At 36.3% G+C, this 144,027-nt stretch overlaps 3 protein-coding genes and 1 long non-coding RNA gene across 5 annotated transcripts; 2 read left to right on the forward strand and 2 right to left on the reverse strand.

The window, feature by feature from the left end:
• Window positions 1-775: 775 nt before the first annotated feature.
• Window positions 776-86,213, reverse strand: LOC140154980 (high-affinity lysophosphatidic acid receptor-like). 2 transcript variants are annotated; one of them, XM_072177643.1, is made up of 4 exons: window positions 86,135-86,213; window positions 71,936-73,819; window positions 60,790-60,816; window positions 776-2,393 (listed from the first exon to the last, which is right to left on the reverse strand). In XM_072177643.1, exons 2-4 carry the CDS (start codon window positions 72,933-72,935, stop codon window positions 1,939-1,941), a joined length of 1,482 nt encoding a protein of 493 aa, XP_072033744.1. In that variant the 5' UTR covers window positions 72,936-73,819; window positions 86,135-86,213; the 3' UTR covers window positions 776-1,938. The 2 variants fall into 2 exon arrangements, with proteins under 2 accessions (XP_072033744.1, XP_072033745.1); XM_072177644.1 differs by lacking the exon at window positions 60,790-60,816.
• LOC140154987 (uncharacterized) lies at window positions 2,948-7,710 on the forward strand. The gene is made up of 2 exons (XM_072177653.1): window positions 2,948-3,802; window positions 7,336-7,710. The coding sequence occupies exons 1-2, from the start codon at window positions 3,487-3,489 to the stop codon at window positions 7,422-7,424; spliced, it is 405 nt and encodes a 134-aa protein (XP_072033754.1). The 5' UTR covers window positions 2,948-3,486; the 3' UTR covers window positions 7,425-7,710.
• Window positions 6,172-7,342, forward strand: LOC140154078 (integrase/recombinase xerD homolog). Its single transcript, XM_072176689.1, has one exon. The coding sequence runs from the start codon at window positions 6,299-6,301 to the stop codon at window positions 7,253-7,255; it is 957 nt and encodes a 318-aa protein (XP_072032790.1). The 5' UTR covers window positions 6,172-6,298; the 3' UTR covers window positions 7,256-7,342.
• Window positions 86,214-101,227: 15,014 nt separating the features above from the next.
• Window positions 101,228-101,994, reverse strand: LOC140154204 (uncharacterized). The gene is made up of 3 exons (XR_011859265.1): window positions 101,892-101,994; window positions 101,502-101,778; window positions 101,228-101,401 (listed from the first exon to the last, which is right to left on the reverse strand). It is a non-coding gene; the product is annotated as an uncharacterized lncRNA (long non-coding RNA).
• Between the last annotated feature and the right edge of the window lie 42,033 nt (window positions 101,995-144,027).

The raw sequence follows: 144,027 nt of genomic DNA on the forward strand, positions 1-144,027 counted from the left end.
AGAGACGAAAAAAGCTATAATTTTGTTGAAGGAGCAAAGTTTAACTAACCATAACTCCGCTTCTGGATATCGTTTGAAGGCAAATGATATACCATTTCTAAGTTTATGATGTTTATTTTTTAAACACGAAATAAAACAAAATTGACAGGGGAGGAATTTACGGCTCATTCTCCGTGGACGGTCACATATGAGCAATCCTTTGCACCAGAACGAAATTACAACGTATTGTCTATGGAGCAGTGTAATACACATAAATCATGCATAACTCGCAAACGCAAAATCGGAATCAACTGAAATTTTGGGAATATGCTTTTTTCGTGGATATGTACTGAAAAATGTCATAAAAAGAGGATGCTAGGATCACGAAATACCCTTTTAAGACTAGGACAATTTAGAGTACAACTCGAGAGTAAGAGTGATGTATGGTGCAAAAGCCTGACAGACAGAATACCCAATTAGGTTCACTCTTTCTAATTTTAGATATGGTTTGCTACTCACAAATAAGGTTTTCTTATTTCAGTTATGTCATTGTGACATCATCCCAGCAAACACAAAAATGATTTGATAATGTTTTAAACATGTTATACTTTAGGCTTTGGTTTCGATTAAAACGTTTCAATAACATTAAATGTCGGGTTATATAAAGGTCATGGAAACGTTTTAAAACGTTTTGTATGAAAACACACTACAACAATATTTTATAAATGTTTAAAAATGTTATTGTAAAATATTTTTGCAAACATTTTTCGACAAATTTTTAGGTCAACACTTTTAAAATAACATTATGTTAGAATATTTGCAGTAGACAAATGTTTTCAAATGGTATGAAAATGTTTTATACCCTTTATATGTCCACTATATAAGCTGACATTTAAATGTCTTCTGGCAACCTTTTCTAACATTTTGCGAGTGATGTCAAAGTCAAACACGTTTTGTATTTACTGAGATAAAACTGAACATTTTGGAACTTTAGATTAAAATTAGTGAAGCTACTCTGAAATAAGAGTTAGCCAACCTTATAGAAAAGTAGAATAAACTACCAATTTTGAAAATAGAGTTATAAAATCTTTTCACAAATTAGAATTATAACAAACATTACTTCAAATTACAGCGCAACCTTTTCTGAATGTGTTTTGCTATGGTATGTGTATATTTAAAAATAAAGCTAACTGTTTCCAAGGCTTGCTCAACTGTAATTGCGGGCATAAAAACTGAAGCTAGCTGAATACGGGGTGGGATATGACGACTCTGGAAAAGACTTGCAGCATGTAACAATGGCAGTGTTACCCCAGGCCCTTTACTTATAGATTTAGTGACAAGTCAATGTGCAAGATTTGATGTGCGTTTCAATGGGAAATACCTTTGTATCTTAAAACTATAAATTTAGCGTTACAGATTTTTTTTTTAATTTACCTTATTTTATCATCTGACATGGTGTGTTGTCAATTTACGCACTCTTTCTGCAAATTTGTTCCACTTTTGCACCGTTGCCATTTTAGCTTCAATATGGCAAGCGTACATTTGTACAATAAACTTATTTTATTGCCAACAGGGGCTGGATTCACTATATCCTCCATGTCAAAAAGAAATCTACGCCACCGGTTCGAGAGACTCACATTGTCTGAAATAGGTTGATTGTCATGGTTTTTGCAGATTAGGAGACCAGTCGAGTGCAGATACGTCAGAACACGCTTTTCAATAGGGAATAAAAGCTAACCTCATCGTGACATCATCCAAGCAGCAAAGTTCATTTCCCATTAAAAAGTGTTATCCGACGGATCTGCAGTCGACCATTCTGTAGGGCAGGCACCACCCCTCAGACCTTCCCCCATACTTGTTTACTTTTTCACAAGGATGCACAAGTTGAAATTGACAAAAAAGAAGCCATCACAAGAAAAATAACCTACAAGATATTAGCAGCAAGCCACCACTGTCAATTTAAATCCGGGTTTCTGCTCTAGCTTCTAGCGGTGTAGATAAACACACAGTCAAATCACTGTGTTTACGAGTTGGCCCGTAATGCCTCTCTTCTAGTCCTTCTTTATCGCTTTCACTTACAGATCTCTTTTTTGTCTCTTTGTTTAGTTTTTCTCTAGGCAGAGTTTCTCTTTCATCAAAAACATCATCTCCCTCCAAGTTTCCATGGTTACTATTATGGTCATAGCTTCTTCCATTCAAATTTACTGATGTGAGAGGATTTACAACAATCTCTGCACAGAATGTACTGTTAGTATTTATGATTGCTGGGTCTACACTGGAGCGAGAGATCAGATGTCTGCTGTTGAGACTTGGAGAAGAGTTCATAAAAGTTGAATTCATACTTGGACTGCGCATCCTGCTGGTGTCTGATAACGTTGATGCATTAAGTCTACGAAGAGCATTTGGTGATGAATCTGTAAAAATAAGACAAAAACAGAGAATAGGTGTTTTAGACTTGTGTTTAAAATGTTTTGAAACATTATTAATTGGTTTTGGTCATTAAAAGGATTAAATGTCACGTTGAATATAGGTTATGAAAGTGTTCTTACCCTAACACCGGACACTGCTTTTTGCTATCGGAAGTTAAAGAAGAAACAATAAGGAGAGAAATGAACAAAGAAGTCACTTGGCACCCCTGGATTTGAACCTCACATGAAAAGCACACGATACCCGGCCAGTAGCCACAGGGGTTGTGCTGGCCCGGCCAGCAATTCCCTGAGCATAGTGTATTTAGGGCGATTGCATCATCGCATCCTGTGGGATCCATGCATGTGCCATGGTTATCACTGTGGTGTTTTGTGGTTTCTAGCCATGTTAGGGTTAATCGGGTTTTTATTGAGGCAACTTCAGTAAAAACCAAAATTGTCATTGGTGCAATACATTCCCGGGCTTCCGAGTTTTAAAGGGTTTCCCTTTGTTTGAGGTATTTTGGTCATAATAATGGGCGGAGCCACAGAAGAGGGTCGCGTGCCAAGAGCCAATCATAGACGGCTATTTGGGGGGCGTGGACCCTCGTCTCAAAATTCATTCCCGGGAAAAATTCACAAGCTGTTTTGATACCGTCCGATGAGGTGGTCAAATATTAAAACTCATTCGGATTAATACGATACCGGTACAAATTTATTTAATTTATATATCATTTATAAATTATTCAACGGCTTGCAACTTCAATTAATTACCAACATCGCAAACTCGTTGGTAGAGAAGCTGGGCTTTGTATTCGAGAACATTGAAGAGGTTTTAATCATAACAAAATCTCTCAAAAATCTGACATCCGAAGAACTTTTTCGTAAGTCTTGTTTATATTGACGGACAATCATTACGATTTTACGAAGATGGGGAAAAGGAGAGGTTCAAAAGAGGATCTAGAGGATCTAGAGGTGGTCGTGGGCGTGGGAGTTTAGTAAATACGACTCGAGTGAAGTAAATACCAATCCGCCGGAGAGGCAAACCAGGGCCCAGTCCAGGGCCATACAACGTTTGACGGGTCATCATGTAAACAATAACATGAACATGAATAGTACAACGAGTGCGTCAAGTGTGTCAGGTGCCGTACCACAAGTAGTTACCATAGCAACGAGTGCTGCGAGTGCTGGGTCGGCGAATGTATCCACCGCTACCAGAGCTACAGCGAGTGTTGACTGTGGTGTGAATGACCGTGACGATGTGTTGATTCAAGGCGCCATAGGTGAAGCGTTTGAGATGGGGGCAGGAAACATCGAGATGCAAGGAGGCCCACCAATGCCAGAGAACCGAGACCAATTTATACAGCAACAAGAGGTGGCCCAGGAAGCCGATGCCGTGTTCCCAGGAAACTTGACTGGTGAGAGAGCTTTTTCGATGAATTTTAAGTAATATTGGTAATGTACAGGGCGGGGGTCTAGGCCAAATTTCAACAGCGAACGGGCAGGCGAATTTGGGCGTGTCACCATTAACATATGTATGTGATCCTCTCGGATCTAGCCTACCCAAAAAATTACGAGAAAGAATCGTAAAAGGTGAATTCGTCGAATTTGCACTACTGTTAGAAAGCCCTCACACTTTAAATAAAGTAAGCGATTTCACGCTTGCCATGAATGACCAGGGGCAGATTGTGTGGGAGGACAGTAAAGTGAAAAGACAAGTGCAATCGATACACGCATGGACATCCGCATTTTTGGTGTTTTCCATGGTGTATTTGTCAGCTCATCCCTCCGCACGCGGGAAATTTTGAAATATGGATATATCGTACGTCCAGCAGCAGCGCGGTATAGAGGATGGGATTGGAGGGACTATGATAAGCAATTTCGATTACGTCAACAAATGCATCCTCAAAGGTCTTGGGCATCAATTGATAATGAATTATGGACCTTTTAGAAAGCATCACCCCCCAATTGGCGCCAAATTTGAGTGCAGCGGAAAGGTGGGGTCCATGAGTAATTTTCGAGGTTTTCACCATACGGGCAACACGCACGCAAACTTGGGGGCGTTCAAGTGCAACAACAACCCCAGCAACAAGTACCCAGGTCGGCAGCAAAGGGCCAGGGAACGTTTGCTTTGCGTTCAATGCAGCAGGTTGCAGGAAAATATCATGCAGATTTCAACATAGGTGCAGCAGCTGCAATGGATTCGGACACAGGGCAAAATCATGTAGACCAAGAAAGTAAACAAGAAATTGAAATGCCAATTCACAATCAGAAACCAAGTGTTATTTCAAATGCTAGAGGGGCTAACAATTGCGCGGGTCCACCAGAGTGTATTTGCTGTAAATATCAGTCGCCAGTGAAACTTGAAAAAATTACACCATTGTTAGATAAATACCCAGATAAAAAAGCTGCAAAGATTTTAAAAGAAGGGTTCACTTTTGGATTTAAATTGGGATACTGGGGAGCGCAAGGCAAGAGACTACGCCTAATTTAAAGTCAGTAATACAAGATCCGAAGTTAGCTAGAGAAAAGTTAAACAAGGAAATTAGAATGGGTAGAATAGCAGGTCCTTTCAAGGTTAGACCATTACCCAATCTGATAATTTCTCCTATTGGCTTATTACAAAAAAAAGAAAAAGGTAAATTTAGATTGATTCAACACCTATCATATCCAAAAGGAGAATCGGTTAATGATAAGATAGATAGAGATTTATGTGCAGTTCAGTACACAAAATTTGATGTGGCAGTTTCAATGGTAGCAAATGTAGGGAAAGGGGCGGCTATGGCAAAAGCTGACATAGAATCTGCATTCCGCTTACTGCCTATTCACCCTGATGATTTTAGTTTATTAGGTATGAAAGTAGAATCCGATTTTTTGTAGACAAAGCGCTTCCCATGGGGCGTCATGCTCACCCTCCTTATTTGAAAAATTCTCTACCTTTATTGAATGGGTCATAAGAAAAGAAGCAGGGTCAAATAGAATAATACATTATGCTGATGACTATATGGTCTGTGGTGATGCAGACGACTTAAGCGCACATTCATGCAAACGCTTGGTCGAGTGTCTGGAAAACGTATGCACAAAACTGGGGGTACCGCTGGCTTTAGAAAAATCAGTGGGCCCCTCGACAAAATTGGTTTTCTTAGGCCTTGAAATAGATTCCATTCGTCAACTAGTGACGGTACCAAAGGAAAAAATGGGTCCTATATTAGAGAAAATCGACAAGGCTTTAAAATCAGAGAAAGTTACATTGAGGGAGTTACAATCCCTAGTAGGATCATTATCATTCATTTGCAGGGCAGTTACACCAGGGCGGGCCTTCCTTAGACGTTTGATAGATCTCCAATGCGGGGTAAAAGAGGCATGGTACAAGATTAGGCTAACAACAGGAGCTAAAGCAGATTTAAGGATGTGGCTTGTGTTTTTAAGAAACTTTAATGGCTCCGCAATTTTCATGGATCAAATGTGGCTAGGCAATCAGGATATTCAACTATTTACAGACGCTAGTGGCGCAGTAGGATTTGGGGGCTTTTTTGAAGGAAAATGGTTCCAAGGTAGATGGCCCAATGCGCAGTATGCGAAAGAACACTCAATAGCATGGTTAGAGTTTTTCCCGATAGTAATAGCCATTATACTGTGGGGTAACCAGCTAAAGGGAAGCGTATTGTTTTGAGGTGCGATAATATAGCTGTTGTCGCCATAATTAACAAACAGACCTCAAAATGCCCCCAAATCATGAGATTAGTTAGATTTTTTCTGTTGCAATGTTTGAAAAATAATTTGACAGTTGCGGCAAAACACGTACCAGGTGTAGAGAATAATATAGCGGATGCATTATCCCGTTTTCAGATGGGGAGATTCAGGCAAGAAGCGCCAGGAGCCGAGAAAGAAGGGTTGGCAGTTCCTCAATTTGCATGGAACATCTAGATAGAGAAATAAACAGATTGGTCAACAATTCTGTTGCAAAATCTACTCACAAGGCGTACAGAAGAAGTGTAGAAAAATTCATAATATTTAGAAGGAAATTTGGGATGGGCAATAATTGGCCAGCAACAAGTAAACAGGTGGCAGCCTTTATTGCAAATTTATCCTTAGAAGGGTTGGCAGCATCCTCGATATGTGTACAAATATCGGGGATCTCATTCGTCCACAAAATAAATGGGTGGACGGACCCTTCAGATAATTTTTTAGTCCATAAATTGAAAGAGGGGTGTAGACGTCAAAATAGGGGGAGCGATGCCAGATGTCCGATGACGATACCCATGTTACGAAGGGTGGCCCAAGTATTGCAAGCAATATGCCAGAATTTTTATGAGGCAGCATTATTTAAGGCAGCCTTCCTTTTGGCCTTTTTTGGGTTTTTAAGGGTGGGAGAAATGACTAAAACCCCTAATGTAGAGGTAACACATATTGTTAGTGTCAGGGATGTACAGTTAAAATTAGGCACCCAAAGGAAACTTTCAGTATGTATCAGGTTTTCAAAAAAGGATCAGAATGGGCAGGGTGAAATCATTGAGTTGCAAAAGGGAGTACTTGTTGATCTTTGTCCAGTAGAGGCAATGGACAAATTCTTGAAGATAAGACCCAAAATAGAAGGGCCCTTGTTCATTCATTTTAATAGTAAACCCATGACATCAGGACAGTTTACAGCAGTGCTGCGCAAAGCATTGACAGTCATTGGACTTAATCCAGCAAATTTCAGCGGCGCACAGTTTCGGATAGGCGCCATGACGACAGCAGCAGCTAGAGGCATATCAATGGAGGTAATTAAGGAAATGGGACGCTGGCGATCGCAAAGTGTAAGGACATACATTAGACCAACTCGGACCATTCAAGTACCATTAATGGAAGAAACAGGATCAGAAATGTAGAAATAATAGAACAAGGGAGAGGGTAAATTCTGTAAGATATCGATTGCTGTTTTTTCTTTTCTTTATTTTATTTTATTCAGAAGTGGCATCAACTTGGGTAGTCGGCGACTCAATTGTGAAATGGGCCAGTGGTCAGAGGGTTGGTCTACCAGCTACAAGGGGGCGGTGACACATGGTGGTATGGAGTTAGCGGAGGTCGGTTAGACGAGTTAAAACACCGCTTGGAGCACATCATGCTCAAAAATCCACGCCCGGGCGTAGTAATCATACATTTGGGAACAAATGATATTTTTACAGATAGCTGGGGCAACATCAGAAGACGTATCTATGACGATTTGCGTGACGTCAGGAACATGCTTCCTGGTGTAAAAATCGTCTGGTCTGATGTTCTACCGCGTTTGTTTTACTACGGTGAAACCAGACGGGGAGCTGGAAATAGTATAAGACGCAAGCTAAACCGCTCACGCGCGCATCATGTGTGTAGGGTCTAGAAAATACTTACGTAATCAGACACGACTCCTTGTTTCCGGCCCTCAGCTACCATCTATTTAGATATGATGGGCTCCATTTGTCCAACCTGGGTATTGGCCATTTTTTACAGAACCTGGAAAAGGGTCTGGTCTTTTTCAACCATTTCCCAGGGGAGTTCACGTTCCGCCAGAATATCAGGATTTTTAAGATCTAATGTCAAAACTTCATCATCATCAACCCCCTTGTAGCAATGGTAACCCGAAAAATAGTTGTTGTTTTTTCCTCCCGGGAAGTTTGAACAAATCCCTAGATTAGGTCCTTGTTTGGCATCGTTCCTAACCCTTTTTGGCAAACTATTCAAAATTATATTCAATATGTAATGTCCATTCCAAATTACGCTGTTTGGAAATTGATTTGGGTTGTCCCACTTCATGACAAAAGGCTAAACTTCGGATTTAAGTGTCCGTTTCAAATTAGGTCCAAGCCAAATTATGCTGTTTGGGAATTGAAGTGGGTCGTCTCACTTCAGGACCGTAAATGGCATCAGATGATATAGCTGTCCGATTATGTAAAAAGGGTATCAGATGATATTGCTGTCTGATACATATATGATTTCAATGATTGATATATATGGCTTTTAAAGAATAAGCCAGATGATATAGCTGTCTGAGGCGCTAATGAATTTGAATTTATATCTATTTAAAATATCAGATGATATAGCTGTCTGAATTGATATTAAAAGTATAAAGTTACACAGTTGATTTCCTGTCAACTGTGTATACTCAGATAATACAGCCGTCTGAGGTAATATTTAAAGTATGAAGAAATATAATTACAGTTGATTTTTATCAACTGTATATATATAGTTAAATAAAATATGAGAAGTTCATTGAACTTGATATTTAGAAAATACAAATTGCCCAGATGATATAGCTGTCTGAGGCGCAAAAAATCTCAGATGATGTCGCTGTCTGAGGCGATATTGAAAGTATTAAGAAAATAAATTACAGTTGATTTCTGTCAACTGTCCACATTGAAAATAAATAAGAAAATCGGATGGTATCAATCCAGCGATTGCAAAAATTTTTCCTGCGTGTCGTTGTTGTTATTGCTTCCATAGGACAATCGGGTTTTTATTGAGGCAACTTCAGTAAAAACCAAAATTGTCATTGGTGCAATACATTCCCGGCTTCGAGTTTTAAAGGGTTTCCCTTTGTTTGAGGTATTTTGGTCATAATAATGGGCGGAGCCACAGAAGAGGGTCGCGTGCCAAGAGCCAATCATAGACGGCTATTTGGGGGGCGTGGACCCTCGTCTCAAAATTCATTCCCGGGAAAAATTCACAAGCTGTTTTGATACCGTCCGATGAGGTGGTCAAATATTAAAAACCCACCCACCACTCCCAAGGATAGGGCATCGTTCCTAACCCTTTTGGCAAACTATTCAAAATTATATTCAATATGTAATGTCCATTCCAAATTACGCTGTTTGGAAATTGATTTGGGTTGTCCCACTTCATGACAAAAGGCTAAACTTGGATTTAAGTGTCCGTTTCAAATTAGGTCCAAGCCAAATTATGCTGTTTGGGAATTGAAGTGGGTCGTCTCACTTCAGGACCGTAAATGGCATCAGATGATATAGCTGTCTGATTGCGTAAAAAGGGTATCAGATGATATTGCTGTCTGATACATATATGATTTCAATGATTGATATATATTGCTTTTAAAGAATAAGCCAGATGATATAGCTGTCTGAGGCGCTAATGAATTTGAATTTATATCTATTTAAAATATCAGATGATATAGCTGTCTGAATTGATATTAAAAGTATAAAGTTACACAGTTGATTTCCTGTCAACTGTGTATACTCAGATAATACAGCCGCCTGAGGTAATATTTAAAGTATGAAGAAATATAATTACAGTTGATTTTTTATCAACTGTATATATATAGTTAAATAAAATATGAGAAGTTCATTGAACTTGATATTTAGAAAATACAAATTGCCCAGATGATATAGCTGTCTGAGGCGCAAAAAATCTCAGATGATGTCGCTGTCTGAGGCGATATTGAAAGTATTAAGAAAATAAATTACAGTTGATTTCTGTCAACTGTCCACATTGAAAATAAATAAGAAAATCGGATGGTATCAATCCAGCGATTGCAAAAATTTTTCCTGCGTGTCGTTGTTGTTATTGCTTCCATAGGACAATACATTTTGTAGGAAAAAGACACTATTTATAACAACATTTTTAAAATGCTGACAAAATGCAATTTTAAAACATTTTATTGCAAACATTGTTTTTGCACAATATTTTGTAAACACTTAAATAACATTATATTAGAATGTTTTGCAGCAAGTTTTCAAAAGTGTTGAATTAAAATGTTTTATACCCTATAAAACCAAACATTTAATCATGCTCTGGCAACCTTTTCTAACCTATTTTTTAGTAATGTTTTTTTAAATGTTTTGTATTTGCTGGGGCATCAATCAATGTCTGAAATAAGCACTGCTGAAAGAGTAATTTCAAAAGTATTAAAAGGATATAGATTACAAAACTAGGTAGGTAGAACAACATTAACTGAACATTTGCTGCTGTATGCAAGCCGTGGGCAACTAAATCCATCTGTGTCTGCAATATAAAATTATATAATAAGTACTGCTGAAAAAAATCAGGTTAAAATAAAAGCGTTAATAGAACTATAGTATAGACACATTTTCCTCACTTTCTACTCATAAGTTCTCACATAATGGTTATCTTTATAGGGCCTTATTCACACTCCATATAAATCGGAAACAATGTTATGCCATAAAAACTTGCTTGATTTTTTTCCAAGTGAAAACAAAAATATGTGTGCAAGTAGTCATTTGAACCCATGCATAATAAGGTGAATTGAAAGGGAGCATGACCAAGTGGTGTTTACATCCAAAATATTGAGACAAATAATGCTGACACACAAGAGGAATAGTATGGGCCCTATAAGGCCCCTAACAGTCAATTTTGAGTTTCTGAAAACAAGTGAGGTAACTTTTTCATTATTCATTATTTTTCTGCCTTTCATTATATGACCAACACGCATGTAAAATGAGATGTTATTAGCTGTTATTTGCCGATCACTCACTTGAAGATGGATGTTTAGCCCAAATGAGATTCAAAAGTATATTAAAAAGAGTCTGCAGGGTTGACAGCAAAATGTATGTTTTGATTTTTCCACAAAAAATAAATGGATATTCAACATTTTTTGCAAATGTAACCAGTTTTTATCGGTATGTTTTGGAAAATCACAATAATGAATTCAAGTGAGGGTCATAAAATGAAGTGAGGGCGGGTGACGGGAAACTCAAAAATCGACTTTCATTGGCCTAAAGGAGATCCATTATATAAGGGGTGTTATTTCCACCACATGTACATGATTTATCTCAGGAGTGGACAAACGTCTAAAACTTGTCGTTTTGATATATTATTGGCTTTAACTCAAGAACTGCAAGATGTAAGGAAATATGTGATTATTGGCTTCCTTGATTCATTTACTATAGGATCAATGTTTTTCTATCAAGAAATATGCTGCAGTATTTTAGTTAAATGTCTAAAACTGGACAAATATGGCTCCTGCCATCCTACTCGCCATGAGCAGATGGCGCAATGATAGATCAACAGCCATCATAGCTATTTGAGCTGTTCCAAAAAACACATGAGTAGATGTGATCAAATTAACCTATTTACTTTGTTTGTATGCCACAGCTTTGTTTTATAAGTACTGAAATAATAAGGACATTTACTTTTTTGAGTATGTAAATATTGAAAACTTAGAGAAGTGGATATTCAAGCTACAATCCTAAACTGATTGAAACTCAAGGCTAAAGCACTCAACAGACACTGCCCATGATAACTCAATAGACTTACAGGTAAAACAGACCTTCTACAAACTTAAAACTACACTTTAAAATCATAACTTTGCAAATTGCATAAGCCTTTTTCAAACACTTATTGAATTTGAATGTTCTTTCTGTATTATATCAAAGTGAGGAAATTGTTTGAAAAGGGGAAATTGTTCCTCGAATTGTTAAAGGAGGATGGATGGTCTAATAATTTTCTGCCTTGGTTGAATAACCCAATCCATTTTAGTACAAGAGCCAAAAATGTGCATTACCCAAAACTAGAATACTTTGGTTAACCCACTTATGACACAGGGGCTTTTTGGCAACAGGAAGGGAAAGAAGGAAGGAATAAAGAGAGAAAACAAAGAAAGAAGTTGTTTGCTCTGGTTGGGATTCGAACCCGAGATCCCTCGCATGCCAAGCACTGGCTCGGCGACACCTTGCCACAGGTCTTGGGCTTCGCTGGCCAGCAAAATTGTGCCTATATATCACTTAGGGCGATTGCGTCATCACATGTGGGATGCACGCACGAACAGCGCATATATCAAGTAGTATTTCGTAGTACTCAGGCATGTACTCATGTAATGCTTATTAAGGCTCTCACCAATTCCCGGGTACCCGAGTTCCCGCCCGTTCTTGGCCTACCCGGGTCCGAATTCACGGGTCAAAGTACCCGAAAAAAAAAATTAAAAAAAAAAAAAAAAAAAAAAAAAAAAATTTAAAATAATTTTTTTACAAAGTTTTCGGCGAATTTAGAGAACCACTGGACCTATTCTGAAGTGCTAGTATCACTTACAGGTAATTTGAAAAAAATTGAAAAAAAAAAAAAATTACAGTTTGTTAACCTTGCTATGCAAACCACAAACTAATATTTACCTCTTCATATATTACATATTATAAATGCATGGAAAACCAATGCATTTATAATATGTGATAGATGAAGAGGTAAACATAAGTTTGTGGTTTACATATTAAGAATAACAAACTGTAATTTTTTCGTAATTGTTTTCAATTTTTTTTTCAAATTAACTGTGAATGATCCTAATGATCTTAGCATTTCAGAATAGGTCCAGTTTTTTTTTTTTTTGGATTTTTTTTTTCTTCAGTATTTTCGGGTACCAGGATTCCCGCCCGAAAATTCAATCGGGTACCCGAGTACATAATTACCCGTTAGTTGAGAGCCCTAATGCTTATACATTCCAAACATATGTGACTCCTCGCCACAACTGAGCCCGGATGTCGCCAGTGCCACTATTGAGATATGCTCCATCGAACTTAACAATAAACAATAGGAAAGAAAGGATTTATTGACTGTTTTATTGATTTTTCACTACTTAAATGTCAAGTACTATAGACATGATATACATCATTTTAAAGCTAATTTCAAGCAGAATATTTTGGTTGAATATCTCAAAAATGATGATTGGCGACATCCGGGCTCAGTTGTGGCGAAGAGTCACATATACATTCCAAACAAAACATCTATAATTAAGCCCTAAAATTTCACAGGTCAATGAGAAAAACATAGGTTTTCCACTAATACCAATACATATTCTTTACTTCTCTTCCAAAATATATGTGAAAAACCTGTCAAAATAATTGATAAGGCTACTCATCACCTTAAATATATTTGTTTTGTAACTCTAGTAACTTTGTAAAACCCCATTACAACCACTTAGTATAATGCACTGTGAGCATTTTATCATCATTGTGCTGGTAAACGACCACATTTATGTCACAAAAAGAGGACCATTTTGACATTCTATGCATAAAGAAGCAAGTTGATTGCCAAGAGTTGTGGCATATCACGAGTTGTAGCATATCACAAGTATATCGCCAGTATAATTATCTCAACCCAGTATTCTTGATAAAAGCTTTTGAAATATCTGTCCTTCCAAGCCCCACTTAAAGCCATATTATAACATTTGCTGAGGAAGACGCCCTCACTGAATTTTGTTAATTCCTTTTTTTTACACGATTAAATTGTACTTTATTAAACCAACATACCCTGCAAAAATCAAGACTCTAGGTGCTGTAGTTTTGAATAAAACGCCGGATTCCGCGCTTTATTATTACGATGGAATTATTAGTCAAACGCATACACGATGTTCATAACACACAGTACGTACACGGCGTATGGGACGGTGATATACACAACAAAGGGTCGTACCACAACATGACCGAAGGAGTGGTACGTATTGGCGACATGTGCGCTGGTAGTAAATTCAATTTTCTTTGCTTTGCCGTAGTTGTTCGGCTCAAAATAAAAGGGATATATCTGATAGTAAAAGCTAACATTTTGTGGCAAATAAATGCTAATCTATTTTGTTTGAAAATGTTATAATATGGCTTTAACATTACCAGACTTTTTTTTGTTTTTCCATTTTTATTCACCTGTACTTGAGCCTGGTGGAAGGGAAAAAAGAACATATGTGACTCCTCGCCACAACTGAGCCCGGATGTAAGCCAATCATCATTTTGAGATATTCAACCAAAATATTCTGCTTGAAATTAGCTTTAAAATGATGTATATCATGTCTATAGTACTTGACATTTAAGTAGTGAAAATCAATAAAACAGTCAATAAATCCTTTCTTTCCTATTGTTTATTGTTAAGTTCGATGGAGCATATCTCAATAGTGGCACTGGCGACATCCGGGCTCAGTTGTGGCGAGTCACATATTATAGACATGGTCCACCAGACCCCATCTTAATTACTGTAACCAAGATAGATACAAAGATACAATCAGATTATGACAATGAGATTTAAATAATATTGTCCCACCACCACAACAGGACCCAACCAAATACCTCTGTTAAAAAAAGAGAACATTACCAGACTTTAAGTGTAAAGAATAAAGTTTGATAATTTAAAGTGTATGGATCCATTGGTAAGTTTCAGGCATTTTAAAAACAACCAAGAAAACAAAAGAATGGAGAACAATCATTTTGATACAGCCTGTTTTTTAATCACTTTTAAAAAGAAAAAGAAACCTTTAAATTTTGACAGTATCAAGGACATTTTATATTTGCTATTCACATATTTTATTCATTAAATGCATATTTAATTATAAACAAGAAGTATTTCCATATAAATTCAGTTAAAAAAATGCACAAATTGACTGTAAAATGTTCAAGCATTTGTCAATTATACTATTACTAGCTTTTTCAAAATGGAGGAAGAGCCTATGAAAAAAAAAATGAAAAAAGGATCGACCTACCGACCATACAAATTTTTGTCTTGGAAGGGCAACCAAATAATATTTGTATTTGGCCTTATGTCAAGCAAGCATTTGTTTGTAAACAGCCACAAACTATTATTGGCATGCGTGCCAGACTGGTAGTAGCATTAATTATCAACCTGAGTTTTATTTTTGGACACGGGTCAAAATGTGAACTGACACGCCCAGTATGTTGCTTGATCATATCACCCAGTAAGCAACATGATATGACATTATCTATCTTGCTGCCAACAGCAGCATGTTATCCATTAGCAAGTGGTGGATATTAATACCTTCTATAATGTTTATATTAATGGCTCATTAGTTATGGTGGCATTTCATTTAGCCCTATTTTGGGTACATTTATTTTTAAGTGCACAGACATAAATAGTTATGATCTAGATCAAGTCATGGAAGATAGCTTCGCAGAGATGTAGGCTTATAATGTTGTTGTTTTTTATCAACATGGACCTTGAATGAATGAATGAATGAATGAATGAATGAATGAATGAATGAATGAATATAATTCGCTGGTTCATTGTGGGCTATATTATGTGGGCAGAAACACAAATTGCTATCTTCAGTAGATAGCATCATATAAAAGTATTCAACTTGATTTTGTTAACAAACAACACATTTTCCTGTGACACAAATAATATTTGTTAAGCAAAATATTATATTTCTTGTAGAATAGATTTGTGAGATATATGACCAAAGGGACTGCCCACCTTCTTTTATATGATATCAAAGATAATGTTTCACCATATAAAGAATATGTACCATAAGACCAATTACTGTGATGGAAATTTTGCCACAATGCAACTGATTAAATGGACGAATAAAATGAAAATTGTTAATACTTTGAAGTCACATTTGTATACAAAACATAATAGGGAGGAAACAAAATCCTAGTAAAATGGAATAACCTCAAGGGAATCATACTAATAAATTTGCTTTTTGAAGCTTCTTGACATCTGATCAGTCCATAACTTATCAGATCCATTAACCTACCACACAACACCTGCGTTGTTATAATGTGTACGGTGACATCCTCTTTATTATGATATTCATGCTTATTTGATTCTAGAAAAATCAGTATAAATTTTTTTTTGTATACAACAGTTGCAGATTTGGATTGAGAAAAATAGTCTAACAATAATAAAAGGACATGGAGAGATTAGTCAGCAAATTCTATGGTTACTAAAAACTAATTTTATTTAGGAAAGCATTATATTAACTCCCCATATTCTAAAATGAATGAAACTTGTCTACAAATTCTGTTTTTGGTGGTCCACGTAGTGCGATCGAGGATAAGGCACAACACTTCTAAAGCATTTTATGCAGTTATGTGCACAAATTGACAAGCATGTTCCCCCATGGCGCAGACGCTACCATGTAATAACGACATCCACAAACCAATGAAATGTCAGCGCTTACAGGCTAAACTACAGCCACTGACTGTAAGAATGCATTTTATGTAATTTTTAATCAGTCTACTCCAAAAGTAAAACAATGTGTCTGCTGGTAATTGAAGCAGCATTGGGCTATTCCAGTTGTAATCAATACACCCCCTTTGAAATCAATACACCCCCTATGGAAGACATGACCTTAATCTTCCACACAGGGAGTCTGAATTTCAAATGGGGTGCTGAATGGGTGACTAAAATCTACACTCCGGTGCGACAGATTAAGGTCACATATTCTATATAAGGTGCATGATTTCATCTGGAACAGCCTAATGGGCATCATGCCTGTCAACTAAATTCTCATCTATTTCCCCGGGCTATTTCCATACAACATGTACAACGGTACTGCCTTGTAAGATTCATATAACACATCACCTACCTCTGTCTATATAAGTGAATTTTCCTGCTTATTAAAAATCTGGAACATTGTATACTATGTGTGACATTTATAATAATAATGTAATAATTTATATAGCTGACTACACACAATGCTGGTCTGTGTTGACTTTAAAAAGTAATAAAATTTACTGCCGTCATATAGCGCCATAGTTACAGAAAGGGTGTCATGTTACACACCCTTTCCAAAGAATTTACAATAATAAATTATTGATGACAAAGTTATTATGAATTTGTCGGTCTGGTTCATCTTCAAGCTATCATACAAAATAAATCAAAGAAGTAGGTTCTTTCATACAACAATCTCTAATAACACAGGCCCAGTACAGCTAACGCTCAGAGCCAGTAACTGCTCAAATCCAAATTCAGAAATACAACTTCAGCACCTTTTTTCACTTTTATGCGGATGTATATCACATGTACTCTATAAATAAGAAAGTGAGGTCCTGACTGGCTAAGTTTCATTTTCAGAATTCAAGACAAGGGGGAGGGGGCTATGATAACAATTTTGTCAACCCCTGCAGTATTTTTCCAGCCAGGATGGTGCTCCAGAATCTTAAACATGGGGGGAGGCCAAATTGTTTAAATAATAAAGAATTTGAGGTGTTACACCCCACCTCCTCGAGCAGTGGACCTGTTAGCGACCAAAAAGATATAGTTACATTAATTTCCAATAATTTTCCGCCCTTTTTTCATTAATAATTCTTCTTGCCGCCCCTTCTGCCCCACCCTCTTTCTATAATAATTCTTCTAGCTGCCTTTCATCTTCTGCCGACCCTTCTTTTTTGCCGCCCCCTGCTTTTACCCCAGAGGGCTCGCGCCCCCAAAGCACCCACAAAAAATATGCGCATGTGTATGGTTGCATTCCCAATAAAGGATTAATATTAAGCAACATGACAAATTTGTTCGAGTCTTTATGAACACCTTTCATTTGGAAAATGTAGTTTCACAATTTTCTTGAATTGGAAGTAGGTATCAACACTCACTGAATGAATATTATGAACTATGGAATTAGAATTTGACATATCTGTAACACTAGCAATCTAAAATTTAATTCATTTTGACCGCTCAGCAATGGATGTGTATGTATTTTAATGTGTATTGTTTTTCATGTCTGCACCTTGGAATAGTACTACTAGATTGATGGCACATTACATATGCTTATTATTATTATTATTATTATTATTATTATTATTATTATTATTATTATTATCACAGATGGTAAATGAAGCAAATCTTCCTGAATCCTCATTGATCAGGTTGGCTTGCATCCACAAGTGCCATGTAATTAGTCCAACAGATGACATTTTCCAATTTATATCTCAGTGTATGCTGTTTCATTATAGTAGGTTTTATCAACAATTAACCATACAAATCAATACACTGATACCATGCTATCTTCAGTAGATAGTCAATGTATAGTGTTGACTCTTTCATTGGTTTCATACAATTGGTTATGATCTTAGCAGTCCTTATATCTTATTATAACAGGAGTTGAAATTATTTGCATTCAACTTTTAAGTTGAATGCAAATGTAAGTTTTTAAACAATAATTTAGAAATTAGAAACTATTTTTTTACTATTTGATGAGATCATACATAACGACTTGGCATGCAAGACACTTTGAACTTTCAAAAATAAGTAGTTTTGAGAAACAGGATAGAGCAATTATTTTATGTTATTTGTATACCCATTGCCAGGTCAACATACTAGTCTGTAATACCACACTGCCAGATCTGCGGTCTTCAGAAGAAAGTCATTGTAGGCATGACATTATGTAATACCACACTGTCAGACCTGCTGTCTTCAGTAGATAGTCCCAGCAAACACAAAACGTTTTCGACATCATTCGCTAAAGGTTATAAAAGGTTGTCAGAAAACGTTTAAATGTCGGGTTATTTAAAGGGTATATTAAGAGTATAAAACGTTTGAGAGCACGGTGGCCGAGCGGAACGGGCCCTGACTCATAATCGGAAGGTTGCGGGTTCGAGTCCCGACGACGCCATCGTGTTGTGCCCTTGAGTAAGGCACTTTATCTCGATTACTCCTCTCCACCCAGGTGTTTAAATGGGTACCGGCATTCTTAAATGCTGGGAAGGTAACAGACTCGCTGTAGAGGAGGTGTAGCGATCCCCCTATAGCAACATTACATGGAGGAGTCTGGCCCAATCGCCAATGAAAGAGAGATGGGCACTCCGATCACTGTTTATACAGGGTCGTCTCCTTTTACCTTTACCTTTACCTTTTATAAAACGTTTTCATAACCTTAAAAAACATTTTTTGATAATCTACTGCTCAGCAAACAAAAATGTTTTACAGAAAACGTTTAAATGTCGGGTTATATAAAGGGTATAAAACGTTTAATAACATTCCAAAAACATTCTTGAAAACTTGATACAAAACATTCTAAACAGAATGTTATTTTGGGGTTGAAAAAATATTTTGTGAAAAATGTTTGCAAAAATATTTTCAATAACGTTTTAAAAACGTTTTCATGACCTTTATATAACCCGACATTTAAATGTTATTAAAAGGTTTTGAAAAAACATTTTAAGAACATTTCTGTGTTTGCTGGGTTCAAATATTTTAACATAATGTTATTTAAGTATTGACACAACATATTTGGCAGAAATGTTTGCAAAAATAGTTTACAATAACATTTTTTGAAAACATTTAAAAATATTGTTGTAGTGTGTTTTCATACAAAACGTTTTAAAACGTTATCATGACCTTCATATAACCCGACATTTTAATGTTATTAAAACGTTTTTACCTAAACCAAAAGCCAAAATATAACTTATTTAAAATGTGTTTAAAACGTTTTTGTGTTTGCTGGGTAGTCATTGTAGGCATAACATTATGTAATACCACACTGTCAGACCTGCTGTCTTCAGTAGATAGTCATTGTAGGCATAACATTATTTAATACCACACTGTCAGACCTGCTGTCTTCAGAAGAAAGTCATTGTAGGCATGACATTATGTAATACGACACTGTCAGACCTGCTGTCTTCTGTAGATATACGTCTAGCCCTCTTCTTTTGTTCCATTATCTATTGTATTTCTTTTGTTCAAAGTCTGGTCAACTGTCGATTATATCAAGTAATGTGGACAGGTCAAGATAATCTGGACAGGTCAAGATAATCTTGGTCAGGTCAAGATAATCTTGATCAGGTCAAGATAATCTTGGTCAGGTCAAGATAATCTTGGTCAGGTCAATAAATTTTGAACAAGAGAAGTACATGTTCATATTTAGAAACACTGGCCACATTATTTGACTTTTGGACATTTCAACAAACTTAAAATGCATCAAAGTTTAATATATTTTACACGATCAGCATAAATTATTATGCAAGTTTATGCATATTAGATTTAAATGAAGATGGTAAACAATACTTGTGTGTATTGAATGACACCAAGAACACCTTTATTGACTAATGCAAATTAGTTTGTATTATGTCTTAAAGTCTGTATAATTAGGACGAGGATGTCAATCTACCTTTGTCCCCCCTCTCCCAACTAACGCAGATTCCGACAAAGAAGGTAACAAAACAAGAGCCATGAGGTCTTACAAATTAAGTTCAACCAAGGATATTTTGCACCTAAAATGCAGTACATTACAGGCCACAAGACTAGATGTAGAAAAACTACAACAATCTCATGGCCTAACCCCAACCAAAAAAGGTCGAGGAAGGTACCCAGGAATATCGTTGATTTGGTTCAGGACATTTGTTCTATAAGTATATTAAAGATAAATATAAATTCTATGGTGTTAAATGAGTTACCGCCATGTCTAGGTAAAACACACCCACTTTGACCTTTGAACTATTTACATATTCATTATTAATATTACGAATATGTATAATCGAGTGGGACATGACCACAAGTGAATTGAATAGAATCTCCGGTTAAAATCAATGCTGTATTGATTTGATTAAATCACTTTCAATTGGCACTAGATAAGACTCATAGAATCAAACGCAGGACACACGGGAAGAATATTATACTGTCTCGGTGTGTTTTTATTTTTGGAAAACCCTAAACTTACACAAGATATTCATATCAGCTTTTCCAGTTTGTCTTTTGGAAAATGAATAAACCATAACAACAAATTCGTTTATTTTGGCTCACATATATATAAGATAAGCGGTTCAAAACAGACCATTACCATAGATAATCGATTGTCTTGTTGAGGTATGGTTAGCATGTTAGTCGCTCGGAAGGCTCGACCCTTGAGTCTCGCCTTCCCGGCGACTCTTAACTGCTCACCATACCTCAACAAGACACCGATATCTATGGTAATGGTCTGTTTCACCCTTATCTACTACATAGTCATTGTAGGCATAACATTATGTAATACCACACTGTCAGACCTGCTGTCTTCAGTAGATAGTCATTGTAGGCATAACATTATGTAATACCGCACTGTCGGATCTGCTGTCTTCAGTAGATAGTCATTGTAGGCATGAAATGATTGTCTTTGATTGTAGATGATGAAAAGTGTTAATAGGTAAATGTATAGTTCTGATAGTGAGTGAAAATAATGAAGCCACTGCCTACTGTGTGGAACAATCAAACTTGTATTCCAACATACTGTCAGACTTTCAATTTGTCTCATAAACATGTTAACCAATTCCAATGCAGTGATAACTTTTTCCTCATTCAAACTATAAGTCATGTAACAGGAAACAGTATTCACGCTTTTGGTAGGCACAATATGGCTATAATGAATACAGATGGGTTGACTATTAAAGCATGGAAGAAAGAGATAAGAAGGAACCACAACGAACGCATTCACTTTGTCCACTCCCTTTACCGACATTTAGTTGACATTGTTATTCATGAGGATTTACTTTGATCAATACCCCGCGTTAAATAGGTGATTGGTATTGTATTCCATGTATTTACATGTCTTCTGGAGCGTGTGTGAAGGATGATTTGAACTAATGACCTTTCATGCAAGCACCCTATAGGATTTTCTTTGGTGACGTGATCATCGGTCATTGATGGCCTACATCTTTTTCTTCCATTTTGCCCAATTTTTCCGAACTTTGATGACTTTTTTCTCAGAGTTGGCAGTCTTTGGCACTGAAACGAGTTAGCTAGTTACGATTATACACATATAAACTATTAAATTAAACAGGTTTTATGTACCGGACTCAACCGAACATTGTGCATTATTTAAGAACATTTTACATCTATTTTTCATCGAAAAAGTCACCAAAATCTTACCTTATTTGCTAAAGATGAAACTCAGCACAAAAACGGCCGATTTTGATTGCCTTTTCGATGTTTTATAGGACATTTTCTACACAACACGATCAAGAAAACAGTTTGACTGTAGATCCCAAAACAAAGCTACTATACATGTTCAGAGCATCAGTGAAATTCCATAATCTTACTTCTGGGTAGCGTTTGTTTGTTTGTGGATGGGTTTGTTATAAATTTTTTCCAGTAATGATTTTGCCAAGCATCGATCGCGGTAAATGGATCATACATGAAAGTAAGTACCATTGATAGCTTTTCTTTTCATGCGTCAATAGATAAGCGGATTAAAACTTGGCCGATCGAAGTCGTTGTGGTTCCTTCTCATCTCTTTCTTCCATGATTAAAGCAAACAACCCAGCAAACACAAAACATTTTAAACATATTTTGGGTTTTGGTTTTAGTAAAAACATTTTAATAACATTAAATAAATATCAGTTTTTTAAAAAGGTCAAAATGTTATTGCTACATATTTTTTCCAAATATTTTGTTAACACGAAAATAATATTATGTTAGAATAGGTTTTCAACAAATATTTTTAAATGTTATGAAAATGTTTATATACCCTTTAATAACCCAACATTTAAATGTTTTCTGGCAACCTTTTATAACCTTTTGCGAATAATGTCCAAAATGTTTTATGTTTGCTGGGAAAGCACAAGTTCAACCAATCTGCGTGGGTCTGGAGGCCGACAGATCTATCAATTGCAGAATGTCGTCAGTATACAGTTACAGAGATATAAACATTGAAAGTGGACATTCCTGGGTCCTGTAAATGCCATTTATTCAGTTCTACCTTCATGTTACTTGTGAGCTAGTCTACTCCATAGTCCCTTTTTGAAAGTCATACTTCAGTATCAACTCATCTGCTCTCTAAATGTAAAGGAGTGAAAAACCACTCTGCTACCATCTGAAAACCATGATGTACCAAGAGCCTTTTCTTTCAGGTTTCCTTGAGGATGTGTTGTCTTAAAATTTATGGAAGGGCATGGCCGGGTGAATTTTTATCAAATAGCTAGTACTTTTAGGGTTTAGGTTAGGATAAGATTAGATGCTAGGGTTAGAGTCATGAAGATATCACTGATATAAATAAAAGTGTGAATGCTACACATTCTAGAGTCAAGTTTGAAAACTGTGTGCAACAACTCTTTAAAATTCATTCACATTAAGGCCAAAAAAAAAAAAAGATTTGTCTCAAAGTTCACGAGAAATTTAAAAACAAATGCGAAATGCGATTTTTTATTTTTTTATTCCCGACTTTTTTTCATTTTATTTTGAGAAAAAAGTCTGATTTTCGCCGATTTTTTCTGGAAAAAACTAAAATTTTTTATTTTTTTTGAAATAAAAAAAATTTCCGCATTTGTTTTTTGTCAAATCGTGGAATTTTACAAACGTGCGCGCAAGCTTTGAGACGAACCTTTTTTTTTTTTTTTTTTTTTGGCCTAATAGAAACTTGCAACACATTTTCAATCTTTGTAATGATCTCCCATAAATTATTCACAACTAATTCATATCATCGTGACTATGTTATGTTATCTTCCATGTTATGATTAACAAAATTGTCAGAAATTTATAAACTATGATCCCGTTAAATTCTACCCAGACTGTCTGGATCATTAGAGGTAACCTAAGCCATCCAATTACTGGATTTGGAGCATATCATGTCACAATTCCTAATGCTGACATAGCTATTAGCTATTAACCTTTTGCATTGGGCTTCCAGAAGTACCGGTGGCATCAGATATTCTTGGATCCTTTTCATTGCAGAGGTTTGACAGACAGATTTTGACCTTGGCTTCCAGGATGGGGAATATATTTTGATTGTATAGGGGCCCTAATATGGGATGCCAATTATTCATATGTTCACTGGCAAGTTTTCATTGCATTTTAAACATATGAACCATGGGAATAAGGCATAAGCACACCATGTGCACACAAATTTATACTTGTTAAGGAAACCATCTTCATTTGCCTGTATACATGTGTATGTCTAGGTTGGGAGGATTTAATGGTGACATTGAACTTAAACCAATCATTTTAATTTCAAACACATTTAGAAATAAGGGTGGCATGGTAAAGATTGTCAATATCTAGATAATTCCATTAGCATTTCCTTTAATGCATTTGAAATTATGTTTGGGATGTTTTAGCATTTTTGACTTAAAGGTCAGGTCTATTGCAAAAACAAGTTTATCTCTGTCTCGTTCGAAGGAACTCATCGCTTAAGTTGGTTATTTTCTCAAAAAAGGAGTCATTTTCATTGTCCTCATAATATTAGCTTGCCAATGATATGATGTTGTTTTTGCAATAGACATGCCCTTTAAGAAGGTATTACAATTATGAGCAGGTGTGGGAGGATTTTAAATGACAACTAACATGTTAAAATCATTTTTTCCTAAAGAAAAAATGAAAATATGTTATCACATATTGCAATAATTATGCAATGCTTCACTGATTGTTTCTTTAAATTAGGTTAAATGGACAAGTGAATAAGAGTAAAGCACATCTGGTTTGCTAATAAGATACCACCACCATTGTCAAATGTTCATCATACACTTCTGGGTATTTGTTCTCATTACCATAAATATTTGTCAATGTCTGAGCAGACGATAAATATCATCTGAAAAGGGCACAGGAAATGAAGGGAGATCCACACAATTAACTGTCACCACTATTCATTATACATGCACATGCTTTGTATGAAGGCAAGACACTGGATTATTCTAGGTAATGGTTTCATATCTTAACTTCAAATAAAAAAATATGGATCTATTATTTTTATTCTTGGTTTTTGACATTTTCAAATGGGAGGTCATTGGCTAACATTTGTTACATTGTTTGCATATCTTTTTATGTTTTGCCTATATTTATGTATTCTGTGTGTCCTATTTTCTGAGTTGTATTATTATATCAGGGAATGACATGAAAGGTCAATGGTGTCCATAAACAAAATGTTAGTGGAAGAGGGGGAGGAGATTAAACATCTTGATTAGTCTTATGTTTGTAAAACAAAATTGGTCTGAATATGCTGAAAAAGGCAAATTTCCATGATTACATTTCTGGCAGGCAGGGTGGGTGGGTCAGCCTGGAAATGCAACTTCTTCGTTAAGACATCATTAAATCAAATGGTTTGGGTCATTTCCTTAGTTAAGTTTCAGTTTAGTTTCATGATCCCATTGTTAAAAACTTGATAATATGAGCAGTGGAAACACACAACATTGTGGCACCCTTTACATACAGTTTAGGCCTAAGGTTAGCAACTATTTTAAACTGTTGCAATTTGGTAGTTCACAGCATCTTGCAAATGGTAGTGAGCTTTGGCAAAAATTGCATTGATCATTTCATAGCGAGTGTGTAGAAGAATTCAAATATCACAGATATACTTTTGTAGATCCTGTGGTTCTTGAGTTATGTTGTAAAGGGGGCTAAAACAACACTTGTAAAATGTACAAAACTCATTAACAAGAATAAATTTAAGCAATTTTTCAAAGTATATGATTTGTAGAATGAACTTTTGCAAAACATCAAAGTGTTATTTTTCAATAATATATTGATTTAGAAAATGAAAATATATTTATTTTTGGCTGCTTTGTCCATCAATACCTAATCTACCCTTAATACTAAAAAAGATATGTAATTTAAAACATTAAAAAGATTTGATGATTTTGATGACATTACTCGTAGGTCAGAATGTGTCTTTAATAAAGATTTAACTAAACTAAGTTGAATGAAATCAATTAGTCCTTGTAATACCCAAACTCTATTCATCATCAGCTGCAGCATCGTTCACTTTCATGTAAATAAATTAGCAACAAACACAGACAGTAGTAATTGCCAGAGTCCTATTGATTTAATATTCATTAATTATTGAATAGTTGATTACTGTCTGAACATTTTGATAATTTTAATGCCTGGATGCCTGTGTAAACACCTGCATGACAGGCACTCAAAGCAATGACAAATTACACACTGTGTGAAATGGTCTATGGTTTATGTGATACCATTAAACCAAAGGGGTCATTTATCCTATAAACACATTCTTCACTTTTTATCAAAGCCATTTATTTGTACATTTCAAGGTTTTACTGCTGAAATAACCATCAAAATGGGACTTATGGTACCTGACTTATCATTTTCACTTATCAAAAACAAAAACATATGATACTCTAGAGTACACTTAGTAAGAAAATCTTAGAAACAGAAAATGTCAGTGGCAAACAACAACTTTCACATCATCACATCCAAAACATCTTTTATCTATTTTATGTCCAGGAAATGATTTAAACCTTTTAACACCTTGCAATTCCAATTTTTGTTAACAAATAATGACAGTATATGAGCTCAATAAGTAAGGAGGCATATAAAACATAAATGAAATATTTATCAGGCTGACAGCAGCAGAATGCAGTAAATTAACTATTCCTAGTGAAAAAGCCATTATTTTGCAGTCACATCCACATGGGAGGGTTTTTGATTCAGCAACTCGGTTCTCAAGCAAAAACTTGGGGAAATCGGCCGTGTGTACATGTAGTCTTGAGAATTTGAATCCCTAAGCTTTCCAAAATTTATCCCCATGAATTTAGGGGATTTCACAATTTCCCAGAGTGATTCTCGAGTGGTACTGCTGTGTGGATGGTAAGTTGCAATTCTCTAGTACTGAATTTATAACCTATGACCTTGGTTTTATTATACTTACAATTTAGTTTAATCAGTTTCTTATATCTATTATCATGCTATCTTCAGTAGATAGTTATTTTAATGTAATGCTGAGTCTTCATTGGTTTTGTAAATAAACAATTGATTATGATGCAACTGTCCTTATATCTTACAGTACGAGTTGAAATGAATTGCATTGAACTTTAATAATTGTTTGCAACTATTTTTCTTATCTACTGATATCTTATACATATAAAAACTTTGAAGTAGTTTTGAGAAAAACAGGATATAGCAATTATTTCAGGCTATTTGCACCCATTTCTAGGCCAACATACTAGCCTGTAATACCACACTGTCAGATCTGCTGTCTTCAGTACTTCTACTTCTACGAAAATACTCGTTAACGCCTGCTCAGCAACTAAACGAGGGATAGTAGATAGTCATTGTAGGCATAACATTATGTAATACCATACCACACTGTCAGATCTGCTGTCTTCAGTAGATAGTCATTGTGGGCATAACATCATGTAATACCACACTGTCAGATCTGCTGTCTTCAGTAGATAGTCATTGTGGGCATAACATTATGTAATACCACACTGTCAGATCTACTGTCTTCAGTAGATAGTCATTGTGGGCATAACGTTATGTAATACCATACCACACTGTCAGATCTGCTGTCTTCAGTAGATAGTCATTGTGGGCATAACATCATGTAATACCACACTGTCAGATCTGCTGTCTTCAGTAGATAGTCATTGTGGGCATAACATTATGTAATACCACACTGTCAGATCTACTGTCTTCAGTAGATAGTCATTGTAGGCATAACATTATGTAATACCATACCACACTGTCAGATCTGCTGTCTTCAGTAGATAGTCATTGTAGGCATAACATTATGTAATACCACACTGTCAGATCTGCTGTCTTCAGTAGATAGTCATTGTAGGCATAACATTATGTAATACCACACTGTCAGACCTGCTGTCTTCAGTAGACAGTCATTGTAGGCATAACATTATGTAATACCACACTGTCAGATCTGCTGTCTTCAGTAGATAGTCATTGTAGGCATAACATTATGTAATACCACACTGTCAGATCTGATGTCTTCCGTAGTAAATAGTCATTATACTAGGCATAAAATGATTGTCCTTGATTGTTGATTAAAGCGTTAACTTATGTAGGTCAATGTCTAGTTCTTATAGTGAGTGAAAATGTAAAGCCATTACCTACTGTGTGGAACAATCAAACTTGTCAACATACTGTTAACCTTTAAGTTTGTCTCATAAATGACACACATGTTAACCAATTCCAATGAAGTGATTACACCATGGTAATTTTGGTAGGCAGGGTGGGTGGGTCAGCCTAGAAATGCAACTAATTTTGTTAATTAGACTTCATCAAATCAAATCATTTGGGTCTTTCCCATAGGTCAGTTTAAGTTTATTTTCATCCATCCCATCAGAAAAATATGACAAAAAATATATATTTTCTACAAACTAGTGAGAAACATGTTGTGGCACCCTTTACATATGGTTTAATACTAAATTATGCAACAAAAAAGACATTATGTGTAATTTAGTACATTAAGGACAAATTTTGATGTTTTTGACGATGTTACACCAAGGTCAGAATGTGTCTTTAATAAAGATTTAACTAAATTGAGTTGAATGAAATCAGATAGTCCTTGTAAAACCCATGCTATTTATTCATCATCAGCTGCAGCATCCTCAACATAAATATATTAGCAACAAACACAGACAGTAGTTATTACCAGAGTCCTATTGATTTAATATTCATTAATTATTGAATAGTTGATTACTGTCTGAACATTTTGATCATTTTAATGCCTGGATGCCTGTGTAAACACCTGCATGACAGGCACTCAGCACAATGACAAATTACACACTGCGTTTATGTGATACCATCAAACCAAATGGCTCATTTATCCTGCAAACACATTCTTCACTTTTTTATCAAAGCCATTTATTTGTACATTTCAAGGTTTTACTGCTGAAATAACCATCAAAATGGGACTTATGGAACCTGACTTATCATTCTCACTTACCAAAAACAAAAACATATGATACTCTAGAGTACACTTAGTAAGAAAATCTCAGAAACAGAAAATGTCAGTGACAAACAACTACTTATACGTCATCACATCCAAAACATCTTTTATCTATTTTATGTCCAGGAAATGATTTAAACCTTTTAACACCTTGCAATTCCAATTTTTGTTAACAAATAATGACAGTATATGAGCTCAATAAGTAAGGAGGCATATAAAACATAAATGAAATATTTATCAGGCTGACAGCAGCAGAATGTAAATCTACTATTCCTTTTTGAATTTAGTGAATAAGCCATTTGTTAGTAGTCATGTCCACATGGAGACATGGAGGGGTTTTTGATTCAGCAACTCAGTTCTCACACAAAAACTTGGGGATATCTGCTGTGTAAGTCTTCAGGAGTCTAATCCCTAAGTTTTTCCCCAAATATATCCCCATGAATTTAGGGATTTTTTACAATTTCCCAGGGTGATTCTCGAGTGGTACTGCCGTGTGGATGCATAATAAGTTGCCATTCTCGAGTACTGAGCTTATAACCTATGACCTTGGTTTAATTATATCAAATACAGGTCAATTTGGCGGGCCACAAAATGGGTCACAGTAAGCTTCTGGTTGTAACTCCAGAGCTGACATCATCAACATATTGCGAAACTCAAGGATTCCACTCTTCAATTGAGTCGTGTGGACACGCACTTGGGGATTGACTTGGTAATTGCAATTCCAAGCACGCCAATCCTCAAGAGTTTTACGACCATCTGAACAACATGACTATTGTGCGCTATCTGACAAGACTCTGCTGACAGGACCAGTGACAGTTTCTTGTTATATAGGATGAGGTACAAAAATGATGGAAGCAAATGCTTGAGGCTGTATTCATCAATTTTGGTGAGGTGAAAATGAGATTAGACATAAGAGAATTACTATTTTGAATGATAAATTGCGCACATGTTCCCCAGCTTCATTTGATTCCAGAAAATATAAATACTGATAGGAATGGTTGTAAAACATCACATCATGAGTTGTAATCACAATACAAGTTGTAAAATTATCCCTGGTAAAATTAATGCCTAAAATGTATATGTATATGTGACGTAATCAAGTAAAATTACTTGATGTAGGGGATATTGAATTCGTTCAAGCAATGTTATGCTATAAATGTTCTCATGATTCCAAAATGTTTTCATTTTTATGACAGTTTCCACAAAATGTAGCAATTACGTATTTGCATGGTGGAGGCAAAAGAAAACATGAAAATTGATTGTGTAAAGCAAATTAATTATTATGCTTGATCACATCACCTATATTTCATTGTGATGAAATAAGATTTCTTTCTTTCTTTTTTCACTATTTATTACATTGCAATATTGGCGTAATATTCCAAACTGATGGAAGTTGCTAAAATCTTAATTCCTTATGCCACAGCAAGAGGAATTCTGTATCAACCCAATAGGGAACATGATCTCAAAACCTTTCAGTTTTTATGGGAATTATCATGAACAATTTTGAGGTTAAACATACAATATTTGATTGTTTCTTATTAAAGATAAACATTCACATGTGATTCTATCGACATAGCTCAACGCTTTTAAAATAATGGAGCATGGAGGTTCACTTTAATGGTGAGTGCATGTTACAAGCTTACAATTGCCTTCCTGCTACTGTATGTATTACGGAATGTACATAGTGTTAGCATTGGCATCAATCCTGGGGGGACGGGGGATGCATCCCATCCACCTTTTGGCAAAATGCTCTTTTCAACCACTTTTTAACAATTCAGGCTGATTGTCCTCTTCCACATTTCAAGACGGATTGATGCTAAAGAGTGTAAGTACGGTAAGTATGTAATGTACGGCTTTGTATGCCTACATACCCTGATGCCTTATCAGAAACTGATTAAGTTTATAATGCTAACCAACGTTTACATTTTTGAACTTTCATTTTCAGAATTCATAAAACTAATGTCAAAGTCATGTGACATGATATCTTCTACAGAATCTATACATATTTTATGGCCCTGTAAGAAAAAAATTAGAACAAAGAGACATATTCTGAGCTCTTAATTTCACAACTGAACTAGCCTCCCAATGTTTGATTACATTCCCAAAAGGTACCAATAAAGGATTAATATTAAAGAACAGGCCAAATTGGTTAAAGTCTTTATAAACATTTTATTTGGAAAATGTAGTTTCACAATTTTCTGGAATTGGGAGTAGGTACCAACACTCACTGGATGAATATCACAAACTATGGAATTAGAATAGTACCACTAGTAATTTAAACTTGTCAAATTTGACCCATTTTGACCACTCAGCAATGGACGTGGATCAACATGTGTTAACACATGAGACAAATCTTCTGAATACTCATTGATCATGTTGACTTGCATCCACAAGTGCCAAGTAAATAGTCCAGCAGATGACATTTTCCAATTATATCTTGAATGCTGTTTCATTATAGTAGCTTTTGTCAACCTTATATACACAATTGGACATGCTTTAAACAGTCCTTATGCCTATTATTACCATGCATGCTATCTTCAGTAGATAGTCATTTTAATGTAGTTTTGAGTCTTTCATTGGTTTTTTACATAATTGTTAATGATCTCTGCATTCCTTATTATGCACTATAACATGAGTTGAAATGACTTGCATTAAACTTAAATACTGTTTACAACTATTTTTTATTAACTGCTGATATCCTATAAATATAAAGACTTTACAATGTGAGATACAAAAACTTAGCAGTTTTGAGAAAAACAGAGGATATAGCAATTATTTTAGGTTATCTTGACCCATTTCCAGGTCAACATACTAGTCTGTAATACCACACTGTCAGATCTGCTGTCTTCAGTAGATAGTCATTGTAGGCATAACATTATGTAATACCACACTGTCAGATCTGCTGTCTTCAGTAGATAGTCATTGTAGGCATAATATTATGTAATACTATACTGTCAGACCTGCTGTCTTCAGTAGATAGTCATTGTAGGCATAACATTATGTAATACCACACTGTCAGACCTGCTGTCTTCAGTAGACAGTCATTGTAGGCATAACATTATGTAATACCACACTGTCAGACCTGCTGTCTTCAGTAGACAGTCATTGTAGGCATAACATTATGTAATACCACAATGTCAGATCTGCTGTCTTCAGTAGATAGTCATTGTAGACATAAAATAATTGTTCTAGTTTGAAGATGATGAAAAGCATTGACTTATATGCAGGTCAATGTATTAAAGTTCTTATAGTGATTGTGAATGAAAATGCAAAGCCATTACCTACTGTGTGGAATTAGGGTTAGAGTCATGATGATATCACTGGTGTACATAAAAAGTGTGAATGCTACACATTCTAGAGTCAAGTTTGAAAACTCTGTGCAACAACTCTGTAAAATTCACATTTTCAATCTTTAATAATATCCTCATATATTATACACAACAGATTCATAGCACCATGACTATGTTATGTTCCTGTCCATCTTCCATGTAATGATTAACAAAATTGTCAGAAATTTGTAAACTATGATCCCGTTAAATTCTACCCAGACTGCCTGGATCATTAGAGGTAACCTAAGCCATCCAATTACTGGATTTGGAGCATATTATGTCACAATTCCTAATGTTGACATAGCTATTAGCTATTAACCTTTTGCATTGGGCTTCCAGAAGTATTGGTGGCATCAGATATTCTTGGATCCTTTTCATTGCACAGGTTTGACAGACAGATTTTGACCTTGGCTTCCAGGATGGGGAATATATTTTGATTGTATAGGGGCCCTAATATGGGATGCCAATTATTCATATGTTCACTGGCAAGTTTTCATTGCATTTTAAACATATGAACCATGGGAATAAGGCATAAGCACACCATGTGCACACAAATTTATACTTGTTAAGGAAACCATCTTCATTTGCCTGTATACATGTGTATATCTAGGTTGGGAGGATTTAATGGTGACATTGAACTTAAACCAATCATTTTAATTTCAAACACATTTAGAAATAAGGGTGGCATGGTAAAGATTGTCAATATCTAGATAATTCCGTTAGCTTTTCCTTCAAAACATATGAAATTATGTTTTAGCATTTAAATACTACGACTAAAGAAGGTATTACAATTATGAGCAGGTGTGGGAGGATTTTAAATGACAACTAACATGTGAAAATAATTTTTTCCTTAAGAAAAAATGAAAATATGTTATCACATATTGCAATAATTATGCAATGCTTCACTGATTGTTTCTTTAAATTAGGTTAAATGGACAAGTGAATAAGAGTAAAGCACATCTGGTTTAAAGATACCACCGCCATTGTCAAATGTTCATCATGCAATTCTGGGTATTTGTGCTCATTACCATAAATATTTGTCAATATCTGAGCAGACGATAAAAATCATCTGAAAAGGGCACAGGAAATGAAGGGAGATCCACACAATTACCACTGCTCATTATACATTCACAATGGTCTATTCAAGTTGAAATCCACACACCCCTATAGAAGACATGACCTTAATCTTGCACAGGGGGTGTATGGATTTCAACTAGAATAGCCCATTCAATGCATGCTTTCTATAGAGGCAAGAATCTTGGTCATTCTGGGAAAATGGTTTCACATCTTTAGTTGTTCTGGAAAAAACACTTCAAAGAAAACATGCAGTGTTTTGAAAACCAATTTCAAATGTTAACCATGATGAAATCAAGCACAATTAATTATGGTAAAAATAAAAAAAGTTTGGATTTGCAATTTGTGGAATTTGCATCATAGAGTGTATTTAGATGTGTGAATAGATTGTATCACTTTTCAGATTTTTTTCAAAAGTGCAATAAGGGTTTATGTTTTATGACATACTGGGCAATATTTCCTAGATTTTTGTCATAGACCACCATAGACTTTAAATATGCACACATATTGCTTTGTTCTTGCTTTTTCACATTTTTAGATGGGAGGTCATTAGCTAACATTTTTTTAATTTGAATTTAAAAAAAATTGTTTGCATATGTTTTGCCGATCATATATTTATGTGTACTGTGTGTTTCTGAGTTGTATTGTACATGTGAATTTGTACCATAAATTTGTGGGAATTCCCAGAACAAAATGTTATCAAAAAAAATTGGGAATTCCATTTTGATAAAAAAATGCTTAAAAATATTGGGAATTCCCAGTGACCCTAAAGAAGACAGGCACATTTTTGTCTAAATTTTTGTGAATTCCCAAGCCTAAAAAGGGGTACTTTTCTTGGGAATTCCCGTGTCTTCTTTAGGGTTTTATCAATATGCAGCCCTTTTTTTTGGAATTCCCACTGCCAGAAAAAAATGCTTTAAAAAATTGGGAATTCCCGGTGTCCCTAAAGAAGACAGGTAATTTTTGGGAATTCCCAAGCTTAAAAAGGCATCTTTTCCTTGGTAATTCCCATGTCTTCTTTAGGGTTGTGAGAATAATGGCCATTTTTTTGGAAATTCCCAGAGCAAAAAATGGTGAAAATTTTTGGGAATCCCATGTCTTCTTTAGGGGGTGTGCCTTTAATTTCTGGAATAGCCCATTATATATTAGGGAATGCTACAAAAGGTCAATAATGTCCTACAAACAAAATAATTGGGGATGGGGGTGGATTATAAATATTGATTTATTATATGTTTGTAAAACAACATTGGTCTGAACATGCTGCAAAAGGCAACATTTCTATTATTACATTTCTGGCAGGCAGAGTGAGTGGGTCAGACTAGAAATGAAACTAATTTCATTTATAAGACTTCATCAAATCAAATCGTTTGGGTCATTCTCTTAGGTCAGTTTCGGTTTATTTTTATCTATCCCGTTAGAAACATATTACAAAAAATATATATATTCTACAAACTAGTGAGAAACATGTTGTGGCACCCTTTACATATGGTTTAATACTAAATTAAGCAACAAAAAAGCCATAATGTGTAATTTAGTACATAATTTAAGGACAAATTTTGATGTTTTTGACGATGTTACACCAAGGTCAGAATGTGTCTTTAATAAAGATTTAACTAAATTGAGTTGAATGAAATCAAATAGTCCTTGTAAAACCCATGCTATTTATTCATCATCAGCTGCAGCATCCTCAACATGTAAATAAATTAGCAACAAACACAGACAGTAGTAATTACCAGAGTCCTATTGATTTAATTAACATTCATTAATTATTGAATAGTTGATTACTGTCTGAACTTGACATTTTGATCATTTTAATGCCTGGATGCCTGTGTAAACACCTGCATGACAGGCACTCAGCACAATGACAAATTACACACTGTGTTTATGTGATACTATCAAACCAAATGGCTCATTTATCCTACAAAGACATTCTTCACTTTTTATCAAAGCCATTTATTTGTATATTTCAAGGTTTTACTGCTGAAATAACCATCAAAATGGAACTTATGGTACCTGGGATATTATTCTTCTATTCCAAAAAACAAAAACATATGATACTCTAGAGTACACTTAGTAAGAAAATCTCAGAAACACAAAATGTCAGTGACAAACAACTACTTTAACGTCATCACATCCAAAACATCTTGTATCTATTTTATGTCCAGGAAATGATTTAAACCTTTTAACACCTCGCAATTCCAATTTTTGTTAACAAATAATGACAGTATATGAGCTCAATAAGGAGGCATATAAAACATAAATTAAATATTTATCAGGCTGACAGCAGCAGAATGTAAATCTACTATTCCTTTTTGAATTTAGTGAATAAGCCATTTGTTAGTAGTCACGTCCACATGGAGGGCTTTTTGATTCAGTAACACAAAAACTTCGGGAAATCTGCCATAGGTACGGTACATCTTGAGAATTCTAATCCCCAAGTTTTCCCCCAAATTTATCCCCATGACTTTAGGAGATTTCACAATTTCCCTGAGTGATCATCGAGTGATACTGCCATGTGGATGCATGATAAGTTGCAATTCTCGAGTACTGAGCTTAACCTATGACCTTGGTTTAATTCAGTTCATTTGGCGCGCCACTAGATGGGTTACAGTAAGCTTCCAGTTTTCATTCCAGAACTGATGTCATTAGGCATTGCAAAACTCAAGGATTCCAGTCTTGAATTGAGTTGTGTGGACACGCACTTGGGGATTGCCTTGGTAATTGCAATTCCAAGCACCCCAATCCTCAAGTGTTTTACGACAATCTGAACAACATGACTATTGTGCGCTATCATAGATACTATTTTTTAGTATCTATGGCGCTATCTGACAAGACTCTGCTGACAGGACCAGTGACAGTTTCTTGTTACGTAGGATAAGGTACAAAAAATGATGGGAAGCAAATGCTGGAGGCTGTATTTATCATTATTTTGGTGAGGTGAAAATGAGATTAGACATAATAGAAATACCTTCTTGGATGATAAATTGTGCATGATATTTCCCCCTATAACTCCGTTCATTTTGAGGGGAACAAATTTCATTTGATTCCAGAAAGTATCAACACTGATAGAAATGGTTGTAAAACATCACTATATGAATTGCAATCACAATACCAGTTGTGAAATTAATGCCTCAAACTGCTCTGAATAATATATAAAATATATTAATAAATAAAACTGAGCTTCTGAACATAGTGAAATTGTGATACGATATCTAACTACACCAAATGTTGGAATTAAGAAATTGAGATACAGGCATAAATAGAGACCCAAAACTACAGAAATACAAAAGACAATTGGGTGCAATAAATGCCTATAACTCTGTTTGATAGTGATATACAGGTTGCAGTAATGGTATGATTGGTTCCTAGCAAATTAATGAGGTTGATAACTCAATATTCAGCATTGCCTCCTTTAGCCTGATTGGACTAGATTGTGTCATGATTACATAACAAGTGCAATGACAAGAACAATCAGATTAAGCAGCTGCCAGGAATGAACGGAATTCCACCGTACTGAATGTGTTTGATATCAAAAATCATGACAATGTATATATATGTGATGCAATCAGGTACAATTACTTAGGGGATATTGAATTTGTTCAAACAATATTATACTATAAATGTTCTCATGTTTCCAAAATGTTTTTATTTTCATGACAGTTTCCACAAAATGTAGCAATTATAATGCATATTTGCATGGTGGTGGTAAAAGAAACATGAAAATTGATTGCGTAAAGCAAAATCCATTATTATGCTCGATCACATCACCTTTTCAATGTGATAGATGTATATTTTGAGGTAAGATTTGTGTTTCACTATATCTATTACAATGCAGTATTTGTGTAATATTCCAATCTGGTGTAAGTTGCTAAAATATCTCATTTTGCTGCAAGTAAATATATTTTACAACCTATACATGCTTATATTTAGATAAAAGACAGACTTGCTGTTGAATCTTAATTATCTATGATGCCTTGGCAGAAGGAATTCTATGTAAACCAATAGGGAATGTGATCTCAAAGACGGACATTACATTTCAGTTTTCTTCATATGTTGCAATATTTCTGAAAAGAAAATGGTTTCAGGGCAATTCCCCAATTTATCAACCATATTTAATCAACTTCAAAAAATTGTATTGATTTTCCGGGTCTTTGACAGGTCTCTGAATGTTCCTTTAAGTCATCATATTGAAACAATCAACATGAAACATTGGGCTATTCTAGTTGAAATCCATACACCCCCTTATTCTCCCATACAGGGAGTTGCCCATTCAGGTAACCACACTTAAAATTCACACTCCCTTTGTGGAAGATTAAGGTTATGTCTTCCATAGGGGGTGTTTGGATTTCAACTGGAATAGACATTGTATGGAGCAGAGTACACACTCACTCAAGTCTGAGCTCAAGTCATAAGTACGTTTCGTGCATGATTAGAATAATGTGCTGAGAATGTTAGACATCGCCTACTAACTTAAAGGAGGATTTTGTGATCCTAGCATCCTCTTTTTATGACATTTTTCAGTGGATATCCATGAAAAAAACTTATTCCCAAAATTTCAGTTGATTCCAATTTTGCGTTTGCGAGTTATGCATGATTATGTGTATTACACTGCTCCATAGGCCAGTGTTGTAATTTCGCTCTGGTATACCAGAACGAAATTCAAATTTGACGATATTTTTACTAAACAAATTAATCTGCAAGAAATTTTTGGTACATAAACATTCTAGGTTTCCAGTGGTATAAAAATCTCAACTTTTTTTGAAAAAAGTGGGGGGATGAGGCTGTGGATCACGAAATGCCCTTTTAAAGGGGTTCTGTGAGATTTCATGAAACTTATACCCTCACTTTTGATCAAATTCTGGTTCTAGCATGTATGAAATGTTTGTTCATATACTAATCAGCACCTGACACAGTTATGCTCAATTCAGCATCTTTTGTCTAAAATTTGTGATTTTATACTTTTAAGTTCCAGATCCAGAACTTTATTCCATAACATATACTCGTATAGTTGAATAGCAGATTAACTTAACTTGGCGCTCACAACATGTCTCTTATTTGCAATATTGACAGATTTTTGTCTCTAAATTACTGCTGGGCAGGCTTTCTGAGTACGCAATCCATCAAATTAAGACAATGTTTTCTCACTTTGATTGTTTTTTGCAAAATCTCTCAGAGCCCCTTTAACAGACGCATCCGTGATTTTGAAAGCTTCAACAAGTTATCGCATTTGCAAGAAATCTATGTAATTCAGGCCTTCTATTAGGTATCCCTGAGTAGATAAATAGTTTTTGCCATTTGTTGCTAGCAATGCTATGCTGCAAACAGACAGTGAAATATATGCCATTATTATGTACATTTATCAATGTTCAGGCTGGCAGCCAAGCATCCTCCCACACCCACTAAGTAGTTTCGTTTGAGCTTGTTATTTACAATTTTCTCTGTACTTAAGATAATGCGTAAGTTTTGTCTGGTGTTCACCGAGCCGGCACAGATTTTCATCGCCCCTGGTAGTTCATCAGATATGACATTTTAACATGTATGATGGATTCCAATAAACAAACTGCAAGACAACCCCACAACACATTAATCTGAACATCAAGCAACAGATTTTCTTTAAAAAATACTGGAACATTCTGACACTTATTACATAGAAATTGATTAGTTAAGCATATAATAGCATCCTGAATAACATGTGACACTATCAAGAAAATATATTTTTTAAATTGTTATGTCTGACATGATTTTCAGTATAACACAGTTGCTAAGATAAAATTAGAAGCTCATGCTAAGAATTGCTTACAGCAGACAAGGCACTAGTCTGTTTGATCACATTGCATAACACATGGATAAATCATATTCATGTTCAAGCTTTCAACTCATTGATTTGATTATGATATTACATTCTTAGCAAGACTCACACATTTGATGTCATTGGGATTCTATCATGTACCTTGCAGCCGGGCTTGCAGCATTCCACAGCAATAAATAACTTGAGATCTGCTCAACACTGAAAACCAGGAACATAGTCACAATTTCCTTAATTGAATTCTCCAAAGTCCAAACGAATATGTTGGTATTAAAGTTGAGAAAAGAATTAATTTTGATTATTGGTAATCCTCATTTCTTACAGATTTTAAATTTCTTACTTAAAATTTATCATTTGTACTATAAAAGTTGTGTCTTTGGCAAAGAAGACTTCCATCCAAGACCAAGACCACCAACTTCACAGCCCCCGTTAGACCACCGGACCACTCTCGTCAACTTCCAGCATAATCCCTGGTGGACTCTTCGGGAGTGATATCTACAAGGTACAAGGTACAAGAAGAATCGCTCATTCTACAAAATCCGGTGCCAATCCACTATAAAAATTGAAAAAATAAAAGTTGTTCAAAAAGACCTGCTTTTTTGTTTATTAAGAGTAAATGTATCACTACTTTCAGATGTAAAAAATTGCCAACACCACTTGCATATTTTTCTTTCAAGAAGTCATGATTTTTTTAACACTAAAACTCAATGTAATGTGAGCTATGTTACCGACTACAAAATGGGCTGGTTTTACTCAATCCAAGGTCATAAAAAGCAATCTAAAGATCACTTGAGTGAAATGTAAAACAGATTTCACCATGTCATAGAAGTTTTGAAGATGCATAAATGAGTGTGTAACGTAGCTCACAGTAACGTAGTTCACTGGTTTTAATGTTTTTAATGTGATTTGCGAACGTTAGAACGTTATGTCGGTTAATTCTAATATAAATGGGGTTCACCACTGGTAGCTTTCACATATTATAGGAAGTACATCTAATACAAGTGCATACTATAGAATCCTGGTAACGTAGCTCACCAATCTTAACATGGTCGGTCGAAATTTCAATGTTTACAACATTTCTATGCCAAAAATGCTACTGCATCACGATTTTTACTGTGATTTTTAAAACCTATGAGTGTTTCCTTTCAAAAACCGCAAATTACATTGATACCTCTGTTTTACTTCTTTCCAATAACGTGTGTTAAAAAGGGTAACGTAGCTCACAGCGTTTTGGTGGAAAGTGCAATTTATTTTAGAATTACACAAAGACGTTTTAATCACTAAAAAATAATGTTGATAAACAATATGATGGTGCGTTATCTAATTAAAAAACAACAAATATGTAAAGAAATCGCATTTATTCAAAGAAAATATTCAGGGTTAGATGTGACACTTGAGCAGTGGAAACGCATTTTAAGCGATTTTTGAGCCTTTGCAAGGGTTAATCAGGCTGAAGAAAGCATTTAAAGTATGGAAAACTATATATGTCCGTGTAGATCTCGTTGAGTTCTACCAGAAAAACAACATATGTGATGCCCTAAATGCTCGACAAAGTGTTTGTGGACCAAAGAATGGAAAAAAGGCTATTGGCACCGGATTTTGTAGAATGAGCGGAATACTTCTGCATCTAAAATAATTGTTAAAAATAAAATAAAATTTAGAACTGTCCACTCCTTCCAAACTTGGAAGTTAGAGTTTGCCCGACATGTTCCTGGTTCTATGGAAACGGGTCAAAGTTTCATTACAAGCAAACAGAGATTTACTTCAGAACTTTAACATGATTTAAAAAATAAATAATGCATGAAACAGAACCATAATCCTATTTAGGTATTCTTAGATGGGATAAGTTCAGTGAAAATAAGAAGTCAACCATATATAGTGCAATAAATAATAAATTAAGTTTTAAAACCGACAGTTGGACTTTCTCTGATAAACTGACAGTTGGACTTTCATCATAGAAGCTATCTGTTAACATAAACTACTGAATGAAGATGTGATGCCTATGGAAACACATTATGGCAATTAAAATGACAAATGCTTCTGGCTTCTAGGATGTGGTACAAGGAATGAAAAGGGGCCATAAAAAGGTATGTGAAATACACATGATGCAATAAGATATCTAGGCTAAACAAACAAACAAAATTTTACAAAAAGTGCACTTTCTTTCCGCATTTTTTCTTTTTTTTTAAATTACCAAAGTAAACCCCCAATTTTTTTTTTTTTTTTTTTCATGTGCATTAAAACCAACAAATAATAAAAACAAGCTACACAAAGGTGATGAAAAAAGAGAACCTTGTTTTTCGGGCGTGTGCCCTATTCTGATTGATTTTGACTGGATAAACACAAGAGAAGCGAGTGAAATAAATTGTGTATTTTTACAGATTTTGGACACTTTCAAGGTCCTAAACAAAATTAGAAATAGAATTGAAATTAATCTAAAATTAAAATTAATTTATATTTTAAATTAAAATGTAAATTTAAATTCAAATATTTTAAATTAAAATTATTAAGGTTATTTTCCTAACTTAATGCATTATGAGAATTCATACTATTCACAAGACAAAACACACAAAGATATTTTACTTCTTTACACTACTCACAGTCACAAATATGTGATGCGAACATCATATTAGAATTAAGATTAATTTAAAATTGAAATTAATTTAAAATTGAAATTAAAATGTCAATTTATATATTTTGAATTAAAATTATTAAGATTATTTTCTTAACTTAATCCATTATGAGAATTCATAATATTCACAAGACAAAACACACAGATATTTGACTTCTTTATACAACTCACAGTCACAATATGCGATACATACACATCACATGCAGTTACATTTAAAGGCCAATATTCAGCAGGAAGAGTGGGTGGTATTGCTAGTTCCAATACTTTGGGGATATGACAGCTTCCTTACATGCCTAATTTGTTCCCAAATGACAAATGAGATGAACAATTCCAACAGAAGAGGCAATATAGAATTGCTACTGGGTCTGAAGTGGCACATACAATGCAAAGTATAGAATATGTAATACTTTGTATTTTGCGCATATAGGAGCCAAATATTGAGTAATATTATTTTGCTAAAAATATCAAAGCACAGACTGACTGTTATACTTTGTTCGGGTTCTTATAGGCACTGCACGACTCATAGATGTGCAGTGCAGCACCAGGCTACACAAAATATGCTTCTTGTATTCATGTGATTGAGATCCGCTTTGTGAATTTACGAACATAAGTGGTGTCTTTTATTGGTGCACCCGGTATATCTGACATCAAGCCTTGGTTCCAGGATCATGCATAGGTACGTGCATTAATACTCAAAATTGAGGTACAGCACACCAGACAGCATATAGGAAGAAGATTTAGAAGAAGTAACCAACAGGTTGAACAATTTAATGAATAGAAAACTTGAGTATGATAGAGGCAACAATATTGCAAAAAGTTCAAAATAGCTTTTGGGAGTAGCTGGAAAGAATCACTTCTCTAAAGTTGTCTAACTTAAATATCTAAACAGTCAGCTTCACTGCTATAGAGGTTGACATTTCAGTCAAGTTTAATAGTCTAGTCAGGAACTTTTAAATAATGATGGGAGTAAATTAAATCTTGAGCAATTCCAAAAATAGTAATGGTGATATTTTACCAAGTGGTAAACAACTGGAACTTGTCATGGATAACAAGACCTTATCATGACTTCATAAATGCATTGTGGGGGATTTTGTTGTTGACAATAACATGATCACCTTTGCGCAGGCCAAAGTTAGATACTTAAAATTTGAAACATAATTAAAATTTGAAACACATATACTTGAATAACATAGGATAATATGAAGCAAAAGTTATGGTAGAAAACATTACCAAGCAGTACTTTTTGAAACATCAAACTTTCCAAAAAAATTTGGAGTTGTTAGTAATCAGGGGTGTGAGAGGCCACCGACCAAAAATGAGGAAAATCACTAAAAACAGCGTAAAATCAGGGTAAAAACACCAAATATGGGCTGAAAATAAAAGAAAACCGCGTAAATTTTGGCAACCAAAAATGAGGAAATCAGGTTTACTCTATGATAAATTGCAATAATAACTCACTTTTACTATTGTCAACTTGGTTGGCCAAAGTTGATCAGATCGTGCCACAAATTACTCCCCTGGCTATAAATGTTATCCATGTCACATTTTATCATATTGAATAAACTGGACTCAAGCTTTAGTCACACCTCATAATATTTTGTATATATCATACACACATGAAAGTAATTGAATGCGCTAAGTATTATTGAGCGTGTCATAAATGTTTTCATCTGTCAATGTGTGCAATTTTTGGTTGTACTGGGAAGTGACATGAGTATCTGATCTCCGTCATCTAACGTAAGTCTGAGGTGACATTCATTCTTTGATTATAAATACTTTATGTCCTTTGGAAAACTCTTGACACCAGTATTAGTCCCAAGTGTGGGTGCAATCATAGAAGTAATTTGCTAATTACGCTGAATAATGATATAAAGGTATTTTGTTCCCCACTGCTTCCTGTAAAATTATCTTGTAATAAGAACTACAAAACATTTCTTCTGTTAAAGTAACTCAGCTATAAACCAAAAAAGTGGTCCACTCGAAATATATGCACTTTTGCTGTGAACTGTAGTAAGCTTAGGTAATTAAAAATATTTGATTAAAACAAATTGTGCAAAGACCACCAGGTAACTATAATTACTTGGGTGAGAGATCAGTATACACAAACAGATAGGAATTTTTCCAGACAAAAATCATTAATGTTACTGATAACTTAAATTATTGGGGATTCTGATATTTTGTACCATATTTCCTCAAATAGTCGCCCCGGGGGCAGTGCAGTTTCCAAAAGGCAAGCGTTTATAAGAGGTCATTTTTAGAATGATAATTCCCGTTAAAATCATTAGATGAGCTTAAAAATCATGCTGAAATGACGAACTTTGAACTTGGGAACGATGACTTCCAGTTCACTTCCAGGTTTACGACCAGATTTTTGCCAATTACCAACGTCATTAGCGACCATGTGTGCACCTTGGTAAGCTTACTACACAAGACGGCATGGAAATATCAGCATTTTTGAAACAACTTGATTGAAAAAAGTGTTAATTGAAGGGGCAACTATTTGAGGAAATATGGTATGTTATCAAGAACTAAATTTTGCAAGTTTTCAACAACGGATAAGAAAACATATCAACGTAAACTCTTTAGATAAGATTACAAATTTGCAAAAAAATACATCACCGTTTCCTATGGTTGAAGAAACTTGGCTTCCCCAAATGTGTTGCCAAGGCCGTTGCCAAGTATGCCTCTGTCAGTGACATGATTGGAACCAACATCATTTGGAGATTGTGAAACAGGCTCACAAAAGTCAATTAATTATTCCTGTTCATTTATATAATGACTTATAATGCCGCTTCGGTGGCCCAAATGTAGGAAGACAACACCCCTCCCCATGCAAAAGGTCCCTTTCCGCATTTCCTGTTTAGATGCTGTAACTTCAGCACCCATGTATCACATTTTGTATCATATGTACTTTTTCTAGTCAAGTATTTTTAATCGCCTAAGCTAACTAGTGAATGTTTCAATGAATACGATGATTATCAAAATACAAATGCTTTCTTCATGCTGAGGTAAACAATGGGATGCATTCACAAGTGACAAAGTTATTTCGGAATGATACTCAACTTGAATCTCTAATAACAAAATAACAGTCAGCAAAAACAGGTATCTTTCTGAGCAAATAATTCTGGATTTCAAAACACAACAGTAACTTGATCATAAATATTTATTTATAGAGTGACAAGATTTGAAATGGAATAACTTAAAGTATCTGGGGCATGGTGTTGACTTACATGTCTGTGTTCAGATTTGCATCACCAATTGCCATATTTACTCAACAGATGCATTAGAATGTTCATCATTACATAGTCCATACACACATTTTTCTAATAAATGTTACAAACATTAATCAAGTAGTACTGTACTCAAATTCTGGTTTGTGCTATCTTTAGTAAGCACTTTGTTTCCATAAAATGTAGAAGCATAATCTTTGATACACTGCATTTAATTTGGACTTCAACTGTACCAGTGCTATCTTCAGTAGAAAACACTTACCGACAAGTTATGCTATCTTCAGTAGATAGCACTTGCCCACAAACAAATAAGTATATGAGCCATAATTATATGTGAGAGATTGTATGGTTACAATAAAAGTAAAAAACATCTACTGCTAATTTAAGATTTAAGCAGTAGTCCTGCACCAGTAGATTTTGCATTGTGACAGTAGATATTCAACAATACTGGCCTGATGGGTCAGTAGATTTTGAAATGATATGAGACATGACAATATAAGTGATTTTGGTACAGTGTCTGGTATACCTCTGTGTAATTTATATTTTTATTTTATGATTTTGTGTCGATCTGTTCTTATTCTTGCATCGATTGTACTTCCAGTTCCTTTGTGCTTTGTCTGGACAGCCCTGTGTATTCCCCATTGAGTACCGATTAATAAGGACAGGATTTGCGAATACACCATGCTGGACATTTCATGGCTGCGCCTAGGGAAACGGAAATTTGTGTTGACTACATTGAGTGACCCAAATATTCAAAATTGAGCGTTTTTCTTTCGTTAATTATGTGGGCCGCTAATCCTCCTAAAGAAGAAGACAAGAACAACGTGACCAAGCATATTGTGATTAAAATGCTAGATCGCTGTTATATCTTCCGAAATGGGAGATGAATTTACTTGGTTGAAATGAATTTGCAGTAAAAAATATTGAGAAAAGTGGGCCAGTAAATTCATTGCTGTGTCAGTAACTTTACAATCTCACTGGCCCAAATGGCCAGTAGAAATCAAAACCATAGTCAGACTCTGCTGCTATCTTCAGAAGATAATCAGATATCACTTGCCACTGCTATCTTCCAATTATAGCATTTGACAAAAAATTGCTTAGTATAATCTGCAATAGACTAAAACTACAATCTTCTGTATCACTAAAACCTGAATAACAGTAATATCGCTGATAGACTACATCAGACTAGGACTGAACAGAGATAACACTGACCTAATAAGCTGAATATGAGCGATTGATAATAGACTGTATTTGACAAAGACTGAATTTGTTATCTTCAGTAGAAAATGCTCACTGCCCTTTCAGTAAATAGCACTGACTGAATCAGTGCTATCAGCAGTATGTATTAAACACTTAAAAACTTAATTAGAGAAACATCTGATATACTGCATTAGACTAGTACCAAATCAGTGCAATATTCCATACTTACTGCTATCTTCAGAAGATAGCAAAATATGTTACCTCTGATAGACCGCATGACTAACTAAAGGTACATTCAACTTTGCTGCACTGCACACTGCAGGGAAATTCAGTAGATATCACTTCTGGCAAAACTGATATAGTGCTATCTTCAGTAGATAGCACTTTGCATAAACCAAAATAATCATTAGTGCTATCTTCAGAAGATAACAATAGGGTAAATCAGGTAAAACAGATATTTTATCTTTGATTTCATTTGGGTGGAAGATTATATTTTTGGTATCTTTAGTAGATAGCACTTTTTAAAACTTCAGTAGATAGCACTTTGAATAAAACTTGTTTGGTGCTATCTTCAGTAAATACCATTTTATAAATTTTCAGCAGATAGTACTTTGGGCAAAAGCAAAACTGGTTTGGTGCTATCTTCCATAAACAGCACTTCGGAGAAAACTGATATGTTGCTGTCTTCAGTAGATAACACTTTGAGTAAAACTGGTATGGTGCTATCTTCAGTAGATAGCACTTTGAGTAAACTGTTTTGGTGCTATCTTCAGTAGATAGCACTTCTGGTAAAACTGATATGGTGCTATCTTCAGTAGATAGTACTTTGCATAAACCAAAATAATCATTAGTGCTATCTTCAGTAGATAACAATAGGGTAAATCAGGTAAAACAGATATTTTATCTTTGATTTCATTTGGGTGGAAGATTATATTTTGTGGTATCTTCAGTAGATAGCACTTTATTAAAACTTCAGTAGATAGCACTTTGAATAAAACTGGTTTGGGCTATCTTGAGTAGATAGCACTTTGTGTAAAACTATTTTGGTGCTATCTTCAGTAAATATAGACTATGCCATAGTCGATTTTTGATAAATAAAAATATGTTATTAATCATGATGAACGCATTCAGTTGAACTCAAAATTATACTGATATTTATTATATCAAAATACTAGTATAAAATGGTTATGAAAAAGTTTATATAATTATATTTGTGACAGTAAAAGTAAAGTATACGTAGGCTTATATTATTGAATGCAACATATCATAATGGCATAACTATAATGGCACTTCAATACTGAACAATTCTAATTTTAGAATCTGCCAGTTTATTACGAGTTAAAAATCGACTATGGACTTTCACTTTTAAGCAGAACTTTACCCAGGGACTTCGTTCTCTAAAACACACTGTCAATCATACTTGTTTATCAATCAAATCTAACCACAAGACTAAGCATGGTGGTACAATACGCTAGATAGATGCGTCGTTCATCCACCAACTTTCGCGCCAGCACAAAAGCGCCGCATTCCAAAGATAGATGTGTACCATGTATAGTTAATGGTAATGGTAATGTCGGGAGAAACAATAACGAGATCAGGCGACCAATCACAAGCCAGATTCATTTAAAGATGCATTACATCATGACCAATTTTAGTTAGGCCAGAAATTGGCCTAACTCTCCATAGAGTCCCATGTTAAAAATGTTAACCGCAATCCAAAGTCAGTAGTCCACTTGGGAAGCTAACATACAGAGGGAGTACGGTGACTGAAAAGATGATCAGTTGTGAGAATCTATCAATTGTGCACAAATTAATTAAATCAGAGTTTTAAGCTTAAATGCAATATCCAGAGTATGCACAATCATGACAATGGGACTACGGAGTAGTCTACAGTAAATACCATTTTATGTAACTTTTCAGCAGATAGCACTTTGGGCAAAGGCAAAACTGGTTTGGTGCTATCTTCCGTAAACAGCACTTCGGATAAAACTGATATGTTGCTATCTTCGGTAGATAACACTTTGAGTAAAACTGGTATGGTGCTATCTTCAGTAGATAGCACTTTGAGTAAAACTGATATATAATGGTGCTATCTTCAGCAGATAACACTTTGAGTAAAACTGTTTTGGTGCTATCTTCAGTAGATATCACTTCTGGTAAAACGGATATGGTGCTACCTTCAGTAGATAGCACTTAGCATAAACCAAAATAATCATTAGTGCTATCTTCAGTAGATAACAATAGGGTAAATCAGGTAAAACAGATATTTTATCTTTGATTTCATTTGGGCGGAAGATTATATTTTGTGGTATCTTCAGTAGATAGCACTTTGCATAAACCAAAACAATCATTAGTGCTATCTTCAGTAGATAACAATAGGGTAAATCAGGTAAAACAGATATTTTATCTTTGATTTCATTTGGGCGGAAGATTATATTTTGTTGTATCTTTAGTAGATAGCACTTAATTAAAACTTCAGTAGATAGCACTTTGAATAAAACTGGTTTGGGGCTATCTTGAGTAGATATCACTTTGTGTAAAACTATTTTGGTGCTATCTTCAGTAGATAGCACTTTGAGTAAAACTGATATGGTGCTATCTTCAGTATATAGCACTTTGCATAAAACTGGTAGGGTGCTATCTTAAGTAGATAGCACTTTGAATAAAACTGTTTTGGTGCTATCTTCAGTATATACCACTTTGCATAAAACTGGTATGGTGTTATCTTCAGTAGATAGCACTTCTGGTAAAACTGGTATGGGTGCTATCTTTCATAAATGACACTTTGGATGAAACTGATATTTTGCTATATTCAGTAGAAACTGGTTTGGTGATATCTTCAGTAGATAACACTTTGAGTAAAACTGATATGGTGCTATCTTCAGTAGATAGCACTTAGAGTAAAACTGATATATAATGGTGCTATCTTCCATAAATAGTACTTTGGATAAAACTGATATGTTGCTATCTTCAGTAGATAACACTTTGGGTAAAACTGGTTTGGTGCTATAGCACTTTGGACAAAACTAATATTTTGCTTTCTTCTGTAGATAACACTGGGTAAAACTGATATGGTACTGATACTTTGAGTAAAGCTGTTTTGGTGCTATCTTCAGTATATACCACTTTGCATAAAACTGGTATGGTGTTATCTTCAGTAGATAGCACTTCTGGTAAAACTGGTATGGGTGCTATCTTCCATAAATTACACTTTGGATGAAACTGATATTTTGCTATATTCAGTAGATAGCACTTTGCATAAAACTGGTTTGGTGATATCTTCAGTAGATAACACTTTGAGTAAAACTGATATGGTGCTATCTTCAGTAGATAGCACTTAGAGTAAAACTGGTATATAATGGTGCATCTTTCATAAATTGTACTTTAGATAAAACTGATATGTTGCTATCTTCAGCAGATAACACTTCAGTAGATAACACTTCTGGTAAAATTGGTATGGTGCTATCTTCTGTAAATAGCACTTTGAACAAAATTGATATGTTGCTATCTTCAGTAGATAACACCGGGGAAAACTGGTATGGTGCTATCTTCAGTAGATAGCACTTTGCATAAAACTGATTTTAAAACTGATATGGTGCTATCTTCAGTAGATAACACTTTGAGTAAAACTGGTATGGTGCTATCTTCAGTAAATAGCACTTTGGATAAAACTGATATGTTGCTATCTTCAGTAGATAACACTTTTTAGTAAAACTGGTTTGGTGCTATAGCACTTTGGACAAAACTAATATTCAGCTATCTTTAGTAGATAACACTGGGTAAAACTGATATGGTGCTATCTTCAGTAGATAGCACTTTGCATAAAATCTGGTAGGGTGCTATCTTTAGTAGATAGCACTTTGAGTTAAGCTGGCATGGTGCTATCTTCAGTAGATAGCACTTAGAGTAAAAGTGTTTTGGTGCTATCTTCAGTAGATAACACTTGGAGTAAAATTGGTATGGTACTATCTTTTAGTAGTTAGCACTTTGAGTTAAGCTGGTATGGTGCTATCGTCAGTAGATAGCACTTCTGGTAAACTTGGTATGGTGGTATTTTCTGTAAACAGCACTTCAGATAAAATTGATATGTTGCTATCTTCTTCAGTAGATAACACTGGTAAAACTGGTATGGTGCTATCTTCAGTAGATAACACTTTGGGTAAAACTGGTTTGGTGCTATCTTCAGTAGATACAGGGTATATCAAAATGATTGGTACCCATCAATAACCAGCGAGTATGGACAGTAAAGCCCCATCAAAATGGAATTTAACATTCACCTTATTTGTAGATTTGTAAAATGTCATAAAAGTATAAGTCATTTCAAAAGGATCTAATGTTGAATTTGAGAGAAGTAGGTGTTTCATTAGACGACAACGCTGATGGGTACCAATCATTTTGATACACCCTGTAGCACTTTTTCTAAAACATTGGTTTGCATTTTTTTTAAATAGTAGACAGAAAGTCGCTATTAATTTGAATACATTTGAATCACAAACATGAATAGTGGTACTATTCAGTTTTCATTTAGCACTTGACAGATGTTATGGCTTTTTAATAACATCCTTGAATATCATATCATACCACTCTATACAATATGGCAATAGCTTAGATCAACCTATAAAACCCTGAGATCAATTTTAAGACCAGAGTGATAACAAAATGTCATGAACTATCGCCCATGAAGCAGCAGCTAATTTGTAGGGAAATAAGATTGCGCTAGTACGTCGGTCGGTAAAGTCATTAATCTAATCTGGGGAGAATTGCTTCCACACCTAATAAGGTGGTAACCTGAAAAGCAATTATGGGAGGCTTATTAACTTGATCTTCAAATCACATGGCTTTACATTGCGCTCTACTATGTGTTTGTCTATTTATTCATGATAACCACAGTGTTAACATTGATACAGGTGTTATTGATTGGCTTAGCCTATAGGCCAAAAATAGTTTGGTTATCCGTTACTGACAGACTAAAGACTAATAGAAACTATAAATAGTATAATGTACAAAAAATACTGACTCTATGTTTTGACATTTTGGGAAAGAATGTTTCTAATTAAACATGTAACATTTTCAGTGTTTTAAAGCATGAGAAAAGTTATGTTACCTATTTGTGTCTTCTTCAGGCTACACAGTTTTGAAGAAATAAAATGTTGTATTGTTATCGGGTTCTTATACATTGGTAAAGTGTTTAACTCTGGTGTGTGAGTGGCAGTATGTATTTGCACCCTGCAATCATAAAGGATTACTGTTTTGTAACAGTTTGCTGCACAAAGACCTGACAAACAACATACAAAGATCATTATAGGACACTGCACCTGTACAGAGCTATGTCTCTTTATGATATAAACAGAGCCACGCTATTGCAAATTTTCACACACTTCGCATTAAATTTGTAATTGTAAAGTCATTTTAGTAGCAGATCAGCGGGACAATTTAGAAATGTTGCCCCCCCTTAGCTCAGTGGCCCCCGGATGCTAAATGTTTAAAGGAAAAACTTAGGCCATTGTGGTCAGTGACTTCCTGTAAAGCACAATAATCTCATGAAATTGCACTTAAAACATCCAAGGCTTTATCCTGACTAAGACTGACTACAGATACAAAAAGCTTTGATACCCAACCTACTCTTCTTAGAAATTTTGTTGGAGAGTATCCAAATGTTTTTGTTCAATTGCCCTTATTTGAAAAAAATGAAACAATCCCTTGAAATCAAACTGGAAATAGTTATTCTTCCATTCTTTTGAGTAAAATTGATGACTACCCTCTCTCATGTGGTTTCGGGATTGGATGTACAGCTGCTGGGAATAGAAAATGTACTTCCCCATTGCATTAGTTTTTCCTTTGAATACTGCATTATCAAGAGGGATTGTGATTGACTATTGTCTTAAAAGGTGTACTTTGATCTAATTTAGCAGTTTTAAAGAGGAAATAAATCATTCACATCATAGAATTACACCCATCATTGTCATCAGTACTTTTTTACATATAAAATCTGTATACTATTATTTACTGTATCAGTTGGCGCATCTGGCAAAACAAAAGGTGCAGAAAATGAATGGCAAATCCCTCACACTGCGCCTCTGAATAATAAAAAAATACCACTCTGGAATTTTTACCATCAGTGAGTAGGTGATGAGGCAACTGTTTCAAATGCATCTTTAAACATGTGCATATGTATGCCAGGGGTTTGCAAACACTTGCGATTTGAAGCTGCACCCAATGAACTGTGCACTTACATCACTGATTCGTCAAGAGTAACAAATCTCTTGACTGTTTTACATCTTGCTCTTCCTTTCAGTATCTCATTCTCTCTCTCTCCATCCCTCTCACTAACTTATTTTGATTATATAGGTAAATGCTACTTTGATAACCCTTTTCTGGGTTCCTCTGCCCTTCTTACCCGGGGTTCACTCCCATTGTGGCCTATACATAGGTATGTCACAGTGGCTGCACAATAATTCTGTCATACTGTGCACGCATACATAACAGTGAATCAAAGCGCGTATCAAAGTTGGCCAATTTTGAAAACATACATGTCAAAAAACGATTTCCTCGTTATGTTTCATTGATCACAATAATTTGTCTTTTTAATATATGGTAGGTGAAACATTTCCTATATCACTATCAACTCCGCCGAAATTAAACACTGCCTAGTTTAAGAGTTAAGACCTGTTTTATGAATTTTTTTAGATCGTCCATAAATCAATAAATATAGGTCTCTCGAAATAGAGGACCTAGTACCACCGGTCTGAAATACCAGTGTTTGTTATCATGTATTTTTTTTCCTTGGACAATGAGTGAAACACTTCCCTATACCAATTGAAAACTCGGTGCACTTAGGCAATTAACTGCAGTTTCTTTATTCAACATCACAGCAGGTTCATATTTGACAAAATCATGCTGTATGAATAAAACATAAATAAATCATTGAAAAAAGTAAAAATTACATATGCCTAATTAACATAAGAATGGCATAAATATATAATTAGATGTAATTAGCTAATTTGCATAATTAATGACTTTTTGTGTATTTTTTGTTACCAAATGAAAGAACTTTGGGTACTTATGTGTGCAAAAAAAACCGCATCCTCATATCATGTACGGTTCTCTGTTGGCATTATTTTTGCATATTAATTAGCTGGACTGGTCATTTTTTAAGCTTTTATTTGTCTGCAGATTGGTCAAAATGGCTAAAATTGTATATTTGGTGGATTTATTACATTTATTCGAGGAGAGATTTTTTAATCTTGTTTTCTTTAACGAAGTCCGCAAAGATACGCAATTAATCTGTGATACTTAAATCAATGCTACCTTTTCAAGTAAGTGTCCGAATAAGCATTACAAATCCCAAAAATTACCATTTTGCCATTTATAGCAATTTGTGGCAGGTTTTCACCCGATGGCCGGGTATCTTCAAGTTGAGGTTACATCACTTTGCATTATCCGATTTCAATTCTGTTTTTGTTTTTGAAGCATTCATAACGATGATTCAATTAAAAGCGTCAAATAACATGTTTCTGCTGCGCTTATTTTTGGGGTGATATACCTACTATACACCATCCGCGATAATCAACTTTTGAAAAGCACCCTAAACAAGGATTTAACCCTTGGCTAAAACGATACCCTAAGCAGGTAACACGCGCCTCTAAACAGGGATTTTATTCCTTGCATCAAATTGCATACCCTAAATTTAATTTCCGCATAGTAGCAATTGCAATTTTGCTACCCTTTTTTCTAATTTTTCATGTTTTTGACACCCTGGGTAGGCGTATCGTGCCTACCCACGAAAAACTACCCTTTTTACGCGTTTTCGCCAGCGCATAGGGCGCTGGTACCTAATTCTGAGATGGGGTTTGTGTACACTAAAGATTAGCTAAGATTATAGCCTTCTTCTATTGGTATGAATTATTTTTTTACTTCTCGTGGTGGAAATGTTTTTGATGTCTGCTAATTCGATTTGCAAGGAAAAGAATGTATGTTTTGCCGTTTCAACGAACGAAAAAGATTGAGTATTGCCAAAGTTATGTTTGAATTAATTATGACTTAAAAAGTTATCATAGGTTAGGCCTACACATATAAACATAAACTTGTTCAGCAATCAGCATATCAAAAAAATGACATGGTCAAAGCGGGGAATGATCACGAGGTCATATCAGTGGACTACTGATAGCATGATGTTTGGTTGCCTGTGAGTGCATAATTGATATGTTGATAACAGATCTAATAATGTTGTGGAATCAAAATCTTCATTATATGGACCACATTGAAGTCAAAGTAATTATCTATCCTATCCTGTATCGTTTTATGGATAAAATTGACTCAAAATGTTATTGATGATATTATTGCTATCTTTAACATCAGTTTTGTCTTTTCAACGGAAAAATCCGATTGAAAATAAAGTTTTTAGGGCTAGCTATAATATTGAACAATATATCCCATATTTTGACATGCACTTATAGAAAATAAATAAATTATTGTCTTACTTTATAAATGATAAATACTGTAAAATGACACATAACTAAAGTGAGGCCAATTTCTATCTTTTTTATTTGATTCATAAAATTACATTCAACAAAATGATTGAAGACTGAGAAAACACACAATGCAGATTACAGAATGGAGTAGGTAAGATGCCATGTCCATAGCTTTGCAGGAGTTTCGGACTAACAATCAACACATTCAAAAAATACAGTTTAAAAGTGAAGATTGTAGTGAATGATCAGTCCTTTATCATGTGCTTGCCACTATCTACTTTATAGTAAACTATACATTGCGAAATAATATAAAATTATTTTAAAATAAAATGTGCATGTAAGTTGAGTTAACATAGCCAATTAACTAACAACTGCAGTGTATTTCTTGATTTTTATAATAAGCATGGGTAAAAAGCAGTAAAGACAAAAATACAGAACAATTTGGAGTAATGAATTAAAGAGTTGACAGGAGTTATAGGAGTTAATGTGTTTTGCTGTTTCAGTGTGCATGTTCTCACCATTGATGGTTTGGTGAACTGTCATGTAACATGGATGTAAGCGTGATCCTAAAAATGCCTTTCACGGTGACCCAAACTATTTACAAGACCTCTTCTGCATTGACGCTGGCCTTCCCTTTTAAAGGGAATTTTTATTATTATCGCGGATGGTGTACAGGCCACAATGGGAGTGACCCCCCGGGCCTTCTTAAGACACCAAAGTTTGCTAAATTGTAACTCTTGATACCCTGTACCCAGTAAACAGTTTGTCAAGCCAAATATTAGTTCTCAATGCCACAATTTTTGAAAGAAAACCAGTTCCTATTCACCATCTTAGTATCCTACTTTTAAAAACATGTACTAACAAAGAAAAGTTGCCATCCTCATTTCAACTTCTTCCTCTCACTGTCTCTTTTCCCAATAGATGCATTTAAAATTAAATTGAAATAAATTGCAATTAATCACATTTAAAGCAGCAAATTCATATATCATGTTTTAATAATGGATACAACCATGCATTCAAAACCAGTGATTATGCAATAAAATGTTGCTTGCATCATACATCATAATCCCTCTTCGTGCCATTGTCAAATTTAGTCATCAACTTTTACCTTTTGTTTCATAATTTAGTTAAAAATCTCTCATTACATGTTTATGTGAATTAATTGCAAGATGCCTGTTACTGGGTAAGTTGGATTTTGTTCAGGGAGAAAGGGAGATGCATGCTGCTGCTCTATTACATATTGTCCCAGTACCTTGTGGAATATATCATATCATCTAGCCACAAGCAAATTTATCTCCACTTAAAGTCGATCTGAAAATGAATACCTATTTCAGGAAGTAAATTTGTTACTCTACATACTCATCATGAATATGCACCGACATGGCAAAGCATGTGGTACGTATGTTAGGTATTTTATGAGCAATGTATTTTGAGAGCACACCTATGTGATGTGATACAAACTGAGTCTTGTTTGAATCACAATCAGTGAACTGTGTTTATTATTATGCAATATACCTATTGCATTGTAGGGAGGAATTTCGGCACAAATTGACTTCCGAGTATTTCAAACTACATTATGCTAAATAATTTTCATAACTTTCTGATCCAGGACTAAATGGTACCTTTTACTGGTATTTTGTTGGTGTAGTTCGTCCTTCAGTAAAATCCCCAATGGCATTATAACAAGAAGTGGCAACAGAGTAAGTTCATACAAGCATTAAAAATCAAGAAACCCTTATGACCTCCTCTATAACCATCAGCATCCCCCCACAGGATTGAATTTGCTCTTCTCTCATCTTCTGTAGTTTTGTTTCATCACAATATTCAATTTTCTTGGAATCTTTCATAAAAGCCGCTGCCCTGTTGCCTGCCCCAGAGGATATGCACATATGGACGGATACCTGTAGTACCATCTTCCCCCATAGCATCCATTGTTTACCATGTAATTTACGCATTTACTGTCTTCCATTTGAAGCACTCTTCACGCTAAGTAAATACCCTTGGAATTTAAAAAGTACATGTCAGGTGGATGGTCACCTCTGCAATATTGAAAAAGTATACTACAATCATCTATAAACAAATACTGTCAAGTTAGGGTGACCTAATTTTCCAGCAAAAAAAAAGAGTAAGAACACCTTGGAAAAATTCTTCACTGCCATTAGGAAGATAAAAGCCATATTGTAATGTTTGCTGAGGAGAACACACTAACATTCTCTGCAAAAATCAATGCTATAGGTGCTGTAGTTTTGTCAAAATCCAAGATTTCAATGAAGCCCAGTAATCGTTGTTTAATTATTACGATAGAAATATTAGTCGAACATCATCTACGGAACATGCGCAATGTTCATTCATAACACAGTATGTACATGGCGTGCAGGATGATCATACACACATCAAAGGACAGTGCCACCACACGACCGACGGAGTGACATGCACTGGCGACATCGGCATTTGTAGTAAATTCCAATTTTCTGTGCTTTACCTCAGTTGTTCGGCTCAAAATTAAAAGTGGACATATCTGACAGTAAAAAAGCTAACATTATATGGAAAAGAAAGCTAACATTTTATGGAAAAGAAATACTAATCTATTTTTATGGAAATGCTACTCTGACCAACAACTCATGAAACCAAAATTGTGAGTAGCTTCTGTAATCATAAGTTTTCAAGCTGGTATCTTTCTTAATGTGCAACGTATACAAATTTCTAGGAATTATACTACTAAAAGCCATTAAGGGGGTACTACACCCATTGATTTTTTTTGTGCATTTATTTGCATTTTGTGAAGAAAAAAAAAAAAAAAAATTGGACAAAGTGGTATGCAAAATGAAGGGGCAAATCTTCTCGTTTTATTGGTGGTATCGGTATCAATGTAGCTTACATGCTTTTACAGATAGAAGCCAAAAGGAGGTACATCACTGATGATTTAAATTCACTTCATTTTGGAAAGCTTACTATCAACGGATTTCGTTAAAATTTTGGATATGTGTTGCTAACACATTAGGGAAATAAAGTTGATATGTAAAATGGGAATAAGTGGTTCCTGATTTCTTTTATGACTTCATGAACTTGGTGCTCCACAACTATCAAAAAAGGAACTGGTTAAAATGCTTCTATTTTCAATGTTGAGCTATATTTTGTATTTTTAACTTGCGACATTATTGCACTGAAACTTAATTAAGCCATAGGTAACAGGTTACAACAACCATACTACAGCAATGATGAAAAAATTGTATTTCTTGTCACCTATACAACCATATTGGGTAGTTTTCCGTAAGCTTACCTTTTGTGATTTTGGTAACTATTTTATATTTATTTGTGAAATCCGTCTCAACTAGGCATTCTAAATTGTACTCACCATTTACATCCCAAGGTATATTAGTATATCCACCATGCACTTCTCGATATATATCCAGTTAAAGACAGAATATCAAAATTATGCCTCATATGATATCACAGACTCTCACATGTGTATTCAAAATTGATGCTTAAATTTGACCTGAACCAATTGACCTATAACCTGACATACGGTGACCTAATAGCCTTTTCTTCTCCTAACAACTAATGACTATGCATCTATTGTATAAGTGTGTATTTAATTTATTCAGTGTTATATCATGGTAGGTATTTTGCATGCACCACTATAGATTTTCTATAGAGAGTATAACAAAGGATTTAATGTATTCTATTCATGTACCCTACTTGAACATTTTGAAAAGAATAAATTATGGTTTGTTATGAAACACAGATCTGAGTTACTAGGTTACAGTAAACAAAAAATATATAGGGTTAAAATGACTTACTAAAATGGTTGAAAGTCACTTTATATGTAGATATATTTTATAAGTTAAGGACATGAGGTGATAAACATATATATGTACTTAATAAATTTGCAAGAAAAAAAAGAAGAGGGGTACTGATGAAAATCGGGGTATTATATCGCCTTAAAGCAATAAAATCATTATCCAAATTATTATTTTATAATCAATAAACCGCAAAACAAGTTTGACTAGCTCCTGTATGTCGTTATAGTAATTCTAACTAGAAGCTATTTGAAGACATGCAGCTTTCTTTCCGCTTACACTATGGCTTTCTAGAAATTATAATATATTAGATCCTACTGACAGCTGCTCATATAATATCGCATCATTAGCCCATCTAATCAATGTCAATATGAATTTTGTAGGGCATTCAATTGAAAGGTATGGGCTGCAAAATACAAATTTTACATTAAAGGCACATGTTGTTAGGTATGTGCATTTGAATCACATGACTCAACAGTTCGAACAATGTGGTTAATAATGCTAGTCTGTAAAAAAATATGCAACTGCAGATTATTTTCAACAGCTTCTCCCCTTCATATTTTGTCCAAATAACTCTTAAAACTCCTAGTCAATTTGACAAGATTTCTAGGCAAATAAGATCTCACTAGAATTTCCGAGTCAAATTAGACCTGATTCATACACTCCTAGATAGTAAGAACCAATCAGAGCAAACGTTAGTAAATTACTAGCCATGTTCATGTTTCTTGCGGGAGGATGCATTTATATTTGCTTGCATTTTCCAACATTTTTAGTGACAAATTTGTAATAAAAATAGCAAAAATCGTGGGATTTTAGTCGTGTATGAAATATGTTAATAAATGGGTATCACTTGTTGCTCGAGAAATTGTACAAAATAATGCACTTTTACTGAGATGTTGATGCGTCTAATGCATGAGCGCCGAAGGGGGAGTGCATTAGACGAATCAACATCTCAGTAAAAGTGCATTATTTTGTACAATTTGACTCTCAACAAGTGATACACATTTATTAACCTATAATTCTAGACATGATTTTGGTCTAATTTGATCATGGTAAGACTAGTGAGATCTAATTTCACTTGAAATCTAGTCAAATCGTCTAGTTTTCTAGAGTGAATTTCAGTACAACTATTTCTGCTGGCTGTTTTTTTTCATATAATTATGGCTATTTTAAATCAAAATCTGATTATGCTCTCATTTACAGAGCTTGCAAGAATTATTACAGAATTAATTTGTATAACATTTTAAGCAATTATGAGGTTTAACAGCATCATCATCAAAGCCTTCAGCAATATTAGTATTATATTATTACACTGAACAGATTGAATAGAAATTTGTAAGTGCAACACACTAATGACAAGAAATAAATCACTTCATCACTACATGCAGTATAAATTTAGTTGGAAGTTATATCAAAATGCATATTGAAGCTTATTAAGACGAGTAGGATGGTAGTTTTTTTCCAGTTTTAACCATTTAACTAAAAAATTGCAGTGTATGTCTTAATATTTTATACATTGATCTTATAGGAAATGAGTCAAGGAAGCCAATAATTCTATTTATATTCCCACATGTCTTGCAGTTCTTTAGTTTAGGCCAATAATACATCAAAATAAAAGTTTGGGGGATTTTCTCTCTCGTAAAAAATTATGAATATGGTGAAGAAATGACATCCCTTGTAACAAGGCTTGGGATTTCCTTAATAGAATCCATACCATTCCTCTTGTAAGTCAGCTTTATTTGTCTCAATATATTTTGAGCGCAAACACCGCTTAGTTCAAGCTCCCCTCTAACCCGCCTTAATTTCCAGGATTCAATGATGTTACTGCAGCAATTTAGCAACAATAATAATTGTCCTACTTAAACTTAGCTTGCAGCACCTCAAGGAACTCTTCCATTTGTAAGCATTAAGACACAGTAGTATATTTATATAATTGAAAGTAATTTTCTTTTTTGTATTGACATCATACAATGATTTTTAATGAGCACTTCATTGATCCAAAAATTAATACAATCGTAATTATGCTCTTCCATGCAATATTCAATTTGTTGCTTTCTGTGTTGAAATCAACCAAATTATAATTGCCAAGATTTGCATGATTTGAGGGATTTTAAAAATCTGACATTTTAGAAATGGACTACTTGGAAGTTGTTATTATAGCTATGCATACCAGTTTGCTGCAGCTCCAAACAAAGATTTTCGGCATCTTTTAGCATCACTGCCTTGATCTGTCTAGATGAAAATTTATAATACAATAATTTTGAAAATGAACTTCCTAAGATTTAGGGTGCAATTTCAGGCTTTTTTGTATACTTTTGGGTTGCATTTTTAAGAAAAATGGTTTAGAGATGGATGCCTTTTCAAAATTATCTTAAATATCTGGTGCTGATATATAGTGCTGATTTTTTATTGTTTTTCACAAAAATTTGAAAAAATAATAATAGAAAATGATATTTTGGGTTGCTTTTTTTTTTCAAATTTGGTATATTTGGGGGATATGTTTTCAGTATCTCAGCCACACATCCCTACCACTCAAGAACACCCTCCTCCTGGGTACTTACCAAGATTCATACGAATAGATCCAACATCTGGTTAATTCACATGCAAAGAAAAACACATAAAATGCACATATCAGTTTAACTATATATATCAACATGCACATACTGAGTAAAGTTTTATTCAGATTTCCTTTAACAAATTAAGCGTACTGCTAGCTAGACTACCCCGTAGTCCACTTGCCCATTGTGCATACTCTGGATATTGTATTTAAGCTTAAAACTCTGATTTAATTAATGTGTGCACAATTGATAGATTTTCACATCTGATCAGTCACCCTACTCCCTCTGTTTGTTAGCTTCCCAAGTGGACTACTGACATTGCCTTGCGGTTAAGATTTTTAACACGGGACTCTATGGAGAGTTAGGCCAATTTCTGGCCTAACTAAAATTGGGCATGATGTAATGCATCTTTAAATGGATCTGCCTTGTGATTGGTCGACCATACCTCGCTATGGTTTAAATCGTCTGGGCCCGCGCCATAACCATTGCGGCGCTTTTGTGTAGACGCTGAAAGTTAATCTCTCATCAAACATCTAGCTGCGTTTGTGGTTAATGGACTGATAAACAAGTATGCTTGACAGTGTGTTTTTAGAGAGCAAAGTCCAGGGGGTAAAGTTCTGCTTACAATTCAAAGTTCATAGTCGAAATTTCGGGGTTCGCTATCAATAAACTGGTAGATTTATGCAAGATAATGTTGCATTCAATTACTTTTATTGTCACTAATCGCCTGATATTTTTAACTCTTTATGACCATTTTACTATTGAATACTTTAATTTTAATAAACATCAGTATAATTTTGAGTTCAACGAAATGGGTTCATCATGACTAATAATAACATATTTTTAATAAAATTCGACCATGGCATAGTCTAACTGCTAGCCGTCCAGCGCGTATTATTTGCACATGGTCCAATGCACACGCTTGACGTCGCGCACGTAGGCCTATACATGATGGTTAAGCTGTCAAAGGAAATCTGAATAAGACTTTAGTTAAGTTTATTCTACTATCAACACACACAAATCAGAGTAACATATTATGAGTTTTACAGCATGACAGCAACATGCACATTCTGGGCAAGGCATAGTGAGAAACATCCCACTGTTGCGTCCTTCATCATATGGGTGTCTATCCAGGCACGTAGCCAGCATTTTCAGTCCGGGGGGAGGGGCAAATGTCAATATCGTCCCTATTTTCCCTCTCCTTCCCCTTCTCCTCATCCCCATTTTTCCACTTCTCGTCCCCATTTTAGGTGTGACCCCCTGCCCCGCTGGTTACGCTATTGTGTCTTTCGTGCTACGGTTGGAACATAATGTGTGCACATTTTACAATTAGCCACACAATTTCAATGGGTGCCCGAACAAAACATGCGGGCAGTGCGCATTTATTTGGGACCATCACAATCTTCCGCCACATGTTTCATGACTATTTATTGTCAAACTTTAGTGACTGAAGAGTAGTATTCCGTTTAAAAAAATGTCAGTATGATAACAGTCAATGTCTGTGCTGACGAAACTAAGTTGGACATGGGCAACTAGCTAGGCAGGGAGCATAATTATTATATTTTGTTTGATTTTATCTATATCTATTTTGTGGAAGGTGAGAATAACACAAAAAAAATCAGGAATCGAAAGGGGGGCTTGAGTTATTTTTGATGAGGTATATCGCCCAAGCTTCAAAACCTGCATCATTTTGTTCACTTAGTAATAGAATAGTATCAAGCAATTTAAAAAAATCATGGATCCATGTCTAAGGATTGTCTGTAAAACAAGAGTACCGACAGTGCTTTAGCCTCGCTTGAACTGAGCATTCATTATTGGAAAGCGGTGATTATTTCAAATCTAGGGAGCCGATGTGTGACATGCACAGTCAAAACAGTTGGGCCATGGTGTTATATGATTAGGCCACTACCACACAATTGAACATATGGGACGCTTTTAACTCCGTGTTTGACATTTTCCGATTGTCTCTCCTATAATCTAATTTCAGCGATCCCCACATGGCATCCATCATTTATTTGGGAACATAATGTGATAATGTATTATGCATGATTGCTATGGCTCCAATGTAAAACTTGGATAGTAGAGATAAATGATGCAGGCTTTTATAGAAAATGAATATTGTGAGGAGACTGAACTTCTAAAATATCACGCACTTCTGACAAAAATGATGTTTATAATAAGGTAGACTTTGCTTAGCATCACGTTTACCTGCAATTTACCAATGAGAGTGTAAGATTTTAAGTGGACATAGAGAGACAGGATGCACAAAATCATTTGTTTAACTATTCCAACAATTGATCAATGAGCATCAAATAGGTCAATTCAATGATAAATTAGGCCAATTGGCTCCTACTAAGTCATGCTTCAAACAACAGTCAAAGTACTACTCCCGATTCCAGAAAAATACAGACCTAATTTTTTTGGATTTAAAAATATTATCCTGTTTTGCCTAATGAAACATAGCTAAATCTTAATCCTTTAATTAGTTCTAATAAAAATAAATAAATAAAAGAAAAATAATAAAAGTCAACTGTTAATAGTTTTGCAAGTTGAGGGAAAATGGACCAAAAACATGCAATCTTAAATGATTTCTTACACATCGCAGTCACAAAATTCAAAGACTTTACACAAGTCTAAGCTTTTGAAATTTTGAGTATAGGCTATGATTTTGCTCATAAATGTAGATGTTGATTTTGATAATTGGTTGTGAAAGATATTTGAAAATGTGATTTCCTAAAATTAGAGTGCACATTTTTTGTAGCCTGAAATTAGTACTGGTCTTTGGGCTAGATTGCCACAGCAAACAAAAACACATGTTTTTGGCACTTATTTCCAAAAAATGGCCAAATATTTACTATAACTAAAAGATTTTAATCAAATGAAACATAGGGAATCTTAAAAATTTACCTATGTTTCATTTGAAAAAACATGTTGTTTTTGCAATCCTTCAAAAATAGTGCTGTATTTTTCTGGAATCGGCAGTTAACTTTTATAGCACAGTGTACTAGCTTTTAAGTAGTTGAACATGGTTATCAAATTTGTCTGTCTTGCTTGCATCAGAATAAAGGTATATACATGCTTTTATTTATTCAGTTGAGAGATTTAACCCCTTGACACACAAATGCAGTTTCTACTTATTTATTGCATTGTAGGAAGGAATAAGATGTTCACTATATAGGTCTAAAGTCCTTGTAAATGAGCAAACATTGTGGAAACTGTGGTTTGGCAGTCTTGGCATGTCCCTCAAGCTTTAAGAGCTAATAATTGGAAATGTTGTAGTTAACATATCAGTTCGGGGGCACTCGTAATTCACGGACGTCTCTGATTTCAAAGACGGGTCAGTGATTTTACATACGGGGAGTCTGTGATATCACATAAGTCGAGCTCTGTTGACAGCTGGGCACTCGATGCAGCACATCGGAACAAAGCTGAGTGTATTACAATAAGCTTTCCTATGTTTAGCAAATATCTACCTGTGCAAAAATTATATCTATCTGTGCAAATTCTGACAAATGGTCCCAGAACACACTTAGATTGCAATGGCCAAAATCAAATGTTTTGAAGTAAAAAAATCCCTAAAAATCGCTCTAATTCATGAATTGGATAGTAAAATTAGCAGGCACTCAACTTGGGCTACCTACAACCCTGATAAGGCCTACTCAAAAAATTATTACCACTGCCCCGGTACGTTCACCAAAATTACTAATATCATTTGCGACTGGGTTTTGAAACTAGGGAGTATGTGATTTATGAGATGTCTCTGAAATATGATACTGTTTATGTGACATGACGCTTCAAGAGTATTTGATATCAGAGACATCCGTGAATTATGAGTGCCCCCCCTCCCCCCGAACTGATATAGGACAGTTGAGTGTTATTTTCTGAAACAAATCACCAGGAATAGAAACAGGTGGTAACAGGTGTGTCCAGTTGAATGTACCATATAAACCAATCCCGGAAACCAATAGTAATAATACAGGATGCAATTTACAATGATAACTATCATGAAAATATGTGTCACGTAACATTTGCACCAGTGTTTAAAACAATCATTATGTACAAATCAATAGCTAGCAATGTAATTGACTGCATGTGTGCATCAGAGTAAGAGACATTTGTGATGATTCAAGTTTCAATGTGCAATAATTATCATTTCTTGCAAGATTATCCCAACAAACTTATTATGAATGTAACATTTTTAAAACAGCATACAAAGTTTACCAGTAAATGTTTCAATATCAAAGGTCATAAAATACTTTCATAAATTTTTCACAAGTTGCCATAAAGCATATTTGTATTCGCTGTTGTAGTGTGATGTCAAAATCACTTGTTACTGGGTCAACTGTGCATGCTATCTTTGTTCGGAGTCACAATCAAAATGATCACAGCACAAAGTTAACTAAGGTATGAGGTATTCACAACAACAGAGAATCATCATCCCGGATATCATTTATTTATAAGTGATAAAACATTTTTTTAAATATTTTACAATAACATTGTGACAACTTTATAATATTTTGTTTGTTAGTTTGATATAGCACATTTAGATTATATTTCCTGAATATTCTTCTTTTTGATGTTTTTTTATAACGTTTTAAACATATTTTGTATTTGCTGGGATGGTGATCTTTGTACTGGTGGAGAAAGCACACAAGTACCAAAATAAGGGGTTTATCATAAATCTTGGTATGCACTTCTTTCATTAAAACAATATATGAATCATTTTTAATCATGCATGGTTAAATGTTGAACCATCAAGTGACATTAAATTTTAAATGAATTCAATAAAAGATGTGTTTGATCTCATGCATCATTTCATTTATCATTTAATTACTTTTCACAAGAAAATGGCTATCATTGATCACTCCATATGTCCACTGAAACTGAAATCGAAGCTACCCCTAATAAGTTCACCCTAATTCTTTTTAGAATAACCTGAACAGTTTTATTTCACAAATTCAAAAATGATAAAGCATTTGGTAGCACATTTTGTTTGACACAACTGCATGGTCCAATTTATAGCCTGCCCATTCAATTTGGTATCACTTTGATTGAAGTCGCATTTAGCTCAACTTGTGATTCTGAAATGGCTAATGGTAAATTAAGGTCAGGTGAGCAGTGACTAACTAATCGCAAGATCTATCATGTTGAACGTAGGGCATTTAGCAACAACTTTCTACCCAATAGCTATACAAATCACATTGAGTATATATTATATTCGATGTCATTGCGCCATGCTGTGATAGAAAAAAAAAACCATCACACTTCTCTCTATTTCATTTATGATCCATCTACTGTAAAACAGGACATTTTCACATGGTTTTTATTTTTGAGCTTTTAGCAGATAATTTCAGAACAGCAAATTTTAAAGCCTGCAAATATATTTTTTAGCCACAGGATGTAATGGGTAACTTTTTGTAATTGCGAACACAAGAATCTACAAAACTGCTCCAAACGGTTCAAATAGCGAAAAATTGATACCACAAAAATATCATGGTTTACAGTATGCATTTTGCAAAAGAAGAAGATGCAATTGCTCAACCAATGATCTTGAATAGATAAAAGTTCAAGTGTGTCCATTTCAGTGTTGAAGTAATGTAAAAAACTGGAAAATGAAGGCAATTATTGTAAACTTCAATTCTATAGCCTATCTCATAATGTCAAAATGTGTCTTATCATGATTGCTTACAGCTCTTCTCCTGCTGCCCCAAATCAATTTCCCTATACATGTATCCTTGCTTCCACCTACACATAAAAGAGCTATATTTCTTAGTTCAGTGTTACTATTTTTACTAACTTAACAAGATTCTGCTACAAACCGTCCCACAAACCGTCCGTAGGACAACAAGAAGTTCTTCCTAAACATAGCATTATTATCAATGTATGTGTGTTTACACGTTTTCATAATTTAATTACATCTTTATCATGTTTATTTATGCAGACAGGTTTCTGCAACTATTTCCACAATCATTTAAGCATCTATGCGGCAAAATAAAAGCCCTTTCTTGTCTCCTTCGAGGCAATCAGTAAAGTGATATATGTCAACTCAAATTTGGAGAATCAAATGCTGCAATATCGGACGATTGAAAATCTGTTCATGTTAATTGTGTGGCCTCTCAGATAATCTTTGGTGTTATATCACTATTACCAGCAAGCACAGACTGTTTTATAAAAGGCACTTAATTTAATGCCTATGTGACCAGATGGGCGCTGATATTACAGCTTCTAAGTCTGGAATAGCACTGTTCCAGTATGGATGTGAGAAACCATCCCTGATAATAACTAATTATTGTGCTCCAGTCACCATTTTTGCAGCCATGCTCTGGAAAAGTGAACTGTGGAATAGAGGGTAGCCTTCCTGTGTATTTCAATGGAAATGTGGCGTGTCCACATTTTTCAGGCAAATTTGTTGTTTTTTTTGCAATTTTGTAGAAATATTGTGAGAGTTTCTGTCCATAATTTTTCCGTTGTTAAAATTTTTTTTAATTTAGTTCTTGAAAACACAAAAAATTCAGAATCTCCAAAAGATGTGTAATAAATTAGCTTTTAGTAATTTTGATGATATTTGTCTGAAAAATTCCTATCTGCTAGGATTGTGGTTTTGGAATGGCGACGCCCATGCGTCATGCGGGCATTAACTGTACATATGGACCATTATTCATTTTAAGATATTGTTTTAAATGTTGAGTTATTAAAAGATTAGGACAACAAAAGAACAAATATAAAACCATGTTTATAAAATGTCAAAATATTCCCTAATTTTTTTTTTTTTTTGGCAAATCTTTAAAAAAATCTTTTGTCAACACATGTTCAAAACTTTTAAAAGAGTTATTAAAACATTTTATAATCTTTATAAAGCTTGATATTTTCTGGCAACCTTTGTATGCTTGAAGATTTTGCAAGGGTATGTGTTTGCTGGTTATTAACAGCAACACAGTGAGTAAAGCAGTGTCATTTTGGTCCATTTGTGTGTGACCATATTTTAATATGGTTAAAAGCAACTTATTTATCTGTCATCCAGGCTGTCATCATCTCTCATATTAACCATGAATTATCACCTTGATTGTAGATGTTTATTAAGGCAATAGAGACAAATTAGTTCGATCTTTTGATCAATCATCGATGCTTGGTCAATCCTTATTATTTATAAAATCGACTATTGCTAATTGTGATTACTTAGGCTGCGATCACATAGAAGTATACGGTATACGGTATTCGCTATATGAAATACGCTTATTCGATCAGGCTGAGTTTACATAGAAGTATCGCCTTATGAATCTTTGCATGCAATGATAACTGATCAATAGATCAAATTTGATTCTGGTGCCTAACCTAACTAAACTGTAATATTATTGAACTCTATACAGAACATTAAGGCACAACAAAAGCAGCACTTTACTTCCCAAACAAAACTGCCTGCAAAATAATCTTGATTTACCATATTAACAAAACAATATGTGTACATCCGGAATGCCTATAAATTTATCCCATAAGGTAAACAAATTGCCTTTGTCTGACAAAATAACCGTCAGGATTTAGGAATTTAATTTCCCTTTCTTTCTCTAGGTACCCGAGGTACCCCAAAAGCCAAATACAACTCTCAGGGCTGTGAATCTGCCAATATTGAGGTTCATCAAAATTCAGTTATTGCTCTTGCCAGAATACAACCTCCTATAGTTGAAGATTGCATTACACATTTCAGGGTTCTATTCTATTCAAACTATATAGACACAATATACATTCATGTATAATAGATATCGGATGCTCCCGTCAGATTTGGAAGGGTCGTTGACATGACAAGAACTAACTCCATGGAGACCAAATGTCCGAGGCAAATTATGTCATTAAGTGAAAATTTGTACTCTTATATTTGGAATCTATGTAATTTTCATGCTGCGAAATTGGAATAATTTGAAAACTAATATTGACAATGCAATGTATGTTAATTTCATCTTTTTCACTTTTTTTTCAAATGTCAACATTTGGATAAACGTTTGTGGCAATATTTGTGCAAGGTTTTGAAAGAATTATTAACAAGTTTTGTTTGAAATGCAGAGGGAAAAATAAAAAAAATATGTATTGATCTTGTGAAACATCTGTTTCTAATATTGTAGTAGCTTAAAATCTTTGCTCAAATGTAGCACAAAAATCACAGTTGAAAATTAAGTTAAGAAGAATAATGGTGAACCGTATGGGCAACTTGCCATTTTAACATGTCATTTTCTAACTTGCCTGTTTTTTACCTTGTCCATTATTTTCTCTCAAGAATATGTAAGCAGTGTATTGATCAAGCAATTTGTACTTCAGACATTTAAAATAATTAAATCAATTAAAATGTCTGATTTTATTTTACAAGCGTTATGCCTCTAAATGAGGGTTTTTTGATGAAAGAGACAAATGGCAGACACCCTCCACAATAACATTACAATAGATTGGTCTTATAATGATACATTTTTGAACAGCCGCCAGTATCAGTAATATAGTTTTTGTTTTTGTTGATGTTGTCTGCCTTTCGTTCATTTAGAGGCCTCTATGCTTGTAGATGGAATTCTACTGTATATTAATCAATTAACATTTCCGTTTTCTTTTACATTCACATTACTTGGCATTTTAACTATATGCATACCCTTGGCTATTTCATTTCACATTCACATTATTTTAACCTACCCTTGGCTGTTGGATTTGTCTAGGTTACATAATGTACTAAAAACTAGTTTCCTGAAGGAAGTGAAATTAATTAGTATAATTAAGATGATTACATTTTATGGAATTTTTAAGGTCACTAAATTCCTTGAAGATACATTTGTTGGGTTATTTAGATATTAGTGTCAGACAGTTTAACACACAGCACTGAATGAGGATGAAATCAACAGACAAATATATTACTGATCAAATAAACCATATTTTTTAAAATAGCGTGCTTTAAGTAGTTCTAATATGGGCATTACGCCCCAAAGCACTACCAACTTAATTTTAGATATTTAACCATATATATGTATCTGTTAAAGGCCTCTACCTCAAACGAATCATGGTTGCAGCAGGTTAGCGCGCATAGCACCACTGAGGTCCCGGTTTTGAGTCTCGGCTGTTCCCAAAGACTTTATGTACATTTCAATGGTTTAACAGTCCAAACTCATTGCCGCAGGTTTTCTGCAGTAACTTTGGTTTTGTCCCACTTCTAAAGTTTGTTTGGCTTATAATATAATAGATGAAAATTATTTGGTTTTTGTTAATGCACACATAAAAGAGCTATATTTCTTAGTTCAGTGTTACTATAAACTTGACAAGAGTCTGCTACAAACCGTCCACAGGACAAGAAGTGCCTTCCTAAACATAGCATTATTCGCAATGCATGTGTGTTTACACATTCTCATAATTTAATTAAACCTTTATTTATGCAGACAGGATTCTGCAAATGTTTTTCACAATCATTTAAGCATCTGTGCAGCAAAAAAAAAGCCCTTTTTTGTCTCCTTCGAGGCAATCAGTAAAGTGATATATGTCAACTCAAATTTGGAGAATCAAATGCTGCAATGTCGGACTATTGAAAATCTATTCATGTTAATTGTGTGGCCTCTCAGATAATTTTTGATGTTATATCACTATTACCAGCAGGCGTAGACTGCTTTATAAAAGGCACTTAATTTAATACCTACATGACCAGATGGGTGCTGACATGAGCTACTAAACAGAAAGCCTGGAATAGCATTGGGGGGGAACTGGCACATTGGCTTGGGGAAACATGTACATGCAGTTCACACAAAATCTATTGTTGACCCAATTTTTCACAGTCCCGCCTACATCTGCTGTGTACCGACAGTCTCAGATCTATCAACGGCAATGTACCAGTATAGATAGCTGAAAGTGCCAATAAAATCCAAAAACAAACAAAAGAAACTTATCTCAAAACTTGTTCCAAGTTTTGTGAGGTGAGGAGGGGTCACACCATTATAGCTAGCAGTGCAGACAAAATTATTCTGCCATTAATAAATTTCATCATTCCCATTAACAGACTGTACAAACACTTCCACCATAAATAAACATGATTTTATCTTTCAAATGGAAGGCTGTGATTTTTCACTTAAGTGAAATTTTTTCAGTTAATTAACTTTCTGTGCTTTTCCATTTAAAAACTGTTTTATTAATTTTTCAAATAGACCTATACTGCGTGTGTGTGGGAGGAAATTGCAACCTATACAAAATATTTTTCTAGTATTGTTGGTTGAAACTTAGGTTTAAAAAAGCTGACTTTACGTTTTGTTTTTAGGAGCAATTTTACCACCATTTATTTTTATTTGCAACAACAAGAAAAAAAATGAAATTTTCAAGCACAAAAAACCTGCAAAAAATATTTCTATATATTATGTTTTTCTCTTAAAGGTTCTAACAAACAAGACCTAGAGCTATATACACCTATCAAGCAAGTTGTAAAAAAGTTGTGAATTACCATTGTTTCCACTTCTAAATTGAGTTTTGTAAAAGTTTCATCTAAAGATAATAAACTGGAATGTATGGTCATTATGCTCATCCAAAATTATTTGAAAAAAATATGCGTGATATGATCAAGCCAAATGAGTTGTTTGTCACTAATAGTATTCATCTTGCTATGTATTTTATTGTTCTGATCAACACTAACATGATTTACCATATCTCTGGAACTGTAAGTCCAATGGAGTTTTTAGCGAAATCAAGCTCATGAAATGAAATTGAAAACTTAATTTTGATTTTGCTTGTTGACAATTAAATGACTCATTTTGCTTCTTCACATCACATAGCCTATGTGGACAAGTTGAAATGCTGGCAAGCAAGTTGTCCAATCTGTGCTATACGCAGGCGAAGTGATGTAATAATCAAATTAACTACCATAGCAATAGGTGAAAATTTTTGAATATACTGCGCTACACTGGTATGTTCACACGGTACCTCTGCATTGAACCATATCATGCTGATCACTCGCACCCGTAAGATTAGTATCTTTGAAAAGACCGGTATTGTATTCAATCTATGATTGCAGACATACACAGGCGTAGTGTAGCGATATATTCAAAAATTGTTTTCACCTATTGCTATGGTAGTTAATGTGATTATTACATCACTTCGCCAGTGTATAGGCAGGTTGAAGTAAAGCGTTAAGTACATGCAAACTTACCCGATCCTAATCCACCGTCTCTGAAGCAGCAACACAGTTTGATGAATGCTCTTCTATAAGACTTGGTTCTGAAAGCATAGATGATGGGGTTGATTGCAGATGATGCATATCCACACCAGTACACCAATATATTGGGCCATCTTGGTAAGTGATCAAATCCAATGACAGTCCCTGCTCCAGCAAAAATAAAATATGGTGTCCAACAAATAAAGAACGCAATGAAGACAATGAAGAGAGTAATGGTGATTTGCTTCTGCTGCTTCAAGATTCTCACCTCGTCGTAGTTCGAATGTTTCTTAAGACGCACACTATATTTACGGATTGTTACAAATATGACAGTGTAGTTGTAGAACAATACAATTAAAGGTATCAAGTAACCCACAGTGAGAAGAAACATAGCGTGGCTTTTCTCCTGCAAGTTTTCGGGAAATTTTGGTCCACATTGTGCCGTGGCAGGTTTATATTCATTTCTTGTCCATCCAACAACAGGACCTATAGCACCAGCAAAGGCTGCAGTCCAACTTGCGACGATCATCAATACCGCTCGTCTTTGCGTGATTAATCTTGCCAGTGGCTTTACAATGGAAAAATATTTGTGTAAGCTGATGTACATTAGCCCGTGAATTGAGGCAATTAAAAAGAGAGCAATAAAGAACGCATTTACATTACACATGGTATGACCAAATACCCAATTACCATTCACAACGGTCAGTAATGAGAATGGCATACATAGCACTGCTACGCCAAAATCGGCAACAGCCAGATTTACGATGAACATGTTCGTCTTCGTATGCATGCCACGAAAATAGAAAACGACGATTATGACCATGCAGTTTCCAACAATACTTGCGACTGTTATGATGGCAAGAATTACTGTAAGAATAATTACAACTGGAGTTTCCCAATATGGAATTGTATACGGATTTTGGGTAATGGTGACCTCTGTTATATTTTGCCCCATTGTTAATGTTACCAACATCTTTGGCTCAATCGTTGTCATAATTCTGCACTGCTATTTTCTGCACAAAGTTCCACTATATTTGTTTCTCCAACGTCACAATCGATAACCTTTGCCTCAATTCACATCTTGTATGCAGTCAATGTAGAAACATATGTTAACTTGAAGAAAAAGTTACTTTTCCACCCACTGCCAACTAAAACTTCCTCTATTTCACTCCGCATACGGTGCTAAAATTCATTTGCTAGTAATTACCTGCATCAGTACCACTTGCCTCATCACTCCTAGTGTAAACCACTATCATGTACAGATAATCTAAACAAAAGCATCCATGGTTTGTTTTCATCAACGACATCCACCCTAATCATCAGATTCCAATTTGACACTCTACTCCTTAAAACTGGACTTTCACTACATTGGCTACGTGATATACCACCCCATTAACTAGATCCCTACAGCCGCATTAATTTGTCCACTAGATGCATGCCTGCCTGTTTACTGCCAGTGGGGAATCATCCTACACAGTCGTGTGAAATCTAAGTCCAGTGTGACAGCACGAGCGCATACCTATTACTGATATACCACGTAATAATCCTGCCTTTTGGTAGTTGTCATCAAAGCCAGTGAAGTTACAGACTAGCTTGTGCGCCAATATGAAATCCACACACTGACAAGCTGTGTGTTTTGATCCCACTCAATGACATAGGGATGTGCGTGAAGCCCTCAAGTTAGGCTACAGGCTGAGTGATTGTACCAGCTTGTTAATATTTAATCATTTGGTGTGTCTTGTTTGTTGATGATTTCTTATAGTATCAAAGAAGTTCTTGGAAGTGCTAAAGATGGGTTGGTAATAATAGAAGATTCCATATTGAGGGTTGAGTAATACTTCAGGAAATTATTTATAGTGTCAACTGCAGCCTGGTTGCCTGAAATTGAAGAAGACATAAACTGGTTATTAATGATTATAAAGAAATAACATATCCCCAGAATAAATCAATGTAATGACTTATACTAGGAAGATGGCATGGGGTAAACAAACTTGTTTTCAATGATAAACAGTGTTTACTATCTTCAATCCAAGAATATGATTTGAAATCAAATAGGTTTGAAATGTAACCTCCAGTAAATGATATTGAACTGACATACTTTGAATTTTTTTTTAAGGTGGTACTACACCCCCTGATAAATTTTATGACTAATTTTGCCTTTTTCTCAAAAAATAACTACACACTGGTAACAAAAGTTATGTATATTATAGGGTAAGGAATCCAATTACTTCACTGAAATTTCAGTGATTCAAGACAGGTGGTTCATTATATCTGTTAAGAAATGAGGTACATTCTAGCGGTACCACCATCGTAAATAATATACCGTTTGTCTTGAGTCACTGAAATTCCAGTGTAGTAACTGGATTTCTTGCCCCTATAATATACATGACTTTTGTTACCAGTGTGTTATTGAGAAAAATGAAAAATAAATAGTCACAAATTTATCAAGGGGTATAGTACCACCTTAATCACAAGCCTGGGGAGACTTTGACATTGGGACACTGTAACAACACATCCCTTGCCAAAAGGGCACATTCAATGCATGCTTGTTGCTACTATGTCATTCCTAAGACTAGAAAAAGTTTATCTGTAAGATTGTGATTGGAACATCCAAAAGATGTTCTTAATTCATAGATTAAAATTCATCTGATATGAATAAGAAAAACAAATCTCATATAGATTGATATTCAAATTTATTAAAATACTTTATCTTAATTTGGATTACATGTAGTCTCTACTTCGAAGACGAACCTATATTAATAATATTGACCAGTGTTGACTGGATATCTGTGGTAATTAAAAACCCTAGTTAACATGTTTTGGGCAATTCAAAAGGCTATAAAAGGTTATGTTTAACTTGGCCATGATACCTTAATACATTATGCTTCTGACTGGGCAGTTGAAAATCAGGGCCACTGTATAAAATGTCATGCATGATGCAATTATACAGCAATACCTAAACTCTAGTCTTTCCTTAGCAATTTGCAAAATTGCTAAGGTCTGTTTCTGTCAAGTTCTTTCTTTCTTTCTTTCTGTCAATCTTATAATGAGCCACCGTAGCCATATGCTTTGAGCCATGTTGACCATAGTTGGTCATTAGGACCATTGGGTGGGGGACAAATGAAACATGATCAACTTCAGGTCAAAGGTCATCCACTTCCGGTCAATGGCCAAAACGTGATTTCACTAAAATGCTACTCCTTCCACAAATTACACAGCACGATGATGGCACTTTGGTACATGCATCAGCTATACCCAGTGTCTAAAAGTTATTGTCCAGAATCAGGGTCAAAGGTCATTAAGGGGATACTTCTGGTATATGACCAAATACCCTAAAATGCTGATGCTGTCGCAAATATATATAGTACAACAATGTTACTTGGTCATCAGGACCAATAGCTGGTGGCACAAATATCACATGACCAACTCAAGGTCAAAGGTCATGGAAAGGTCATTATGGCCGAAAATGTTATTTCCTATTATTTTTACTAAAATTGCTACTCCTTACACGAATTACACAGCAAGATGACGTCACTTGACACATGCAGTAGCCTTGAGGTCAAAGGTCATACGAAGGTCATTATGCCTGATGTGATTTTCTTTTCTGTTACTAAAAATTCTAAGTCATTCCACAAATTATAATATAGCGTGACATTACTTGCATACATCCATTGGGGTCAAAGGTCGTTGGGTCAAAGGTCATTGGGGTCAAAGGTCATGTAGGTATTACTTCCAGTATGTAGCAAAATACCTTAGGAAGTTGCACTATAATAGCGCATGACCAAAGTTGCACAGAAATATTTACATGAATATTGAATAATTTTTGGTAAGGCCGAATAAAAAAATAATCATGTTTCGCGTCTTCTCCCGCTTCCTTTTTTGAGGTTTCTTCACTTTATATTTTTATTTTTTGAAATTCAGTTATAACTTTAAAAAAAATATGTCTAGGGAGTAAAGATGCTTTCTATAGCCTTGCTAATATACAAGAAACACTTTTGGAAGGTTTTGTGATAATTAGAGGAGGCCTATCTCGTTGAACAAGATATAAAAAGAGGCCTCCTCCTTTTTCCGGGCATTATTGTGTGCGCTAAAACAGTTCTATTTATGGGTATTTGCACCAATTTTACGATAAAAAATAAAAAGCCCCCTTTACTTGGCCTTATTAAAATGATTTCACATACTGTAATATTATGGAAAATAATTATGTAATATAATTTATGATTATAATTATAATACTACAAACATCTGTTCATACATGTATATTCCAATGAATTATACATATGCTGGACCTTTTGAACTCGCATATGCTATAGGTGAGCTAACAAATTAACCTTGGTCTCTAGCCAAATTCCAAAGTTATAGTGCATTTCAAAAAAAGACCTCTCAGTAAAATCAGCATAATATACTACTGCTTACATGCATTCATGCTATATAGCTGGGCTAATTAGCTATAGGCCTTAGTTAATTAGCTATTGCTAAGGTCGCGTATATGTATATGCGCAATTAGCTCTAGTTTGATCTATTTTTAATATATACGGTATTATAATATACCCACTCATACTAGTGGAGTATAGTATGACAAACCTAATGTAATGCACACCATTTTTCCTTTCACAAAACATAACTGATAAAACTTGATGATAAAAGATGAAGTTCAATGTCATTCAGCATGCATGCCTGTATTTTTCTCCTTTGAACCCTTTCCAAGTAGGCCTATAGGCCTAGAAAATGTAGCCAAGCCTATGAAACTAAATCTGTATGTGCATGTGAGAATGTGAGCATCAAAGCACATCAAACTGCATTTCCTACTCGAAATTTTGTTACTGTTGTTGTTATTGGTTTACTACTCAGTCGCGCCTTGTCATGCTTGTGAGTCAACATAACTGAATGATACTTTGCCCATTTCTAGGCTGCTAGCTCGTATGCAAATTCATAAACACTGATGTTGACAACATTTGCTCCAAAATTTTCAATATTCAGTTTGCATATTTAATCAAATTACCTATTATTTTGTCATGTTTGTCGGGTAATTTTTATGTCTGTACTACTTAAATATACAAGCTTGTGGCCAGCATAGCTCCACATTGCTCGCACAGATTTTGACATCCTTTCAACAAGAGTTTCTAGTTTTTGCCCAAGTGGAAGAAAAGAAGTAAGGATGGAACTTGAGAAAGAAGATGAAAAGTTGCTTTCCCTGCCCGTGATTTCATCCTCAACCCTCATCCTCGGTGCCAACCAGCAGAATGGGGATAGCAAGCTATGTGTGTGAATGTCACCATGCCTGCGGTTTTGTGCATATGTAGGATCAGATCATGTGGGATGCATGGTCTTGCAGTCGCTATACAGTTTTGTATGGTCTAGCAGTGTTAGGGTTAAACATAGATAGTGAAGGGCGCATGCGTGTTGGAAAGTAGCAGCTCGGTCGTAACATCTCTCCGAAAAAGCTGCTCCAGTTCTCACCGAATTTGGTCTTTTTTTCCATCTGAAGACCTCACGTTTTGGTTGGAAATCACCCCTAGACCAAAACTAGCTACTTTGCTGGTAGTAGTGCTTGGAACTTTGAAAGAATTTACCATCTTCATTTTGTGCCAGTGGCGACGAAAGTGTTGACGGCCATTTTGTTGAATTGCGACATCCTTTTTCCTGTGTCACCAGGGAAAATGGCGACCACCATGGAGTGCTAATTTTTTAGCCACCGAGCCGGTGCAGTGCAGTGGTTCTGGTTTGTGCTGGGTGTTCCCCCTTTTTCAGTGTGACTTGCCCTAACTTATTTAATCATGTTCCTGTGGAATTTTGTGCATGTGAGTATATTACTTGTGATTGTAACAGTACCAGCATTCTTCCTGCAACGAGCTGAGGAAAACATCTGGGAGTGTACTGATGATGGCCATGATGGTAAAGTTACAAACTTAGATCCAATTTTATTGTCATCTCAGTGTATAGTTCCCGAGAGTGTGTATGGTAACTGTGAGAGACTCATACCAAATCATTGGGGTCATACAACTTGTTACCAATCCCCATTGTTTAATAATACAAACTCATACTTAAAGAATGCATACAGGTGGACAAATGTGCTTGACTTTCTTATAGAATTTGCTATGGAGCCGTACACATCAACAAAATTCAACTACAAGTATTTCCCAATTCAACTTATCACAAAACAAAAGAAAGCTCTTGTTATTAATGTTGATAAAGTAAGTAAGATTACTGTGGTTTATGTTGTTTTCATCTTACTCATGCAAGCCGGCGACTGTGAATTAAACCCTGGCCCAGACCCGAGCTTGAGTATAAATGATTCATGCTCTAAATTTCCCTGCCTTGTCTGCCAGGACCCTTGTACTTGGGACCAAAGGGCAGTACAGTGTGATGAGTGCCAAGGATGGTACCACACTCAGTGCATGGGAATGAATACCCTCAACTATGAAATTATTGGAAATTCAAATATTTCCTGGACATGTTGTGGTTGTGGAATACCAAACTTTTCCACATCATTATTCTCCCAGTGGTCTGTTGAACTGTCTAACAGTTTTTCTAGCCTTAGTACCACTGATTATGAGGACTCGCCATTGAGCCCACCCGCTGCCACATCCTCACCCAAAATACCCCAACCATCTTCTGGAAATACTGACCAAGGAAACAAAGTCCAACCCCAGAAAACTCACAAGAATAGACCAATCAAGGTCTTAGTCATAAACTTTCAAAGTGTTAAAAATAAGGTTGCTGATCTAGCAGCTTGCCTGGAAATTCAAAATCCTGATGTGGTCATAGGAGCGGAAACATGGCTGAACCCATCTATTGGTAGCAGAGAATTATTCCCTGAAAATTATACCATCATCCGAAAGGATAGAAAGGACTCATACGGAGGGGTTTTAATAGCGCTTAGAAATGACCTTGTCTGTGCCCACCGTGTTGATCTTGACACAGACTGTGAGCTGGTATGGACCCAGATCCAAATTGTTGGATCGAAACCGCTGCTCATTGGTGCCTTTTACCGCCCCCTGATAAAAAAGAAACTTGAGTACCTACAGGAATTGAGAAACTCACTATCTAAGATAAAGAACGCATACGCCGGGAACATCTGGCTAGGTGGAGACTTTAATTTGGGAGATATAGATTGAATACCCACACAATCAATGCTGGCTCAGACCCCAGAAACATCTGCCAGCAACTGATTGACCTTGCTTGTGATTTTAATCTAGACCAAATGGTCACCAAGCCAACTAGAAAAAACAGAATTCTAGACCTTTTCTTTACAAACAATCCTACCCTTGTTGAAAACTCAAATACCCTGCCGGGTATCAGTGATCATGAAGGAATTGCAGTCATAACTATCAATTTGAAACCAAGAATTTGCTCCCAAAAACCGCACAAGATCTACCTCTATCATAAGGCTAATATGGAGGGCCTAAAGAAAGACCTTGAGAAGTTTTGCAAAGTCTTTGTTAATAAGAACTCACACACGGAGACAGTAGAGGAGCTATGGACTCAATTTAAAGAGAAACTTATGTCAGCAATGGCTGAACACATCCCATCCAAAATGGGAGGCAAACCAAATAAACCTCCCTGGATTAATTATAAGATCAAGAGGATGTTAAGGCGCAAGCAAAGAGCCTACAATAGGGCAACGAAAAGTGATGAAAGTGCCGATTGGGAAAATTTTAGAACCATAAGAAAGGACACACACAAACTGACACGGTCAGCTCATAGGAGATATATCAAAGATTACTGCCTTGAATCCAAGAAGCAGTTTTGGTCTTTTATGAAAAGTCTTCGTAAAGACTCTTCAGGTATACCAGCTCTGAAAGAGCATGGGTTACTGGTTTCAGACAACACCAGAAAGGCTGAACTTTTAAATGACCAGTTCAGTTCGGTGTTTACCACGAGGACAGTTCATCCATGCCGCATCTTAAACCATGTACTCTCCCTCCTATTCCTGAAATTGTCATCTCTAAAGCAGGAATTGAGAAATTGCTCTCAAATCTCCAGCCAAATAAGGCCCCTGGCCCTGACGGGATACCGCCACGCATCCTGAAAGATTGTGCACCTGAGATCGCACCTATGTTGACTGTAATTTTTCAGAAATCAATTGACACAAGCCAGCTCCCTGGGGACTGGAAACTGGCGAATGTTACCCCTATATATAAGAAGGGGGCGCACAAAGCCTGGAAATTACAGGCCTGTGTCGCTCACATCAGTGTGTTCGAAAGTTCTTGAACATGTCATACATTCTCACATAATGAATTACTTTGATAAGCATCATATATTAACTGACCAACAACACGGTTTCAGACAAAAGCACTCATGTGAGACTCAATTAATTCAAACTATACATGATCTCAGTTTATCACACAATAATCGTGTTCAAACAGATGCCGTCATAATGGAGCGAAGGCATTTGATGTCGTTCCGCACAACAGATTGTTACTCAAATTATCCCATTATGGCATAAGTGGTAAGCTAAACATGTGGTTATCTGCCTTTCTTACTGGGCGTAGTCAGCGAGTCATTGTGGGTGGGGAACATTCCAAATGGGTCAGTGTTGAGTCCGGGGTACCCCAGGGCACTGTTTTAGGCCCGCTGATGTTCCTTGCCTATATCAATGACTTGCCTGATGAACTCCAGTGTACCACCCGCTTATTTGCGGATGATTGTATTATTTATAAATCCATACACTCACAAACTGATTCTATGTCATTGCAAGAAGACCTCAACACATTGTCTTCTTGGCAAAAGAAATGGAAAATGTCTTTCAATATTGCAAAATGTTATGTGCTACTTTCATACCGGCTTCAAAGTCAAGCTTAGTTACTCAGTACACTCTCGGGGGCTCAGTACTTCAAGAGACTTCATCTCACACATACTTAGGCGTGGATATCACCCAGGATCTAAAATGGAATACCCACATTGACAGAACCGTGAACTCCATAAATAAGACTTTAGGGTTTATACGCAGGAACCTTAGTTCATGCACCAAAGACACCAAGGTAGCTGACTATAAGGCACTTGTGAGACCCACCCTAGAATATTGTTCTGGGGTCTGGGACCCTTACACGCTGAACAGATAAAGAAGGTTGGCAAGATACAAAGGCGTGCAGCGCGTATGGTTTCCAATAATTACGATTGGAAATCTAGTGTGTCGGACATGATGAAGGAACTTGATTGGGAGATGCTGTCGACACGCGGGAAGATTCAACGCTTATCCATCTTGCACAAATCATTAGGGGGCCACCTGGCACTGCCAGTTCACTCGTGTTGTTACCGGCTCAACGGCTTACTCGGCGATCAAATTCACGATCATTCACCCAGCACCAAACACGCACCGACATTTACAAGTACTCATATGTGCGAGAACTGTGAGAGACTGGAATGACCTCCCACACAACATAACTGAAATCACCAGCACTGAACAATTCAAGGAAGCACTACACAGCTTCTTCAAAGCAAAGGAAAGCAACATAAGAGACTAAGAAAATCACACGCATGCGCAAATTCCTGCTTGCCTTATTCCACTTGGGACGTTAAGCAGTATCCGAGAAGAAGAAGAAGAAGAAGGAGCCCTTCACTATCTATGGGTTAAACAAGCAACCTTTTGACTGGAACCCCATTTCATATCACAATTTTTTTTTGACTCCCTTAAAATATACATATTATATTGAAAAATATTTAAATTAGGTTGCATGGCCTTTATTGATGCTCGATCATAATGCATGGTGGACATAAAGCTGATATGCATTTGCTACTGGCAATTAGTTTATATATTGAAATTATACCTTCTGATGGTGAAACCCAATAAGCACAAAATTTTAGCTATTATACCAGGCATCGCTTGGTGATGATGCTTGCTACTATTATCATTTGCATCTAGATTTCATTAAGGTCTGTTAACGCAATATGTGACATGATCAAGGGGAATGAATGAGTCACATGTCGGCAATTTTCAATTAAAACCTTTTTACATCTTTTTCTGGCAGTTAACAAATGCTACATTTTGATGCAAACTCCATAAAAATTGGACATCTGGTTACCGAGTTATGACCAATTTATCAATGGCTGAAAACAGTACAAAACAAAAGAATTTGAACACTGTTTTTGCCAATATCTCAAAAACTATATTAGCGAGATCCGACATCATGTCACATATAATAAATTTAGTCAATGCTGACAGGTAAAATGACCAGCAAATCAACAGCCATGACATAATGTGGTTATAAGATACTCACTTTTATTATGATGGTTTTATTTTTATTCCTAAAAAATGAAAAACTTGTATCAAATCTATAATATGCAATACAGCAGATCTTTTCCTCTAACAATTAATCCAAAAGGATACATTATTTTTACAATCCATTCAAAATCCTTCTATATATATTAGTACAGGCATTACTTTGGCATTACTTGAAAGAAGCAGCTTGTAGATACTAATTTAGACCTGGCATTAGCTCTGTATATCCAATGTCTTTGTAAACTAAAATGTCTCATTTATTTGCGGCAGATAAATCATAAATACTATAGAGACTGCAGCTACAGGGTATCCCAAACAGTCAGTCCACTCATGCCTATGGTTCACAAGTATAATACATAAATCCTGGGCATTTTGATCGATGATTCTTGCTACTTTTATCATTTGCACGTAGATTTCACTCAATATGTGACATGATCAAGGGAAATGAATCGGATTTCGCTAATATTGATTTTGAGATATAGGCAAAGAAAAATGTTAAAATTCTTTTGTTTTATATTGTTATCATAATTTTAGCAATTATTGATAAATATATGAAATATCTCTTTAGAAACACTTGTAAAACTCATTTTCGACTGGGGTCAATATGTGACTCATTAACCTTAATATGTCACATATAATTAATTTGGTCACTACTGACAGGTAAAATGGCCATGATGACCAGTACATCAACTACTTACTGTTCATTATTATTTTTTGTTTTTATTCCTAAAAATGTAAGACTTTTATTAAAACCTGTATGTACATACAGTAGGTCTAGTACTGTACCCTCTACTGATTGTGTGTGTAAAGTACTATATGCACCCCGCATATTGAATTGCTGGAAGGAATCAAACTGACTTCCGGAAGAAAATCCAGGGATCTACATATTATTCATAGTGGCTTATGCATATCTTTAGAACTGTTTTGGTAAATTGGTGTGTGAATTCTAACAAAACAATTAGCAGTAAGTTTCTTGTCCAAAGGCAATTCAAGCAAACTCAATTTCCCATGAGCATGATGAGAGTGTACCAAACCGCCACCAGGGTTCGAACCCGCAACCTCACTCATTCTATCCTAGGACCATACCAACCTGGAACGCCCTGCCGCCACACATTTAATCTGCCGCTGATTCAAAGGCATTCAAGTCGCTGCTTCAAAGTTCAATTTAATTTTGCAACTGCATGCATGAGGGACTGCACGTTTATAGCCCAGCCGCGGCAGTTGGTGAAGTACGGACAAGACAAGACAAGACCTCTCGCACCATATTTGAACGCCAATTTGATTGACCTAACTTGACTGCATAAGGTTTGCTGTTGTTCCTAAAACAAGATTCTAATAAAAATTTTAGATACAGGATGTTGAAAAAAAAAGCCCACAATTACACAGCATTCACACTATTGAACCGTAATACACAGTGTCATAATGGTCTACTTTTTGGGACACTTTGTAACCACACTGTCAAGTTCAATATGCTTGCAAGGTTGTACTCATATGAAAAGCACTTAAATTGTGACTATTATTGGCCTTTTTAACAATGCTATATAGGGTAATGTTTGCCCAAGGCTGCCCTGCCAAATGCTTTTATTTTTAATCGTTTTCCCGACATCATATTCTATCAATGTATTATTATGCACTTGCCTTGTGCGAAAACATACTTAAATCAAGACATCAAGTATGTTTAAGGGGGTACTACACCCCTCGATAAATTTGTGTCTATTTTTGCATATTTCTCAAAAACTAATAACACAGTGGTAACAAAATTTATGTATATTATTGGGGCAAGGAATCCAATTACTACACTGGAATTTCAGTAATTCAAGACAAGCGGTTCGTTATTTATGATAAGAAATAAGGTACCGATAGGATGTACCTCATTTCTTATCATAAATCGAACCGCTTGTCTCGAGTCACTGAAATTTCAGTGTAGTAATTGGATTCCTTGCCCCAATAATATACATAACTTTTGTTACCAGTGTGTTATTATTTTTGAGAAAATACAAAAATAGTCACAATTTACCACAGGGGTGTAGTACCCCTTAATGTTATAATACTTTGATACACTCTATGTCATTTTAACTTCCACGGTTTACAAAAGGTACAATTCAATTGGCATGTGAGATACAGATTATTTATTTTAACTTCTGATATAGTTAGCTAACTGTGAGACTTAATTTATGACTGAATTTAAATACAGTCAGCTGCCAGCAATGGTTAAACATGGACTATGTTATCAAGTGATGGGTAAATTAACCCATTTTGTACCTAGCGATACTGAACTTAACCTTTCAGAAGCCCAATGTATAATCGGGATGCACTAGTACAAGATGGATGAGACATTTGTAACTTAAATTGATCTTGAGATAATAGGTTAATTTCTTGTTTTTCGTTCTCATCTGCAGCACAAAAAATATTCATAATCATATGTCAGAACCAAATAATTATTCAATTAAATTAACAGCATAAAGTCCGATTCAGACGCCACATCGCAGCGTGATGCAATGCTATAAAACTGAAATCTGAGCCAGGTTTTTACGAGCTCGGCTGTGAAAATTCTCATGGAGCGGTGGAAATTTCGGTCTGCGATCAGTGGAGTTGGATCTTGTTCATCTTTATCGCATCGCGCTGCGATATCGCAGCCGTGCACGGTTGTGATTGGCTGCTGGAAAATCAAGGTCGGCAGAATGACCATAAAAATAGATGCAGACCCCACATGCTTTTAAAACATCGCAGCATCGCGCAATAAAATTGAAATGTATATTTTAATTCCATCGCGCGATGCTGCCATGTTTTAAAAGCATCACAGCATGGCATCGGATTGCAACGTGGAGTCTGATTCGAACTTAACATAGCTTGTTAAATGGCACCAATATTAAAAGACTTTGTATATAGGTCATGTAAGTGTTCTAATCAACAACCACTCACACCTGTAATTTTCATGAGGCTTGCCTCTCTCCCTGTTCTCTCATGTGCAGTGTGAGTATAATAGATGAATGGGCTGAAGAATGAAACATGTCTTGATCTGAACAGCGCAGGTTGCCCAAAGACATTCACACCTATAGAGCAAGATGGGCAGATTCAGTGAAATCACTGTAATACATTATATGATAATAACCGTGCACCCTTGATGCAAAAGGGCAAACACAACCATCAGTTTAAAGGGACATGGAGACATGTATACTATTTTTGAGTGGGAAATTTTCACGTTCAAAGTTCATTGACATGTGAAACAAATGTTGTTGTATCACAGGTCACATTTAGGTTCAACCTGAGAGGTATCCAAGTTATGACAATCATGTCAAAATGCAACTTTTTTATGTAGTTTGAGTCATTTTCTGAAGTTTGTTGAAATCAGTATGGAGAGCCTGTCACCCTATCAAACATTTTGTTTAATTTTTGTTTAATTTAACCTGTGTGAATCATTCAATGTCAGAGTGTTCTCCCATGATTCTCAGGGTATATAGGGTATACAGACAGCCAGGCAGTACCCTGATCTGAACTGGCTGCGAGATCTCTGTCATTTACCTAAACCACTGGGTCATGCTGTCATGTACTTTCTTGAGGTATCCAAAATGTAATGCTGTTTCTACCCAAAACATATTTTTTTCCAACTATATATATAGATGGTGGACGCCCGGGTGGACAGTAATAAAAAATACTTTATATTTTTCTGCAAGACATTAAGCTTTGCCTGACTTGAAGCTTTCCCAATTTAGTACATTTTGCTTTAATGCAGGCAGCGCACAGTACACACACATAAAAAAGATGTAGCTCAATTTAAAAACAATAAAAGAAAAAAAGATGCAGCACTTACCTTTTTTTCACAAAAAGTCTCAGAGACAAACTTGGTTTATTCCCTTTGGCTTTATATTATTTTATGTTAAATTTTGTTGTTATTTTATGTTCCTTTGTGTGAATGGTCCCGATATTTCTGTCGGCTTCTTTTTTTCCAATGTTACATTAATGGTACTGACCTGAGGTTCATCATCACATCGTCCTGGGATAATCCATCAGTCAATGACACAGCTGTTGTCTACATCAAGCGCTTCCCAGAACTCCCCTAATTCCTAAAAATTTAAACGGAAATAGAATGCGTTATCCGGTATATTACATTTCACAAGAACAACTTGTGGATCCATTTGCTGATTTGGTAATATTTTGACAATTAATATTCACACAATTTCAAGATCTATCTATATTTAATGGCCTTTACAGAACCACATTGACTCATTCCAATCATGTTCCAAAAGTAATTTTATACTACAAATAACCAACCTTAATGTGTAGAATTTGACAGTTTATACCATCTCTAACTTTGTACCTGTTTGGTTCATGATCTGCACTATGCAACTGAAGATGTCACAGAATTAGATAACCAGTATAGTAATTAGTCCAACAAGACGGGCCTAATTCTTCCTTATGTACGTGCCATGCGTGTACAGGCCCAAAGCAAGACAAACATTGAGTCTGTGTTCCCCGAAACCTTGGTTTGAAGTTGCACTTCAATATTTATCTACCTAACTTTTGCCAACTTTTGCACCAAATAGTAGAATTTACATTTTATGTTGTGTTTGACATATGAACAACGTAATATCATTTCACAAGTAAGACAACTTTCATTTTCTTGAAAATCAATCGTTTTTAACCAAATGCATACATGTTTTTTGAGAATTTTTGAGAAAATTAACATCCAAAAACCTCCATTAATAAGAAACAATCAAACATATTTGCACAAAATGCCCTATATTTCAAAAGGGTTGAATTGTTCCTCATTATACAGGATCCTTTACCTGTATCACTGACAAGTGCCTCTTCCTTAAGGCTATAGAGCAACTACAAAAGTGTCACAAGTCCATTGTCACAAGTATGTTTCCTTGTCCTGATGGGTACTTCATTGATCCCGATTGATTGAGACGGCCTAGTATGAATGTTGCACATCCATCAGAGACTGTAGGGACAGTCAGCTACGTTTTATGTATTCTCTCATATTCCGCTTGCAACCACAGTGGCTTGCAACATACACAAGGGGAATATATATGATCAAGGGGAATGAGTCGGATGTCGCTAATATTGTTTTTGAGATATTGGCAAAAACAGTGTTCAAATTCTTTTGTTTTATATTGTTTTCAGCCATTGATAAATTGCTCATAACTCGGTAACCAGATGTCCGATTTTGATGGGGTTTGCATCAAAATGTAGCATTTGTAAACTGCCAGAAAATGATGTAAAAAACTTCTAGCCTAACTTTGTACGTTTTTTGCAGAAAGAAACACTTCACCCACCAGTGAGATGGGAAAAAAATTTGCTCCACTGATGAGTGAAAAAAATCCCCTGCCCGTCTGTATAAAGTATACATTAAAATTGGAATTAAAAATAAATTACCACCTTCCGCTGTAAAAAGAAATTGCTCTCTCTCTCTTTCTCTTCCATTAGACTACAGTCATGGGATCTCTCTCATCTTGCATCCATTATGGGTTCAATATCCCATTCAGCTTTAAGGTGCTGCAGATTGGTTCCATACATTTTTGAACAGTTCAAAAACCTAACAATTTTTATCTGTTTATTAAAAACAGGGCTAAAAATAACTAGTTTGGGCACTGCCGGTAGCAAACAAATTTGACAACATTCCATGGATGCTACTTTTCACCGTGGCAGTCAGGATTTTTCCAGGAGGCGGCAAGGGGGAAAATTGTGCAGAAAATGTTCAAAAGTGAGCTGTAAAGGCATAAAAAATCTGTCATGTCATGTTGGCCAGCATCCAGAGGGGAGGGGGGGGGGGGCAGGGGAGGGCAAGATGAGCTCATTGAGCAGTGGAGGGAAGATGTACAGGGGAGGAGGGGGGGGCAGTAGCCCCAAGGCTACACCACTGACTTTTCACAAAATGATCAGTTAAAAAAAAAGATAAAGTAGCAACAACATGTAAGCATCACCTTAGACATCCTATTCAGTGTAAATGTATCATGCCCATGGCACACTTGAAACCCAAACAATGAGATGTTGTATATTATGCCTGGGTTATTGTGGCTATCCTGGTTCATCCTATAGTTCATATATCTCTAGAATTTGTCATTCATGCTAAAAACAGCTTTGACAAAGACATCTTACAATGTAATCAGAATTTTTTCCATGCTCTGTCCACAAGGAAGACCAAACCTCTGAGGATTCTGAACCTCCGAGATGTTGTGGTTGAACATTCTGGTCATGTGAACACAATTTGAGGTTTTCACCCAGGTTCAGCACATCTCTGCTCCTCCCCATCTCTCTTCCTTTTCCTCCCCTCTCACCTTCTTTGCATCCTCTCTCCCTCCATCTTCTTTGCACCCTCTCTCCCTCTATTTTCCCATTCCCTGTCCCCTATGTCTCACATCTCTCCCCTTCCTATCATCTCCACTCGCTTCGCCATAAACATGATAAGAACTAGGTTGTGGCGGCTTGAGCTCAACTCCTCAGAATCACAATTTATTTTGTTTCCTTGTGTTTCTTAAATTGTTTATAATTTATGGTAATTCAAAATGTTACCATTATTATCGACTCTAAATATCTCCAAGGTGCATCCTGTACCTTCCCTCCCTTGTAGAAGGATGATCTCCACCCATGGTATCTAAGGTACGGTATAGGTGCATGTGCATCAAAACTGAAGCTGGGAACATACGATCTGATGACCAAATTTGCAATTTAAAGTTCCATCATGTTTGTTGTATGCATTTATGATAAAATAAATGTAAATGTAAATGTAGATATTTATATAGCGGACATGATGGTATTTACAGAATGAGTGTCAGTGAGCTGTTAAAATCTGGTGCTCCATAAACTTTTTATGATCAAATAAAACCTATTAAAAGAGTTCAGTTTGTACATCCAGTTCTCACATGCTGGGATCACTTGACAATTTCCTAGTATATACATGTACCTTCATGGATGTGAACCAGAATAAAGCTAGTTCAAGTACAACAGGACACCCTCCTGTGACACTCACTGCAACATCTCCCCTAGCTATCACAAAATCTCACAAGGCACAAACTGCCAATCTGAATATATCCCTGTGTTCAGTAGAGCCTTTACCTCTCAAGTACATCAGTGTTAGTGGGGCGTGGATAATGTACGAGTTGTGAGTTCAAGTTGTGAGTTGAAATCTGCAAGTTGGCAACTCGCAAATACCAACTCACAAATCAACTCGCAACTGCCCTTGGCAACTCGCAAATTTCCACTCGCAACTTGAACTTGCAACTCACAACTTGCCCTTGCAAAATACCTTTACCCTGTCAGTGCCTGTGTGCATGTGATTCTTCTTAACAAATCCATGACAGACTGTGCACAAATCCATTTGTATTCTCACAGGTGAATTTTGTGAGAATCTTTCATTTTCGCAAATTTAGGATTGCTGCGATTTATGTGATGACTGATCTATTACGTTTTATTATGAAATAATAAATATTTTTGAAAAGTTACAGCTATAACTATTTTAACATCAACTCCAGTACTTACCTTTGAATCAATCAAGCAATATGCTTTAAAACATGGAGCACTTTAGATGGGAGAGGACCTACAATGACCAGGTTATAAGTGTTAACTCCAATGTCATGGTAACTCCAATATCATAGCATCATGCAGGTTAGCTGGCATGTGATTGATCATTGCTTCTGTGCAGAACAGAATTTGTAAAAGTATACAAAAAGTCCCAAAATTTAAGAATTTGCGGCGTAGTGAGCCAAAAAAATTTGATTTTTTAAAGCTTTTTGGTCAAAAAGGTTCAAATTTGAAGAAAAAGTCCACTTTACACAAAATTGCCCCCCCCCCCCGGAAAATAATCCTGGCTACGGGCCTGCTTCTGTGATCAGTATTTTTGAGCTTTCTTGGATACTTAACTTTTCTCGTCCCTATGTTTCCAATGCATACATTGCAGTAATATGTTAAAAGTATATGCCTATTATTAAGTTTACAGCGGTGCCATATGACAAATAAAGTAAGCAATTAAATCTTTCTTTATCATTTACTTTATATATTAATATTTACTTATATTTAGGATATAAGATTATTTATTTCCTTTTGAATTTTTCTCGATCTAAATTCATGAAGCTTTAAAAACATATTATTCTATGTCAACACCATACACATTGCATTGAGTTAACAAGCTCCCAGCAAACATTTTTAAATGTTTAAAAATGTTGGGTTATATCAAGGGATCAAAATGTTTTATTGAGAAAATATTTAATCTTGTTGTTGTGTATTTTCATATATAAAACTTTTTGTTAATGTTTTCATGACCTGAATATAATTATAACCCAACATTAAAAAACATTTTGACCAAAACCAAAATGTGTTTATAACAAGTTAATAACTTTTTAAAAACATAATTTTGTGCAGGTGCATGCCCAGGGGGAGCTTTGGGGGCTGCAGCCCCCAGGTCCAGCCCCCCGGTCTTGAAAAAAAAAAAAAAATGGGAGAGGGAGAAAAGAGAGAGAGAGAGAGGAAGGAAGAGAGGGAGAGGGGGTGAGAGTTGCATAGCCAGTGGGGCATAGTGCCCCCTAAAAAATCAAAAGGGGAGTAAAAATGAAAAAAGTGTCCCAAAAGTGGTCCATATTTCACCAATTTTGAAGTAAATTGAACTCATTTTATACCCAAATGCCCACAATTTCGGTCAAATTTCCCAAGAATGGAAAACATTCCTATAAATAGGCCTATTAATGCATATAGCCTAATAGGCCTAGTAACCAATAATAATGTACAAATGCTGTACCAAATGCCTTTATTGAGGCTTTGATTGCGAGTTATTGAGTGTTCATTTAAAACAAAAAATTTGCGGCTTAATGGAAATTTGTTCAAATATATGCTCCGAAAATAACCAATAAATAGGCATAAATAACCATAAAAATGTTGCACCAAATGGCTCCATTAGTGCAAGGCTTACTTCAGCTCCCGGGGGTCTCGGTTTCTGGGCATGCCCTGTTGTGTGTTTGCTGGGAAACAAGAATGAAAATATGGAGGAGGGTCAGACAGTTTGAATATAAAAAAAAGAAATCTGAACAATGAGCCTTTCAATTTTTTTCTTAAAACCTGCATAAAGAGAATAGGTATATGAGTGTAGCCATAGCATAACCTTATTACTTTTTAGGGTCAGTAATTAATTTGTCAGTGAGAACATCCCTATTGTCTGCCATCACAAAGGGAAACTCAACAATATGTGTTTTAGCTTTATTTAATGCTGCCAAAGGCTTGGATCTCGTAAAAGTTATGCATTTAATATTGCATGCATAGAGATTTCAAATTATATGTGGTGACATTACCAATTATTTTTCATGTTATCAATTCATATTCTTCATAAGTTTCACTTCCATTGCCTAGCCTGAAATTGAATTGGAGCATATCTTATGATCAAGCTGCCAAGAAGTTGAGGTGTGAGAATATTTGCCAGGGAAAAGGTTACATATCTCCTTGGTAACTGGATCAGACACCTTGATGGTACTTTGTTGTCAACTTTGTGTAAGCGATAATTTTGATCTTGGTTCAAGACTCAAAAACAAGATCCAACTAACACATCGGATTACTTCGTTGGCGAATTGCATGGAAACATGGATTTATAATTCACCCAACTAAATTATATCCATGGCTTTTATACCATTAACAAAACAAATAGTGCTGAATATAATTTTTAATGGTCAAGTCTGTGTCAAATGTGAAAACTAAAGAATTTGAATCTAGTAAGTAAAATTGGTTTTGTCTCTACTTGACCCATAGACTTTGACTGTGTTTTTATTCAGATCCCACGACCAAGCTGTCAAAATCTCAAGATCCAACCTGGTCAGTCACCAGAGGTCATTCCTTCCATCCTCAGCTCACCTATGGAAGGCTCTATACCTGGTCCAATTACCTCTAACCAAAATTCATACACTAGATAGTGAGAACCAATCAGAGCAATTGTTAGTAAATTACTAGCTGTGCATAAATGTTGTATAATTGCACGGGCGCGCACTCCGCGTCTAGGCTTTCGGATGCATTCATTTTTTTGCGGGTGGTGGCATTTATATTTGCTTTCATTTTCCAACATATTTTGTGACAATTTTATCATAAAAATAGTAAAAATCACAGGATTTTTTGCTTGTGTATGAAATAGGGGCTTGTGCATTAGACGCATCAACATCTCAGTACGCATGCATTATTTTGTACAATTTCACTCCCAACAAGTGATACTCATGTATTAACCTATAATCGGCTGAGCTTCAAACAGGAGGTTAACAACTATCTTGGCACCAACCCATCAGCGTTATCATACTGATAGTATAGCTGTTTAATGCCTTCCATAGCTCATATATAAATATGAAGAGACCTTAACCTAGACTGTGACATGGACGCTTTCACTCTGCCTCAATCCCACACATTTGAATGGGAAGTGTTCTGCACACTTTCTGGATACTTTAAATATGGAGCACATTTTCCACAATATTTTGACCAGTTGTGCTGAATATTCTATTCTATTATTGTTGGGCAATTTTTTCTTTTGCCCACAGTACATAACATCCAAAGTTGTAATGCTGTGTTTTTGGTTAGAATTTTTATTGCTGACGGCGAATTCTGACCCCTTCGCAAGAATGCAGAAGCGAAAGTTTGGACAGTAAAAGTTATTGGATCCTTGATTTTGTTTCAACTTGGTGTTTTATTACCAAGCACAAATATATTAAAGTTCAAACATGAAATTTGACTTCCAAACCTGATCATTTATAGGCTAATTTTGTTGTTTCAAGTCACTTGCCCTGAAGATCTCTATGAGTCATATCTCAGTCCCAAAGAAGTTACATGTAGTCAATAACATGGGAGCCTAGTGAAAACCTAGAGTGTGGATAAAAATATAGTTTTCACTTAATATCTTTGCATATCAACAGCACAAACTCTACAGATGTGATCACACTATTTTTTTATACAACTCATCTTCTATAACATTTCAAAATGAGAGGCAAAATTTAACTTTCAGTAGCTAATTTGATTTTCAAATTAAATATCTAGATTCTGGTTATATGCAAGTTTCAAGCAAGTGAAAGTTTGCTCACGATTTCAATTATTCCAGAGATTGGGTTGACATGGAATAGATAATCCACTCATAGAAGACCTTACCAGAAGCTATTGGCTCCCTCCTCAAATACTCATTGCCATGGTAACAGCACACTATATCAACAAATTGGACATAAACAAATACTTGGATAGTGGCATGCCAAATCTGGTTAGTGAACTTTTGGCTTATATTGGTGATAACTTTTTAAATCCATTATTTTCATCATTTCTCAGTAAGGCATATAATAGCACTACTTGGTAGCACTAATAGGGCCTTTTGCCATAGCTATCCATGGGGGCAATCCCAAAAAACCTACTTGATATCTAAAGAATTGCTAAATGCAGTGACAACTGCTAAACCCAAAACCGCTCCAGTGGCGCCTGTATGCTTGCCTGGATTTTTTTTGGGGGTGTCTTTTTTTTTTTTTGGGGGGCAAAATCAAACAATTTTGCACAAAATTGCTGCAAAAAAGTGGAAATTTTTGTCATTTTGAGTTATTACTGGGGAAAACCGGGGATAAGAGTTCTGATTGGGGAATTCCCCCCATACTCTATCACCCTACCAAATTTATGAGTTCATCTGTTATTGCGCACAAGCTGCAGTGTGGATTAATGGATTTTCAGGTAAAATATGCAAATAAGCTCAATTCATTCTAACACAAAACAAAACCAGTTTCAAGGGCTGGTTACTACTATAGTGCTAGGTGCACCATAAATAACTGCAGATGGTACAAGACATATCTAAATCACCTTTGCAAAGTGTTCCAACATTTATCAAGATTTGCAGTTTTAGTATGTCAGTGGTTGCTCTGACTTTCTCAAGATTGACTCAGGCTCAATATTTACTAGTGCTAGGACAATATCTGCTGCCCCTTAAAGACCAAATATCCAAAGGAAACTCCTTTCACTTTTTAGTTTTTAATGCATGAACTGAAAACATTTTGATTGGCCGTTGGGACTTACGCCTGTATGTATATAATCATAGCAACAGGAGTCCCAAATCTTGTGCTAACAGAAACCAGCAATCGATAGTTGCTAGTACTTATTTTCATTGATCTCATCATTACACTACACCTGCTAATGGTGTCTAATTTACCTTAGGTGAACTATTCATGAGCGCTAGCATGCTTAAGGACCACTTAAATTAAACTACATACTTGCATCAATAGATGTGGCCATTACAACCAATATCTTACCATGTCAGTGCTCCTCCATTATGCATTGAAATTTTCTCATCTAAGAAATGATTAATGAGCAACGCTTCCATTTCAAGCTATTTCATATTTGAAAGGATACTATCAACCTTTAGGAAACTTGAACCACATAACAGGCTTTGCTGTGATCCCCAAGGATAAATCTGTCACAGAAAATGACCAATAGATATAGTGTGATAAATTTGCGAAATAACCTGGTGAAATATTAACTGCATCGCACACTTTGAAGCTCTTTGACCAGCTCTGGATTTGTAAATTAATCATTTATATACATCCCGATATACATTGGCCTAAATACATACATAAAAGACAAACACCCCTACATGCTCACACTCTAATACTAAACTTGTAAACCTCCGTCCGGCAACCAAGGACGCTCACACACACATCTGTGAATACACCATACAACCGGTGACACACACATTGAACTTTTTACTATCCAACCAGGCCACATTTGAGAAATCACCCTCCATACCAACCAGAGACCTCCCTACACCGGCTAACTGCAGGATTCATGTTCAAATGCTGTAACACTGGCAAGCAGGGACATCCACAGTTCCTGTGGGTCCGCATTTCAACAGTGGTTTTTCATGTGTGTGTCCCCGGTTGGGGTGGTTACAAATGCCATATAAGTGAACCCCTACATACATACATACATACACCCAGCAAACACAAAAATAAATGTGTTATAAACCTGTTTTGGTTTTGATTTAGGTCAAAATGTTTTAATAACCATGATAACATCAGGTCATAAAAAGTCATTTTTAAAACATTGTATATGAAAACACACTACCGCAATTAAAAATATCAAACTGTTATTGCAAACATATATATTTGTTGACAAACATTTTACATTTTTGCTAAATATTTGTCTTATGTTAGAATGAATGTTTTGCATCAACTTTTCAACAAAAAAAACCATTAAAATGATTTTACCCATTATATACCCCGACACATTTTCTGTAAAACTTTTGTGTTTGATGAGCAATTGATCATACACACATTATAAAGAAAGTTTTTATACAGTGCCATTCCTAATGTCCACAGCCCTACATACAAATATATGATACAATATGATAATGAATACAAAAACAAGCAAATGAAGAAATGCAATTACATTTTGGAAAAAATGTGTTTTCAATCCATTTTTGAAAGCAGGCAAAGAAATCATATGGAAAGGTTTCTATACAAAAACGATTCTCTTATAAACCATCATGCACACAGTTTCCACCTCGATACACCTGAGCACACATTTTCGTCCCAAGCAGAGAACAACAAGCAGTGAATGTCTCCACCACAGTCTTTGATTACACTACACGGTTGAGTGCATAGCAATGTAGGAGCTGTGAAGCTTCTAGCTAAAAAATGGGCCTCTTTGATTGGTTTTTGTCAAAACCTCAAGTGTTCCCTTCATCCAATCAGAATTTTTTTTATATCAAACGAAACCCAACACTTCCCCCTAAAACCACTTTTAGTTACTAGGTCAACAGATAACACAATTCAATGTTATAGCAAGGCGAATGTGGAAAATCTGTTGAAAACTACCTATCCAAGCACATTTTTGACCAAAATGTAGGTTTTAAAAGTCAAAACCTCAAGTGTTCCTTGCAATATTTTTCAAATTTTATGTCATTAAATGAAAAAGCAAACTTATATTGTAAGTCACTAGAATGAGCAATGGTCAATTCTCTTTAAATTGCAAATCTTGTGCAAAAAGTTACTATTTTCGCCTGTTTTGTCATGACTACGACTTTTAAAAAGAGAGCTTACAAATTGATATGGGAGGTGCATACTGAGATTGGGAGCTGGTTGCATAGCTTTGGAGCCAAGAAGGAGAATGTACTCTTGTTAGCTGCAGATGGAAGTGTCCGGGTAGACACTTCCATTGGAGTCAAGCAAGATGTTGAATAGGCTGAGCCCAAACCAGTGAGGCATTTGAAGATGTACGGCATCTCCTTAAAATGGACTCTGCAATTCTGGGGAAGCATGGTCTTTTTGCAGTGATCCTTTTTGATTATTAAAGTGTGTAACAGCCCCTTAAAAGATTACCTTTTACCATTTTTTTAAACTCATCAGTGAGGCTTTTTTTTTACTCATCAGTGAGGCAAAATGTTTTTTTTACTCAACAGTGAGACAATTTTTTTTTCAAAAAACTCCTAGCCCCCCTGATAATATCTAATGGTATATCCCTAAAATCCAAGATATGTGCATGGTTCTTGTTGTTAATTAAGGGATGAGTCTATAGGAATAACGACCAAACAAAGAAATTCTTGTTTATGCCGTAATATTGTAGTCTTTCAACCCTTTCACAACTTCAGCTGTGTAACTTACAAAAATTCCCGCTAAAAAGTGGTTCTTTTAATTTTAGAAAATACATTAATAATCGCATTGGACTTTTCGTACTGATCGTACTATAAGTGACCACCAGCCTATAATGTTCTAATCACACTATAGACTGGAGTAGTAATAGGGCCTTCCAGGACCATTTCAAGGTCACACGAGCTAGGTCAAAGGTCAAAGGTCACTTCCGGGTCATGGGGCACGAGTTCAACCGGAAGTGGTCAAAGGTCAACGAAGTGGTCACGAGTTCAACCGAAGTGGTCAAAGGGCAACCGGAAGTGGTCAAAGGTCAACCGAAATACATCCATTTTGAAAGGTCAACGGAAATTTCCGCCATTTTGAAAATGTCAAACGGAAATACCACTATTTTGAATCGAGAAGTCGAATTTTTAGGGACGTTGAACAAACGATGTTAGCAAATGAGACGAGAACTTTTGTTTGCTTTTTATTCTTTCACCTTTATTAGGAACATTTAAGAAATAATACTAATAATTCTATATTTTGAGGAACACGAAGAACGCTATATACGTTAAGCTCCAGAATCGTTCGCTAGAGACGTTCAGACTCTAAAACTATTCTCGCTTCAGACTCTCCAGGTTGTCCCTAGCATGGTTGGCCAACTCCGCTCGCTTCAAACTATCCACCTTGCCCCTAGCCCGGCTGACCAGCTCAGCTTTCGTGTAGATGAACCCATCTAGTAACGAGCAATAAGCGATTTTTCGAAATATCATCATTTGTAAAAGCCCTTCCCTTCCGTTTCGATATCCTTTATCTTTCCATTTTGCCACGGATACCGTCGTACTTTCCGTAAAATCGACCAGGTTGACGTCCAAGTTTTGAAAATTAGCAACCTCCAACCATATAGCACGAACGTAGTTCAAATCCAACTCAAGTAATGCTTCTTCATAAACTACGTCCCATAAGGGGTCTTCTTCGTCAAGATATAAACAGTCATGTTGGGTCTGACTTGGACGATCGTTTATACAACCGTTACAATGTTTTTTCATGGATGCTTCGGTCAGGCGTTGGAACTCTTCACCGACGATGTAGTGTACAAATTGACGGAGTAGATGGACCTGTCTCTCAATCTCCGTGTCTTGAGACACTCGGTCCGATAATCTTCTTCTACTCGCCTTTGCTAAAAGATAGACGATCCGTCGAACCCATAGTAACCCGCTTTGTTGAGGAAGCGCTATGGATTTACCGATCGAAAATGAATGACTAGACTCGCAAATTAGCCCGGATGTCCCAAAAGGTAGCGCAGTTGTACCGATTGAACGATATGGAGGGATGGATTTAAGTTCTTCGACGCGGCGGTGTTTATAGTATTATATGTGTTCTTTACAGAAACGGTCCTCTACAGCGTGAAAGGGGAAATGGGCACGGCGACGACTAGACGCCTCTTTTATATACATTGTCCAAGCGTATAATTATCCTCGTTAATGTTGGTTCACGCGTATGATTTGAATTTTATTATGGATATTATCGCTCGTTTCTACAGTGTGCAGATCTCCACAAATACACGATGTCACGAAAATGTAACGCGATCATCCATCATAAAATCTAAACACGCGTCAAAATTCGCCATATAATCTTCATTCTCTTCAAAACCTTCATCGGTTTCCGTTTCTTCGAGGCAGTCGTGTTCCGCTTTAGGATATGGCAGAATTACGTCGCACACTTTCGCAAGTAAAGATTTGTATATATATCGGTGTGGTAGGATCGTAAATTTCTCCCTCGATGTCCCACGTTGCAAGCGGATACCCATCTATAGAAACAATTTCATCGGGATCCCGATGATCAGGTTGGACGTTTTCTGCAGCCATAGGTATATCGTTTTCAGAAACAATGACGGCGAGTAATGACCCGTTTTCCTTTAATACACGAAACGTTCGAAATTACAGGCGCTACGCATTTAATGCGAATACGACACGATCACACTAATAGTGTCTATCGACGCGGAACGCTCAAAACCAAACAGTATCAAGACGGCGTCAAAGAAAAACCGAAGATCTGTAACGTTCATCGAGCACTCAAAACTTCGTATTACGATGATGTCACGAGATTGTAAACAAACATTGAACGTTTGTGAAAAAGAAAGGTTACGAATACGAGTAAGTTAAGTTAAGACATTTCAATAGACTAAATGGATGGAGATGAAGACGTAAGGAAACGGCAAAACAATCAAAACTAGTATATAGAAACAATGTCACTCAGGGCGGTACGGTAAACCCAATGTTCCAACGCCGTTAAAAACAGGTATCGTTAATCGGTGGTTGATTTGGCGTGTCAAGAAACAGTCAGCAAATGTACAACAAGTCGCTGTTTGACGGCTCAAGAATAAACGAGTCGCGCTCCAATTTACCGGCGTTTATATTACAACAGTTTACAAGGCGTGACAATTTGTTGTTGAAGCGATTTTAAGCACCGGTTTCAACGTCGTTCAAAAATACGACTCATTCATCGGAGAAAAGTATCCAACAAAGCGAGAGTATTCAACAAACATTTGTGGCCGTGTCGCCGCTAAAAACACGTTAAAAAGCGCTGATTGTAACGTCACGCGGTGGATACTTTAACGAGTCAAGAAACAACCAACAAATCCGGACTAACCGTTAAAAAACACGACTCATTAATCGGTGGATAATTTGGAGAGTCAAGAAACAACCAACAAATCGAGACGTTCAACACATTACGGTCGTTACAAACATTTGCGGACGTGGCGTTGTTACAAAACACGATCGGTGGACAATGGTTTTTTTTTCAATAACGCATCTCGCTCCAATTTAACGCCGCTAATATTTGTGACTAGGCGTTGCAACGTGATTTCGCTCGTTAAAAACACGGTCGGTGGTTGGTTTGGCCTGTCAAGTAATCAACAAATCATCAACTAGTATCGCTTCAATGTAACGCCGCTACTATTTGCAACCGATGACGAGGCGTTGCACCGTGATTTCACTCGTTAAAAACACGTTCGGCAAGTAAAGAAATAATCAACTAATATTGTATCGTAACGATGCGCAATTGACCGTGTATAAATATGTTTTCAAACACGGTTTCAACGTCGCTAAAAACGCGAATCGTTAATCGCGGGATAATTTGGGGACACGAGAAAAAACCAACAAGTTCAACAGATATTTACGGATATTTACGGATAATTTGGCGCCACGTAAACCAGATGTCATATAAAAACATTCCGTAATTACATACGTCATCTGAAAATCAAACCGTACAATAGACGTCACGTCTAAACACGTGTAAACATGACGTCAAACCCCACATCGGTCAAAAACAAACCGTACAATGGACGTCACGCCTAAAACTAGGTAAAACCGAACGGGAGGTTTAAAACACCCTGTAACCAGGAAAAACCGTGCGTCACCAAAAATTAAACCACACGTCCGACACCTGCGTAAAAAATAAAATAAAACATTATTCAAAAAAGTTCGAGAGATCAGCTGTCAGCGTCAACCGAGGTCGATGTCAAGGAGCAACCGATATTACTTCGGGTTCGCATATTCATGCAGTGTAAATTGACCCTCCTGCTCTTCCAGCCCCAAAGAATAAAGACTGCCACGACAAACTCTTTTTTTTTTTTCTTTATTAGTAAATATCGATGATAGACATTCAAAATCTGTCATTTTTTCATTTGTTAAAAAAAGAAGGAGGTTGTGAAGCTATACGACGGAGCCAACGTCCCTCTTCTTCTTATTGAGTGATGCGCGCGTTTTCTTGCGGTCCATTTTGTAGTATTGTTTCTGTATTCTGTATTTGAGGAGTTGGTGGGCGACCCTTTTCAAGGCGGAGATGAGCGGAGCTGTCGCGACGGATGGTCTTCTTCTTCTTGCGCATTGGTCTTTTATCGGTCAAGGCACGCAGAAGACTCTTATCGTCGAAAGTTTCCTTTTCTTTCTTTCCGAGTCCGAAGGACCATTACGCGTCGTTGTGGAGCGGAGATGACGCCTTCGTGCGTCTTCATCATCTTCTTCCGCCCTCGATCTAAACGTTTCAGAACACGCATGGCACATTCGCACAATGCGCGACGATGCTATTATCGGCGTGTTGAATGATGGCTTTCCTCTGGCGAGGGTTACACTTTGCCAGAAAGCGGAGCGCCGGAGTTACGTTGTATCTTCTGCAACATGTTGACGATGAATGACATTCTTAACAGATGAGACACGTTAATATACACATCGCTGAGACAAAAATCTTACTTATGAACGCCGTACCCGTAAGGTAGGGTTTCAAACCATTCACGATCCATCTCTTATCGAAGACCACTCGGTAATCTTTCTTCGATACCGGCTCTCGATGTGTTTGGTTTTAACGTTACGCACGATTCGATGAGGATCGGTCACCGCACTTTTTCTTCTCGTTCGCTTTCGCTTCCGTCGACTTCAAGCCTCGTACCATACGCTCCAGGGTGGAGTAATTCACCAGCTCGGAATTACGGACGTTCAATGTGATCCCGCGCACTTTCATAACCGCTTTCCCGTATCCAATTTATATACGTAATTCTTGCAGCCTCCGTGACGAAAGTAGAGATGTGATTACCGTCTTTGGGGTCGACCTCGTCCGTCAAATGCCCCAGATAATCGCCGGTAGGGGGTTCCCACTCGCCTGGACGCGTCAGGAAAATGACGCTATCTGTAAAGAGAAAAAGAAATATCGTCGTGAGGATTAAGAAAAAATAAAAAGAGCTTTACAATTTGATACTTTTTATCATCAAAAAATAGAGAATACATACCAGTATCTTGATACATGACGCGATCTCCCAACTTTTCCAGGACTTCGTACAGTTTGAGTCTGGCGTGGCAAGTCGTAAAAGCCGCGATGACGACGTTGGTGTTCGGATTAATGCGGGCAAAGTCTCCGTCTTCCCGGTAGGTTACTTCGATAACTTCGTGCGTTGATGAGTCGAATATTGTCGACGGTGACGCTATCGCTGGTCAATAACTTGTATACCTCGGAGGGGTCGTCTAGTATAACCGTTTGACTCATGTTGGATCTTTGAGCGAATTTACCTGTAAAGCGACGAAAAGTAATAAAGAGTTGAGATAAAGAATACCCGGTTTTTTTTCATATTTTTTAAGGAGCCAAAACGGTTATTTTTAATATTTTTTTCTTTAAAACTTACCCCACATGCTGTTTAGGCACAGCTTGGCCAGCGACCTCATGCGGGATTCTTCTCGATACTCTCGGGTCCAGTCGTATCCCTTCGTTTTCAAAGTATTCGTCTATGTACCGTCGCTGATCTTGGGGTCTCGCACTAATCGGGTAGTCGCTAGCTTCCTGTTTCAATTGGAGGAACCGATCGATATACTCGTGAATAATCCGCCCGTCTTGGTCTCTTTATCGTACTCGCGCGTTGCTCCCAGTCCCACACCACTTGATATTCTCGACGGCGTATCCCATCTCCACGGCTTTCTGTACTTGAAAGCGTCACCCACGCACCCCTGATCGTTCGGGCTTTATCCGAATGAGGGCAGTAGGACTGCCGTTTTTCTTCCATGCACGTTCCGCACAGGCGAACATCAGCTTGCCGTGACACCTCGCCGGTAAGACGGGATGATATAGCCATCTAGGGGTAAGACCGTACACCGTATCAATCCAAAGTATGAAGAGATATCCTTGAAGTTATTCGTAGATTTTGGATGGCCCACGATATAGGGGCGGTACTTGTTACACCAGGGATAGAGGCTGAAAGAAACAAAAATAGGAACAAAAATAAGCCATGTCTTATTATTTTCAAATAGTTGACATTGCTAGGTAAAAATACATGAATCGAAATGATTTGTTTAAGGACAACGCGACTTACCTAGTAAAGTCCAAGTATCGGATGACCTCTCCGTCTTTGACCTGGTGGAAGAGTTTGGTAGCTTCGCACGACCACCGTACAGGCTCTCTCTCGCGTTCAAAGGCTCGAAATGAGCGGGAACGCTCGATCTTCCGTTTCACGTCGCCGGTAAATCTTTCCAAATTCCCTTCCACTCGTGTTCCCACATTTCTATAATATCGTACCGGGATAATTGAGCTCTAACTGTTTCTTTCGGAACAGAGTTATCCTGTAGAGTTCGGCCATGGGTTTCTTGGAGATGGGATTGAGGGTATCCCGTCGTAACAATCGGGACATCCGTGGTAAAGGCACCCGTGGTAAGAGTAGATTTTTCGTTTCTCCGAACAAAAACCGTCGACCGTCACTTTCGAGTGCGTTCGGACTTCTCCCCCGTTCATGGCGTGTTGTATTTCGATATCGTCCTCGAGAGACACGTAGCTCAACCATCGTATGGAGTCGGCGGAAAAGTTCTGGTTCGGACCGTGCGGCGTGCGGTGGAATGATCGCGATAGTGTTCGGCTGAAGAAAATTTCTTCGTAACACCAGATTACAGGCGGCGGCGATAGTGAGGGGTTTATCTAACGGATCTACCCCGGGATCGTCTTCTTTCTTTTTCGTCACCCTCATGAACATGTCGCGAAATTTCATGCAACACCGACGAAGGATATCGGCGTCGCTGACGCCTTAATATTTCAAGAGTTCCTCTTGCAGATCCCACGTCAATCCCTTCTCCTTTTTCGGCAGTGTGCCAAGCCATAAACTGATCTTTACCGCCTTCTGACATTCCTCGGGTCGAAGAACTCAGCGGCCGGTAGCTCCCCTCGGTAATTTTCGTTGGCTTTTCAGATATTATAGAAATGGGGAAAATGACCTTTGCATAATTCTTTGATGCGAAGCTCTTGGGGAGTTTGGAGAGAGCATCGGAAAGAAGTTTAGGCTATCCTTGAACACGATGTCGGGGCCGGTGCGGTGATGGACATGATTTTCGCGCCGCTTCATGATCACTTTCGGCTTGATGGCGTTATCGTACAGGAATTGTAGGATAAAATACCCGTGTACCCTTTTAGGTTATCGCCATACATCGGGCGTGTTTGTGACTCTCTCCTTGAAAAGCCATAAGCAAAACTCTTCCATACAACTCTCTCCTTTGAAAATCATCTCTTTATCTTCCCAAAGCGTCATGCACGGTTCTTGCAGAGGCTGTTCGGCGCACGATTCGCACACTTTCTGAGCGACGCAGAGGTTCGGGTTTGTGAATTCCAGTATCTTGTTGACTTTCAACGTCGAAAAAGATATAGCAGAACGGCGATCGTCTTCTTTTACGTTTTCTTTAACTTCGCATGGTTTGATGTAACATTTATGTCCGGCGGGTGAGTTTCCTTGACAAATATGGCACCACAGATCCGTACAGTTGTGTTTCGCTCCTTTTCTCAAAAACTGCCTGTTGATAACTCTATCGCACTTTTCGCACTTGTAGTATTGGTTACATATCGTGCGAACCTTGAAACACCAACCATGTTTCTTATGGTTCTCGAAACACGCAGATTTGAAATACCGCTTACAGTCGGAACAGTAGGTCCAGGCGTCGACATCGTCGGACGTTTGACAGCTTCCCGAATGACAAATCTTACAAGAGTTTTCGCAACGATGTACTCCTCTTTCATTATATCCCTTCTTGCACGAGTGGCACCAATAACTTCGGTCCATATAGGGGGCCATGGGCGTAATCAGGTCGAAGTGATGGTTATTATACAGGAGATAGATGCCTTTGTCTTTCGAAGGACCCTTGTATATAATCTTGTTAAATTGTTCCTTGGACACGACGAGAGTTGGTAATCGGGAACCACTTTCTGAAACCTTTCCACTTGTTCCAATCCGCAGGCGTCAAACTTGACGTTAAGCTTTGTCGTGAAGATCTCTAGCCCGTAGTTCCTGGTCCAACTTCCCATCTCGTATACGTCTCCATATACAATCTCTAGCATTCAGTTCTTGTTTAGCGATACCCGTGTGATTTAGCGCCTGCCAGACACATGTTGTCGCTCTGGTTGGTAATATCGATGATACATTTCAAATTTTTCTTCTTCTCATCCCACATTTGGAGCATCTTCCTGTTTGGTTTACCCCCTTCGGGCATCTCCATATGTACTACGTTGATTTCCATGTCGCTATTTAACTTGAGGTCTTTTTTGGATTGTAGAACGTGTTCTATGCGAGCCATAAATCGATCGATGGTTAAGTCGTCTTTCTTGATGAAAGGCAAGTTAATCGGTTTCTCCAGACTCGGAGCTTGTAAGACAATTCGGATCATGTCCCTAGGTCGAACACCGTCGGTGCCGCGGTCCACTACATCGCCTATAATATTCGACAGTAACGGGATGCAATCGGCGGCGAACCGATCGTCTAAATTTCTCAATCGTAATCCGTAATCGGTCGACGTAGCTTTGAATTTCTTGACGTGTTTGGCATTAAGGGTCTCGATAACGTAGTATTGAGAGGCGTTATCCGACACGCTGGGTTCCGCGTTTCATCCTGTATTTCATTCGCTTCCTCCTCCTCCCCTCTTTTTTCATTTATCAAGTCATCCAAGGGCTTATCGGCGGTTCGTTTACGAGTTGTAGGAACATCACCCGCCACGACCTGCACAGAATATATTATAATAATACTATTATGTTAAATAAAATACGTTAAAAGAATGGTAAAAAATAGAAATAATTAAAAAATCACGATCCGTATAAAATTTAGTACAGGAGAATACATATATTTATATACGTTAAAAAGTACGTTAAAAAATAACAATCCACATAAAATTTGGAATAGAAGAATGCAAATAATTATAATTATAATATTAAATAAAATACGTTAAAAGAATGGTAAAAATAATAATTAATTTACAAAGAATCACAATGCACATACAATTTGGTCACAGCGTTTTCCCTTCATTGATTTTACATGAACTGTCAAACATGTTAATACAGTTGAAGTCACAAGTGGAGTTCACTTGATGCACTTGTATTGATTATTATGTAATAGCCCAATTGACACAGAATCACCTTCCTCCATTATCCACTTTACAATACAATAGACTGGTAGGTAACTGACCTGTGACAACTACAAAATCAATATACGGTTCAGACAGTGCAGAGCATGAACTTGATAAAAATATAGGCCTTAGAAAACAAATCAAAATTGTATTATTCTCTGAAATATTTATGAAATTTTTATTTTAAAGTTATAATAGTTTTGGAATAAATATAATCATAGAAATTATATGTCAAATTATAATAATATTAAAGCCAAGAAGTGACTTATCTTGAATAAACAGGTCAGCAGACACTTTTTTCATTTTTCATTTTAATCAGTATCATGAAAACTGATGTCATTGTACACAAAAACTATCCCTTTTAGCACGTTTAGGCAATTTTTTCTTCAAATTATTTAAGTTCCATGTAAACTAGAAGCATATATCTTACTTATATTGCAAAAAAATTCCCCTTACCTTAATTTAGTTTTCTTGTTATGACTTTTTGCGGTCAGATTTGTTAATTTGTAAATTCCAGTGACTGCCATTTTTTTTTTAAATCTGGAGTTCAGCATGTTGCCATCTGATGTCAAATTTAAGGCTTTCTTGATAATGTCTGTGCACATTTTGAGATTTTATTGCAAATATAAAGTGTCACTAGTATTTATTTTAAAAAATAAAAAATCTAGGGGATGATTTTTGATCAAATTTGGTCATTTAAATTCCAACCTGCTTCAACATATTATGTCGACCAACTTTCATCATGGCCGCATACATGCCAACTTTGTCCCTGTAGAAATATATAAAGAACAATTTTCATTCAAATTTTTGTGCATTATCATTATGTCAAAGTAATACCTAGACATTAATAATTACTAACGAAATGCCTGACCTCCACCGAAAAATCAACAAATAAATTTTTTGAAAATCTGTTAATTATTCAGTTTTTAAAACAAAGAGGTAATATTCGGAAGTCTGTATTTATGTTATTTTACGGCCGAGTTTAACCGGTCGTTTTTATTTCAAGATTAAAGCCTTGTTTACCAATTGAACAGGTCCAAATACTTTTTTACTTCAACCCATAACTAAAAATTAATTAATACCGCTAAACATGTAATGGATATGATATTCCCGGGAGTTGAGATTCTGAGCCCTCTATCATGCCTATATCAGTGTGTTCTACCTGAGTACTCAATCAATAATGTCCCTGCACATGCAGAGCAACGGCCGTGTGGTACAGAAGAATGCATTTTAATTGTTCTATTATATTAAATAAATTATATTAAAAAAAAAACCCAATAATAATAATAATATAAAAAAAGAATGTTTCAAAAACTCTACTTACGTTTTAGTCAGTAGGATTTTCACCACCCACCATATCCGACAGAGAATCATCATTATCATCATCCATGATCAGTTCAATATGCGTTACGTCCGCGTAAGATCCAATATTCTCTGGAAAGCGAGTGTGGAAACATCCGTCTGCCAGCCATCCGAATTAATGATTTCGTTCAACCGCTCAACATCGTATGAAGATCCAATTTCTTCAGCAATTTCATCAGGCACGATATTACAGCTATAGTTCCCCTCTCCTTGCGTCGTCAACTCAAAGAGTTTGTTTAAAGCCAATTGGTACAAGTCATCGTTCAAACCCTGGCCGATGAGAAAATCCAACTCTTCTATAGACTGACAATTGTTGATTAAACGGTCCATTTTATTCCGTATGCTGGTCCTCTCGTTCCAGGAATGAAGATTTATCCGTAGACACCAGCGTTTTATATACCTTCGTATGAAACGCTCTCACGTGGTGTTTACACGTGAAGCGGTTCAACGTGTTGTACTATATAATCGCTTCGAAATGTTTGACGTCATCGCTCGATAATTACTGTAGCGGTGATACGATTTCATGTGGTATGTACACGTGAAACGGTTCACCGTGTTGTAGTATATCATCGCTTCGATTGGTTTGACGTCATCACTCTATCGTAAGACTTTGGAGAGAGAGCATCGTTATATCACGCAGCGTTAAATTATTATACTCGTTTTGATCTTCGTGATTTTATTAAACGCGTTGTGCTTTTACCAAACTTACAGCGATCTTGGAATTATACTAATGGAATAATACCGAATATACGATTCGTTAAAACAGGTTAGTCTCGATTTGTTGATTGTTTCCTGATTCGCCAAATTATCCGTAAATATCTGTTGAACTTGTTGGTTGTTTCTCGTGTCCCCAAATTATCCCGCGATTAACGATTCGCGTTTTTAGCGACGTTGAAACCGTGTTTGAAAACATATTTATACACGGTCAATTGCGCATCGTTACGATACAATATTAGTTGATTATTTCTTTACTTGCGAACGTGTTTTTAACGAGCGAAATCACGGTGCAACGCCTCGTCATCGGTTGCAAATAGTAGCGGCGTTACATTGAAGCGATACTAGTTGATAATTTGTTGATTACTTGACAGGCCAAACCAACCACCGACCGTGTTTTTAACGAGCGAAATCACGTTGCAACGCCTAGTCACAAATATTAGCGGCGTTAAATTGGAGCGAGATGCGTTATTGAAAAAAAAAACATTGTCCACCGATCGTGTTTTGTAACAACGCCACGTCCGCAAATGTTTGTAACGACCGTAATGTGTTGAACGTCTCGATTTGTTGGTTGTTTCTTGACTCTCCAAATTATCCACCGATTAATGAGTCGTGTTTTTAACGGTTAGTCCGGATTTGTTGGTTGTTTCTTGACTCGTTAAAGTATCCACCGCGTGGCGTTACAATCAGCGCTTTTTAACGTGTTTTTAGCGGCGACACGGCCACAAATGTTTGTTGAATACTCTCGCTTTGTTGGATACTTTTCTCCGATGAATGAGTCGTATTTTTGAGCGGCGTTGAAACCGGTGCTTAAAATCGCTTCAACAACAAATTGTCACGCCTTGTAAACTGTTGTAATATAAACGCCGGTAAATTGGAGCGCGACTTCGTTTATTCTTGAGCCGTCAAACGAGCGACTTGTTGTACATTTGCTGACTGTTTCTTGACACGCCAAATCAACCACCGATTAACGATACCTGTTTTTAACGGCGTTGGAACATTGGGTTTACCGTACCGCCCTGAGTGACATTGTTTCTATATACTAGTTTTGATTGTTTTGCCGTTTCCTTACGTCTTCATCTCCATCCATTTAGTCTATTGAAATGTCTTAACTTAACTTACTCGTATTCGTAACCTTTCTCTTTTTCACAAACGTTCAATGTTTGTTTACAATCTCGTGACATCATCGTAATACGAAGTTTTGAGTGCTCGATGAACGTTACAGATCTTCGGTTTTTCTTTGACGTCGTCTTGATACTGTTTGGTTTTGTGCGTTCCGCGGCGATAGACACTATTAGTGTGATCGTGTCGTATTCGTGCGTAGCGTCTGTAATTTCCGAACGTTTCGGTATTAAAGGAAAACGGGTCATTACTCGCCGTCATTGTTTCTGAAAACGCGTATATACCTATGGCTGCAGAAAACGTCCAACCTGATCATCGGGATCCCGATGAAATTGTTTCTATAGATGGGTATCAGCTTGCAACGTGGGACATCGAGGGAGAAATTTACGATCCTACCACACGATATATATACAAATCTTTACTTGCGAAGTGTGCGACGTAATTCTGCCATATCCTAAAGCGGAACACGACTGCCTCGAAGAAACGGAAACCGATGAAGGTTTTGAAGAGAATGAAGATTATATGGCCGAATTTGACGCGTGTTTAGATTTTATGATGGATGATCCGCGTTACATTTTCGTGACATCGTGTATTTGTGGAGATCTGCACACTGTAGAAACGAGCGATAATATCCATAATAAAATTCAAATCATACGCGTGAACCAACATTAACGAGGATAATTATACGCTTGGACAATGTATATAAAAGAGGCGTCTAGTCGTCGTCGTGCGCATTTCCCCTTTCACGCTGTAGAGGACCGTTTCTGTAAAGAACACATATAATACTATAAACACCGACGCTTCGAAGAACTTAAATCAATACCTCCAAATCGTTCAATCGGTACAACTGCGCTACCTTTTGGGACATCCGGGCGAATTTGCGAGTCTAGTCATTCATTTTCGATCGGTAAATCCATAGCGCTTCCTCAACAAAGCGGGTTACTATGGGTTCGACGGATCGTCTATCTTTTAGCAAAGGGCGAGTCGCAGAAGATTATCGGACCGAGTGTCTCAAGACACGGAGATTGAGAGACAGGTCCATCTACTCCGTCAATTTGTACACTACATCGTCGGTGAAGAGTTCCAACGCCTGACCGAAGCATCCATGAAAAAACATTGTAACGGTTGTATAAACGATCGTCCAAGTCAGACCCAACATGACTGTTTATATCTTGACGAAGAAGACCCTTATGGGACGTAGTTTATGAAGAAGCATTACTTGAGTTGGATTTGAACTACGTTCGTGCTATATGGTTGGAGGTTGCTAATTTTCAAAACTTGGACGTCAACCTGGTCGATTTTACGGAAAGTACGACGGTATCCGTGGCAAAATGGAAAGATAAAGGATATCGGAACGGAAGGGAATGGCTTTTACAAATGATGATATTTTGAAAAATCGCTTATTGCTCGTTACTAGATGGGTTCATCTACACGAAAGCTGAGCTGGTCCGCCGGGCTAGGGAAAGGTGGATAGTTTGAAGCGAGCGGAGTTGGCCAACCATGCTAGGGACAACCTGGAGAGTCTGAAGCGAGAATAGTTTTAGAGTCTGAACGACTCTAGCGAATTCGATTCTGGAGCTGAACGTATATAGCGTTCTTCGTGTTCCTCAAAATATAGAATTATTAGTATTATTTCTTAAATGTTCCTAATAAAGGTGAAAGAATAAAAAGCAAACAAAAATTCTCGTCTCATTTGCTAACATCGTTTGTTCAACGTCCCTAAAAATTCGACTTCTCGATTCAAAATAGTGGTATTTCCGTTTGACATTTTCAAAATGGCGGAAATTTCCGTTGACCTTTCAAAATGGATGTATTTCCGGTTGACCTTTGACCACTTCCGGTTGCCCTTTGACCACTTCCGGTTGAACTCGTGACCACTTCCGGTTGACCTTTGACCACTTCCGGTTGCACTCGTGCCCCATGACCCGGAAGTGACCTTTGACCTTTGACCTAGCTCGTGTGACCTTGAAATGGTCCTGGAAGGCCCTATTACTACTGACTGGGATTACATGTGACGTCATTGCCAGGCAATTGGTCTCTATTGTTCCTTGTCCGGAAATATGCCCACGCAGTCAGGGACCGTGCTTTTAAAATGCCCGCCAGATCACAATAAGGCCATTGAACTGCGTAGTAGCCATACGTACTCACTGAAGTATAACGGTAGCACGTTCCCTTACCGACTCATTATTAATGTGTGGAAAGGGGTCAGGGACGGCATTCTGATCATTCTAATCCTTTCTTTTGAGGTCAATAGATAAAAGAAAGGCCTTGAACACAGGTGCCGAGTTGTAGATAATATTTAATCATCAAAGCTGATGGCATAAGAAATTTCGAGGAGGCAGCGCTTATTATTTCTTGTAAACACAATCTAATGTGGTACTCACTACATGTAGAAGGCAGGCGGGTCTGCAAATTAGTGCATGAAGCTAGTAAAGATATAGCTTCATGTTCAGTTTAATCAATTAAAATACTATGGCTGGATATCAAAAAAAATCGCGAGGCATTATTTCTTGTTATGGATGACAAGTATTAATTTTTATATTATTATGAGAAAATCCAGTCCCTTCTCAATTGAATAGGTTCCGAGATTGGACTTTCCTTTCCAAAAATAAATTATATGGCCTAGAGGACATGATATAGGCCTAATCTAAACCCATATTCGGTATCCAGAAACCTTCACAGTCCGAGCGGCGCTTGCACTCGCATCGCATTAAAGTAGACAAAGTTAAGCTAAACTGAGGCCTGCTTCAATTGCCAACCTTTATCGAGGGGCGAGTTTGAGGTTTCATAGTCATCTATTACCTATACCATTTTTCACCCCGATGTGGCAGTGATGTAAACGCGTTGTGAACAGCTGTTTCGCTCGCGCATCTATGCGGTGTCTTTAAGCGCGTGCGTATGTACACCAGCCCCATCGAACTCCAGCGAGTGATGCTGCGCCTAATAAAATTCGTACAGACCTTTTTCCCTCTTTCCCGCCATGCACTATTCCAGGGGGGTATGAGTGTCGCAAAATACATCATCTCCCCGGGGGAGGGTAGTACAGAGTTATGTTCATTGCATTCTGGAAAACGGACATTTCGGCTGGTGCCTTCATCACAAAAAAGGAATCCCCGATCATCACAATAATGGCGCACGATCACGAACACCCGGCAAGCGGCAGAGCGTTTCAACCAATGACAAGCCTTGATTGTGTCCGTTTGTCTGCAATGCGCGTGCGCCACGCCGCTCATTGCAACCGGCAGGGTAGTATGAAACAAGCTTTATACTGACGTGACCCCGGATGTGACGTCACTGTCACATCAGGGTGAAATGGTATTGATAAACGCAAACCAGCCAAATTTGTCATAAGTTTGAATAGCCATTAGAACAACCGTGAATATAGTGTCAGAAAGTCTTACACATCTTAGTATAACCTTGTCGTTAGTGTGATACTGAATGCAGCGCCATATTTGGAATATATTAGGTACACGGTGTGGGCAAATAGTTGGTCAAATGTAGGCTAAGTAGGCCTAAATCATGAAAATCGCTTAATCTGAATAATACCAACCAGTAACGGACACTGAGACAGCACTACGTTTGAAGTTTGAGGTAAGTAAAGCTTTTCCTTGTTATAAAAAACAAGGAAAAGGCAGTCATTTTTATCACAACGCGATATTTAAAAAAGACATTTTGAGAGGGCCTACGCTGGTTCTTTTGATTCTAGTGTAAAATCTGTTCATCACATGCAGTCCGATTTGGTATCTATGGTTTCATCAAAGTCTTGAGAACTCTTTTGGATGGTATGTTGGTTAACAAAACGATACTGTTATAAATAGCGGTATTTATGCAAGCGAAAACGCTTTTCAAAAACATACCACCTTTTTCGGGCAATCGCTGAAACCGAAATATGAAATTCCAGGCCATCTGTAAAAAAGTGCGTGAGCAGAAATGACCATGAACTTGGGTCGCCGAAACAAGTGTTTATATTGGTGTCAGGCCTATCATAGTGATACAACAATTAGCCCCCAATAATGGCTTTCATTTGAACCGTTATTTGTTAAACTGCGATTTTTACTTTTTGAGAAATCAATGAATGTATCAAACAACTTTTCGAAAGTCGATTTAAAATGGCCTAATCCGTTAAATCATGTTGTCCACTGGATTAGCAAATGTCACCAATATTGAGATAAATGGTCAATTTAATCAAATTTGGCTCCAAATTATTAAAATAATAATTAAAGAAATTGACTTGGGCTGACTCCAATCTAATCAAATGAATGTAATTAAAGCAGCCATGAACTGAGAGGCAAAATGATGTGTACTAATAAACCTGTACACATACAGTCTTATTTTGTCTTTTATACACGGCTTTCAGCTGAACTACTAGCAGGCTATGTTAGCACATCTATTCCATGTGATGATTTTTACAAATGTCCAGATTAGCAAATAACTGAACGGGCCTATTAACATTCATCTCTATTGTCATACTTCTGTTTTCTTACACTACCAAAGGACAAAAGCTCACTGCAGTTAGAATCAAATGTACTAGAGAACAGAAAAAATAAATAAAATCACTTCATAAAAACATCATATTCTCAAGTGCAAGATAAAAGCATTATTACTCTGACCAAAAGTCCTCATGAACTTCATGACAATCAACTGATTGTGAATGTAGGAAATTCTTTTTAATTAACTCAATTCCCATGTATGGCAAATGTGTTATCTTTCACAATACGGTACTAATATAGTAGTGAATTCATTTGATGAAAATTCTAAGCATAGTCAGAGTAAATTGAGTTCCTACCATTTGCTGGAGTTAAATGTCAACTGTATAGCTTATAACCATGATAACACAGCAAATTAAATCTAAGAAAATCTAAAAGAAAAGAAAATCAAAGAAAAGTCCAGTGACGTAGCTAGGGGTTGTGGCGCCCAGGGCCAAGGATACATAATGGCGCCCCCCATTTATTGAAACAATTAAATGTGTGGAGCATGCAAAAATGTGCACAAATACCACTAAAACCATATTATAACATTTCTGTAAAAATAGATTAGTATATATTTTCCATAAAATGTTAGCTTTTACTGTCAGATATGTCCTCTTTTAATTTTGAGCCGAACAAGTGAGGTAAAGCAAAGAAAATTGGAATTTACTACTAGTGCCAATGCATGTTACTCCAGTGGTTGTAAAATGGTACGACCCTCTGATGTGTGTATGTGTCCCAGACCCATGCACACGCCATGTGCGTACTGTATTATGCATTATGTGTTATGAACATCGCATACGTGTTCGACTAATATTTCCATCGTAATAATAAACGACGGTTCCTGCGTTTTATTCAAAATCTCGGATTTTGACAAAACTACAGCACCTAAAGTCTGGATTTTTGCAGAGTATCTTTGTTTGCTAAAGTACATTACAATTACTGGTAAAAACCAGAATTTAACAATTTTTTTTGAGGGCGTTCTCCTTAGCAAATGTTATAATATGGCTTAAATAATTTGGTTATAATGAAGTTCAGTGAATTTTGGTTGATCTTTCAAATGGGTGATTTTGACTTTTATTGCTTGGAGGAGGCTCAAAATCGGAATTGGTCACTTTGGCGCCCCCTAAGGTGGTGCCCAGAGCACGTGCTACAAGCAAGGGTGGATTTCAAAAATCAAAATTTAATTTTTTCACAAAAAATAGGTGCCAATTTAGTATCTTTTAAATTAAAAAGTAGACCATATTTTGAGAAAGTTTAGCATGATCATGACATGCACTACATCTTCTGTTACAATATGAAATCATTGCCATGCATCAGAGGCCAATTAGTTGCAGCTACAAATTGAGGGATGGATTTCCAAACGCCTCTTGGCAATGGACAGACAATTAATTAAGGAGGAGGAAATTGAAGAAATGAGCTTCACAACTAGGCATAATCCAGTATAGAGCAGTTTGAATTAATTGCTCGTCAGATGCTAGAATATCAAAGCGATTGTCTGGATGGGAACCCATTTGTAAAGATGAGTTATATAATATGTAATTAATTGACTATATCAATTTTTTTCATCAGTTTCAATCACTCATAATCAGTCACAACATTCCAAATTACTCATTAGGCCAAAAAAAAAAAAAAAAATTGTTTGTCTCAAAGCTCACGAGTGGTTTGAAAACAAATGCGAAATGCGATTTTTTAAAAATTTTTATTCCCGACTTTTTTCATGGTATTTGGAGAAAAAAATCTGATTTGCGCCGAATTTTTCTGGAAAAACTAAAAAATATTTTTTTTGGAAATAAAAAAAATTCGCATTTGTTTTTTTCCAAATCTCACGATTTTACAAATGCGCGCGCGAGCTTTGAGACAAACCTTTTTTTTTTTTTGGCCTTACCTACCTGAATAACCTGAATCAGAAGCTGCATCCACATGGCAAAATTTATGTAAAGCTGCAAAACATGAGAAAAAGATTACATGAAATTGATTACATCACAAATACGGTAACTTGGCTTGGTTCATTTAAAGTCCATGCTCCCCCTGTAGAAGATTTTGGAAATATCTTCCACAGAGGGAGTACGAATTTCAAATAGAATTAGTACATTTGCCAACTCTATATGGAATTCACCCTCCCTCTGTGGAAGATTCAGGTTGAATCTTTCTCAGAGGGTGTAGGAAAATTTACATGAAGCTGCCTAATGTGTTCATTCCATTTGAAATTCATACACCCCCGTGGAAAATATTGTCAAAATCTTCCACTGGGGTAGTGTGAGTTTTAAATAGAATAGCCCAATATTTCATATTACATAATAGATTTGTGACAGACTTTTTAATTTGTTCAGATTTCTGACTTGATGAAGAAGACTAGCCCACTGAAGTGCTTTAGAATCTAAGTTATATGCATGAAACATCTTTATTACACAGAGAGCCAATGCTCCGAATATTCAAGTTTCAACATCAAATATTCATGCAACAAGTATATGAGCTTATTGGTTATTCAATTTCTTCAAACAAATGTTTTGTTGATGACAAATCAGTTTTCAATATTCTATGTCAAAAATTAAGTTATTACAGATTTTGTGATAACAAATGTTAGACCTTAAACATGACTGAATATAGAATGGAAATAGATTGAATAACAATCAAATATTCAAATTAACCATTTGCACTGGGCCTTATAGGCTTAATATATTTTCTACCTTCTTTTTTCTTTAATTTTGACAACTCTCTTTTGTGAAGTCAGCTGTGCTTAATGGTCTTTTGTGGAAAAATGAATAAATTACTTAAAACTCTGTTATTGAATGATGCAAATCAAAAAGGTGATAATTCTTCCTTTTTTCTTACATTTTGTTTTTATTAATTTTTCCAAAGTCTCATTAATAATTGTATAAAAAGACTGTATGATACACTTGTGAAGCATGCATTGAATCTATGATTTCTACATGTATTTGAATCCGTTCTGCACATGCAAGCACTTTCGCATTTCTGAAATTTTAATGGCAAAAAATTAAAAACCTTTTAAGTCTATTTGTAATAAATTCCTGATTGCAGGCGTGCATGGATCACAGATTCGGTGATTGTGTTCAACTAAATATCCAAAAAGGATTAATAATTACTGGCTTCATCACATCTATCAGGTTGCCATGGTAACAGATATCTGTGACAACTATGTTAAGTAGGTCATATCACCTCAATTTTAATTATTGATGAAGATGGAACAATTAACTTGTTATACCATAGGGCTAGTTATCTGGAAACTAATAAGAACATTAAGTACGGTAATCTTTCAATTTATGCTAGTATTATGGTGATCTTTAGGGGATGCTGGACTATAACTTTTATCTATGGGAAGATAAATTAACTCTCACAATCGATTGCACCAAGATTGTCAGTGCAAAGTTATTTGACCCATTTACATGCACTGATTTACCTTTGTGTGTGTCCAAACAAAACCTTGTACTCCACAACTTGATGTGAACTTTTGAGCTAAGCTTGTAGTATGGTGTTTATTGAACTTTTCCACTGGAGATGAGATCAATTTGGTGCATAGTGTTGGTGAATACAAGAGTGTTGTTGGCATTGTTGCACAAGACTTGGATCATAATACATTTTGTGTAAGTTTTATGAATACTTTTTGTGATGTCATAAAGTATTCAAACACATAATTTAAAGAATAGATTGATCAAAGATATTATTTGCAAGCTTTTAGGTCAGGGTATCATACCGCCCTACATTTGTCCGCATTTGTTTTCAACACCTGAATAGGCTACCTCTTGAAGCCTTAGAAAGTATTCACCATCAACCATTATTATGGATTACAAAGGGAGCCTAAAAGTTTTACTTTTGATGTGATTGGGCAAAATACCAGCTTTCAATCATTCAATATTAAATATCATTATGAGCTATGGATAATAAAGTAGGCATATAAGTTCTTTTTTCAAATACAAAATATCAGAGCACACTGCAGTCATTCAGCATTGAATATCATTAATATTGCGGACGGGATTGCGGATCATTAAGTAGGTCTGAAAGGTTTTGTAATTTTTTTACTTTTAAACTTAGTATAAATAATGTGCAATTTCAATAAAGAATAGATTCTTATTTGTTTTCCACAAAATGTTAGTTTTCACTAGCAATCATATTATGTCCCCTTTTAATTTCGAGTCAACAAATGAGATAAAACAGAGAAAATTGCTATTTCAATGCATGCATTAGCTCCACAGGTCAAATACAAGTCACGTTTGACACTCAACAATGACATTTCATATGTGGAGTAATTGCGAACATTGCAACATTAGAAAAAGTTCGAGGACATCTCCATTTCAGGTCATTGTGTACATTCTCATTTACATGATCATCCTCTCCTGGCAGTGTATGCGGTTCTCATGAATATTTGGCAAACAGGCCAATGGTGCTCCAATTGTATTGTAAATTGGGTATTTAATACCCTATCATTGCCTATTTTGGCCCAAAACACTGTTTCAGGGGCTATAATAAAGGAAGATGCACATAATTATTCCTTTATTTTTTTCTTTTATTAGGAATTTTAGGACATTCCCATGGAAAAATTTAGGGGGGAACATGTTTCCTTATTTCTCCCTGTCCCTCCACTGCCTGTGATTACAGGGCCTGGGGGACACAGTTCTGCATATATGAGAGGAATTCTCCTATCAACACACTCAAAACAGAGTGCAAATACAACTACAATCTAAGAAAAATGTGATGTCTCTCTCTCTCTCTCTCTCTGGGTCAGATGGCGCAGGATTGCGCTGCTGTGGTCTTCACAAGAGTACGCCATCTACTTCTATCAAAAGCCAAACGTGTTGCACCATACATTCCGTGTGATGAAATGTTCTTCACATCATTTGTCCAAGATGTTGATGGACGTCCCCTTCCACGATGGCCTTCCACAGCTCCCTGAAGAATCTGCTTCTCAACTCCACCATCGCATCCTTTCTTACAATGTGGCCAAAGTAGCGCAATTTCCTCTCAATGATGGACTTTCTGATGTTTAAGTCTGTGCCAATCTTATTCAGGATCCAGATATTTGTCTTCTTGTCTTTCCAAGATACTCCCAACAGCCTCCTACAGCACCACATCTCATGTAATCAAGCAAAATTCATCATTACTAATAATAAAATGACAAGTTGACATAGCAAAACTGTGAGCAAGAATAATATAAGAAAATTGGTATTAAAGCAACTAAGGGAGGTAAAAATGTCTGCAAAATCAGTAAACTGATATAAAATGTCTGCATTACTTGCTTGGTTACTGGACAACTCGATTATGATATTAAATAAATAACTCAAAATACCCTTCACTGACCTGAATTGATCAAATCCTGTCTCCTGTAAAAATCAATTTTCATAACCTCATTTTGTTTTATGGCTGCAGAAATCTTGCCACCCTTGATCAGATTGCAAACCAACAACATCTCTCCCCAATTGAATTACGATTGATAAAAACACTATTGCCTGTGTTGCTGCAGTCTCTTCCACATTGATTCAATCAGAGTGGTAAGGAAACGGGGTGAGAAGGGCATATAATGAGAAGGGAAAGAAAAGTTAGATTCAGACTCCACTCCACAGCGTGATGAAATCAAAATGTACAATTTCATCTGCATCTCCTTTTATTGTCATTTTGCCGACCACAACCATGCACGGCTGCGATATCGCATTTTTACACACAAATGAAGTTGAGCTCAAAGTCAACATCAGGCTCTGCGTAAACAGAGTCATAGTTATATGACCCCATAATACTTCAGGTTAGCATTTTGATGTCCAACATCATGAAGTGTGTACGATCCAATAACTTTTACATTCAATTTCATGGAATGAAATAGACAATGTGGCAAAGTTCCTGTCACATGATGCAAAGTATTTGCCGACAGCAGCGTCATATCTTATACAAGTTGTGTTCTACCAAATAGGCATCACTTCACAGCAAGTCAGAAGTAATAAGGGTATAATCCACAGTAAGCATGGTAAGTTGGTTTTGGCACTTTTACCTACAGCACAGCTGTCATCCTAGTTATTTATATCTCAGTTAAAAAAATGATTGTCTCAGATACATGCCTGCGTAGCTATAGTCTTTGCTAATTAGACTATTCGTGAACAGGGAAAGACGAGCGGCAAAGACACAACATCAAGCTGTGATTGAGGGGGGCTGAGTTGGAAAGCCATGAGCGGAGGGCCAAAGGTGTGACAGAGCGGCAAAGCCACAACATCGAGCCACGAGTACCCGGACCCGGCGAGTACCACTCCAGGTTTCCGTGAAAATGTGGTACCCAGTAGGTTCTCTCCTTATGGATAATATAGTTACATGGTATGTAGCATAGACTACTATAGTATCTACATGAAGAGAAAGGGGAGAATACAAGAAGAGAAATGGTTAACTTTGTACAAAACTGAGAATGCCCATGCCTACATTGTCTGAGGAAACCAGGTCAATCGGAAGTAGGCCTTTGATTATTATTTTAAAGTCAAGACAGCTCTACCATGCCCTTTTTTCAGAGTTATGGAACAAAAACTGAGCAGAAATGAAAAGGGGTTGAATAGACTCCATCCTTTGGTGTCATCAAACTGCAACCTCTTGAAGTTCAGGTGCAATATAATACTTATGCATAATGTTGTATTTCAATTTTGCAATACTTTGAAAGTTGCACTGCACTAAAAGATTTTGAACAAGGCACATACTGGCTCCAAGCATAATGCTTAATGCTATATATGGGAACTATATGCCCATATTAGATTGTCATCATCTGTTTTCACTAATCCTCATCAAACCTGATATTATATAATAAGTGGCATCCGAGAAAGCATGATCATGAGTCAAGTGCATAGCAAATGTACGTTTGCACATCGGAACTTAAGGCACCAGAAGCACAATATTGCACTCACAACGACCTGAACAAGTAAGTTTGGGGAATACATACAATATTTCACAATTTTAAAGAATACATACATGTATTTTTACTGAACATGTTCGCCAGGACTGTTATTGAAACATAATTTCTAGTCCAGTAAAACAATACTCAGTGTGGTCGTTTTGAAGTCTAGCCAACTCCTTTTTTTACATTATTGTTGTCCCATTGTTGTTGCAGAGAGGCAGACAGATACAACGGTGGATAGGGTGCATCAAGTGCCCCTCATTTCAACCATATTTTTTGCTCCTAGTGTCAAACTGTGCCATTTAACTAGAAAATCATCCCCTCCAAATTTAAATTCAATCAGAGGTCGGGAAGGGGGTCCACCGTGAGCTTAAAGTTCGGACAGAGGCAACCAGTAAAAGTCCGGCCGGCAGCTATTGTATTATATATACAGTTATACACACACATTGATAGCTGCCCTTAGTGAAAGTTTTTATAGTACTTCATATCTCAGTCAATACTGAATAAAATGCAAATCCATTTGAACTAAGCAAAAAGGCAGCTATTTTCAGACATAGTTAAAGTCATAATAATAGCTGCCATGTGCATGTTTCTCTATTTACAGCTGTTTCTGCATGGAAAATGGGTCCATTGTGTGCTGCAAACGTAAAGTTTGTGCATGATAGGTGCCTTTAACTTAATGACAAATCAATCAGGCAGCTATTTAATTTTCATTTACTTTATACTTTATACTGCACATTACTGTGGCTGCCATGTGAATAAAAATGTAATAAATGTACTTATCTTACCATTTATCAGTACATATGGTACAAGTTTGGTAAATTAGGTAGGGTTATTCAGTTTACGCATTCTCAGATTAGGTGTCCGTTTTCTATCTTGCTCCACTACTTGCAAGACATTTTGATAATGTTCCTCACTCTATCTGGGCAGCAGCGAGGAAATCTGCACCGAGTTTCACACCATGTTCTGCTGCATCATTTACCACATTGACGGCTCTAACCCCGGGCTTTAACATTGCTAAGCGATTGCAGATAAGCTGAGGACTCAGGCCAATTAGTGGTAACATTGTCTGCTAGGAATTTGTCATTGATCTGCAGGATGTTCATAGTGAACCACAAGTCCTTGCCTGCAAAATCAGCTAGGACTGGGCGATATCAGGGTCAGGGAACTTCGGCTTTCCAAAGCCTGTCCCAGTGCCATAGCGAATACATGGCTTTAGTACTGCTGCATCAAGTTTAATTTCAAGAAGCCTTCTCGCTAAAGCTTGTCTCTATACCTTTCCACTGAAGAGAGCAAGCGGAAGGTACCATCTCTTTTGTGAGATACCACAGATGTCTGTTCAAGGCTTTGTATGCACATGTTGCAACACCGGAATTGATATTGGCATAGGCCTACTGCAGGAGGCGCTTGTACAACTGGACATCGTTCCATGGCGCGTCAGAAGCAACACTGCATATGTCATCCACCTGGAACTGTAGATTATTGTTGCAAATACAACAAATTCACATATCTTGGGTAGCTGGTGCTTTGTTGTCACAGTGCCTTGCGGAAGCTTTTCAATGTGATTCTGCATTAGAGAGATTTTGATACTATACAGCAGTTTGGACAATCCAATTGGAAAGCCAAAGTTCCCTGACCCTGAGAATATCACCCAGTCAACAGTCCTAGCTGATTTTGCAGACAAGGACTCGTGGTTCACTATGAACATCCTGCAGATCAATGACAAAGTCTGAGACAAAGTCCTAGCAGACAATGTTGACACTTGGTCTGAGTCCTCAGCTTATCTGCAATCACTTAGCAATGTTAGAGCTGTCATTGTGGTAAATGATGCATAAGAACGTGGCGTAAAAATGTCTTGCAAGTGGTAAAGCAAGATAGAAAATGGACACCTAATCTGAGAAAGCGTAAACTGAAAGACGCTACCTAATTTACCAAACTTGTATCATACAGGGGTATCATATGGACTGATAAATATTAAGCAATGGTATTAAGATAAGTACATTTATTACATTGTCATCCATATGGCAGCCACAGTGATGTACAGTATAAAGTAATGAAAACTAAATAGCTGCCTGATTGATTTGTCATTAAGTTAAAGGCATCTATCATGCACAAACTTTAAGCTCGCAATGCACGGTGGACCCATTTTCCATGCAGAAACAGCTGTAAATGAGAAATGTACACATGGCAGCTATTATTATGACTTCAAATATGTCTGAAAATAGCTGCCTTTTTGCTTAGTTCAAATGGATTTGCATTTGATTAAGTATTGACTGAGATATGAAGTACTATAAAAACTTTCACTAAAGGCAGCTATTTTATGTGTGTGTATAACTGAACTGTATATACAATAGCTGCCGGCCGGACTTTTACTGGTTGCCTCTGTCCGAACTTTAAGCTCACGGTGGACCCCTTCCCGACCTCCGATTGAATTTAAATTTGGAGGGGATGATTTTCTAGTTAAATGGCACAGTTTGACACTAGGAGCAAAAAATATGGTTGAAATGAGGGGCACTTGATGCACCGGTGGATAAAGGATATGATAGCCTGGGTGAAAGAAATCATGAAGCAAGATACCATCATGAACAGAGATGAGGGGCAATACAATCTCAGTCATGTGTTTGATGATCTTCTTGGAAAAACACTTGGCAACCGCATTTCTGAGCAACCAGCATCGGTGGTAAAGAGATGGTTGTCACAACAACAAAATAGTGTAGAAAAAGAAGTTTCTAGACTTTGAAATGTCCACAGTGAGTACTGTTTTACTGAACTAGAAATAAGAATAATCTGATTTTATTTTTATTTTTATTTTTAAATACATATCCCTATTTGAAAGTCAAACAAAGTTCTTTTCTTTTGGATAAGTTTTAGAAAGTTCATTAAGCCATGCAGTTCAGGTATAATGAATATCTTTGGAATTTGCATTTTGTTAATCTTATCATGGTTATAACATTCGTGACCGTTACTATCTTCAGTAGATAGCACATGTATATATGTATTGTTGATTGAGAATCACCACTTTTTAATCATCATCATCATCATCATCACCACCACCACCACCACCATCTCAGTAGCACTGGAATAGCATCAACATACTGATATTTAAACTAAAATTGTACATATCAGCAAAACTCACATAACATGCTCAATCTGAGGCTGTTGATGGACATGTTGATACTACGCTTTATTTTGTGCAGTATGCGTATTGTTATAGAGGGCCATACTACAGGCTGTATGCATTGTAATGTACAAAAAGTAGCCTGGGTTCGGAACAGTAACCTCAGATCGTGCACTGTCTAAAAACTCAATATTGACATTTGCTCAGAACTTATTTTCTTCTCATATGTAGTAAATTGATTAGTACACATTTAAAAGTGTGTTTCCCTAATCTAGTTATGTCCTTACTGTGCCTTTTTCTGAGCTTACATTCTGGTTAGGAGGTAATCAGGAAGAATATTAATTTAGCTTCAGCCCCTAAAGTACCCCCCTGGACACGCTACTGCATTTGAAATCTATAATAGTACACCCCCTATGTGTGAGATTAAGGCTATGTCTTCCATAGGGGGGCATGGATTTCAATGGGAATAGCCAAAATAACTGTCAGGTCATAAAGTAATAAAATACAAACAAGTAAGACTCCCATCAACACCAACATGGCATCCAACTATACAGCACTCATCAGTTGTACCATCTTATAATTATAGTCTGTCTCATCTCAAGTTGAGAGTAACACCTAGTTGGATTTTGCAGTGGCAGATTCGATTCGTGTGCACTAACCTAATCCCGTGGGGCATATACACATGTGTAAAAGGGCAATTTGTCCGTACGCCTGGCGACACAACCACGTAAATGCACTCAATTTGAACCTGCTACTGCAAAATCCAACATGGCATTTCTCTGAACTTAAGATGAGACAAACTATAGTAGCCATTTTTATTGCACAGTAAATCACTGTGAAAGCAAGAAGAGGAGGAAAAGAAAGTGAGTGACATTTGTAAAGTGTCACATGGAAATGGCTCATTTTGTCATTGTCAATGGTATGATCAATATATCATTATTTAGAACTTAATTTAATGGATTTTTATTCACATAACGTAGAACTGTATTCACATGTGTGTGTGTGACTCAATCCCTCATTTTTCTTCATCAAAACTGAGATGCGGGTATCAGAAGAAAGCTCATATTTTTCTCATTATCCAAGTAAATGTAACGCCAGAGATATGCTTTTTATTTAGATTGTATGAACAAAAATGTGGTGAATTAATGCGGTAACTATACCCGAAGTTTATGTACTACCCTATAGGCATTGTTATACACATTTTTGCATATTATATCAAAACCATGGAGCAATATACCTCAAACTTATAAATGAAACATGAAAATAGTGGACAATGGCTGTTGACACCTTTTTTCCACTTTCCCTTTTTTAATCTACATTTCTTCCTGTAGTTTTACTCGATTCATTTGATATGTTTTTATGTTACCTGCATGTGCAGTATTATTTTCATACAGTTTTATGAATATCCAATCCAATCCATGGAACCCAACATTGTGGTCAAATCTACCTCATATCGTAAGGTCATACATGGTTGTTTTTACCTTCAAAGTACCTCTGAAGCAGCAAACTATGGCCATGTCTGTATTGATCTTCTTACAGTTTTGAATTTTGTAAGTGCAATAAAAATATAAGAGCATGAAAAGAGTAGAGATGCTATAGATGATTTGAGTTTCAATTGTGCGGTTACCAAAACACCTGCCAGAAGTACTGGCTAGCCACACTAAGTCATCTAAATACAGTTGGATTTGAGCTACTCTGATGCAGATCAAATATATGGTGCTTAAAAATAAAAGTTCCACTTTTACAACTATATATATTTTTTTGCTTTCCGATGGAACCTTTTTATAAATTGGTTAAAAAACTAACTACAAAATAAAAATCCCTGCATATGGTTCTATGTGGAACCAGAAATGATTTCCAGCTTTAGAAAAAAATTGCTTGAAAACAGTTTTTGGCTCAAGAACTTTATTTCTATCTACAGGGCAATACAAATACTAATGGTAAATGTTAATTTTCGCGAGGGTTGTATTTTCGAAAACTTTTGTGATAGAAGCTAAATAGAGGTTACATTGCGAATTTAACAACTTGCGAATATGACTTGCGATTTTGTAATATAATAACACTGATAAGGCATGAATTTCACGAAATTACCAACAGGCACAATATTATTCTGTATTGGAAATCACAAAAATATGTGTATGTGAAAATTAAACACTACTAAATTCTATTAAATAATTAAACCTCACATATTTCAAATATACTTTCCAGAACTAAACAAATGTGCATTGTGCAATGAAATCATTTTGATTTTTAATTTTGTGGGTTGTGTGCGCGCGCATTTGTAAAGACCTGCAATTTGCGGTCCAGCCCAGTCTGTAGCGCTAGGCCATCATGCCCCATGCAAAATATACAATGATGCAACATCATGTAAAACATACAATGGTCCAGACCCATCTTGATTCATACATCTCGTGTAGATACCCTAGCTCCCTCCCTATGTATGATTTATATTCACATGCTGAAAATATTTCATCAACCACAATCTATTCTCAGAACTCATTATTTTCTGACATAAACAAGTGATGCATGTATACCAAGTTGTCATGCAATATTTCATACCTATAGAATAGATACTGGTAATTACCAGCTAACTGATGTTTAGCAGAGAAGGGAGTTGATATCAAACCTGTGGGGGATGCCCCAGCGGAAACCGTACATCCTATTTTCTTAAAAAAATAATTTAATCGTTAATGTAAATAATCTAATTTAGTTGCAATTACGACTTTTAGCAGCATGCAGTCCCAACTTTCATCTAAACCCTGATGTGATTGTCAACTATCTATTGTATCCTTAAAAACAGAATATGCAGGATGAAAAATATTGTAGATTACCCTCTCCCTTCAGATCCCTTCAAAGTATCTTGCCTCCCAGTTGAGGATTTGTATTTTTTTTAAAGCAACTTATCAAAGCAACGATGGGATATAACTCAACTTTGCTATCTACTGAAGATAGCAACATTTACAGAATGATAACAATAACAATTTTTAAGCAACTTTTTCAAGCAATGATGAGATATATAACTTTGCTATCTACTGAAGATAGCAACATTTACAGATAGCAATATGAACCTGACCCAGTGATATTAAGAAGCCCAAGGTGTTTTACCTTTACTCATTTTAAGTATTAGAAACTGAATTTCCATGATTACGACTTTTTCATCAAAGATTTTCAAACTAGTAGGAATATTGTGAAAATTAAGCTTACTAAACACTTCTGTAAATCTAGAATTATGCGGTTTGTAATTAAGGTGGCCCCCACACAAGGGTGTATAAATAACAAAGGTTTGTAATACAAATAATATGCAAATGAGCTCATTAATATTCATAAATATGCAAATAACATGACACAAAACTATACAGCACATCAGGCTACCATATCTAATCAATGTACCAAGTTTGAAGTTGATCAGTTATTGCGTTGAAGCTGCAGAGTGGATTAATGAAAATGTAGACAAAATATAGGCAAATAAGCTCATTAATATTCATAAATATGCAAATAACATGACACAAAACTATACAGCACATCAGGCCACCATATCATACCAAGTTTGAATTTGCTTCCGCCCGGACAGCCAGCCTAACAAACAAAAAAACCAGGCAGGCAAACAGGCAACCATCTGGATGATAACATAAGCCCCACATATGTATGGGGCCAAAAATTAGTTGCACAATCTTCTTAAATACTACTCACCAACATGCCTTTTCCATGTATAGTGTCAGCCATTCAAAAATCATAAATAAATTATAGTTACAGAGATATTGAGCTTGTGATATCATATAACAGGGCCAACAAATCTTAGAAAACTCCTGTTAAGTTTTAGCATGCCAGGGACTCACATGGTAGATCAAGTAAGGATGGGAATCAAGTGCTATCTACTGAGGATAGCAATATTCACAGAAAACTATATGAACCTGTACGACCCAGTGATATTAGGTCAGAGAAGCTCAATGTTTTAACTTTTACTCATAACCTAGTAGATAAACTGAATTTAAACAATTGTGACTTTTCACGAAAGCTTTGATCAAAAACTCTCAAACTAGTTTCAGTCAGTAAAATGGTTATAAAAGTTCTAGCATGCCAGAGACTCAAAAATCCAACATTGCAGGGCTAGCAATGTTGGAATATACATACAATGTGCTATCTACTGAAGATAGTAATGGTCATAGATAGCTATGAACTTCACCCAGTGACATTCACAGTAGGCAAAATTACAGAGAAAATGTAATGTTGCCATCCATGATGCTCACAGCTCACTGCTGGTCCAAAATCTAAACATTGTAATTGAAACCCTAATAAAGAATGTGTGCAGTTTTCTTTTCCTCTCCTATTCTTTATATCTGTTAAATGTTGGGCTTGAAAATATTGAAGCAAGTGCCAAAATGGGCTTTGTGGTAAGTATACTACACAAACATTGCTTACTTACACACAACCTCATGAAGTTGTAAAGTGCCTTTTACTTAATGTCACAAGTTATGCACTGAAAAAAGAAAACATGACAAGGAAAATGAGAGCCAGACAGGAAGCAACCATTTACATTAAGAGAAAAGGCATAAGCTTTTAAGGCCTTTTTGAAAGAAGTTACATTGTGCTAGTTCAACAGCACTTTAATAATTATGATAGGGAAATGACATACCAGCACCATACACCCCCCCCCACACACACACACACACCCCCTGTTTGTAAATACGTTCAAACGAGGACCTCGACTTTAGAAGGATCTAACCGAGGACTTACACACCCGTTTTTAATCGACACACCATGGACCTCACGCAAACACACCAGGCAACTTACTATCCAACTGAGACCCGTCCTATACCCGCTATGGGGGACCTATCTTATATGCTATCTTATATGCATATTTGCATCATTTACGTCATCCTGGGCATAGTTTCAAAACGAGGACGTCCTCGTTTGGAGGTGTGTCCTCGTTTTACGGTGTGTATCCATATGTAGGTCCTCGTTAGACGGCATTTACAAACGCACATGCACACATTTTGGCAAAATGGCCCACTTTTGACAAATCTGGTCAAATGCCTCCCCCACCCCCACAACACACATACACCCACAACTTTGGATTGAAACTGCTGTGTGTGACATTGGAACATAATTGTCAGCTGCCAATAGAAGAATTATCATGTCAGTATAAACAGACTTGCCTGTTTGAGGAAAATCACTGGAATATTATAAAATGAGATAGATAAAGCTTGGATGGCCAGATATTGCTTGGAGTCAATTCTCGTATAAGCTATAGCCTATACAGCATGGAATAGATATGTGCTGGACAATAATTATTAGTGATGAAGTTTATTTGGAAAATAAAGGAATTTTTGTCTGTTTGTTTTTAAAACGGCCGCTCCGTGTGGAGACTCACCTGGGTCCTGGCTCAAGCCAGGTTATACATGTAAAAGCATGCTGGGATTGCTGGTCTATTATATATGGAAAGAAATGAGAAACAGATTTGAAGATATAGAACAAGGAAATGAAGGCCATTCCCAACAAGCAAGTGAAAATTTTACAGTCAGCCTTTGGGTTAAGAGAAACAAAATGCATAATCTCAACTGTCACTGAGTATAGATCACACAAAAGCTATGTATAATAAACTGCTTCTATGATTAGATTTAAGATGAAATTAATTAAACCATTGCATACTCGTTAACCTGGAGATTTTTAAATCCTGATAAAGGAACCAGTGGACAAGTGCTAAGTTACACTTGTCTATACATCTCGGAATATTTTAGCCCAAAGCAAAATAATTATTCTATACCTCAATAACATTTTTGTAGGATACATTTCCACTTGAAACACAGGACATGTTTACATGGTAGGCTAGTGTACCTGGATCAACCATCATGAGATATAGTGGGGTTTTTTATCTTCAAATCTTGGACAGATCATTTACATGTATGCCATTATAAAGCAATAATGTAAGAATTTACTCAAAGTGACACCCTCAATTTTTTCTTAATTTGACTGTTTGCACTATTGATGTACTAAATAGCCAAAGACTAAGCCTCAAGGGCTTTAATATAACATTTAGGAGTTTTGAATATAAACCCAGGATCTCCTGAATTTATATTCCTGTCTCCATAGAGCTCCACAGTTAAGTCCAGTGACGCAGATTTCTTTTTGACATTGGGGATGGGGTTGGAAAAAAATTCTTGAAGTATAGTGAATCCAACACCTTTTGGCAACCAAATAAGTTTATGGTACAAAATTTTGCCATATTGAAGCTAAAATTATTAAATATGGCGCAAAAATTGACACTTTGTTGGGCTAAAATGGCCAAATATGAGGTTAATTTGGTCAGAAACCCACATACAGGCATCAGCATTGGGGGGATGATTGTATGGACCATCCCCCGGCAAAATATTGGGGGGGGGGATTTATCGGATTCAGACTCCACGGCACATCGCAGCACAATGCGATGCTGCAATGCTTTTAAAACTGAAATCTAGGCAGGGGTTTACAAGCTCGGTGGAGTGCAGAGGAAATTTCGTCCGTGAAGAGAGTTGAATTTTGTTCAACTTTATCGCATCACGCTGCGATATCGCAGCCACCTGTGCACACTTATGACTGGCTGCTGGAAAATCAAGGTCAGCAGAATGACCACAAGAGGAGATGCAGACCCTACATACTTTAATAAAAATTCCTTTAAAAAAGGAATGTGGCGCCCAATGTGAGCTGGACGGGATATGGTGAATTCCATGGTGATTAGATTTGGTATTATAATGATTTTTTAGGGAAGAGTAGAAGATGATCAAATACGAGAGAAATGCTTCATGGAATGAAGCTTTCGTGTCAATTCTTGATTATGTGGGTGGGAGTTCTGTTTTGGGGGCCGTTGTAGTGAGGATATTGCTTTGGATATTGAATATTGTTGAATTTCGTTATCAGGGCCTAGGGTATATGATGGATAACTAGAAGACACAAATAAGTAAGCTTCCCCTAGTCATCTATACACTCATTCTTGTCACACGGCAATTTCGACAAAGTCATGTAAACGTAATTTAGTTTTCACCCGACCTCCGTCCAGAAACAATCCTGAAATGTTGAAAACTTGGGGTCGGCGCACTCATGCCAGTTTATAAGGTATAGGCTACTCTGTGTCTTTTGTAGCCAACCATGTGGCTAAGAGAGGCTAGGAAATACTTAAACTAATACAAAACAATCATACCCTCCTTTCATATCAAACAATACCAAGAAATTGACAGGCCTGTTAAATCAAGGGTAAGATCGATCGTTATTCTTCATGAAACGGGCACAGCCCATTTTATGTTATTAATTCTGCTAAAATTAATTAATAAATAACAAAATTACGTCATAATTATGACTTTAAGTTAAGGCCATAGAACTCTATTTTAAACAGACAAAATAGCCATTGGGGTTTCTTTCACTTTACCTTGCTAGGAACCCATCCCAGCAGTTAGGCATATTACAATAAATATTATTTTTGCAAATAAACTTCTGACCTTCAACACAGTCATGTCTTCCAAATTTATTCCTTTCTCTGCTGACCAGGGTTGATTTTAGTTAATTAATGTTTTGTTTTTTATCAGAGATAGTCACCACAAAGATACTGAGCTGTATTCAAGCACATAAACCATTAGTGATTTCATATTTGGTCAGTGGTTGTGTTGGTCAACTATAATTAATTGGTGTTTGTTTAAGGATTAGGTGCACTGTGTGCAATCACTATATTATCAATAACCTCAATTAAACAATCATAGTGCAAAATTTGACCTTAATTTGCAAAGTATGAGTTTTTGTACTCACATTTTCAAAGGTCATTCAATGAATGCACAAATGTATTGGGGTTAAAGAACTGTGCCCTGATAGATGAGCATGTTGTAGATTCTTCACACTGTCAACAACTAGTTCATGTGCAAACATGTTCAAAACATACATAATTAGAATGGTCAAATGTCACCGTCTATCGGGTTCTAAGAGGCGGTAAACTGGTTTAAACCATACAAAGGTCACGGGTTATTTGGTGTTTTTATAAGTCCATTAATTTTGTATTTTAAACAAAGAATATACACACATCATTTTATCCCGTGCATATCAGAAAACAATAATAAAATAAAATCCTAGCATATTGTGGTTTTATTTCTGAGCTGGGCATAATTTTAGCAAAACAATTAAGGAGTAAATCTAGCAAGACTGAAATTAGAAGCTTTTCACAAAGTACATGCCTATATGTGGCCCCTCCGTAGAGGGCGCCACAAAAACATCGCAGCATCGCACAATTAAATTGTAATGTAAATTTTATGCCAGCTTTTAATTGACAGGGTTGACACCCTACTTTTAAAAAATCCCATGTATATGTTTGAAACTATGATAAAAAACAACACATACTTTTTATTATGTTCTTTATATTTGACAAGTTATATTTGCCTATATCTCAAATTGAGAAAAATAGATAGCGCTTTTGCACCTGAACTATTCATATAATTTACATTCAGCTATTATTATTATTAACCTACTTATGCAATAATAAAATAATACATGCAATCCTGGGCATGCAGTGTCGCATGTAGGGGAAGGTGGGGCATAACGGAACACTTAACTTTGAGGATGCTCTGTGACGTTACCATAAGTAATATGACTGTAAAAATTATATATTCAGTTGAAGTTTGTATTTACCCTTAATATACCATTAACCAATATAACTTGAATCTTACAATTTTTTATAAAAATGAAGAAATGTTTTCAAAAAAAAAAATCCGTTTTGCCCCACTATCGGGGCAAAACGGAACCCCCCTATGTGGCAAAACGGTACCCTGGGTGCAAACCTATATCAGTTGTTCCATCGGTAGGCCCTAGGCCCAGTTATATGTAGGCCTATATTCAGTTACAATATTAAGTGGGCCTACCATCTCCGTGGAGTGAGTGGTTAACTTCTTATAGGCCTAGTAGGCCTATAATATGTATGACCAATATTTGATTAGAAAGAATTATTCAGTAGGCCTACCATCTCTGTGGAGTAAGTGGTTAACTTTTAATCATTAATTCTATCTGTAGGTCTAGTTATATGTCTATGCTTCAGCGAAGTGTTTACCATGTTCGAGTAGGCCCCTAGATAACGCCTACATTTCCTTGAGTGAAGACAAGTTATGTCCAATTGGGGCAAAAGCGGAACCCATCTGTGGGACAAAAGCGCCCGGGCAAAAGCGGAACCCTGTTCCGTTATGCCCCACACTAGGGTTCCGTTTTGCCCCATACCCGATTTTTTAGAAATAGGTTGCATGCATAATACATCGTAGCATATAGGCCATGCACTTAATACAGCTCATGGCTAGTACCTTCGTGTTTACAATATACATAATTATTTGGGAATCCGCAGAGATGTAGACTTGAGTCGTGTGACTTGGACTCGAGTCTGACTCAAGTCACTATTTTTGAGACTTGTGACTTGACTTGCAACTTTTGCAAAATGACTTGACTTACTTGTGACTTACACAAAATGACTTGGACTTGGACTTGGACTTGACAAAAATGACTTGTCACCAACGCAAGTCTGAGGTTACTTTCCTGTAAATTGAAATTTATGGATGTACCCTAGAATTTATGAATATTATTAGGCCTACAATTTACATTTATGAATTATCCGAATTATCACTATTATAGTGACTGTGATTAGTGCATCAGACTTACGTTAGTAGGGCCTACTGTACTCGAAACTCAATTTGATTTCCGCCATATTGAATACCCATCAACAAATCACATGACCAAGTGGTGAATAGACTTGTAGTGACTTGTGACAAATTGTGACTTACTTGTGACTTGACTTGTGATTTTATGACTTGTGACTTGACTTGACTTGCAACTTTTTCAAAATGACTTGACTTACTTGGGACTTGGACAAAAGGACTTGTGACTTGGACTTGACTTGCAAAAAATGACTTGTTGACATCTCTGGGAATCCGATATTAATGAAGTAAAATTTCAGCGCATTAAACATCTACATATCTTACACCAGACGGGTAGTAATTTTTTGACTCGATCTTGCTCGAATGTCAGTGGATTGTTTCAGATAAAATTTTTGTTGTAAAGCCTCGTAGCCATACTCGTGTTCCTCAATATAATTTGCATAGACGGCAGTATTGCCAAGGCCTATTTTTCCAGGTGGTTCCGTTTTGCCCCGGGGGTCCGTTTTGCCCCACCTTCCCCTACATGTCACTATCCCATTTTCCTAATTGTAGGTATAAACCAACCAAATTGTTTTCAAGATTATTTGGATTTTATGTTTGATCTAAATTACATGGTTTATTTACTAATGCCTTTTCGCATGGCTTTGTTATAATCTTTGTATGGCTATGGGTGTTGTCGGATAGCGACGTTTGTACAGTATATTTTGTGGGACATGAGAACATATACCAGACTCCAGACACACCAAATTGCATTCTGAATACAAAGAATGTCCTTCTGACATCAATTAATTTTGATTTTTTTGAAATTTGGGATATGAATCGTCAAATTTTATGGCAATTTATCAAAATTTTATGCAAATGTAAGCAAAATATGCAATAAACTCATTAATATTCATAAATATGCAAATAACATGACACAAAACTATACAGCATTGAACAGCACATCAGGATCAGGCCCCGGGATCAGGCCACCATATCCTATCGCCATACCAACTTTGATATAATATTGGATGGCTGAGCATGATACCATAACATATCGGATGAGTCATAAAAATATCGGACGAGCCAGCGGCAAGTTCGATATTTGTATGACGAATCCGATATGTTATGGTATCATGCGAAATAAGCCATCCAATATTATCATTATTAGGTTTTCTTAACTCCTAATAACACTGAAAACATAATAATGAAGTTGATCGGTTATTGCGTTTGAGCTGCACAGTGGATTAATGAATTTGCTTCCGCCGGGACAACCAGACAGTCAAACAGGCAACCATTTGTATGATAACATAAACTGCACATATGTGACACGATCAAGGGAAATGAGTCGCATGTCGCTAATATTGATTTTGAGATACTGTCAAAGAAAGTGTTAAAATTCTTTTGTTTTATATTGTTTTTAGCGATTGATAAATTGACATAACTTTGCAAAGAAAAGTTTTATTAACATGGGGTTTTCAGTTTCTGAAAGCTCTAAATGTTCTCTTTAGAAACAAATGTATAACTCATTTTCGACCAGGGTCGACATGTGGCTTGATCCCCTTGATCATGTCACATATGTGCGGGCCACCGGCAGATCCAGATCAATTCGCGCAATTTGGTGCATACTTTTTACTTTCTTTCTTTTTTTCTATCTCTCTCTCTTTTGCGATTCATACCCAGGGGTGCTGCAGCCACCAAAGCACCCCCTTGGATCTGTGAATGGTATGGGCCAACAAAAACTGCCTATGCCATACTGAACATGCTGAATGGAGTGTGAAGCTGGCTGGCTTACAGGGACAGGCGATTTGCGCGGAACTTTTTTTCCGCGCAATCTCCACGCAATTTGCTATTTTTTTCCTATGGGCAGGGATACATGATTTGCACTGAAATAGAGTTCCGCGCAATCTCCGCGCAATTTGCTATTTTTTTCCGCGCAAATCGCCTGTCCCTGGGTACAGAGAAACACACACTTCAGATTTGGTGTTATTATCAGTACATCATACTAGGCTACTAGCTAAATACTATTAGAGTAACACTATGCCCTTCAACTGACCCTGGTCTTCTGGGACTAGTAATGGAAAAGATGGAATGTATCTGTGCTTCCAGGCTTTTTCACTAGGCCATCTTAATTAAATCCCAAGTCTCAAAGTTGCTGTGTGTTGAAAATTAAGAAATTCATTTTTTTATGTCTTTTTTTTTAACAAAAAGGGGAATAACCCTCAAAATTCCTATTTGATTTCAAGTTATCAATAAGCATTGAAGTCTTCAACACAGAGAAGTTATTTGAAGCAGTAACTTTGTCTACTATTCCAAAATTTGCAACAGACATTGGATCACAGGTCCATTTTTAGGGGAAATTCACAAGGTCCACTATTTAGCTCCCTGCACAAACAAATATTGGTTTCCCTCATTTTTGACTGGAACTCCACAACTGTTGTCTGTGCTGAAATAAAATTTCCAGTCCAGTAGTTGTAGTCCTTGCCCCTATACTTATCTTACTTGTCACCAATACACTATAATTTTTGAGAAAAATGCAAAAATAGGCACAAAATTGGGCAGGGGTGTAGTGTAGTACCACCTTAAAGTTCACAGATATTTGGGCTTTTAGTGTACAAATTTTCTTGGAAATTTTGTAAAACCTCAAATTTTGGAAAAAATTTCACAAATGACTTCGGTGTACTCTGTCCAGGGATATGAGACTTGTAAAACTCAAGTGTTACCGGTACCTTTGTTCAACAATCACAGCTTTAATACCCACATATCATGTCTATTCTAAAGGCAACTAAATCTTAACCCCTCCCAAGAGTAGGGGGCAACAACATTCTAAAGGCAACTAAATCTTATCCCCTCCCAAGAGTAGGGGGCAACAACATTCTAAAGGCAACTAAATCGTAACCCCTCCCAAGAGTAGGGGGCAACAACATTGACATTAAAAGTGCACTTGATGTATATTAATTGGTTTGAACTTAGAGAAGGTCATACATCCATTGTCCTCAGCTGGTGTAACTGCACCAGGCTATCAAATTCTGCCAATGTACCATGTTATTGGTCAGGCATGATAACACAGTAAATCATGTTTTTTGCACACAATCCACACATGCATACAATTATGTGGAGTCCAATATTTTAAAACTCATAGCTCGACCAATAAATATGGGCTCAATCAATCCAATTGTATCAAAATGTTGACATCCTGGATAATTAGCATCAAACCTCTTATGTGTGTGTGTGGGGGGGGGCATGGTGAGCAGTGGCCATTTTTTTAACGCTTATTTGGTCAAAATAGGTCAAAATTTCAGGAAGAAAGTCCACCCTTCACAAAATTGCCCCCCCCCTTGGAAATAAAGTCCACTTTTTCAAAATCAGCACCCCCCAAAAAACCCTGCGTACGGGCCTGTTGAATAGGCCCTACGAGATTTTTTTAAAATTTCAGATCGATGGGGGGGGCACGTGCCACCCCCACCCTAGGATGCTACGCCACTGATGGTGAGGAATTCCAGGGGAGGGGGAATTCAAAGGCAAAGCATTATGCAGTAGGCCTAGTTCTATAGGCCTACAATTAGTCCGAGGTGCTCTGACGATAACACTCCAATCACCAGGCAATCTCGTTTAGTACGTGGCAGTGGGACAACGGAACTGCTACGTGAACGAGCTAGCCTACAATCTACATAGGCCTAGGCTACAGTCGACAACATACATGACCCATACCCCGGACCCATACCGCCCCATACAACGGATTTCACGCCCAGGATTTCACCCTCCTAATTTTTACTTACTTTAGGCCAGTATAAAAAGCTATAAAAAGAACTTCAACTCCCGGCTTCAACTTCACTTACCTCAGAGTGGTACTAGGCCTATTCTCCAATACTAGGACGTAGATATCGTGCGGAGTGGTGAAGGCTAGAGGAATTCAGCTGGCAGCACAAACAAGAGTAAGAGTCCTCGACCGGCGTACTCATACTGTCGTTCAGGGACCATTTCCTTTACTTTTCAATGTTAGTGGATCAACGTTACTGTATGACCCGACAGTGATGTTCAAGTCGAAACTAAATCATATCATTGTACTATCAGACTTTTTAGTGATGATCATGATGCGCACACATACTTTGTCATTTCAATTTGAGTCCTAGTTTGTCTCATGCTGCATTCAAATTCCCTGATGGCATCACAAACAGTAGCTATAAACAGGGATAACCTGCCAGAAATCATGAAATGTATGGTCAGGGTCTCAGGGACAGGGTCAGGGTGTAGGGTCAGGGCAGCTGGCAGGGGTCAATCCGGTTAAAAGTTTCTGAACTCTTTGCTGCATGATTTTTGAAAGCTTTTACATCGGTCGATGGCGCTATTTACTGTAGAGAAAAAAAATCACAACTGAAAATAAAAGCAACTGGTGGCGCTATGACATAACAGTAACATAACCAGGTTTTCAGAACCAAGGGGGCGCAACATCCCTCTATCTCTAAGGCCCGCTCTGAGGTTCGCTATCTCTAAAGTTCACTATCACTAACGTGTAAAGTCTATGGAGATGAGAATCCAGTCTGCTACTCAAGTTCTAATGTTCGATATCACTAATTCAGAATAAGGTTCGATAGTTCTAAGGTTCGATATCACTAATTTTAAATAAGACTCGCTACCACTAATTTTAAATAAGGTTCGCTATCATTACTTTTGAATAAGGCCCGCTATCACTAATTAATTGAACGTTCGCTATCTCTAAGGTTCTCTATCACTAATTGCAATTAAGGTTTGCTATACCAAAGGTTCACTATAACTAATTTTAATTAAGGTTCGCTATCACTAATTAAATGAGGTTCGATATCTGTAAGGTTCGCTATCACTAGTTTTGATTAAGGTTCGCTATACTGCACTATACCTAAGGCCCACTATCTCTAATTTTAAATAAAGCTCACTATCTCTAATATTAAATAAGGCCGGGAATAAGGCCCGCTATCTCTAATTTTAAATAAGGTTCGCTTTCTCTAATAAGGCCTTATTTTAAATTAGAGATAGTGGGCCTTATTTTAAATTAGAGTTAGCGAGCCTTATTTTAAAATTAGAGTTAATGGGCCTTATTTAAAATTAGAGATAGCGAACCTTATTTAATATTAGTGATAGCGAACCTTAGAGATAGCGAACCTTAGAGATTGCGAATCTTAGAGATAGCGAACCTTAGAGATTGCGGGCCTTATTTCAAATTAGAGATAAAGAACCTTAGTGATACCGGGCTTGTTAAAATTAGAAATAGTGGGCCTTATTCAAAATTGGTGATAGCGAACCTTATTGGAAATTAGTGATATCGAACCTTAGAAATACTGAACCTCATTGAAAATTAGTGATATCGAACCGTAGTTACAGTGGACCTTTTTTGTAATTAGTGATAGCGAAACCTTAGAGATAGCGAACCTTAGAGATAGCGGTCCTTAGAGATAGCGGTCCTTAGAGATAGCGGTCCTTAGAGATAGCGAACCGGTGCCCCAAGGGGGCGAAGCAACTTGTAAATGAGTGACAAATAATTATGTTTCTTGCCGACAGAAGTTGTGAACTGTTGACTCCAATTTTTTTTGCCCGGTCTGCTCAAGAATCTAAAAAGTGGGGGTGGGGGTGTAGAGCTATTTTATTCAATGCACATTTATACTGTACTATTAACTATTATTATCGAAAATATTTAAATTAAGCAGATTGCGGCAACATGTGCTTCATTTCATAACCATGCACAAGCAGTGCATACAAAATTAAATACCTGAGTGGAAGAAGGGCCCTAGAGAAGTATCTTACACTTCCCATAATGCATTTCACCCATTTTAATTTTCTGTACTGATTTGCTATCTATTTAGTACAACATGGGTCGACAGTGACGAAAAATACCTCAATGAACAGAGCACATCCAGATCTAGCAAAATATGTGTATTTCTTGACTATCGACCCATGTTTAACCTGTCTATTCTCAAAACGAAAACAAAGTGAACCTGTACGAAGTAATGGTAGTGTCATTTGATGAAATGAGGCAATATATCTTGTTGCAAAGGCTTCTGGGAAAGGTAAGACATCTTCTCTGGGCCCAGAGTGGTAGCAACTCGAACTTAGGAATTTTTACTTTTCAGCCTTTTCAAGGCATCGGGAGGGCTTCCCCTGCTCATATTCATAGTTACAGTGGTGTAGGGGGCATATCAGTTCCCCACAAATCGATTTGAAAATTTAGAAAATCCCATAGAAAAATTGCTGAAGAACGGCTTTTAATTGTACCCACCTGCCATCAGTATTATATCTCTTGAATACTCAAATTAATGAAGTCACCTCATATTCAAATTTAATGTCATATCATGAGTAATCAAATTTAATGGCATCTCATGATGTCATTTCATGAATATACAATTATCATTTTATGAATATTCAAATTTAATGACATCATCTCATGAATATTCAAATTTAATGTCATTTCAAGAGTAATCATGTCATTTCATATTTGAATGTCATCTCATGAATATTTAAATATCACCTCATGAATATCCAAATTAATGACATCTCATGAATATTCAAAATGACATCATCTCATGATTTTATTGTGTGACTTTGAGATTATGTGATGAGCATGGGAGTGCCCCCAAGTGTAAAACTCTATAAACATGCAAAATAAGAAGCATGTCTACCTGTTGCTCCTAAAAGCGACCCTTAAGGGGGTACTACACCCCTGGCCAATTTTGTGCCTATTTTTGCATTTTTCTCACAAATTATACCGCATTGGTGACAAGTAAGATATGTATATTATAGGGGCAATGACTACAACTATTGCACTGAAAATTCAGCAACTCAAGGCAAGTAGTTATTGATTTATTGATCAAATATTGGTTTTCCCTCATTTTTGACTGTAACTCCACAACTGTTGTCTGTGCTGAAATAAAATTTTCAGTGCAGTAGTTGTAGTCCTTGCCCCTATATATTATACATATCCTACTTGTCACCAATGCGCTATAATTGTTGAGAAAAATGCAAAAATAGGCACAAAATTGGGCAGGGGTGTAGTACCCCCTTAAAGGCAGTCCAAAATCAAAAGTTTGCAAGTGTATTTTGTTCTGCTTAATGACATCTCATGAATATTCAAAATGACATCATCTCATGATTTTATTGTGTGACTTTGAGATTATGTGATGAGCATGGGAGTGCCCCCAAGTGTAAAACTCTATAAACATGCAAAATAAGAAGCATGTCTACCTGTTGCTCCTAAAAGCGACCCTTAAGGGGGTACTACACCCCTGGCCAATTTTGTGCCTATTTTTGCATTTTTCTCACAAACTGTTGTCTGTGCTGAAATAAAATTTTCAGTGCAGTAGTTGTAGTCCTTGCCCCTATATTATACATATCCTACTTGTCACCAATGCGCTATAATTGTTGAGAAAAATGCAAAAATAGGCACAAAATTGTATTTTGTTCTGCTCTCCTTTTAAGGGATTGTTTGTTTGTTTGTTTACCCAGGTTGGTCTGCGAGGGACAAATGCTAATCCATGGACCGTTCCAAACTCATACTATAAAAAAGTACAAGCCTGGATAGCCACGTTAGCATACTATTTTTTTGTGGAACATGAGAGCACATTAAATTGCATTCTGAATAAAAGGAATGTCCTGATGATATCAACTAATTTTGATTTTTTGAAATTTGCGATATAATACAAATTTTAGTCCATCATTTGAAAATTGTGACCTTTCGTATTGATGGTCAAAATTTTCAAATGATGGCTTTTCCTCCCAGCTACATTCACTCTTATTTAAGTACATATATTTAGATTTATAAAGTTTACTTGAGGACTGTTAAATATCAAAATATAAAAAACATAAATTTTAATAATTTGCCATAAAATTTGTACTATATAACGAATTTAAAAAAAAAAATCAAAATTAATAATATTTGATACCATCAGGCCATTCCTCGTATTCAGAATGTCATTTGGTGTGTCTGATGTGCTCTCAGTTGCCACAAAAACTGTGCAAACATTGCTATCCGATTTCTTAAATGGTGTTTCATTAACTTTTTTAAATTTCTATAAATTTAGGAGTCAGAAAAGAGATAATGAAGAAATTGCTATGAACACGTTTGGTACACCTTTGCTTTATTAATATAATATCTACATATTCCATGTATAAAATCAGTGTGCAAGTTCACTTCATATTCATAACCTAGAGTGCTATCTCAAAACAGTCCTCCACATGACATTTTAAAATTCAACTCAAAAGATTCATATGCCACAATATTGAATATTCTACATCAGATGACACCACCAGGTGACTACACATTACTATGTGAGAATCCCTGTGGCATCCTGGGGATTGACATTTCCAGGGTTCAAAGAATGGCTTGCCAAGCTGCCATCAATATCTGTGCTGCCATGGACAACCACATTTTTATGGTGCAACAACATGCAAAGATTGACATGCCCTTTGGGCAACTGCATTTAAAATGTCAGCTAAAATCAAAAATGTGCTCTTTTATGATTTTCAATGAAACAAAATATTCCATTATATGAAGAAAGAACACATTTGTGACTCCTCGCCACAACTGAGCCCGGATGTCGCCAGTGCCACTACCGTATTGAGATATGCGCCATCGAACTTAACAATAAACAATAGGAAAGAAAGGATTTATTGACTGTTTTATTGATTTTTCACTACTTAAATGTCAAGTACTATAGACATGATATACATTATTTTAAAGCTAATTTCAAGCAGAATATTTTGGTTGAATATCTCAAAAATGATGATTGGCGACATCCGGGCTCAGTTGTGGCGAGGAGTCACATTTGATTGATTCAAACAAACCATGCGGAAATACTATTGCATCGCCCACACTATTTGTTATTGTAACAAGCAGGTCCCCTACACAGAAATATTTACCTTAAATAAAGTCTACATGTTAGACCCTGTCTGACAATTATAGTATTGACAATTCTTCAAAAGATAGAGAGTAAAGAGCAAGTGGAAGTATCATTGTAATAGTGAAGAGATGGACTACCGTAAAAACTCCATAGTTAGCATATGTGCTTACTATAGAGCGCTTTTAAAACATGCAAACATGAAGAGCCCCATCCACAAAAGTGTAAAGGGTTTTGAACAAATCATCGATACACATAGTTATATACGAACAAGTAAACCTGCAAATGTGTGTCTCAACCCCATTAGCTCAGTTGGTAAAGCGCCGGACTTAGGTACAATTTCATGTTTTCAAAAGCGCTCGATTGTAAGCACATATGCTAACTATCGAGTTTTTATGGTATGAGATTAGGTATCTAGTTATAAAGCATGGGTGTTAGTAAGAATCTCATTTATATGATCAGAAAATAGCCTGTGGGAAACTGGCCATACTGGATTGTCAAGCATGTGGAGCAGAGTGTACTACCAGCATTCTTCTGCAAGCACCACAATCAGTAAGCAAGAGCATTATGAAGGCAATTAGCACCCATCTACAAAATAATTTTTAACAAAAAAGGGGAAAAAACGCAGTGATTTATAGTGCGCTACACACAGGCACAGCGCCTAGACATTGATCCACAAGCCTCAACACTTTTCTGGTTGTAAAGAAAGTAAGTAAGAAAGAAACTATAGATCCTTTTTTTTCCAGACATTACTTATCAATTAATATTGTAATTGCAATTACTTGATTTCTGGTATATTACATTTTTGATTGTTTGGTTGTGATGCTGAATAAATACTAAACGAAATGAAACAACCTGTGGCTGAAAATTGAATGTCATGTTAAAAGTTCTGTTTTGATTGAAAACAACAATGAAACTCTCCTTCAAAGTGAACTGCACTCAGATTAGTATTACACTAGAATATATGTAGATGTGTTTCCCATACATCCTGTTTTTAAATACCAAGTATACATTTTATATAAGATTAATATTATTATATTTAAACTTTGTACATTATACACTATCTACAGCTTGCTTTTTATAATTTGTACATAAAAGGAACTCGTGTGGGCTAGTGTCCAAAAAAATCAGCCCCAACGATGGTTTCGTTTTCTTTGAAACTGTGTTTGCTCAGTCTGTTTTTGCTTGTGTTACATAGTCTGTTTTTGCTCATGTTACGTAGTCTGTAGAATGCAAAAATGTCACAAGTGCAATGATAAAACAAAGGCACTTACAACATTCTTGTATTCTCTCAAGCATGTGTTTTACCTGTTTAAATGCTGCATGTGAAATAAATGTTCCTGAAAATACAATTATATGGTACTTAGTGTAAATACGTTTTACTGCACAGTATCAGAATTACACCAATACTAAGGACCATTTGGGTTGCTACAATAGATGTAAAAGGTTTACAGTATCATTTATAGATAAATATTGTACCACTGCGCAAAAAACCCTAGAAATTACACTTGCCCCATTTTGTCACATTTTCCAACATCAAACACATTCTTCATCATATATGATACTGCACCATTCTTCATTTAACCGGTAAACCCCATGAGAACTACCTGCCGATTGGCCAAAAAGAAGTTTTCATTATCTATTGGACCAATCAGCAACATTGTTAGAATAATTTCACCACACAAAAAAATTGGGGTGAATTGTTTGTAAAGCTCCATTCTGATTGGTGATTAATTGAAGATGATTAATTGAAGATATCATGCAATTGACCAATCACAAGCAATGTTAGATCGACAGGTAGTGCTCAGGGTGTTAATATTTTCACAAACAACAGGTTATAATAAATGCAGCATTTACAAATGAACTACGTAGCTTGAGACAATATTTTAAAGAAATTAACCAATTTTTGGGCTAACTTTTTTTTGGGAACACTAGCCCTGTATATATAATAGCTGTACATTTGAGCTGTCTACTGTTCTGTACATGGTGGTATAATGGTCTACACACTATCAACATTGTGCTATCTAGCTACAATAAATACTATAATGGTCTACATTGTATGTCTATTATATCTGGGGCCATATTGGATTTGCATGCACCCATATTACTAGTCACACAGATTTGTACTATAGTCTGATTCAAGCACAAGCCTCTTACTCTACACAATAACAACATTATGTGTTAGGTGGAAATTACACTTATTTGGTAGATAAAAGAGCATATTGAATATACTTTCAAGTCT

The sequence above is a fragment of the Amphiura filiformis genome, chromosome 6, assembly GCF_039555335.1.
Source record: "Amphiura filiformis chromosome 6, Afil_fr2py, whole genome shotgun sequence".
In the NCBI taxonomy this organism is placed as follows: Eukaryota; Metazoa; Echinodermata; class Ophiuroidea; order Amphilepidida; family Amphiuridae; genus Amphiura; species Amphiura filiformis.

Excerpts from the sequence above, each read along its gene's own strand:
- LOC140154987 (XM_072177653.1), top strand. The coding sequence starts at position 3,487 with ATGAACATGAATAGTACAACGAGTGCGTCAAGTGTGTCAGGTGCCGTA. Across the intron at positions 3,803-7,335 it reads GTTCCCAGGAAACTTGACTG|AAGTGGCATCAACTTGGGTA; the intron begins GTGAGAGAGCTT and ends TATTTTATTCAG.
- LOC140154078 (XM_072176689.1), top strand. The coding sequence starts at position 6,299 with ATGGAACATCTAGATAGAGAAATAAACAGATTGGTCAACAATTCTGTT.
- LOC140154980 (XM_072177643.1), bottom strand. The coding sequence starts at position 72,935 with ATGACAACGATTGAGCCAAAGATGTTGGTAACATTAACAATGGGGCAA. Across the intron at positions 60,817-71,935 it reads AGACGGTGGATTAGGATCGG|ATGTTGGATCTATTCGTATG; the intron begins GTAAGTTTGCAT and ends TGAATTAACCAG. Across the intron at positions 2,394-60,789 it reads ATCTATTCGTATGAATCTTG|ATTCATCACCAAATGCTCTT; the intron begins GTAAGTACCCAG and ends TTATTTTTACAG.